General features: G+C 43.1%; 1 protein-coding gene and 1 pseudogene across 3 annotated transcripts; one reads left to right on the top strand and one right to left on the bottom strand.

Annotated features, from left to right (window-relative positions):
• Nucleotides 1-35,710: 35,710 nt before the first annotated feature.
• Nucleotides 35,711-135,223, bottom strand: MTR (5-methyltetrahydrofolate-homocysteine methyltransferase). Of its 3 annotated transcripts, none has more exons than XM_036074092.2 (33): nucleotides 134,724-135,223; nucleotides 131,290-131,504; nucleotides 126,835-126,924; nucleotides 124,568-124,637; nucleotides 122,706-122,798; nucleotides 121,203-121,309; nucleotides 119,666-119,725; nucleotides 118,811-118,905; nucleotides 108,422-108,522; nucleotides 107,228-107,289; nucleotides 105,924-105,991; nucleotides 103,480-103,559; nucleotides 100,541-100,653; nucleotides 97,125-97,265; nucleotides 94,700-94,885; nucleotides 82,741-82,920; nucleotides 80,671-80,787; nucleotides 80,252-80,392; nucleotides 74,400-74,489; nucleotides 72,988-73,140; nucleotides 71,106-71,213; nucleotides 69,873-69,973; nucleotides 63,490-63,557; nucleotides 62,788-62,908; nucleotides 55,536-55,617; nucleotides 51,433-51,531; nucleotides 50,286-50,361; nucleotides 47,405-47,560; nucleotides 45,969-46,165; nucleotides 43,069-43,269; nucleotides 42,134-42,326; nucleotides 40,930-41,042; nucleotides 35,711-40,493 (listed from the first exon to the last, which is right to left on the bottom strand). In XM_036074092.2, the coding sequence occupies exons 1-33, from the start codon at nucleotides 134,755-134,757 to the stop codon at nucleotides 40,407-40,409; spliced, it is 3,798 nt and encodes a 1,265-aa protein (XP_035929985.1). In that variant the 5' UTR covers nucleotides 134,758-135,223; the 3' UTR covers nucleotides 35,711-40,406. The 3 variants fall into 3 exon arrangements, with proteins under 3 accessions (XP_035929985.1, XP_035929986.1, XP_077933878.1); XM_036074093.2 differs by having other exon boundaries at nucleotides 131,290-131,501; XM_078077752.1 differs by lacking the exons at nucleotides 35,711-40,493; nucleotides 40,930-41,042; nucleotides 42,134-42,326 and adding an exon at nucleotides 42,403-42,706.
• LOC118524150 (U6 spliceosomal RNA) lies at nucleotides 114,342-114,462 on the top strand (annotated as a pseudogene).
• Nucleotides 135,224-144,179: the final 8,956 nt, after the last annotated feature.

Below are 144,179 nucleotides of genomic sequence, written 5' to 3'. Positions count from 1 at the left end.
GCTCTCACCATCTTAATGCCTGAATTATCACCCTTAAATAACATCAGCCAATCATGGATCTTCTCAGTCCTACAGGAGTGGTGCCTCCAACCTCATCACCCACTGCATGTACCTTATGATTTATCCCACCAACCATTATAGAGCCAACATTATTGAGCTGTGGAGAGGACTAAATAAGATTTTGTATTTAAAGCCTTCAGAACAGGGGAAGACATCATTTCCCATGTATTGCTTAGAGTGCTATTCATGCTCAGACGGTCCTGCCTTTCCATTCTATCTGCTTCCTCTAGTCGATTTTTAGTCTCTCAAGACCAGGGACTGTCATTTATCTTTGCATTTCACTGCCACCTAGCAGAGAGTTTTGATCACAGTAGATGTTTAATAGATATTGGCTTAGTTGAGTTCAATCGCTACAGGATCATAGATACGTTGGGGAATTTTAAGGTCATTTTAGCTATCCCCCTTTCTTCCAGTGGGACTTTCCTAAATCTAGGTAGATGAAAGTCTGGCCCACTGACAACCGATTCCACTTTGACATTTCAAACAAACTGCCTTCAAAGACCTTACACATCATCCCACGCAAGGACGACAAATAGATGCGCTCTTCTGTGCTGATCAATTCATCACCACGTAGCTATAGCAGTGCTATCATTCATTAGCGATGCCTGCTCCTCGCATGAGTTGGGTTATTGGGCACATGCGGGTAGTGTATTTGCTGTTCTCAGATCAGTCCCTTGCTCTCATTCGCACATAAGGAAACCAATGTCTAAAGAAGTTGAGTGACATCCTCAAGGCCACTCAGTTAGAAAGCAGGGTACAAACTAGAAGTCAGATGTTCCGAATACTAGTTCAATGTTTTTTGTTTCTTTTTTCTAGAGAGAATGGAGATGGAAGAGAAGAAGAAAGAGATGCAACTGTGAGTCTACACCTCATTTGCCCATGGATTTAAGTGTCCACGTTCATCACTCTGTGGCCTGGGGATTGTCTCTCTGAAGCATAGCATGTGAGCAGAAGTAATGTAGGGAAAGAGTGGCTCCCTCGAACCATGGCACATCCTTCTCTCAGACAGCCTGTCCCAACCTGGAACTGCCAGATGGAGCCTGCCCAAACCACAGGAGGGTGAGGCTGAGTCCTGGCTACTTTAGAACCAGAGACCTCTCAAACAAATTCCCATGAATTTTAAACTCTTACAAAATAAGACAAGGTGCATGGTATTCCTCTCTTGGAGAAAAACACCCTCCATTTCATAGTGCTGAATTTGTGATTTCAAATTAAAAATTGAAAAGATTTTTGGGGAGGGAGCAAAATGATTCTGCAAGATCCCCCCCGCAAAAAAATGTTGTAACCTTCAGAAGTTCCAAATAAGCTGAAAAATTAATTTCTGAGGAATTCAAAATGCATGCCTTGTGTCAATAGAATCTAGGCTCTGATTATGTACAGACTAAAAGAAGTTAGGGAGCAGAGGGGGCACCAATACACAAGAAAAGAGCACTAAGAGGCAAAATTCATTAAAAACCAGGCATCTGCTCTCAGGAACGATTGACATCCCTGCTGTAAGCTATGCAGTCCTATGGCTGAGTCACATCACGTTGTAACTTTCCTAAACACAGCTTGATGCCAAGTATAAAATGGCACACCTTGTTGCACACAAACATTAGCATGTAGAATCATGGAACATTACAGCTGAAAAGGAAGTTAAGACCGAGGCCCAACCCCCTCTCTTTACAGAGGTCCCCCCAAAGAGTGGCTTAGTTGAGGCCACACTGCCAGTTATGGGCAAAGCTCGTCTATAAACCTGGTGGTCTCCATTCATTCTCTCTGCTGTCCAGTATACACATCCCATGGAAACACAGACCATTGCAAAGCATCCAAAGAAACTGTATTCATCCCCAAAGACCAGTATTTTTTGTCACCTGAGTTAACAATTCCATTTGTTATCTTTTGCTTTGAAACAGCCAAATAATGTTCATGTACCCCCCCCTTGGGTCCCGAGAGCGCCCCTATTCTTGCCTTACACATGAGTAGAGGAACCAGTATTTGCTGATTGCTATCATGTGCCAGGGCCCACCCACGTTACCTCACTAGAACCTCTCGATTTATTTTCAAGAATGTGATTCTTTGAGAGGTTTGGTTGCTTAAGACCATTTAATGATTGCTAACTGGTGGAGCCTGGATTGAAAGCCAGGTCTGCCTGCCTCCAAATCCTATGGACTTTACACACCACCAAACTACCTCCTAAGACCGACAGGGTTAGAGGACATTTACGGTGTTATTTCAGAAAAGGCAGGGAGGGAGGCGGTGGGGGGCAGAGGCAGGTACCCTGTGTATTCATGTCGGGGCCCCCCCACGGGACTCGGAAGCATAGAATCTCATCCTCCCACTAGCTGCAGGCCTAGAGTCACAAGGACTGTGCGGAGTCTCCCGCTGTCCTCTCCCCAGTCGAGCAGGCCCCAACCATGAGGTGAGGGTTCATTTTATGCATGGACTTGGCTAGGCCACGGCACCCAGATACTTCTAGAGGCTAGAACGCGTATCGGCTTCTCAATCTGGACTCTGCATACATTTCTGGTGGGAAGGAAGGAACTTGCAGCAACCAGCCTGGACCACTAGGGTGGGCATCTGGCACCTGAGGAGTAGCTCCAGTGAAATTGTGGGTCCTGGCGTCAGCCAGGCCAGGGCTCCAACCCAAGGCAGCCTCAACATCCCTGCTTCCTTATCTGTGAAACACCCCTTTTCTCCCTCTATTGATTTGAACATCTATTCCATTTCTACTCTTTTCATGGATACTTTTATAGAGTAAATAAGTACGGATTTGGTTGAACCATGTGAATATTATGTGAATATTGCCAATATTAGGTCATTTCTTATTTACAGAAGATGGTAATTCCATGTGGTTCAACTGGCTCCCCCAGCATAAGGATCTCCCAGGATCCTTAACACACTTTTTATCTCCCTCACGCAGATGTGCACACGTCATTCATCTCTACACACTACGTCGGTATTATCTGCAAATTGAGGTCGATATTTCCGATAGAAGGATGTTTTTTAAACAAAAGTACATTTTACTTACTTTTCCTCACTATTACACCTTGTATAATACTTCTTGCTGCCAGACTTTCATAGCTGCTAACTGGAATACAACCTCTGGTCATTTTCCAGGCAAAACCTATGGGTGATAACCTTCCAAAGACCTTAGATGACTTAAAATGTCTTTATTTCACTCCCACTCTTAAGTAATTATTTGACCAGATAAAGAATTACAGTTCACATTCTTCCCCTGGGCACTTTGTAGATACTCCTCCCTCATGTTCTGACTTCCAGTGTTGCCAAAGAAAAAGATGTTGCTTTTGCAAACGTGTGCCTTCTGTTTTCAAGGTATCCAAATAGCCTTTCTTCAAAGTCACGTGTTCTCACTTCAGGATCCACAGCTTTATGGATGTGACACCTCTTTCGTTCAAGAATTTTAAGTTTGCTTTTTTTTTTTAAGTTTTTGTGATAGTTTTATTGATGTGTAATTTAGATTCCATAAAAATACACTCATTATAATGGTATGCTACAATTTTAAAAAATTTATTATTGAAGTGTAGTTGACATACAATGTTATATATTAGTTTTAGGTATATGATATGGTGATTCAACAAGCCTATACATTATGCAGTGCTCAACACAGTAAGCATAGTGACCATCTGTCACCATACAACGTTATTCTATTATTGACTATTTTCTGTATGCTGTACTTTTAACTCCTGTTACTTAATTATTTTATAACTGGAAGTTCATTTTCTCCCAGTTCCCTCTCCACTTCCCCTCTGGCCACCACCCATTTTGTTCTTTGTATTCCAGAGTCTGTTTTGCTCTGTTTGTTTGTTCATTTGTTTTGGCTTTTAGATTCCACATATAGGTGAAATCATACAGCATCTGCCTTTCTCTGTCTGGCTTATTTCACTTAGTGTTACATGCTCTAGATCCATCCATGTCATTGCAAATGGCAAGATTTCATTCTTTTTCATGGCTGAGTAATATTCCATTGTGTATATATACCACATCTTCTTTATCCATTCATCAGTTGGTGGACACTTGGGCTGCTTCCATATCTTAGCTATTGTACATAATGCTGCAGTAAACATCAGGATGCATATATCTTTTCAGATACTACTACCATTATTTTTAATAAATGTTCAGAGTTGTGCAACATCACCACCATCCAGTTCTAGAACACTTCCATCACCTGAAAAAGCATTGTTGTGACCATTTGTATTCGATCTTCCCATCCCAGCCTGAGGTCATCACTGATAGGCTTTTTATCTCTATTTTTTCCTTTTTTTGGAAATCTGGTCTTTCCTGTCTGGATTTTTTTTTTCTCTTAGCATAATGTTTTGGAGGTTTCTCCATGTGGCAGCATGTCTTACTAGTTTGTTATTCCTATTGTTGAACGGAATTCCATTGTGCCTCATTGTTATCAAGCACTTCCTATGTGCACTGTTCTAAGCCTACTTCAATATGGCTTATAGTCTACACAGGGGATATGGCCATCCACATCCAACCTGGAACCACTTCCAGAATAAGACAGTGTTGCTTCTTTAACAGAGCCAAGCCCAGCCTCATTACCTATCACTTCAAGATGAACAACAGCATTCTCCTTCCACAGCTAATTAGAAAGCAGGTATCATACCATGAGTCCAAGCTCCTGCCTTCATCATTCGCTGGCTCCATGCTGGCTTCCAGGTCAGGTTAATCTTAGCTGGGTAAAGGCTGGGAGAGAGAGGGGAGCTGCCAGCATCCAGCTCTGGGGAGGGGCCTGGAAGCTGGAACTTTCCCACTGCCCCTTGTAGAACGACATGTCTTACTCTAAAGTGTGCAGCACAGACTTGGCTCTTCCCGTAAAGAAAACTGTTCTGAGTTTTCAAATGCTTAAGAAAAAGAGAAAGATAAAATATAAAGTGAAGGAAGGAAGGGAGCGAGGGAGGGAAGAAGGCAAGGAAGAGCCATTTCTACCTTCCTTCTCTTTCAAATCCATCTCTGGACACGTTTGTTGGCAGCCCTGCCAGCTATTGAAAGTATCTGGGAGTTGGCAGCAGGCTGTAGCGAGAAAAACCAAACCTCTGCTCCTCCAGAGAACTCCATTAGTGAGGTATTTAAACTGTGGCTTCATCTGAAAGAGCCGACAGCAGCCCACAAGGAAACCTCCCGTCTCCTCAGAGAGCTCTGAGAAGCAGCTGGGTCCTGTTTCTCAGGCCTCGACAACACTACCTACTCCTTCCGCCTACAGAAATATTCTGGAAAAAGACATTAGTACACTAGCGACACCACCTCTCCTCCCATGCTCCGCCGCACGCAGGCAGAATCCAGCTAGATGCATTTATCAGTGTTTCCGGCAGGCTGAGAATGTCCCCGGGACTGAAAGGGAGCAGAGGTGGCGCAGAAATCCTGCCCTCAGGCATAATCCTGTAGCTCTCTGAAGCTAAGAACACACTATTCATCAGAAGACTGACAAATTTGGCATACATGTACTCAGAAGCATAGATTTATATAGTACGAGTGTAATTCAGAATAGCTCGTCTTCAATTTCAAAACCAGCAACATGGTACAATTTTATCTGTATGACAGTTTCTTTGGAAAACTCAGCATTCATTTTCCAATTAGATTAATTATCGGAAGCCATGGAAGTGTTTATAACATTGACCCCGGAATCCCACTGCAAGGAACATGCCCTACACCACCAGTTCAGCCTGGGTGGGAAAAGCCAAGATGTTCAAGGATTGTTCTTGTCATTACAATGCAGAACTAGATACTATCAAATTGTGCCACAAAGAAAAATGGTGAAGTAAATTAGGAGAAATCAGTGTGTTGTGACAGTATGCAAACACTGAAAGTGATTATGATGTCAATTATGTTGTCACATGGGAAAGATTTGTGACAATGAATCAGAAGATAGATCTGGTATGTGGCCCGAGCTTACAATTTCACGGAAATATTTATGTATATGGGTCTGCCAAGAGCATGTTACAGAAAAATGAAATTCGTTGTAGTAAAGTCGGAATAAAAGGGATAATAATAGGAGCAAAAGTTTTCTTTTGATGGTGCAATATTTTTTTAAGATTTTATTTTTAAGTGATCTCCACACCCAACAAGGGGCTCGAACTTACAACCCTGAGATCAGCTCCACCGACTAAGCCAGCCAGGCGTTCCCTTTTGGTGTAATAATACCTTTTAAATAAAAATGGAAATGAAAAACAACACAAATTTTAGTTAACTCCAATGCATAAAAGCCCTTTCAGCTCACATGCTGTTAATCTAAGTACCAATTGTTCCGTCCTCAGTTGTAGGGCTGCAGACAGGCTCTGCAGAAGGAAAATTAGAAAGAAGGGGCGGGGAGAAGAGACTCAAAGAAGGAGGGGGAGGCAGAAGAGACAATGGATCAGGACTTAACAACCACCTCATCTTTAATCTGTGTTAAACATTTTGTCTTAAATTGAACTTACTTCTTTAGCTTCCAGAATCAATTCCTCCCCTGAATTACATTTTATCGTTTTCTGATTTCATATCTATTTCTCTCCAAACTGACACCATATTCTCTCTTCAGTCAGTATTATGGTAAATCAAGATCCATGGGTTTCAATAAATACTTGATTAAAAATCAGCTTGGCAAATGAGAGAGCAAGAAAGTGTCTTCCTTCCAAAGGTTACTGGCTTCATCCATCAATTTATTGTAATGGGGATAATATTTTAAAACCTAGGAATATTTGATTTTTTACCTTTCTCATTGCATGACCTTCTTCCTAGTTGGTCCAGAGCATCCATTTTCCTAGGGGCAGGCACAAATTGGGAGGAGGGGATGTTTATGGGGAAGATTAAACATGTCACAGAAAAAGTATAAAGATAAATACAATTAATATTCAGCTTTTGACATGTAAAGTAGGATTAACTACAAAGTCAATAATAGTCTTGCAATAAGGCTGCAGCTTTAATAAAAGATTAAACATCTTTCTCTCCTCCGTTGGCATATTAACTATCAAGCCTGGATGACTCGGGTCATACAGTCATCCATATAATGAAGAAGTGGTAACCCACTGGCCCACGACAACCACATCGTAGAGATAACTCCATGACCTGAGTTCCTCTACGGTAGAAGCAGAATGTGACTGTATGAGTTGAATTGCCTCCCGTCTCAAATACATATGTTGAAGTCCTAAACCCCTAGTTCCTCAGAATGTGACCTTATTTGAAGATAAGGGCTTTGCAGTGGTAATTAAGTTAAATTGGAGTCATTAGGATGGACCCTAATTCAACATGACTGGCATCCTTATAAAAAGGGGAAACTTGGACACAGAGAGCTATACGGGCAGAATGCCATATGAACATAAAGATGGTCATCGACAGGCCAAGAAGAGAGTTCTGGGACAGAGTCTTCCCTCACTGCCCTCAGAAGGAACCAAGCCTGCTGACACCTTGATCTCAGACTCCAGCCCCCAAAACTGAGAGACAAGACATTTCTGTTCTTTAGGCCACCAGTTTGTGGTACTTTTGTTATGGCAGCCCAGGCAAACTAATATAGTGACCAAGGGAAGATGAGAGGAAGACCCCTCCTCTCCACTCTGAGGAGCTGTAGGAAGAGGAGGAAAGGTGTGTCTTACCCTCCCATTTGGGGGTCTGGAAGAAGACCACAGTAACAGGCTTCCCTGTACCAAACCAGGATCCTGCCATGGAAAGGTAAACGTGGCCACAGAGGATAGTCAGGTGAGCAGGCTTTGGGCACATCTTGAGTGGGCTTTCCTCAGTTCAAGTGGGGTATGCTGTAGGGGAGGAAAAAGAATTTTCCCTCTACCCTTCTAGGTTCTAGGCTATGACACCATCACTGCCTCGGCTCCCCAAATAAAAAGGCAGATTACAGGAGAAAAACAAACAGAAGTTTAATAACATGTATACCTGAGTAACTCCCCAAAATGGCCCAAGCCACCACCTTAATACCGTCTCCAGTTGGAGACAAAAGAAGGTGTTAGGGTAAGAGGAAGGCCAGTTATGGGAGGTGACCAGGAAAAGCACGGTGAACAAGGGTATGGTTGTTACACAGATTTAAGTACCTTCTCCATTGATAAGAGTGTCCAGAGACTTAGCTATTCTCTTCTTCCTGATAGAGAAAGACAACCTTTCAAATGGAGATTTCCCTTATAAATGTTATAAATGTCCCTCACAAAACAGTAACTTTTACTCCATTTTTCAGAGATTTTTCCTACGTCTGCTGTTTCTTAAAAATAATAACCAACTCAAGATAGTCCTTATACCAAAGAGGCATATTTTGGGGTTTATGTTTTGCTCCCCTTCAATATACAAGACCCCCAGTGATTGACCAAGTCTGCAGGGTGGGAGCTGACCAGAGGAGGTCATAGTAGCAGGGATGTGGTGGCTCTGAAGGGCTACCGTGGGGGCCCAGCCCAGTGGGAGTCACAGCTGAGCTTCAGAAAGGATAGGGTCCCGTCTGGGCCCTAGGCAGACAGAGCCTTCAGCTGAAGCCCCAGCAAGGTGAGTAGCTTCCAACGGACAAGAGACGTCACCTCCAAAGATCAGAGCCCTGCTAAGCATCCCAACAACTCCCCACCACGCAAGACGTGTGGAAGCCTCACTCCACTCCATATACCATCTCAGAGAGGAAAAGTGAGAGAAACCATCTGAGAGACTGAGTATTTTTAGTCAATAGAAGCTGGGCACAACTAAATGATCAGATCAGACTAAATTTTTAAACTGGGATGGATATTATATTTTTCCTCATAGTACCAAGTCATTTTGTGAGTTTACATTCTACAACATATACACAAAATGCTTCAATAGCACAGAATTTGGGGACCATGGGGGAAGAAGTGGGACCACTCATCATCAAACTCTCTTTCCTCCACCCACAAGACACAAGTCTCTCGATTTACCGTTATCACTCATGTCAGTGTTAGCCGGAAACAAGAGCGAGTCATGAAGCTTCCTTCCACTTCCAAAACAAAACTTTAACTTAGGAATGAAGATGAAAGGATTTTTTTTTTTTTCCTAAACCAACAGTGTAAACCAGCTGGACTGTTTTGTAAAAATATCACACCCTCTCGACACTTCAGTGGCTGATTTGCATGGTGCCAGATGATTTTCTTTTTCCCTCTTTCAATCAATTCAAATAAATATACAACACTCAGCCAAATTACATCCTCTAGCAGGAGGAGAGGTTCTGAAAGGTTTTCTTGTTAATTGTTCACCTTAATCCGTTTGTTCACAATTTCTGGGACAGGGACGATGGATCATCAGAACAGAGTTACTACAAGGATTTTCAAGGGATGGGCTGCAGCTGGAGGTTTGTTATATAACTTCCGTTATATGGCTCTTTCCATTTTCAAGGTGTTCAGGAGACACTGACTAATTAAGACAGGAATGATTTATGTGCTTGAGCATCCCAGCTAGCTGCGACAAAGCATTTCACACTGGTATTGGAAAACATTCTCGTTGCTTCCTTGGTAATGCTGAGCCCTGGTTAGAGAGTAATGACAGTTCACTGTTGTCACTCTGTGAATGCTGGAGTAAGTTCATGGTCCACAGAACCTTGGGGATCATGCAATCCTCCCAATGAAGGGAATCCGGCCCCCCAACTTTGACACATCCCAGATTCTCCATGAACACATCCAGCGACAGCCAACTCACCAATGCCAGGCAGATGTTTGCTGGGGTTCTGGTGGGTATGAGTCAAAGGGAGTTGTTCACACAGGTATTTTCCCCTTTGGGGGTCCCAGAAGGAGACATGTGACCCCAAGGGGCACCTGGAAAGATGTCCATCCAAGTCGGCTCTCATCCAAGGTCAGAATTCTCCCACTAGTGCTTGCACCTCTGAGTTTAAGAGATCATCACCATTATTTTCCATTATTATTTATTAAGCAACAATTCTGTGCCAGATATTGTGTGGTCCTTCAGGATGCAACTTAAATAAGACCTACTCTTTGTCTCCCAGGAGCTGACCATCTAGTTAAGTTTTAATTACTTTCAAGTTGGCAAAATAGAATTCGTCTTTTTTTGTAAGTTTCATCAAATATACATTAATTTATTCAATAAAAATGCATTGACTAAAAGTTACAGTCTGGTAGGGAGAGAGTCCTAAGTAAATTATTGCAAGTGCCACGTACAAGTTACAAGTGCCTTAATAAAGCACAGTTCACAACTGATCCTTCTTAAGGTAATTGGTCAGGGAAAGCTTTCAGAGGTGTTAAGGCAGAAAACTTAAGGGCATTGAACGCCTGTAGGAGTGGGCTTTGGGAGAAGGATGCTGCCAGAAAGATCACTTATTTTCTGATTCTGTTCAAGGGCAGCTCAGACATATGCAGCTGACTCTGGGAGTCCTTGGACAACACCTAAAATCATTCTCACCCACTAAGGTGGTATGACTAATGAGAGGTCTTGTGGTCGTGGCTTAATGAGGCGAAACGATTAAACTGTAATTAGCACATTTATTACCTTAATATGAATCAATGCTTCTAAAGTTCCTGAAATGAATTTAATCTCCAAAATAAATTAAGCCCTTCCTACAAGTGCCTTCATTCTAGTAACACACTGATTTTTTTCTTCTTGGTATAAATCACAAATTTCATCCCCCAGATAGTCTCAATCATACAACCAGCCAGGCTAAAAGGTAATTAAGTTTGATTGTAAATTGTTCTCTGGGCTTTTCTGCAAATCCCAAGGAAAGGCAAGGAAGAGCAGACCCCAGCTAGGATCGAATCCTGATCGATCTTGATGAGGGCACCATGTTTCTGGTAAAGCCAAAAACGGTGCTTTTCTGGCCAGAGGTCCTGCCAGAAGTTGGCAGGCAGCCAGATCTGTGCTTTCTGCAATCACCTGTTGCCTTCACACATTCATCCATCAGGCTGAACACAGAATCAATAACTAGTTGCCTAGCCGGATTTTTTAAGGTTATTGCTCGCAATCCTTCATTTGATGGATGCTTAATGTTGATCATATTGACTGAGAGTTGAGAAGTAGCCTTCTGATGCAGGTTTGATAAGTGACCATTTTCTGCCAGATAAAGAAGTTCCTACAAAAGAAGGATAAGTTGCTTTTCTGGACTCTGCTTTTGCTCTACAGGAACAGAAATGCAGCTAAGAGGCTTAAAGTAGAAACACCAGACAATTCAGGCTTCACCAAGGACGATGCTGATTTTTGAGAGGAAATTCCTCGTGTCCTGCACATATGTAGTCAACCCTTGGACAATGCAGAGGTTAGGGTTGCAGGACTCCTGCGCCTGTGCATAGAACTTCTGACTCCCTGAAAAACTTTATCAATAGCGTACTCTCGACCAGAAGCCTTACCGATACATACACAGTCAATGAACACATATTTTGTGTATTATACACTGTATTCTTACATAAAGTGAGCTAGAGAAAAGATAATGTTATTAAGAAAATCATAAGGAAGAGGAAATACATTTATAGGATTGTACTGTATTTACTGAAAAATCTAGGTATTAAAGTGGACCCGTGAGGTTCAAACCCATCGTTCAAGGGTCAACTCCATTTTTAAAAACCACTGTATCTTTTTGCAAGAAAGATTTTTTTTTTTTACAGGAAATCATTTTTAAAAGGAATTTCCTTTGGAAACTCCAAAGCAAAGCAAAATCTATTAGATATCTGAAATGTGGTCTTAGAATAATCCTAAACTCCGATCAATACATATCCAAAACCTGTAACTATCAAGTTACATTCTGGGATATTTTTTTATTTTTATTTTTTAATATTTTATTTATTTATTTGAGAGAGAGAGTGAGAGCGAGCATGAGCAGGGGGGAGACAGAGAAGCAGGCTCCCCGCTGAGCAAGGAGCCTGACCTGGGGCTTGATCCCAGGACTCTGGGATCATGACCTGACCCGAAGACAGACGCTTAACCAACTGAGCCACCCAGGCACTCCTGGGATATTTTTTAAAATTCAGATTAGAAAAGAGATACCAGAGTGCTGGCTTTGGCAATGGACTTTCCTTCTTTCCATATTTGTGACTGCTTTCTCCAGCAGGGAGAAACATGCCTTTTATTAATAAAAGTAGTTTTCTTTCAGCTTTATTGAGGTATAATAGATAAAACTGTGATACATTAAAAGTGTACACATGATCATTTGATAGACATATACACTGTCAAAAATTCCCACCATGGTGTTAATTAACACATCTGTCATCTCACATATTTGCCTTTTTTGGGGGGGTGAGAACTGTTAAGTTCTAGTCTCTTAGCAAATTTCAATTACGTAATACACTATTATCAACTATAGTCACCATGTTGTAGATTAGATCCTCAGACCTTATTCGTGTTGTAACTGAAAGTTTGTATCCCTGTTTCTAGGAGTTTGATTTTTTTTTTTTTTTTAAGATTCTACATATAAGTGATACCATACAGAATTTGTCTTTCTCTGTCTGGCTTATTTCACCTAGCAATCTCACCGCTTGCAATCTCTTATCTCTTTGCTAATAGATATCCTAACAGGTCTGAGGAGATATCTCACTGTGGCTTTGATCTGCATTTCCCTGATGGTTAGTGTTATTGACCAGTTTTTCATGTACCTCTTGAATATCTGTATGTTTTCTTTGGAAATTTGTCTATTCAGATTTGGTGCCCATTTTTAAAAATTGGGTTATTTCGTTTTTTGCCAGTGAGGTGTATGAATTCCTTGTATACTTTGGATGTTTACCCCCTATCAAATAGGTGGCTTGCAAATATTTTTTCCCATTCTGTTTGTTGCCTTTTCATTTTGTTGGCTTCCTTTGCTCTGAATAGAAGTAGTTTTAGGCGCGCCTGGGTGGCTCAGTCGTTAAGCGCCTGCCTTCGGCTCAGGTCATGATCCCAGGGTCCTGGGATCGAGCCCCGCATTGGGCTCCCTGCTCTGCAGGAAGCCTGCTTCTCCCTGTCCCACTCCCCCCTGCTTCTGTTCCCTCTCTCACTGTGTCTCTCTCTGTCAAATAAATAAATAGAAGTAGTTTTAGAATTGTTAGCCCAGGGCACCTGGGTGGCTTAGTTGGTAAAGCATCTGCCTTTGGCTCAGGTCATGACCCCGGAGTCCTGGGATCAAGCCTGACGTTAGGCCCCCTGCACAGTGGGGAGTCCGCTTCTCCCCCTCCCTCTGCCCCTTCTCTCTCTCAAATAAATAAATAAAATCTTTAAAAAGAAAAGGAATTGTTAGCCCAGACAACTGCAAAAAGCAAGCCTACTAAGTAGAGTTCAATATTTGTTAAATTTATTTCCCCTTGGGGTAAAATTTGCATGAAGTGCAATGCAGATGTCTTAGATGTACAATTCACTGAGGTTTGATAAACCCATACTCCAACCAGGATATAAAGAATCATTGCTCCAACGGAGACATAAAGAACATTTGTATTATCCAAGAAATTGCCCTCGTGCCCTCTTCCAGTCAATCCCAGCACCCCAGACACCACTGCTCTCAAGCCTATCACCGAAGATTACTTCAGCCTATTCTTGAATGTCATATAAATGGAATCATCAAACTATGTGTTCGTCTATGCCTGGGTTCTTCTGCTCAACAGAATGTCTGCTTTTGCCATCAAGATTAAGCTAGGGTCATAGAAACAACTGGGGAGTATTTGATGTTTTATTATTCTCTAGAAGAGTATCTCTAAGATTAGAATTATTTGTCCTTTGAAAATTTGTTGGAATTTGCCTGTAAACATTCTCTGATTTTGGAGTTTTCTTTGTGTGAAAATTTTAAACTATTATTTCGATTTCCTTCCCTTGCAGATATTGGGCCATTCGGCTTTCTGTCTCTGTTTTAAGATGAATTCAGTATGTCATATTTTTCTATGAACTTGTCTGGTCTGTCTAAACTTCCAAATTTATCAGCATAAACCTGTTCGTAATATTCCTTATTTTGTTTTGAATTTTGCTTGGATCTGTATTAATATCATTTTTGCCACTCTCAATATTACTATTTTTACTCCATTAATCTCACCAGAGATGAAATGATTTTATTAGAGTCTTTTGAGGACAAAATTTTGGCTTTATTGATGATTTCTAGGGTATTTTTTAAAATTACTATTGATTTCTGCTCTTATTTTTAATATTCTCTCTCCACATTCTTTGGATGTATTCTATTGTTTTATCTTCCTCAATTTCTTTATATTGACAACCTTTCTTTTTATTTTTTTCTAAGGCAGGAAGAACTTCAGCATTTAAAGATTTATTTGTTTGAGAGAGAGAGAGAGAGTGTGTGTGTGCGCACAGGGGAAAGGGGGAGGGGCAGAAGGAGAGGGAGTCCCAAGCAGACTGCGCTAAGCATGGAGCCCGACACTGGGCTCAGTCTCACGACCCTGAGGATCACGACTGGAGCTGAAACCAGAAGTCAGCTGCCTAACTGACTGAGCCACACAGGCATCCCTTTCTTCCTTTTTAAAGTAAGCATTTAAGGCTATATATTTCATCCGAAGTATCAGTCATAAATATTTTAACATTTATATCTTGCCTCATTTGAGAAAAGATTTGTAAAGAGGCATATAGTACAAGATTTAGGGGCGCCTGGGTGGCTCAGTCGTTAAGCGTCTGCCTTCAGCTCAGGTCCTGATCCCAGGGTCCTGGGATCGAGCCCCACATCAGGCTCCCCGCTCAGCGGGAAGCCTGCTTCTCCCTCTCCCACTCCCCCTGCTTGTGTTCCCTCTCTCGCTGTGTCTCTGTCAAATAAATAAAATCTTAAAAAAAAAAAAAGATTTAAAAATAAGATTATGAGGAGATTCTTAAAAGATGGCAATGGTGGTTGCGTAGGTTTGTTTTGTTTTGTTCAACTGAGTTGTCTTTTTTTTTTAACTGAATTACTTCTTTACATTTACAGTGGGTTTCTTGTTGGCAGCATGTAGTTGGGTATTGCTGTTTTATCAAATCTGATAAAATCTCTACATTAGAATTGGATATTTAGACAATTTACATATAATGTGATTACTGTTACAGTTTGATTTAAATCTTCATATAGCTATTGTTTTCTGTACGTTCCATCTGTTCTTTGTTCTTTTTACTCTTTTTATGCCTTTTTTTGATTGAGGGTTTTTTATTATTCAATGTTATCTCCTCTGTTGTCTTATTAGCTATAACTCCTTGTTGTGTTTAGTGCTGATTTTAGGGTTTATAGTACACATTTTATCACAGTCTACCTTCAAGTGATAGTATATCACTTCACAAATAACATAGAAAGCTTACAATAGCATGCTTCAATTTCTTTGGAGAAATGTTTACTCAAGTCCTTTGCCCATTTTTAAAAAAGGGTTTTGTTTTTTTTTTGCTATTGAGTTTTAGGTGTTTCTTATATATTTTGGAAATTAACCATTTATCAGATACATGGTTTGCAAATATTTTCTCCCATTCTGTAGGTTGCCTTTTCATTTTGTTGGTTGTTTCCTTTCCTGTGCAGAAGCTTTTTAGTTTGATATAGTCCCACTTGTCTAGTTTTGCTTTTATTGCCCCTGTTTTTGGTGTCATTTCCAAGAAATCATTAGCAAGACCAATGTCACGATTTTCTTCCATGCTTTCTTCTAGGAATTTTATAGTTTCAGTCTCATGTTATCTGTCTTTTTGAGCATAGCCATCCTAGTAGATATGAAGTAGCATTTCTTTTTTTTCTTTTTTTTTTTTAAGATTTGAGAGAGAGAGCACGAGAGTGAGTGGGTGGGGGTGGCGGGGGCGAGGGAGAGGGAGAATCCCAAAGCAGATACTCCACAGAACTCAGAGCCCGACATAGGGCTTGATCTCATGACCCTGAGATCATGACCTGAGCCAAAATCAAAAGTCAGACGCTTAACCGACTAAGCCACCCAGGCGCCCCATGAAGTAGCATTTCATTATGCTTTTGATTTGCATTTCTCTGATGGCTAATGATGTTGAGCATCTTTTTATGTACTTATTGTCCATTTGTATATCTTCTTTGGAGAACTGTCTACTCAAATATTTTGCCAACTTTTAAATTGAGTTTTTTTTTTATTACTGAGTTGTAATTGTCTTTCCATATTGTACATGCAACTCACTTATCAGATCTATGATTTGCAAAAAAAAAAAAAAAAAAAATTCCCATTCTGTGAATTGTCTTTTCATTCTCTTGAAAGATACCTCCTTTAAGGCAGAAAAGTTGTAAATGCTTGTTTTGCTGAATTCATTTGGTTTTTTTTTTCCTTTTGTGCTTGTTCTTTGATGTCATGTCTAAGTAACCATTATCTAATCCATTAGACATAAATCATTAACAGGATTTATGCCTGTTTCCTTCTAACACTTTCACATGGTCTTTAAAAAAACAGTCTTTTGATACATCTTGACTTAATTTTTGTATATGGAGTGAGGTAGGGGTTCAACTTCACTCTTTTGCTTGGGGATATCCAGTTGTCCCAGTATCAGGTCTTAAAGAGACTATTCTTCCCCCCACTGAATTGTCTCAGCACCCTTGTTGAAAATGAACTAACTGCAAGTGTTAGGGTTTATTTCTAAACTCTCAATTCTATTCCATTGATCTGTGTGTTTATAGTTATGACAGTACCACATTATCTTGAAAACTACTGATTAATAGTAAGATACAATGACTATTAGTTTAATGCACAAAATATCTAACAACAATTTTCAGAAAAGAGATGCAAGTAGAAAATGACAAAAATACAATAATAGAATTTAATTACTTCTATCACTCCAAGACCAATAAAATGGATTTAAAAACTAGTAAAACTATAGAAGACATAAACAATACAATCAATAAGATAGATTTTATAGAACTATATCAAACTCTGAACTCTAATAATAAAGGACACACATCCATTTCAAGTGTTCATGGAATAGTCAAGAACATTAATCAGAGTTTAGGTCACAAGCAAAAAATGCTATTAACTTTTGGGTAAAAGGTGAAACAAAATTAAATTGCAAATTCTTTAAAAAATAACAATTAAGAGAACAGTATATATCAGAAACTGTGGGATAAAACTAAGGCAGTTATCAGAGCATTAAATGTCACACCAATAAATATTTTAAAATAAGATGAATTAAACACCAAAGTAAAAAAGGAAGAAAAACAAAGCAGAGGACAGAAGAAATCTACAAACAAAAAAGTAATGATTCAGAAAACAGAAAACAACAGAAATAACAGAAAAAACAAATTAAAAAGCTGATTCAACAAAAGAGGCAAAACAATAACCAGCCTAATTAAGACAAAAAGTAATAAAGCATAAATATACAGAAGTATCTATGACAAATGGGAATAACCAACAAAGAGAAAGGTGAGGAAAAACCTATGAGACTGCTTTGCACAACTCTCTACAAATAATTTTAAAACCTAGATGAAAAGAATAATTTTTTAAGGTACAGTTTTAAAAAATTGATCTCAGTAGATACAGAAAGTCTTAACAGACTACCTGCCACAGAAAAAATAAAATGGTTGTTAGCATACACACACATGCGAACACACAAAGTAAACAAACAAACCAAACTTAGATGGGTTCTCAGGGGACTTCCACCAAGCCTTCAAAGGTCAGGTATTCCCAATTAGACAATTATGGAACAAAAACCAAATTTGCTTTATGAAGCAAGAATAACAGTGGTACAACATTCTGATAAAGATTGCTGTAAGAAGAAAGCTAAAGAACAATTTTACTTATGCGTGTTGAGGAAACGATCTTAAAGAAAATCATTAAATAAATACGAAAAGGTTCTCAACAGCAATGGTCATAAGGGAAAAGCAAATTGAAGTCACAGTGTGACTTATCATCATACACAAAATGGCTAAAATGTTAAAGGCCTGGCAGCATAAGTGTAGCAAGAATGTGGGACATCAGATTTGAGTTCCCCCAGGGCACCTGGGTGGCTCAGCCATTAAGCGTCTGCCTTCAGCTCAGGTCATGATCCCAGGGTTCTGGGATCGAGCCCCTTATTGGGCTCCCTGTTCGGCGGGAAGCCTGCTTCTCCCTCTCCCACTCCCCCTGCTTGTGTTCCCTCTCTCGCAGACTTTCTCTCTCTCTCTCTCTGTCAAATACATAAATAAAATCTTTTTTTTTTTTTAAAGATTTTTTATTTATTTATTTGAGAGAGAGAGAATGAGAGAGAGAGCACATGAGAGGGGGGAGGGTCAGAGGGAGGAGCAGACTCCCCGCAGAGCAGGGAGCCCGATGCGGGACTCGATCCTGGGACTCCAGGATCATGACCTGAGCCGAAGGCAGTCGCTTAACCAACTGAGCCACCCAGGCGCCCCATAAATAAAATCTTAAAAAAAAAAAAAAAAGATTAAGATTTGAGTTCCCCCAAAGGCTGATGCTGAGACAAATTTTCACGTGCAGGTAATTTATTTGGGATGTGATCCCAAGGTAGAGAAGTGCAGAAGGGAGATAGGGAATGACAGGCAGAAAATAAATTATGCTTTATCAAGCAAATTAGCAGCGGGGGTAATTGAAGCTTAATCCCATGGGAACTCTGAGTGACGCTGTAGAACACTTGCCTTAAGAGTTATCCTCCTTACGGAGTGAGGGAACTAAGGGTTTATGTACCAACTCCTGTCAATTATTGGTTGAGAGCGCCTCCTGTAAGCAGTAACCTTAAGAGTATTTTCCAGTATGCCATCTGCATGGGCAGAGCCTAGGCTCCAGCCTTCAGAGAAAGCCCCTGGGCAAAGAAAGATGCAGATCTTGGCAGGGGGTATACCCAATAACCCAAAATGACTACTAAATGGAGTAACTGGAACTCATAAACTACTAGTGGGGCTGTAAACTGGTACAACTACTTTGAAAAATGTTTTTGGAACCATCTGCTAAAGCTGAAAACACCCTATAACTACTCTTGGGAATATACCCAATGTAAATGAGTTTGCATGTACACCAAAAAATAGGCACAAGAATGTTCATAGATGCTTCACTGTAACAGTAAAAACTGGAAACCCAAATGTCTACCAATAGTAGAAAAAATAAATAGTAGTATATTCAAACAACAGAATACATCAATGAAAAATTAAAGACTACTATGATACACAACATGCTATAATCTCAGAAATATAATGCTAAGTAAAAAATGCAAGACCTAAGAGTCCATATAATAGGATTCTATTTATATAATGTACAAAAAACAATCTGTGGTGATAGAACTTGGAATGTCTACCTACATCTGGGAGTGATAGTAACTGGGAAGGAACAAAAGGGAGGCTCCTCAGATGCTGGCAATGTACTGTGTCTTGATTTGAATGATGGTTACACTGGGGTTGACATTTGTAAAAGTTCTCTAAGCTGCTCACTGGTGATTTGTGCATTTTTCTGTATATAGTTGTATTTCAATGGAAAAACTTTTAAAAAATCACATTTCCCTGCTCTTTCCACTGAATAAAACAAGAACCAATGTATCAACACAGTAGTAATCAGCACCCCTGAGCTAAGACTGTAGTTTTGAAATACTATTTCTCATTAAAAGGACAAGGAATTTTACAGAAATGGCTGATTCTAAGGGAAAGGAAATGTAAAAGATAAGTCTGGATCACACCAAGAGCAAGGACACTATTAAAGATCACTATACTTACAGCACAGGGACTCAGGAGTGAATCTGAGTAATACCACACTGGTCAAAGGTAGGAAAATTTGAGCATCAAAATAAAACAATAAATGAAGAGGAGGTAAACACTTCAAATATGTTAATATCTATGAGTTAGCTCATAGTGTCATCAAATAAGCCTCACTGGTCAACTTTGGAGGATGGAAACATTATTTTGAGTATAAATAGGGAAAAGAATCAAGCATCAATTTTTGCTGTATTATCTGCACTGTAACCAAATAATTGAAGAGAACAAGTTTCTATTTATGTAAGTACTTGAGCTAAAAAATGAAGGGCTGGCAGAATGAGAATATCACCATTTTGCAGCTCCTAATGAATTAACAGATCCAGGCAATGATCATCAATAGCAGGTAACATCACAAAAAGAGACATTCCAGATATGATATCCCTCCTGATGGACATTCCCAACACCACCCATGCAGTAGTTGGGCAAAACTAAAACAACAAACAAAAACTTTGAATACACAGGTATTCTGCCAATTTACATGAAACATAAGGGACAGAGGAACACATTAAACAGCAGTATGGGGACCCAGACCAAATCTAGACCAAGGAAAATCTACAAGACAAACAACTTACTTTCTTCAAAGAAAATTACAATTAAACACATAAACACACACAAGAAATGGAAGGAGAACCTACAGACTTAAAGAGATTTAAGAGTCATAAGTCAATCGCAATACATGGGCCTTATCTGTATCCCAATTCAACAAACAAACCATAAGAAAATAAATAGCAAGACATAATCAGGAAAATGTAAACACTGACTAGATATTAAAGTATTGTTAAGTTTTAGGCATCAAAGTGGTATTGTAGTCGTATTTTTATGGGGAAAAAAGTCCTTTTAGAGGTACATACTAAAAAATTTACAGACAAAATAATGTCTGGGATTTGCTACAATAGGGAGTCAGAGGGATTTAGATGAAGAACGATTGGCCATGTTTTAACAATTGCTAAAGCTGAGCATAACTGTTTGCTAGGGCTGCCATAATGAAATAACACAGACTGAGTGACTTAAACAACAGAAATTTATTTCTTCACAGTTCTGGAGGCTGGAAGTCTGAGATCAAGGTATTGGCATGTTTTGTTTCTTCTGAGGCCTCTCTCCTTGGCTTGCAGATGGCTGCCTTCCCACCATGCCCTCACATGGTCTTTCCACTGTGAGCATATATATCCTAATCTCCTCTTCTTACAAGGACACCAGTCATGCTGGATTAAAGCCCACATATATGATTTCATTTTAGTTTAATTACCTCTTTAAAGGCCCTTTCTCCAAATACATTCACGTTCTGAGGTACTGAGGGTTAGGTCTTCAACATATGAATTTGGAGGGAACGCAAATCAGCCTGTAACACTGGGCAGTCATGACAATGTGTTCACTATACTATTCACTCTACTTTTGTTTAAGTTTGAAATTTTCCATAATAGAAAGTTTTAACATTTTTTTTAAATGAGAAAATCAGTGGAAGAGAAAAAGTTTAGCTAGTGTGAACTACTCCACCTAATCTAGGTAGAAACCTAATCACTTATCTTTTATTTTTCCAATTACTGGCTTGATAATCTGTAGGCCTACTAGCAGATCACCTTTTTATGTTCTTGAGGTGCGTCTATTCCAGTGTCTAAGAAAACCAGGGGTATATCCAATCCAAAGTGCAGTGAGACCTCCTCCAGTGCCAGGCACAGAGAGAACTAGAGTCTCCTTAGTTCACCACTGACTGGACTTTGCTGACACACAATGCTGCTCTTTGTTCCTTCACAATATAGCATACTTGCTTGCTTAGCACAGCAAATAAAAGTGACCTTGATGGCCTATATCGTGGCACACACTGAAATGTTTGAGGGAAGACAACTGCATCTCTTCATGCTAGGTTCAGCCACTGCACTTAGGTACCAAAGTTCAAGTCCTTAGCTCTCAGCTCTTTTAGTTCATTTATGCCATCTCTTACCAAGATGCTTCCAAGAGAACTGAGTCAGGACAGTTCCAACACATCATGGATTCAGAAGACCCAATTCATGAAGATGAAATAAGATAAATATCCAAATTAGCAAAATGGGAGAGAGTGGTTAATACCACATAGAGTTTAGACAGCTGACTTCCATTTCTGGCAATATGACAGATCATGATAACTGAGAAATTTCCCACCTGGAAATGAAAATATAGTAAACATCCTTTTAAATACATAACAAAACATGCAAGAAAGTAAGGGAAATCCGTAAGGGCAAATCCAGAAACAAAATAAAAAAGCAGAAGTTCAGATAGCCCTCATGAATTTTGCTGGACTTAACAACTGTTGGGGAGGAAAACTTTTTATCTACTCTTCAAAGTTGTTCCAGCTGGTCTAAGAATTAAATTGGCATGAGAGGGCGCCTGGGTGGCTCAATTGGTTAAGCGACTGCCTTCAGCTCAGGTCGTGATCCTAGAGTCCCAGGATCGAGGCCCGCATCAGGCTCCCTGCTCAGCAGGGAGTCTGCTTCTCCCTCTGACCCTCCTTCCTTTCATACTCTCTCTCATTCTCTCTCTCTCAAATAAATAAAATCTTTAAAAAAAAAAAAATGGCATGAGACCTATTAACAGGGGAAAAAACCCAATTTAATTAAGTGTGCATGGCAACCCAATGATAAAACTGACACCTAAAGAAATGGCTGAGGCAGGCAGTTTTTCTACCTTTTAGACAGATAGACAATAAATCTGTGAAGAATTGACAAGACAAAACTTACATTCAGGAGATTTAATTAGTAAGAAATTCTAAACAGGGCTGGGGTAGTAAGTAAAGTAACAAGAGTTGTTTATACAGCCGTCTCCACTCTGAATTCTCTATCTCTAGTAATAAGGATATCTTTATACCTTCTGGTATGAGGGAAAAGTACCTTTTACATGGGAGATTTATTTCCTGCTTTCTGGAGAAAAGGGGGGTTCAGAATCCTCTTTTGCATTGTTTCTTAAGTAACTCTTAATTTAAAATCATCAATATGCCAAAAGGGCACACTTGGGAAGCCTATCCTTGGCCCCTCTATGGCCAAGAAGCTATCATTTTAATAGCCATGTAAGGACCAAAAAAATAGCCTTGGATCCATGGTAGGAAAATGGAGCAGACATTCTTAACAAGGGGCACCTGGGTGGCTCAGTCGGTTAAGCATCTGCCTTCAGCTCAGGTCATGATCCTGGAGCCCTGAGATCAAGCCCCACATCAGGCTCCCTGCTCAGTGGGGAGTCTGCCTCTCCCTCTGCCCCTCACCCTGCTCATGCTCTCTCTCTCTCTCTCAAATAAATTTTTAAAATCTTAAAAAAAAAAAAAAAAGAAGTTCTCAACAAGAGTCAGGACCCTCAAGACTGACATCTTCAGTAAAACTGTGAATTAAGAATATCACCCATCAGCAGTGATGTAACAAGATAGCTTTCTGGTTTCATCCTGTGCTTTGAGTCTAATTGTCTTTAAAATCAATACTACTCTGAGAGTCTTATCCGTGGACCTTTTATCTCCTGTGTTTGCAGTTCACATTTGTACTACCTTTGTGTACGGTTTTCTTTTTCTTTCTTTTTTTTTAAAGATTTTATTTATTTATTTGACAGAGAGAGAGACAGCGAGAGAGGGAACACAAGCAGGGGGAGTGGGAGAGGGAGAAGCAGGCTTCCTGCCGAGCAGGGAGCCCGATGTGGGGCTCGATCCCAGAACCCTGGGATCATGACCTGAGCCGAAGGCAGACGCTTAATGACTGAGCCACCCAGGTGCCCCTGTGTAGGGTTTCTACACTGAAAGATTCACATAAAAAAGCCATCTCAGGCTGATAATACCCCTGGTATACCTGAAAGAAAGAACTATCTAGAGGGACACACCTTTACTCAAGCCTACAGGAGTCCAGCAGATAAAACTCCACCAAACGTGAGCACACAACCCATAATTATATGATACTTAAGAAAATGTGAGGATTTAACCCACTCATACATAACTGAACCATCTGAAACCCAGACATTTTAATGACTTGCCAAAGTCACATGGTTTTTTAGTGGCTGAGCCAGACCAGAGCGCAGGTCTTATGAACTGCTTGCAAATTATATATATATTTTTTTTCTTCAGAAATATGCCTTTTTTTCGTATGGAACTTCTCTCTCTTGAGAATCTAAGGGAAAAACCAAGTCTAATTGTCTTTAAATTCAACATTCCAACATTGAAAAATGAGCCTTCTGCCCTCAAATAAACAAGTGGATTATGCCAGTATGAGTCTTCAAGTTCACAGGTATTCTGATCTGTATTCTAGAAATACTCTGCACCTGAAAAAATATATTTTAAAATGTGCTACTCAGCACTCTCATCATCTGCTGAGCAGAACATCCTTTTGGAACATAATTTTGTTAAACACACCAACAGTTTTCAATGTAATGTTCCTTGGAGTAAATCATTCTTAGGACATTCTCAGAGATGTGAACAAAGGTTTAGTGCTCAATTATGTTCACACTTTTGTAATCTACAATGACAAAAAATTAGAAACAGCCTAATGTTCCACAAGGAGGAATAGTTACATAAATTATAGAACATATTTAGAATAGGGGTTTTGTTTTGTTTTTGAGAGAGAGTGAGAGAGAGTGAGTTTGGGGGGGACAGAGAGAGAATCTCAAGCAGGCTCCACGCCCAGCACAGAGCCCAACGCGGGGCTCAATCTCATGACCCTGAGATCCTGACCTGAGCTGAAATCAAGAGTCGGATGCTTAACCAATTGAGCCACCCAGGCATCCCTAGAATAGACTGTTATATAGCCTTTAAAACAAAATCTTTAAAGACTTTGATACAAAACTGAGTGGAAAAAAGGTAATATGAAAATATACATGTATAAACCACCACTAGGATGGCTGTTACAAAAAAAGTAAGAAAATAGTAAATGTTGGCAAAGATGTGGAGAAACTGAAGTTCTTGTGCTCTGCTGATTATAATGTAAAATGATACAGGCGCTGTGGAAAGCAGTATGGCAATTCCTCAAAAAATCAGACATTGAATTACCATATGATCCAGCAATTCCATTTCTGGGTATACACCCCAAAAGAAATGAAAGCAGGGATGTCAGTAGGTATTTGTACAACCATGTTGTTAGCAACTTTACGCAAAATGGCCAAAATGTGGAAGCAATCCAAGTGTCTGTCAACAAATGAATGGATAAACAGAATGTGGGACATCCATACAATGGAATATTATTCAGCCTTAAAAAGGAAGGGAATTCTGACACCTGCTACCAAACGAATGAATCTTGAAGACATTACGCTCGGTGAAATAAGCCCATCACAAAAGGATAAATACCATATAGTTCCAAATATATGAGGTCCCTAGAGGAGTCAAATTCATAAACACAGAAAGTGGAATCATGGTTACCAAGGGCTGGGAGTGGGAGGAGAGAAAATAGGGACTTAGTGTTTAATGAGGACAGAGTTTCAGTTGGGGAAGATGAAAAAGTTCTAGAGATGGGTGGTGCTGATGGTTGCACAATGTGAATGGACTTAATGCCACAGAACTATACACTTAAATGGTATATTTTATCACAATAAATATATACGCGAATATATACAATATGTATAAAATATATGATACATGTTAATAATGTACATATACATATTGTACATATAATTATGTATATATGTATCTAGTAACATATAAGTCATATAAAGAAAGACATCATGTGGTAAATGAGTTAGTAGGTATAAAAACTGGCAAGATTCATGGTATATTCATTTCCTATCACTGCTATAACAAATTACCATAAATCTGATGTTTACAGTTACAGTCTCTTACAGTTCTGGGGGTTGGAAATCAGAAATCCACATCGCTGGGCCAAAATCAAGGTGTCAGCAATGCTGGGCTCTTTCCAGAAGGCTCTAAGGGAGAATCCATTTCCTTGCTTTTGCAGCTTCTAGAAGCTGCCTGCATTCTTTGGCTCATGGCCCTCTCCTCCCTCTTCAAAGCCAGTGGCATCTTGCTTTAATGGTGACTTTGTCTTCTTCTTCTGTGTAAATCTCCCCTTGCTTCTCTCTTCTAAGGACTCCTGTAACTGCATTTAGGCCCCATTGGATTATCCAGAATAATCTCCCCATTTCAAGATTCTTAATTTAAGGCCATCTTTCATCACAGAAGGTAACAGTCATCCTTTTGCCATAGAAAGTAATATTCATAGGTTCTGGGGATTAAGACATGGCTATATTTGGGGGCCATTATTCAGCCTACTCACATATGGATGGAAAGAAAGAAGGAAAGGTAACAGAAGGAAAGGTCATGAAATATTAATAGTAGCTAAATGTGTATTCTAGAATCATGAATTGTTTTCCTCTATATACTTTTATATAGTTTATAAGCTTTTTGCAATAAACAAGTTTTATAATAAAAAAATACTACTTAAAATGCAAATATAGCTCAGTGTATTGGGGGTGCTTTTCCAGGTGTGGGATGGATTTAACTAAATCTTGTATAACTCTCCTGATGACCACAGTAATCTATCTGTAGTCGTCAATCCTCTAACAGGAACGTTGTCTATAATGTAGAACCAAAATAAGTTACCCACTTATGACTTTGTTCAGGAATGAATCCAGTCAAAATTAAAATGAATTTCCTATATAGAGAAAGGTTAATTAAAAAAAAAAAATGTGATGCTACAGTTAGAAGTCATTTCATAAAACCGAGCTCTTAATTCCCAGCATGGCCTTGGTTTGCACCCAGTTGGCTCATCTGTAATATTTATGGCTCCTTCTGGAAATTTTCCAGTCTCGCCACAGTTAGGTCTCTTGTCCCTAAACTCTTGTGCCACTAGCATTCATAATTAGATTTATACACGTTGTCTATAAATGAGGTATATTTGATGTGGTGTTGCATTCATTATTTTGGTAGCATGGTGAAATAGAAAATTAAATATCTCCCAAGGATCTTCACTACCATCCTTCAGTTAGTGATTTTTTTTAAGCAAAGCACCATGCCAAGTGTGCAGCCACATCCCAGCGGACTCTCAGCCAAAGGTGGGTGATGGTCCAGAGAGAACGAAGACAAGACCGCGATCAAGACATAGGTGTACTGGGGGAACTGATATACAGGGAGTCTAGGAGCAGCCTAATGGACAAAGCATCTGCTCTGGGATCTACAAGCAGCAAGCTTTTATGGTGTAACAACTAGTCCAGCAACTATCTATAGCTTCTCCCTCCTTAAACAGCAAGCGTTCCAAGGCGATCAAGGCTTGCCATCCAGACGCTCTTCATTACAAAGGAGATGCTTCAGGTTGACCACCCCTGGAGCCCTTGACCTTGAACGCTGAACCACATGCTCTTCCACATACTCTGCTTGAGGGAATACAGAGGGAGAATGGGATCTCTACTTTCCCAAGATAGTGATTAATGGGCATTCAGGGTGTGCTTGCACAAGCCAGCCTTCCAGCACATACCATGTAGCTGGGCGCTTTCTGTAGAGTACCACGTTCAAGTTCTTACACTAGCATAATGGTCTTTCTATAGGTGGAGAAACTGCAGCTTACAGAAGCCATGTAACTTGACCAAAGGCAGCCAAGCTAGTAACTGCTGGAGGCATGAGTGGGGGGCGGGGGGCATCTGTGAAGCAACACAGGAGACTATGGCTGATCACACACCTGAGAAGATAAACAGTCTGACCCAAGTCCCCTCACACAACTGGTCACCTTAGGTCGGATTCTTCATTAGCAAATGCCTAAGTATCTGCTCCTTCAAAGTTTCAAAACATACAAAGAAAGCAGAAGAGATAGTTTTTGCTCTTTTAAATGCCCTACAGTCTAATTTGGGAGCTAATACATTATAGCCTATGATGTAAATAGAGTTACAAAGCCATACGTAATCTCAAGAGAGCCTCGCGCAAGTGACAGATGAAGGGCTAAGACTTACAAACTGAGGGAGCCGTGAGGCTGGCGTTCATCATAGAAGGGTATTGACTGGTTAAGGCCATTTATCTTTACTAGGCACTTGAGGGCAGACTGGTTTAATGCGATAAACCAGGGTTCTAGAGGTTTTGCTCACCATAAATATCCTTACTGACAACAGAAAAGATGTTGTAAGGTAAGGTGGGGGCTTTTTAAAATTTATGTTACCATCAAACTCCTATCTCCTCGTGTACCAAGGCTCCAAAAGCAAATTTTTAGGAAAGACATTAGGAGGAAAAAAAGAGGGAATCATGATTTAGAGCAATGGCAGGAAGGCAAGCTGCATCGATAAATCTCTAAAGAGCAGTTTGTTAAATAAATGGTTTCTCTCTGGAAGGCAGATGTTTATCAGTAAATACTCGTCGGAAGCACAGTTTGTTAATCTGCAGGGGGAGATTTCTGGGCACTTTTGTCCCCCAGAGGCCAGGGTGAGATAAGGCGGAGGGAAGCTTGACAGCTGCTCTCGCATCTGTGTTCACGAAGCGACGCAGAGCCGTGTTTCTGCTCATGGCTGATCGCAGACCTCTCCTGCTAAGATACAGGCTGGGGCCGCTTGCGCACACACGTGCGGTGCACACATGCGCGCGCACACCCACTGCACCTGATTCTGGCAGAGCAAGGAGATTAACATTCAGAAAGAGGTCTGTTACGGGACTATACCAGTGTTTGATGGTACTACATAGCACACTGGTTTCAACCTGGGTTAAGCAAGAAGAAAGGCAACCGAGCTTACCTGGTGAAGTCTCAAATTGGGGCTAGTGAGGGGACAAAGCAAAAGGTCAACGTGTCCTAACCGCCGGTGTTGCACTCAGAAGCATCTTGGGAAGGAGGCCTGAAATCTACATGGGTGGTGCAACATTCCTCCAGGCCCATCCCCCCCCGAGGCCAAGAGAGGGGAGGGATGCCTCCTCTGCTTTTAAATCTGCAGTGGAGGCTGGGTTTAAGGCTTGAATGACACAAGGTACTGGAGAGAGTCAGCTGGCTAGAAACTCTGCAGAGAATATTACTCTCCCTGAGCCCAGAGAATCTGACTCACTTGCTATCCTTGCATACCCAGCCCTAGAACGGGACCCAGCCCAATAAATAATCAATGAATGAGCACTGAAATGAATGAATTGAATGAATATGAATGAATGCACAAATGTCATCTTACGGCATGCATTCCCCCTCTTGGGGATCTCAGCCAGAGCAAAAGAGAGGTAACTTTCCCAGCCAGCATTTCATATCATGAGCCCTGTTTGAGCTCATGACAAAAGAAAAAAGTAGATGTCAACGGTTTTTCCTCTATGGCTGCAAATCTCAGGGCCCTGATCACAAGGTACCAACCAAATCTACAAAATAATAAAAGTTTTTCAGATTTCTACCCGAAAGGAGTAAGAGAAATTACTGTATTCATAATACCAAAGCCATTGGCAACGGCGTACACACATCTTTTTCCCTATGAAAGGCAGGCTTTATCCCTCTAATGCTGGTAAGAAAATATTTGGGTAAAGTCCCTCCTGCCCCCTCCCAAATATGCCCACAAATGTTTGCTACTTACATTACCAGACCCTTTGAAAAATTTACCCTCACTTCCCATCATCCAGAAATCTCAACTTTCCACAACCCCTCGGACCCTGCACACTTTATGAGTAAAAATTTACAGGTGGCATCCAAACCCAGTAAAGTCGTCACTAAACAAAACCCAATAATTAGTCTGCTTTCTAAAGTCAGATACTTCTGCTAATCGGATACAAACCATCCAAAATTAGCATCTTCCTTCCCCCTCGGTGCCAATGGCACTAAATGACTCAACCCCGCCATGTACCAGTCCCTAAAGCTCCCAGGGTATGTGCTGACATCCTTATCACGACACACTCCCTCATCCTGTAACTGCATTCTGTCTGCATCTTCACACTCACCCTGATGAACCCCCTGCCCTTCAGCATCGCTTGGTCTGGTTTAAACACCGTCAGGCTGGGGGCTTTGGCCACACAGTGATAATGGCAGAAGATACTCTGGTAGCTGACATGATGGGGGAAGGAAGAATTCTTCTTAGTCTGTATTCTGGTTAAGGGAGAGGGATCATGCTTCTCATACTTGTTGGGTGGCCAGCCTTCAAATATAGTAATTCGCACGGGAAAATGTACTGCATGCTGGAGTTATCCTGAATTTTAACGAGTCTTTGATGATTCAGAAGGCACTGCGGGATACTGCAATACTTGTGACTCATCGTTCTGAATATCAGTAATCACGGAGGAGTAGGTTTTGGAAAGGCCACTGACCGATGCTTCAGATTGGTTTCGGCTCAATTGTTTCTTTGCATTGAACAGGTGCAGCAAATCTCTGAATGTGCCTGGAAAAGCCCTAGGGAGTCCTAGCTGTTTTTATTATTACTATTATTATTATTGAAATATAACTGACATATAACATTGTGTAAGCTTAAGACCCACAATGTGTTGGTTTGATACATTTATATATTACAATATGATGATTACAGGAGCTTAGCTAGTACCTTTACCATGTCACATATCATTTCTTTTTTATGTGAGAACAGTTACAACGTGGTCTCTTAGCAACTTAGAAGTTTATAATACAGTGTTGTTGACTATAATCACTATGCTGTGTATTAAGTCTCCATAACTTATTTGTCTACTAGTTGTAAGCTTACACCCTTAAACAACATCTCCCCAGGCCCACCCACCATTCTACTGTTCCTGAACCACCATTCTACTGTTTTTACAAGTTCAGGTTTTTTTCAGATTCTACATACAAGTGAGATCATATAGTATTTATCTTTCTCTTACTTCTCTCCCTTCCTAGCTGGTTTCTTGGTGTTTGAGCCTCTAGTATGATTTCATCCATCCAACAAATATTTAAATTCTGTCTACATGCCTGACAGAATTTCTAAATTTTCGGTTCTGGCATTACCTATTGCAAATGCTCTCCTTCCTTGAATACCTCATCAAATAGAATAGATGCCATGCCTCCTTGCCTCCAACTTTCTGGTAAAGGTTTGTCTTTGCCCATTTTCTTCACGATGGTCAATTATGGTAGACAGAGAAGTTTCATAGGGCTCTTCTCTTGGCTCATCTGGTCTGGTGGGTAAGAAGGCACACAGTGTGAAACATGAAGAGGTTTTTAAATTATTTTGTTTATTGACCATTTTTCTAATTTTTAAAAAAGATTATTTATTTGAGAGAGAGACAGCATGAGCAGGGGAGAGGCAGAGGGAGAAGCAGACTCCCCATTGAGCAGGGAGCCTGATGCGGGACTCGATCCCAGGACCCTGAGATCATGACCTGAGCCACAGGCAGATGCTCAACCGACTGAGCCAGCCAGACACCCCCACTTTTCTAATTATAAAAAAGAACTGTACCCAAACTCATCCCTATGTCAAGCTGAGATGCACCCAAAAACTTATAACTGTACCCATCTCCTTCCTTTTATCATAACTCACTGATTTGAGGGTGGGGGAACAAGGAATATATTCACTCACTGATATTTGATGCTTAATTTTATTCAAAATTTAATTAATTTGAAGGCACGTTGGAGGGAAATAGGATTCTGCAAACCAGGGACCAACATTGGCTCTGCTAGTGACCAAGCTCTAATTTGGCTTTTCTGCACAACTTCCTGAACAGTTTTAAAGCAGGTACGTTATAACCTGCCCAGAGCAATGCAAGAGCAAGCAGATGACTGAACAGAAGGCTTTATATAAGACAAGCCACTGAAAAATGTCTTGGAGCTAACTGCTGCCTTTTCTCAAAAGAGTTGCAATCTTTAAAAAATAACGAAGCACTTTTGACACTCAGATGTTTTTCACTGAAATTCTTTGCATTTTCTTGATGTGCTCATTTCAACAGAATTAAAAAGCAATCTATCACATCAGGTAAAAATGTTTTTAATTAGTGATATTTAGCACTATCCACCAGGACAGCTGGATTTCACAAGGTTTTACTGAAGACATGCACAAAATAAATGGCTCTTCTTTTCTATAATAGGATAAACAATGCCACATGATTGAACACAGGTAAGCATTGAAATCCTTCAGAGCACTTGGGAGGAAATGTCACTTTTCTCTCTTCTTTCTCTCTGGGTAAAAGAACAAACAGGATTACAAAAAGTTCAGAGTTCCTTTCTCAGCAGCCACGACCTTCATAGGCTGCAGGCTGCCATACATAACCCATTATGGAAGGCAGAGGCTGTGAGAAACATCACTCATCAGTCTGTCTGCTTTTTGTTTCTTCCATTTCGTGCGATATCTAATTTTAAGGTTCTCAAAAATCATTTAATCCAATCCTTTTCTAGGCAACAATTACAGAAATCACTTGTTTTGTGAGTCTCCAAAAGGCTATATTAATACTTAAAAGCAAAGGATGAGGCAAAAGATAGCCTTGAAAATCACATTTGAAAAAGGGAGAATGTAAGTGGAATTAGATACTCCACGTGTTGAGAAATGGGACCAAGTTTGGGGCTTAATTGATTTAAATCCTAACTTTTCACTCAGATTATTCAAAATAGCATCTATTTCAAGCTGAGTTTGTTGCCAAGCTAATCTTTTTTTAAAGTACAGCAATAGATGCTTGTTGTAGAACTCTGAAGCAGTGCAGAAAAGAACGAGCCATGCCCCAACCATGAGTCCCTCACCCCTAGTCCCCCAGTCCCATTCCCCAGAATTTGTGTACCCTTCCAGACATTTTCACTGCATGTACTAGTGTGTTTTCACATACACATATGGAATTAAAACATACTCTGTGTCCTCAGGAGGCCTGCGTGGCTCAGTTGGTTAAGCGTCTGCCCTTGGCTCAGGTCATGATCCCAGGGTCCTGTGATCCAGTCCCGCATCAGGCTCCTTGCTCAGCGGGGAGTCTGCTTCTCCCTCTCCCTCTGCTCCTCCCCCTGCTTGTGCTCTCTCTCAAAAATAAATAAAATCTTGGGGCGCCTGGGTGGCTCAGTTGGTTAAGCAACTGCCTTCGGCTCAGGTCATGATCCTGGAGTTCCGGGATCGAGTCCCGCATCGGGCTCCCTGCTCGGCAGGGAGTCTGCTTCTCCCTCTGACCCTCCTCCCTCTCATGCTCTCTGTCTCTCATTCTCTCTCTCTCAAATAAATAAATAAAATCTTTAAAAAAATAAAAAAATAAATAAATAAATAAATAAATAAATAAGTAAAATCTTAAAAAAAATACTCTGTGTCCTATAATCTGACCATACATCCAGATGATCTGTAGCAAGTGAGCTATGAAGTGAGGTAGCTTTTCTGCAGGACTGTCAATGTGCTGTCTTCATGGGGCAGTATAGAGAATATGGACAGGGCTGTTTCTTCTAATATGAAATCCTGAAGATGGGTGTTTAGGGTGCTAGGGTTTATTTATGTCCCAGTCTCCTTCTGAGCAAGAGAAAATCATCATGGTTCTACTCCCGCTCACTTAGAAAACACTTTATGTAGTGAGTTACATGGCAGCTGGTGGGCTAGGCTCTGGGGGTTCTGAGCCTAGTCTGCGAGCTTTGGCCCTGCCCTCATGGAGCTTCACAGAATGCTCTCCCTATAAACCACTGTCCCCGAGAGAACCTGCTCATCTTACTCAAGCCAACCTTTATTGAGCACCTATCAGGAACCGAGCTCTATTTTAAGCATGTTAATACAAAGATGAACAAGGTTTCAAACCTGTCCTTAAGAATCCCAGTCTAATGGGGAAATAGATTATTCTGTCACCATGGGAGCGGTGGGAAATATGCACGGTTCTATTGCCAGGCAGGAAGAGGGGTCACATAGCTTTTTGGGGACTGGAGGGTTGTTGGGAAGGTTTCCTGAAGCCCGTGGGTAGAGTTGGGGTGGGGTTATGTCAGGGGGGAGGAGACAAGGTGAGCAGGTACCTCCCTCAGAGCACGCATAGGGAGAACGTGGAAAGCTTCACAAGTGTGTAAAGACCTTGGACAGATCCTAGGCAAGACGGGCATACTGATCTGGGCAGCAGGATAGAGGTGGCCATGAAGGTTCAGAGAGCTCACTAGTAACAGCTGTAGGAGCCAGAAAACCCACCCAGCGGACTGAGGCCAGAGGAGAAATGAGAATCTAAGCCTAGGCAGGGTAGGAGAGAGAGACGTATTTAGTGCGTAAAATGGTCAGAGTATGGCCCCCAACTGGATGTGATGTTTCAGAAAAAGGGAGGGTAGGGACAACTCCCAGGTTTAAAATGTGGGGGACTGGTAGATGGAAGTCCAGTCTCTCTGGACTTAGGTGAAAAATATATATATATTTTTTACTTTTGCATTATCTGTAACCCTCTTATATTTCCCCTTGGCATAAAACTCCTTTTCTATCTTAAAATACTCTCTCCATTCTACCTACCACTCCAATGTTATTTCTGTTTATTTGTTTCAAGTTTTTATTTAGATTCTAGTTAGTTAACATATAGTGTACATTAGTCTCAGTAGAATTTAGTGAGTCACCACTTACATACAACACCCAGTGTTCATCACAGCAAGTGCCCTCCTTAATAGCCATCAACCATTCAACCCATCCCCCCAACACCCTCCCCTCCAGCAACCCTCAGTTTGTTCTCTATAGTTAAAAGTCTGTTTCTTGGTTGCCTCTCTCCCTGCCATGTTCACCCTTTCCTTTCTTAAATTCCACATATGAGTGAAATCATATGGTATTTATCTTTCTCTGACTGACTTATTTTGCTTAGCATAATACACTCTAGCTCCATCCACATCATTGCAAATGGCAAGATTTCATTCTTTCTGATGGTTGGGTAATATCCCATTGTATATATATATATACCACATCTTTACCTATTCACTTATCGATGGACATTTGGGCTCTTTCCATAATTTGGCTCTTGTTGATAAAGCTGCTATAAATATTGGGGTGCAGGTACCCCTTCAAATCAGTACTTTTGTACCCTTTGGGTAAATACCTAGCAGTGCACTTGCGGGATCATAGGATAGCTCTATTTTCAACTTTTTGAGGAACCTCCATACTGTTTTCCAGAGTGGCTGCACCAGCTTGCATTCCCACCAAGAGTGTAAGAAGGTTCCCCTTTCTCTGCATCCTCACCAACATCTGTTGTTTCCTGTGTTAATTTTAGCCATTGTGACAGGTGTTAGGTTTTGATTTGTGTCTCATTGTGGTTGTGTCTCACTGATTTGTGTCTCATTGTGTCTCACTGTGGTTTTTGATTTGTATTTCCCTGATGATGAGTGACGTTGAACATCTTTGCATGTGTCTGTTGGCCATCTGGATGTCTTCTTTGGAAAAATGTCTATTCCTGTCTTCTGCCCATTTTTTAACTGGATTATTTGTTTTTTGGGTGCTGAGTTTCAAAAAATGGTGTTGAGAAAACAGGAGAGCAACATGCAAAAGAATGAAACTGGACCACTTTCTCACACTATACACAAAGATAAATTCAAAATGGGTGAAAGACCTCAATGTGAGACGGGAATCCATCAAAATCGTAGAGGAGAACACAGGCTGCAACCTCTCTGACATTGGTCATAGCAACTTCTTACTAAGGGTTATGTCTCCTGAGGTAAGGGAAACAAAAGCAAAAACAAACTTTTGGGACTACAGCAAAATTAAAAGCTTCCGCACAGCGAAGGAAACAATCAACAAAATTAAAAGGCAATCTTTGGAATGGGAGAAGGTATTTGCAAATAACATATCTGATAAAGGGGTTAGTATCCAAAATCTGTAACAAACTAATCAAACCCAACACCCAATGTTCTTTAAATAACAGCTTTCTCACCTCCCATTCAATCTTCAACCCGCCGCAGTCCACCAATGTGTCCCCACAGCCCCTGATTATGCCACAGCTGCACCCTCTCTCCTGGACCTCCGGATGTGGACTCTCCCAGAGGGCTGCCCTCCCACCCCGTTCCTGGAATCCAGTTCTGTCTTGGGCTCCCTCCTCCTCACATCCTCCACAAGCTGTCCTGTCCACGCTTGTGGCCTGACCTCCATCTCCACACCGAAGCCTCCCAATCCTAAGGCCAGACAGTCTTCCTAAATTCCAAAGTCACGTATCCGACTGCCCGTATTCAGTCATGTCAACCTTGTCCCAAACTCATCTCTTCTCCCCTCCTACATCCTGTGCTGCAGCAAACGGCACTGTGTGCACTCATTCACCAAAGCCCACGCAAAGTACCCCTCTGCCCCCGCCTTTGCACTGCTGTTCACTCTGGCCGACACGTCCTTCCTTTCTGAAAAAAATCTATCTGACACATACACAACATTATATGCAAAGTCACCATCCCAGATTTTTGCTTATTCTGTCTTTATTTAAAATAGACTTGATACATGCATTAAATACAACATTTAATACATACAAAACTCTGTTAATAAAGAATAATGTAACAAACAGCCATAAACCTACCATACAACCCGAGAACTAGAATATTACTAATGACCTGCATCCACCTAGGTGTCCCTCTGCGATCCGCTCAGGTTCCCCCTCTCAGGGTTAATTCCTCTGCTCAATTTTGGTTTATCATTGTTACTTCTTTTTTTACAACATAGTTTTACCGGATACATGTGGTTAGACAACATATTCTTTGGTTTTGCTTGTTTTTGAGCTCCATAAAAATAGCATCATAGCCCATGATCTCCTGGGGTCTGCTTTTGTTCTTCTTATTTCCTGATATTCATTCTTATTGTCCTGTACAGCTGCAGTTCATTCATCTCCACTACTGAATAATAACCCCTTAGTATGAATATACCTAATTTATTTACCCATCCCCCTACAGACAGATGGACATTTTGGGTGTTTCGGTTCTTGACTATCACGAAGATGTTGCTATGAACATTCTTGCCCACACCTCCAGGCACATGTGTGCAAGTTTGTTGGATACCCGAGGGGGAGTCCGAGTCGTAAGCCAGATCCTAACGCATGCAAGAGTTCAACTTTGGGAGGTAGCATGGTTTTCTGAAGCAGAGATGCCTGGTCACGTGCCCGCACCCTGAGAGTTCTCACAGAGCTTCTTCGGCACCCCGTATCATCAGGCTCCTTAACTTCTGCAAAATATGGATGTAAAATGGGATCTCGTTGTGGTCTTAATTCATATTTCTGATCTCCGAGGCTGTGGAACACTTTTTATAAGCCATGTGTATTTCCTCTTCTGGGAAATGCCTTTTCAAGTCTAATTCTGCCGAGTTTCTTTTTTTATTAAATAGGAACCCTCTATCTATTCTGCCTACCAATCCTTTGTCAGTCAAGTGTAATACAAATATCTCAAGTCATGGTTTGTCTTTTCGCTACTTTAAATTGTTTATTAGTTTAACATCAATCTTAAAAAAAAAAACAGTTGATTTAATCATCTTTTCTTTTTGTGGTTAGTGCTTTATGTCTCCAGGGATTCTTTCCTGCCCTTGGGCTTGTCCACGCAAACATTGAAATATATATTTTTTGTATTTAAGACCTTAATATATTTGGAATTGATGGTTGGATAACACGTGAGGCAGAAACCAAATTTCACCTTTTCCCTTCAGATAAGCATTGTTGCAGCACCCCATGTGGAGTCACCCTGCCTGTCCTCCTGGATGCACCAAGCCACCTCCGCCATGTTGTCAAGGTCAACAACATGCACAGGTTATGTGACAGAATGGCTTCCTTAATTTCAGGCTCCTCATTTCAAGGCACTGCTCGGAATGCCCACCTCTGCACCACATACAACGAAACCTACTACCTCATAACCTCTTCTTCACATTTGGTAGCACTCAGCCATTCTTGGTCCTTTGCTTTTCCATATAAATTTAAATATCTGCTTGTCATATTGAACACAGCCTCTACTATAATTTCTGTTGGAAATGGCACTGAACCTACAGATCAATTCGGGAAGATGTGATACCTTTCCAACCCTTCATACTCCTGTTCATGAACAAAGACAGCTTGTTCCTACCTTGTTTCTTCATCTTCATCCCTCACATCCCAAGTCAGGCCTTCATCTAAGCATTGCCTTCCCAAAATATCTCTGCCGCCATCCTGACTAAAATAGGCTAAGTGTGTCTTTCATGTGCTGACTTTTTCAGATACCTGCAATAGTCTAAGCCAAAGATGATATAGGCTAAGTGTGAGGTTTCATGTTGGAGTGGTGGCACCATTCTTCATGACTGAATTTCACAATTGGAGAGGAATGAGATGAGACACACTGAGGTGTCTGTCTGTCTGCCTGGAAGGGGCTGTTGGATGTACCCTGTGCTCTTCAGGACAGAGCTTAGATGGGGATACTGACTCAGTGAGATCACCCACTGGAACTACACATGCCAAGGAGGTCACTAATGCCAGGCCCTTGAGGACACCGGATTTAAATGGGCAGGGGAAGGAAAAAAAACTATGAAAATGGCTGAGAAATGATCAGAAACACAGAAGGATAAGCAGAGAGTGATGCCAAGGGGGAAGCAGGGAAAGGAGAGTTTTGAAGAAGTGGGTCTGCATTGTCCAGGCCCACGCAGATGACAAATCTCCGGGAAGGCCACTGGGTCTAACCTCTGAGGGGTCACTGATGCCAGAAGAGGCAGGTAAAAACCTAACCTCACTGGGTTAAAGAGAGAAAGGGGGAGCAGGTGGGGGGCACACAGCAGTCAGTCAGTATCTGCTGAGGGCGTGCCGGAGAGAAACAGAAAGAAAGCGGACTATTCTTACATGAGTTCAGCTGTGAGTGCAGCGAGGACATAGGAGAATATCTCAAAGGAGAAATGGGTTGTCATACACCTGATCTCCCCACCATCCCACCAACCAGACTCCTCAGTGTGGACAGCAGAGCAAGCAGCAGAGAGAGGAAGATGCCAGACAAGCGCCTCTTTAGAGGGAAAAATAATGTGGGATCTTCAGTGAAAATGATGACTATGAGTGGGTTCAAATGACAGCCACAGACGGTGACGACCAGAAGAGGTTCTGCATGGACAGGGACTGACACAGAAGGGACCCCACATTCAGAACGGCCACCTACCTGCCTTCCAAGTGTGTGACATAAACAAGGGAGGGGGCTTCAACTGGCACTTTATATTCTTCCATGAATATATAGGGGCTCGAACTTCCACGAACTGTTTCTGTCTTTGGAAAAAAAGGCATCCCTCGAGGGATGAGATGAACAGTACATTTAAGGAAGCCATTCTGTCACATAACCAGCTGAGGGAAGAGATGGTAAATACTTAATGAAATCAGGAGACTCTTAGCAACTCTAATTCTGACGAAACACAGTGAAATATTCGGAGGAGGTTACTCTTTCTGACAGAAGAAGGTACCAAGAATAACACACCTGTTACAGAACAGAAGATAAGTCTCCTGACTAAGTGTCTCGGGAAACTGAGTCCCGTTCTCACTCACGTACAGACCGACTGTACCTCAAGAAGCACAAGGCTGTGTTTGCTTCGAGGGCAAGCGGTGGCTGAAAGGTCCGTTCCTCTGTAAGTCCACGTGGATACACTGCAGATGTGGAGGGTTCTCCTTCTCTGAAGATTTTTTCCTTTCGCCTCCGATGCACTTGAATGTACATTTGCTAGAACTGCTTTGGGAAGCAAGGCTTAAATCACGAGAGCCGAGGGAGAGGGCTGTCACACAGAACATGAGTCCTAACGGTTCATGGGACATGAAGGCAGCTTCCCTGTCCCAGTCATAGTGTAAATGGGGCTCTAATCCCAGAAAGGGCACCTCGTGCAGGCGGTCCAGTCTTTATCACCTGCGATCCCCTGGTATCTTTTCGCCTGTTAATCTATTCCCTTCCCAGGAAGACTAACCGTGTGCTGAGCTGGAGGCGCTACCCACTGAGCCCCACAGAAGCTACTGTGTGTCAGATGCCCTGCTCCGTGCCCTACGTGCGTCACCTCATTTATCCACCCCTCAGGCCCATGACAGAGGAACTGGTGTCCCCATTGTACAGATGAGAAGACAGTGCTGGAGAGTGGAAGCAATCTGCCCGCGTTGCACAGCCCGCGGCAAAGGTGAAATGTGAATCCAGTATGTCTGACGTCGAAGTCCATGTTCTTAGCCATTTCTCCCAAAATAACTGAGAACACGTCAATGTGCTGTCCTACACTGCAGGAGTCTGCAGTCGGGTCGGCACAGAAATGGGGGAACTGAGTGCAATCTCGCTGCTCGTCGGTCCAATCCTGCACAGGACACCGCGGCTCAGCCAAGAGCCTGCTCAACTCCAGAAAACAGCGACAAGATGCTAACTACCCTGAGCAGCCACTTCCTCACCCCACCTCCTTCTTCGCCCTCAGGGCAGAGAATATGAAACTAGAAGAGGACATAAAAGCTAGGAGAACACCCCTGTGTCTGACCACCCTAGGGCAAACAGCCTGAGCATTTCTAAGCAGTCAGCGGTGAGAGCGGACCTTCTGCCAAAGGGACTTCCACACCCATGTAATCAGGACTTCAGAAAATGAAAATGAGGTCTTCCAGAGGGACAGCAGAGTTGTACTTTCTTCCCTGTCAGAGTGCTGTTGCAACCGTTTTAGACTAAAATGCCCCATTTCGCACAGGGTGATTTTGCCACGGGGTCACGTTTTTCTATACATTTCTCTACTCAGCTAAGTCTCGGGCCTTTTTCTAAGAGAGCAACAGAAAAAAAAAAAAAATAATAAGTGGCCTCCTAGACACAAGGTAAAAATGGAAAAAAAAAAAAAAAGAAAGCAAGCTGACTTGCTTTGAAAGGCAAAAGACCTCTAACTCCAGCTTGTCCCGTCCGCGGGGACCAGGAAAACCACCAGAGCTGTGCTTGCTGCTCTTCGTTCAAGGTCCCCCGGAAAGGAGCTGCTTGCTTCCCAAGGACACAGGAAGGCCCTGCTCCTCTACAAGTTTCCACCAAACAGTCTTCCGAAGCCTGGAGCAGAGCGAGGCGGCCGGGCTTTTACGTTGCTACTACTGCTGTTCATTTTAAAGGCACTCTGGACTCTATTTCCTTGAGGATCCTCAAGCAGAGAAAAGGATTTAAAAAATAAATAAATAAACAAGTTACTCTGTGTCGTATCCCAAAATGGGTCCCAGCCATTTCTCAACCTCAGCCACAGACATGTTCTTCCGAAGAGCATAATCCTCAATCTGCAAAAGATTAGAAGCGGCATATCAAACCAAAATGATACGACTTTCTGAAGTGAGGTTCCCACAGGATTTGCTGGGAAACCCGAAATGCCTTCCATTTCTTGTAATAGCAATCTACTGAGTTAGATGGAGATGGATATTTATCTGTTCACCAAGTCGCCTTATTCTCTGGGCAGAAAACAACATGCAGTAAGTTTCCGGTGCCAAGATGCTGGCTAGAGTGTGTGAGTGCTGGGGGTGTAGGTGTGCAAATGGGAGGGCGAGCATCGGGGTAACGAGCTGATATCAAATTAAGACATTAACTGAGGGTAAATTTCGTCACGCTTTCCCTCCCTTTTTATTCTCATTCACATGTAAAATAAAACAGGTTCTTCAGTTCCATTTAAGACAAGACAGGCATCTAGGGAAGCCATACACAAAGAAACGGCTAACTTACCTGATCCTTGGAAATCTTCCCCACTGCAAAGTATTTGGACTTCAAATTGGAGAAGTAAAGGCCGGATACTGCTGAAGCAGGTGCCATTGCTAGGGATTCCGTTAACCTAATGCCTGCAGAGAGCAACACGGGGGCGGGGGGTGGGGGTGGGGGGGGAGAAAATGCTGATTTCTCCAGTGCCTAGCATAGGGCCTGGCGGTTGGCAGCACCCAATAAGCTCTTGTTTAGGAAGGAACAGGTGAATGAAAGTGAGCTCATGCCTTCTAAGTGGACACATGACACAGCATGAAATTCAGGCCGATCTCCTCTAACCCAGGGGGACAGACCTTGAAAAGACCGTCTGTACCCCCCCACCCCCCGCCATTCCTCCAATCTCAGGGACAGAGGCCTCCACTTGGTCCTAAACCTGGGCCTCTCAGAGAAGGAGTGCCAGCCCTGGGAGGAAGGCACCATCTGGACCCCCAGGCTCCTGCCTCTTGGGATGACAACAGTCGGGCCCTGAGAATGAGCCCACAGGACACAGAGGGAGCACCGGGCTGTCCCGTCTAAGCCTCTCATCTTATGGACAAGGAACACAGCAGCACAAAGCTTCAACACTTTGCCGGAGATCACCAGGTAGCTCACGGCAGGGAAGGACTCGAACCCATATCTTACGGTTCTGGGAGTCCACGCCATTCCTGCCAGTGTCCAAAAGCCTCAGTCCCTCACCTGAACCCAAGTCCCTTTCACCTGATCGGCACTGATGGCACGCTTCTGATTCATTCCACTGACACTGTTAGTTGTGTTAATAAAGGGGAAAAGCTGAGGGGCGGGGGCAGCGTCCAGAGGAGGAGGATCTGACGGGAACTACGTCACTGAAGGCTTTGAAGGTCGCTAACGGTGAGATTAGAGGCAGTGAGAGCCCTGTAGCAGGAAATCAGGGCGGGAGATGGGCGGGCACTATGAAAAGCTAAATTCTCATCCGTTACAGCCTAAGAGAAAGTAATGGGAATTGATCCATCTAAAAGCGAGGGGTGTGAGACGACTATTCAATAATGTAGATGTAAAACAGTGGGATCAAGAGCTAGATGGGAGGAAGGTGGGGATTCATTCCGAGCGTTCCCACGTGTTGACACGGGTGGCCACGTGTGCACTGCTGTGTGTGACTGGAGCAGGCCCGTGACCCGCATGGGGAAGGAGGGTGCCACCCACTCCCCGCACGCACCCGTGCACCGCTCCACGTCGGCGAGCTTCCACATGGTGAGCTTCTCGCTGTGGTCAGGCTGGCTGGGGTAGCCGGGCGCCGGCCGGATGCCCTCGTAGCGCAGCCGCCGCAGGTCGGCGACGTCCAGCTCTTCGCACCTGCAGTAGGCCCACAGCTCCCTGCGGACCCGCTCGTGGAGCTCCTCTGCAAAGGCCTGCAGCGGGGAGCAAGGCGTGCGTGTGGGCAGAGGCAGGAGCCCCCTGCACCGGCGCCCCCCGCCCCGCTCCCCCAATCAAAGCCGACCGGGGCAACCCCCGCCCTTGCCTGCACCACAGGCGGGAGGAACTGGGCAAGAGGGGCCGACTGGATTCTCAGCTCGCTTGTCGCTTCATCAGCTGCTCTCTGCCCAGTTTTGGCCTCAGCCTGGGCTCTGACGTATCCTCTTCAGTGATCTGAGGATTCGAGGGCCTTGAGCTGAAACACTTCCCTGACAGTGGCCACGAGGAGAAGCGGGGACCACTACAGCTGCCAGTTCCTCCCCTGCCAGCCTCAGGGGAAGCAGAGGGGACCCCGGCCACGTACAGGAAGATGAATCTACAGAGGATCGCAACACGAGAACAAGGAGCCCCGGTGTATTAATTTGTCCTGAATTTTTCAGGCTCCTCAGAAAAACGTCACACAACAAGCAAAGGGAGACATCAGAACTACAGCAAAGAGGTCGCGGTTCTAAGGACGGCTACAAACTATGGCATCGCTAGAGGCATTCCTTTGCCCAAAAGATGATGTATGAGAGCAATTCGAGAAGAGCCGATTTTTTAAAATTGCACGTGATGCTAAGGCCAGCCTCATCTGACTCGGTGAAAACAAAACGGCAGGACATGGATGCTAAGGGCTGCTTAGCACCCGGCGCCGTCACGCACTCCCCACCCGGTCTGTCCCCAGCGCCGCCGCTCTACCTCAGCCAGCCGGTCTCCCAGAGCCTTGACCATGATGCTGCTATAGTCGTCGCACTCCTGCTCATAGGCCTTGCTCAGCTCCTCCACCCCGAAGCAGGCGACGGCGAACAGACCCAGGTAGTCACGGACGCCGGAATGCAGTGGAGCAATGAAGTCCGAGAGGCACTGGTACGGGTCCGCGCTGGCAGGGTCCTTCTCGGCCTTCAAACCCAACAGACGCACAGACGGACCGTCAGCACGGACGTGGGGGCGACGCGCAACAGACAGCAACCTCGTCTCTTCAGACGGATCTAAGCTTCACAGAGCGATGTCCGTTTTGTTCCCTGTTACAGCCCCAGTACTTAGAAGAGGGCCTGATACGTAGCGAGTATTCGATAAATATTTGTGGAATCAACAAGTGAAAGAAGATTCTAAAAAAATACATGACATGACATGACAGACAGTCAAGAAACCACTGAATTTGCTCCTTGCCACATTTATTGCATGCCTCCAGGCACTGTGCTGGGAACTGGAACCCTAAACATTCATATAAAACAAATTTCCCCCAAAAGTGTTTTCAATTCAAGATCAACATTAAATCCAGAAGTTACATCCAAAAGGGATCCACAAATGCCTAAGCCTCTACTTAGCATCAACAGACACAGTTCAGCAAACCTCTGGTCAGCAGCCCAGAGCCCCGTGCTGCCCGCCACAGTGGTGGCTCAGGAGACCGCGAGGCCGCCCCTGGGCCGGCCTGACACCAAACCCAGAATTCGGCAGCCCAGCTTCGGGAGTCTCTCCTCAGGGCCAGGTGCCCGCCCTTGCCCATTTCTCATGCCCAAATGGTGATGGACTCCCCCCTGCCACCAAGCAGACAAATAAGGTCGTATACATATCTCACAATCAACAAACACTTGCTGAGAAGATAAAGAGCTAGTAACTAGTGTTCACCGAGTGCTCGCTGTACGTCAGGCGCTACTCTTGCTGCTGTACAGGAACTCGCTAATGTCACGCTGTCAACGACCGTGTGACGTAAGGAAGTGATACCATCAGCCCCATTTCACAGACGGGAAACCTGAGGCAGACAGAGCTTGATCAGCAAGCCCAGTGTCAGACGGTGCTAGGTCCGGGGGTCTGATACCACAACCCATGCTCTTGACCGCTGTACAGCACGTAAGACTGATCAATTAATCGGTGAGCAGCAAGCCAGAGGCTTCAGAGCTATTATTTGCTTGCTGGCTCTAGAAACAAGCATAGCCTAACCAACACTGGGCAGAAAATGGTTAAATGGCCAGAAGGTGTTTGGTAATGGCCCGCAGAAATGTCACAGAGTGCAGGGACCACGATGCGGGGGACATTATCAAATGATGTACTCTGTCCATCAACCATTCTTCACTAACAAAAGCCAGAGGCAGACACAGAGCTTCCCAGCACCACAAGCAGAGACAGGTCACAGAGCCCCTTCACAGCGCGGAAGAGACGGCCACTACAGTCTGAGACAGAAGCCTCCCACAGCAGTAAGTGGCTGTAGCCAGAATCATCTTCCGGAGCACTGGAAGAGAGCACCTCCTCAGCAAGAGCTATCTGAACGTGTCATACGTGCAAATCGAGAAGGCCTGCTGTTAAATGCCCTAACACGGTCTGCCACAGCCTGCCCGGTCACGAATGGTGTTGGACGTAAACTGGGCTAGGGCAGAGGTTTGTGACCCGAATTACACCTGCAGAAGAAAAGTCACCAGTTGGCTAGTGAGGAGGGGCGGGACCGTAACATTACAACCGGCGGCCTTCTGTTCTGTGGTGTCGGAGCCTGGGTGCAGACAGGAGTGATGCAGCTGCCCTCCCCGATCTTATTACGGTATCAGTGTCCCAAGTTTAAGAATCCCTTCGGGACGCCTGGGTGGCTCAGTCGGTTAAGCGTCTGCCTTTGGCTCAGGTCATGATCTCAGGGTCCTGGGATCGAGTCCCACATCAGGCTGCCTGCTCAGCGAGGAGCCTGCTTCTCCCTCTGCCTGCCACTCCCAATGCTTATGCTTCCTCTCACTCGCCCTACTAAATAAAAATAAAATCTTTAAAAAAAAAAAAAAATCCCTTCAGATGCTGTTACGGTGAAACTATCTGTCATTATGAATTACGTGGTGGTTATGATTAAAAGCAATACTATCGCTTCTGAATGACTGACAATGGTAGTGGAACTTTGCAAGATGATTTACTGCAACCCTCTGTTAATGGCTCTGGTGAGTTCTGGCTCCAACTCTGGATGAGGACAACTTTCATCGCGGCCACAGGGACACGCACGTGGTATCTGCATTCTTCCGGGTGGGGACACAGGAGAGGCAACCGTGTTGAGAAATGCCAGTTCTTGCCACACTGAGGGAAGCCACCGCGTGTGGACGAGCTGGGCTCTCCCCTCTAAAGCTGTGGACTTAGCACCATCTCCATCGGCCCTCATCCCCCTCCCCCTGTAGAATGGAAACATAAACTGTCTACAAGGCAGCGTGGAAATGAATTAAGACGGTCCATCCAGCACCCGCCTAAGCACCTGGCATGTCACAGACATTCAGCAAATGTGTGCTTCCGCCTGTCTTCCCTTTGAGAAAGGGAGCCACCGGCCTGTTTTAATAGTATGCATGCACGCAAACCGATGTTTTTGATCAAGGAAACGTCCGTCTGTGTGTGACCACTGAGGCAGCAACAGTGTGTCCCGGCAGCCTGTCCAGCACCACATCCAACACCCCTCTCCTGCTGGTGCCAAGGGGCCAGCCTCTCAACCCACACCGGCTCCTTCTGTCCACTGTCCTCCCGAATGCCTCGGCCTTGGGCCTATGAGTGGTCATTTGGGGTGAGGTGTATCATGTATACACAGCTCAGGCTTGCTTAATTCCTATTTATGATTTTTTTTTTAGCACCGCGGTTCCCCATACCTGCTGCCTTAGCCCGTGGAAGGTGGCTATGGGCTCCGCAGCCTGGGGCGCTGCGTCCTCCGCGTACAGGTGGATGTCGTCTTCCACGCTCTGCGCCGGCCAGAACCCCACCACGCCCCTGGCTTGGAGCTTCTTCTCACTGATCAGCACTTCCAGCATGTCCTGGGCATCGTCATAGACCTTTTTGGCCTCTTCACCTATTAGGAAAACATAGTCAGAATTCACTTAAAAATGCCAGTGATAGCCAGCAAAAAATACTTCTTTTTAAAGCCACTCCCCCTCCTCAGCCAGCCTCTCCCATCTCCCTTTTATCCCCCCAAATACTTCACTGGTGCCTATCAGCGGCTGAGGGTTAGTGGTTCGGGCTGACTGCAGTGCCCCTAAATGCCTCTGTTCAGTAAGAGGCAGAGAGAGCCCAATCTGGGGCTCCCCAACGCAGTCTCAGACAGCGAGTGAAACGAAGCCGGCCAGATCCTTCCATCACCGAGCTTCCTCGTGCACCCATCACTCCAGTGACCTCACAGTGGCCTCTGGGGCCGTGGACCAGGTGGAGGAGGGAAGTGTGGGCCCAGCCCCTCTGCAGGGGCTCCAGCACTGCACTTGGGTGGTTGTCCCTGCACAATGGGCACCTGGCTCCCCTTGACCCTCACCCCAACCTCCTAGCAGAACACCCCTCCACCTTGCTCTCCTCTGGCTCTCTCCTAATCCTCTAGAGGCTTGGCATTGTGATCCCATGCCTCTGGGGGTAGATTCTGGGGGTGGGGCTGGGCCTGAGAAGTGGGGCCAGCGGTTTACCAGCTCACCCACATCTCCAGCTTCTCACCCCCTCCCCCCACCAGTGATCCCGGCACAATGGGCTCCTGGCATTTCCCCCAGTGGGCACATGTGACTGTGCCTTCCCATCCTGTCTCCTCTGCCGGGGACATCCTTTTCTCCAGGAACATCTCATATCCCCAATCCCAGTCCCTCCCATTTCATCTTCAAAAAGTACTTCACATACTACCTCCCCCAGGTCTGTCTCGTCATTGTGTGTTCACGAACGCCCTGGACTCAGCCCCGAGGCAGGAGTTTGGAGGGCCATGCAGGAACTGCCCATCGTTGGCGGCCGCACCAGCTGTGAGCCCTGCACTGGAGGGCAGGGGTTACCCCTGTTACCTTCTGTTTATCCCCGGCGCCTGACACAGAGCCTGCCTCGTAACTGACGTCGATAAGCATTTATCAAAGAACAGACCAACAAAATACCCAATTATCCCATAAATAAGGACCGATCTAGCAGTTTAAAAACCACAGAAGAGCTGAATAGGTGAACGATTATAGCAATAAACTCTATCTGGCAGACTCCAAACCCTCTGCTCGCCACCCTTTCTCCTCTTCAAAGTCCAGACACTACGTCTCGAATAGCAGAGCAGAAAGGAAGAAGGGCGTACTGAACTAACCTACAGTTTTGTCCTTAAATATCTTGGGAAAGCTTCGATTCGGGTACTTGCCCCGGAGCTGCCAGACATCGAAGAAGGGCTTCCAGTCGATGTAGGCCACCAGCTTCCTCAGGTCATAGTCTTCGAAGACCCGAGTCCCAAGAAACGTGGGCTTCACTGTAAAAAGAAGCCCCCATGTCAAGGCCAATGCCAGGGCCTGGGGCTGAGCCGCCTGCACCAGACACTCCTGGCAGGCTCTTCCCTGCTCTGGGGCTCCCCCTCTCCCTCCCTCCTGTTGCCTGTTGGACTTGTTTTACAAAGAGTGGAACTTTAAATGATCATGGAGAAGGAGTAACTCCGCAGCGAATTTAAATCAAATCACTCTTCCCGAGGGGCTGACTGTCTACACCGCCCTTGGAAATTCTTCCCTCAGCCCTTCGGTCCAAGAGAAGAGACTTGGGTTTCTCTTCACTTGCACAAATGAAGACAATACTACAATAAATGCCACTGTAGAAAGGCACACGCAGGAAGCCACTTAGAAAAACGTTAGAAACCTGAATCAATCATCTCTACTGCCCACTGCTATATACGTACGCAGGCAAAACATAAGGAAATGCACGGAAAGAAGGCATCAAATTCAGGATCCTGCAGGGGAGGGAGGGGCGCTAGGGCGACTTCCACTACGTATGTTCTGCTTTGTTTTTGTTTTTTTTTTAAATGGGCACCAGGTTCTTTTTTTTTTTCTTAAAGATTTTATTTGTCAGAGAGAGAGAGAGAGCACAAGCAGGGGGGCGGCAGGCAGAGGAAGAGGGAAAAGCAGGCTCCCCGCTAAGTAGGGAGCCCAACACGAGACCCGATCCCAGGACCCTAGCATCATGACCTGAGCCTAAGGCAGACGCTTAACCAACTGAGCCACCCAGGTGCCCCTACAGGTTATTTCTTAGGTGGCTAGCAGGTATATACGGGTGTTCAACATATTGTTCTTTACACCTCCCTGCGAGTCTAAAATAGACCATAAGTGAATTAATGACAAAGAATTTGGAGACAGATGGTGCTGCGGGGCCCTCTGGGACACCAGGAGTGACAATACTGCACCCTCTCCCCCCAAGCCTGGGGCAGGGTCGGGCCAGGGTCAGATGCCACGACCACCCCACCAGCTTCCTGGCCTCCGTGTCCTCAGTTCCCTGCTCTGTAAATAGGGATCAGAGAACTTACGTTCTCCTACTCATCTCAGGTGCTGTGGGATAACACCGGAGCCTCCGGAGTATTTTTGTGTCACCAGATAGTCAGAGGTAGACGTGAGAGGGAGAAAAGTATGGGGAGAGTAGGCGCTGCTTCTTACTTCTGCCTGGAAATCTCTATCTTTTCATACATGCTCACGGTAGCTCTATCTCATTTGTTGCTGGTCATCTTTTTACTATTCAGAACAATCTCTTCTTCATAACATTAAATTGTGTTGATGTGTTTGACCATTAAGAAGAAACTAGATTTCCTCTGGATGAAAGCTCCCTCTTGCCTTGTAGTCACTGAAGGATGCTATTCTGGAATTTTACCACCAAGGACCTTGAGAGAAGAGCTCCTCTTTTTCCCTTTAGTGACTTCCTGCGACTACTAGAAGACTGGGTTGTCCTCAGAAACATCTCTGCGGGCTATACGTCAGGGCCTCTGCCCTTCTGAAGTAACAGGTGCAGAGCCCCACAGCAGCCCCACCCTGGGGACAGAGGGCCATTCGAAAAGTATCCCCACTGCTGCCTTCAGAGGACTGTCTCCGCTGAATCGTGCTGGATATTTGGGCTAAAATGGGACTTTCCCTGTGATGTTTTTCTAATTTCATAGTGAAAGGTAAAGGGAAAATAGTAGTTGGACTATCCAGTGATTTACATTTTTCAAAAGCTTATCTTCTTTTATCCTCACAATCTTCCATAGGGTAACTCCTTTTTACACATTAGAAACTGTCAACCATGGAAATGAGACGCTCAAGGTCGTTCAGTGATTCAGAGCGAGGAGCCAAACTGGGAGTAGAACCCGACCTCCTGACTCCCAATGTGGCATTCCTCCTACTCACCCACACTGAACTCAGCAGGACTGAAAGTAGAACCAAGTGCACCTACATTTCCAATTTAATGCTCTCCACTCTGCCGATCATATGCATAACACTGATGTTGTGAGCAGGAGAGTGGATTTGAGGCATTACCTTGGAAATATGGATTCAAGTAATACAACCCCTGTTCACCCTGTCTCAGTTCTGCATTTGTACCTCATGCCCTTCTAAGCGTGTCAAAACATCTTCCATATTTTATTCCCTCATGAACAACTCCATAAGGCAATAGAGATGGCTGGAAATAAGAAAGGAAAAAAAAGAAAAAACAAAAGAAATAGAGGGAAGCATTCAGAGAGAGAACGGGAAAGAGTGCACAAGAAATAGGAGCTCTTGCTTTGCTGGAATGTTCTAAAGGTCTGTTCAGGGTGAGGGCATCTTCAATCTCAAGCACTCCATGTCTACACTTGGGCCTGCCCCGCGACCCAGGCCACCCAGGCAGGTCTCCAGAACTTATGTCAAGTTGCGGGGGCCCCTCGAGCCCCACACAGAGGAAAGAGTGTGGGGTCAGAAGACAGACCAGAGAGAGAATCCCAGTAACCTTTCGTGTTCTCACCCGAAACTCAGGGTCTTCACATGTGAGTGGGGACAACAGCACATTCACTACAGAGTGCGGTCAGTCTGGTCCTCCGTAAATGGTACCTATTTCCTTTTCTTTTAAACCATCACTGTGCTTCATCACTATTATTAGACACAAGTAAGAGTCTCTAGCTGCACATTTGATTCTGTAGCCAAGTACATGCAAACACCTCTCCAGCCCTCACTATCACACGCAGCCTTTCTCTAACCGACAGCCAGACAGACCTGGAGGGGGCTCCGACAGCCAGTCAATACGGAAACCGTTTTTTCTAGCTTGACTTAAGGTTAAGTATCTTCTCTCCTATGAACAAAAGAAAAGTTATTTTAGTCGGAGACTCTTCTCTCTCCAGCTGCTACTATGGAAGTATGTCCCCAAAGCTAGTATGTGACTTGTGTAAAAACAAAACAAAACAAAACAAACACAAATGCTTTTATTAATGAAAATTCATATCATAAGAAGCTCTTCCTTTTCCACCCATATATGGCTCCATGTTAGCACCAGAACAATAGAGAGTAAAGATTCGGTAAATACCCATTAAATGTTGATATGTAGATCCCTCAACCCTGCAGTAAGCCCGGCAATGGAGCGGCATCCCGCCTGTCCTTTTAGAACATCCAAGGCCAGGGCTAACCAGCCTGCCGTCAACCGGCCCTAGGACCAGAAGGCAGAGCTAGGAAACTGTCAACTGTGGGCAGACCTGAGGAGAGGCGGAAAGCCAACCACAGAATCTTGGGCTAGTCAACACCTCAGAAACACCTGTTCTCTTCATGCCGTCTGTCATCTCCTTTCGCTCGCCTAACCACCCCCAAAGTGCCCCCCACCACGGACAAGGTCCAACAGGCAGATGAACCGGGAAGAAATATCCCAGCGACTTCTAACGAGTGATTACGTCTGTTGCCCAAGGATTCCCTGAAGCTTATATAGAGAGGGACAGTTCCTTTAACACCGCTCTGCAGCCTGCGCTAGGCAGTAGGGAGAGAGGCTGCAATGGTCCTGTCTGATGTCTTCATTTTCTTCCATTATTTCAAGAACAAGGATCCGGGGGAAACGGGGGAATCATGTCCACACACTGTTTCAGTTCCTGTTCTCCTGCTGGGTATGTTTCATTCGTTCTCATAACTCTGCTCTCGGGCACAGCACCTAACACCTACTGTGTACCCAATAAATGTTTGGTGGAATAAATGAAATTAATTTTAGTATAACCCCAAATTACTGGGAACTCAGACACCAGAGAATTCCGATTTGAACTAGAAAACAGGGCTTCTCTAAAATGATCCTAAACCTTTGCCCTCCATAAAACAATAAAGTCACATTCAAAAATGCAGGATCGTTTTAATGCCCAACCATCAGGGACCTGTTTTTGTCACTTACCTTGAGAGACTCATAATGGTCCTGTCTAATATCTTCATATTCTTCCATGATCTCCTCAAAATATTCATCCTTTAGATTCTCATCTAATAGTTGCGAGCACTGAAAATGCAAGATCGAAATTCAAGAACCACAGAGGAGCAAAAGGAGACAAACAAAACAGGAGCAACACTGGTCAGTTCTAGTGACGCCTCCTTCAGGGAGCTTTCCCTCGTTCACGTCATTCCCTCTCCCTTCGCCAGCTTCGCTAATTCCTGCCAGGGTGTGCAGCCGAGGGCTACCTCCATAGACCTAGGATGTCCAACTCTCACACATTCCAGAGAAACGCCTGGCTCTTGATGGATCCTGAGAGATAAGCTCTAAGCCCTTGCGATATCCTGCCTGATAAGAGTCTTCGTCCACCTGGAGCCCTGGGCCACCCTGCATAGTTTACGCTAACAATGTGATTTTGGGGGAGACCTGGCTTATGTTGTATCTGTCTGACTCTGGAGTAACTAAGGCGAGTCAGGTGCTTAAAGCATTCCATTCCTACGGGACTGACTCCCAGGAGAAGCCCTGGATACCAAGGCTTGGCTGAGCTACCCTGGTCGGCAATGCACTGCCCGTGGTGTCCCGCCTCACTCTCGGAAGGATTAAGCACTGTCCGTAGGACTCCACGGGGGAAGACACCTGGAAGCTGGTGCCTGGCCTTTCTTGGATTCCACCTTTTGTATCTTTTGCCTCTACCGATTTTAATCTGTATTCTTTCACTGCAATACAGCGTGATTGTGAGTATAACGGTATTTCTGAGTTCTTTGAGTCCTTCTAGCAAATCACTGAAACTGAGGGTGGTCCCAGGGACCCACACAACACATTGGTCAGGTACTGATCTTCTATGTTTCAAAGGTACTCGGTGCCTCTCTCCCTCATTGCATTTCCCACAGGCTTTTAGTATCTCTGTATCCACTTGGCTCACTAGAGGACAAGCCCTTGGAGGGCAGGACTGCACCTTAACTGCCTTCATGTCCCTGGTTTCTAGCTCTTTACCTGGCACGTACAAGGTGCCTCCTCACTAAATGTCTGCTGAAGGAATGAGGCTGATCTTCACGGTCAACTACGAGCTTGTGCTAAGGAAAGAAAGGAAACCCATCATCTGAGAAATGTGAGGCGACTCAGTCAATTCTAAAACTAGGATCAGCTAAATCTGTTTATGACTGGGATTATCAAGGTAATGGGAGAATAGCCACCACCAAAGCTCAAAATACAATTATCCAGAAAGAGGAAATGGCTGCTGATCACCATCAGCTCAAAACCCTGCGCTGCCCCATCTCATCTCTCAGCCTCCAGCTGGATCTTCCAACACAAGGGCCTGGAAGGTCAGTATCATTATGTGAAACTGACCAAGTTAGGCTGGACAATGGCTGAGGTGCCCACTGGCTTGAAATGCCTTTAATTCTACATGAATTTTCTAAGTATCTCTAACAGCAATCCAATCCCCTGAGAGTTAGTATAAAGCCAAATCACTTTAAGGAACCTAATCAGAAAAGACCACTGTGACAAGCCTGAAAATAGACTCCTGAATAGTATTCACACCACAAAGTACCTCCCAGCCTTTCATCCACCTTAACTCAATGGGGTCCTCGCTTAGGAAAGCCAGCAGAGCTAAATGGAGACAGGAAGGAGATGCCTGCTGTTGAGCCCACCAATGCACATGGAATCGGTGTTTTTAAATATTGTTTAAAATAATTGTTTAAAATTCTGCATTCTGTGAGATTTTAGACCCTGAGAAAGCAAAATCCTGATTTTTCTAAACATCCAAAGGACTTTTAACAGGACTCTGACACAGCTCCCATTGGGTAGACAGGGCACACCAGTTTGCTGGCACTGTCCATACCCTGGGGGCCCCAGCTCCCAGAGCCAGAGTGACAAGCCCCTCCCTGCCCAGTCTGACTTGCTCATGGCCCATTATACGGGCTTATCTTTGTGATCTTTCCACCACAAATCAGAGCTCGTCGTGGGTTTTCAGGCCAACCATTCACACGTGTTTTATGCTTTTATTCTTCATTTTTCATAACAGCAATAGCACAGTGAGAGGGGAGAAGTTGAAAATACAGTTTATAATTTAGAAAGAACTAAATATCAGCACCTCGTTTTTTATTTAAAAAGAAAGGAAAGACAGCAGGGGCATCCTGAGGTCTAAAGCTCCAACGATCCCATAGTTGCCACATTTCGGAATCTTTCAGATGCTGGAGCCAGTGGTCCAGAGCACGGGCCTGGGCCATGCTCACTGGGGTCGGATCAAAAGACTCTGAATCGACAATCAGCCTAAATGAATTGTACCACTGACTCCTGAGAAGTCACCAGCAATGACCCAAATGACTTATCATCGCACTTATGTCTGAGTAATTTCAGAAGGGGGCCATCTCTTTGTATCTGAGAAGAGCTAACCACTGCCGGCTGTCCAGCTGGACCGACCGGCAAGAGCACCAGTACCCACGCCTCATCTTCGGGCTTTCGGCTCGGCCCCTGCTGCATTACTCTTCAAGACGGTGACGGAGTGCCCTCAAAATAGAATCCAGAGGCCAGTTCCTTCCCACCCAGAGTCATCCCCCTACCTGTGGGGGCAACGCTACCACCATGGACTTAAAGAGGGCCAACAGCCTCGTCTCCAAACGGGAAATGTTCAGTCATTTATTAGCATTTGAAAATAGCAACAAGCCTTAAAAATAGGCCCAATGGTTACTCAATCGTGAACTCGATATAAGCTCGACATATGAAGCACAATCCAAATATAAGATACAAAAAACTGTTCTGAAATTGTAGAAATGTAGTTTATTTACACATTAGTCTACATCAATGGCAAATAAAAAACTGCAACTTTATGATTCCAGTCTGATTTAATTGTATCCTTTTGAATAAAGGAGGATCATTTAAATATTAATGGAAGCAAGTTTAACGAGGCATAGAGTTAAGACCACCTGCCTTCACACCCCACACCTGCCGCTTGACGGACGTGTGGCTTCAACCTCTCCATTCCTGTGTCCTCATCTCTCAAATGGGGATAATGAAAGTATCTGCTTCATGGGGGTTTAAAAAAAAAAATCCACGGAAAGCACTTAGCACAGTGTCTGGCACCCTATCAATTTCCAGTAATGTTAGCCATTATTGTTCAACTTCAATATAAATGAATTCACAGATCTGGAAGGATGCCTTTGGAAAATGGCTTAGGACATGTGGTCACCCGAGTTCAGGCCATGTGATGTCACTGGGCAGTCTCACGAATCATCAGAGCCCCTCGGTAACTCTCCTCGCCTGCAAATCAGAAGGCTGCACTACATTAGCGGTTTTTAAAATTGTGCTCTTTCGAGAACTAGGTGCGGGATGAAGGATGGAAGGGGCTGCTCTTATCCATACTGTGCTGTACTTGCAGACAAGGTTTCTGTGGCTAAAACAAACCTGGAAACCACGGGACCACATGGTCCCTCAGATTCTCTCCAGCTATTATTTCCTATTATACAATGAAACAAATGAAACACGTAACAACAAGAGAGGATACTGGGCTTCACTGATGGAGAGAAGCACAAAAACACACTCAGGTATGTTGTTTATTACATTTACTGAGAAAAAGCATCTATTATTCTGGGTTTTGAACATCTAGAGAATGTTTTTCTCTCTTTGGGTAGGGTCAACAGGCCCATTCCGGGTTAAGGGTCTTTTTATCTGGACACAGGTCATTTTTTAAAATTCCACATTCCTTTTAGCTCTGGTGTGGAGTTAAGACAGTATATATTCATATTTGTAAATGCATGTAAATGGCTGAAACCTCTCTCCCTCTGGGTTGGTGTCAAGGTCACGAGTGTCTTGGTACCATGTCTCTGTTGCTCAGACCAGCGTTCCACTGCTAGCTCAGGACGCGGTCTTCGAAAGCACAGGACACGTCACCTGGCACCCCCTTCCAGCAATGCAGACCCCCGCAGTGACACTGTGACAAGCTGTAGGCTCTTCTTCCACATTTTTTTTTAGTAGACTTGGACAAAAATAAAAGAAGATCTTGGGAAATACCCTGAACTCTGCATCTTCTCTTCTCCTTACAACACATCTGAAGGAACGCAAGGCCCCACACTTACCACCACCACACTCTTGGATGCGTCCAGGACGTGGATTACAGGCGCACTGTATCTTGGAGCTATTTTAACCGCCGTGTGGGTTCTAAAAAGAGGGGTCGGGAAGAAAAACACATCCATCAGGGCTGACAGTTCCTCCACGACACGTGTTTGGAACCATTAGAGATAATGTGTTTCTACAGAGTGCTTTCCAAGGAAAGATTGTAAGGTACTTCAAATATTGAACTTCACATTTCCCTTGTAAAACAAGGGGACTTCCTCCTCTCCCCCACCCCATAAGATGGGGAAACCGAGGGGAGAAGACGTGGATTTGTCGGCTCGCGCTACAAAAACAAAAATCTGTGACAAAATGCAGAAGACTGTCCTCAGCTCTCTGCCAACAGGGATGCGACCATGACCTTGCACTCATTAGCAGCCTGTCTGAACTGAGGGAGCTAAGCAGCCCGGGCAATTGCGCTTTGCTGCCACAAAAGTCAGGCTGAGTTCCTTCCTCCAAATGGGCTGGGAGAGCAGCCAGGGCCCCTGGGGCACCAGGCACCAGGTAGAGGACGCACACGCTAGCTCAGGACGCAGTCTTCGAAAAGCCCACCTCGGACTTGCAGTAAGGAACCTCAGACCCTGAATAAATTTGACACGAAGTAACACAGAGAGGCAAAAGTGGCAACAACATTCAGCCCCAAACCCCTACTGCCAGACTGGGAAACAGGAGCAGTGAGGAAGAAACACCCTTTAACCCTTGGAGGGGCCTAATTCACTGAAGTGCGCAGCAAGCTGCCCTCTGATCACTGAATCTCATAGCACAGGCTCTGCAGCGGCTAAAGTGAGACCCAGTCACACACCCTCCCCGACAGTGGTTACACCAGGGCCCTGAAAGTGGGACCCGAGTGTGCACTTTGCCACAAGCGCATTTAAAAGGGCGGCTGCTGTGGCTCCCCCAGGACGGGCTGTCCTTCCCGGTCTTTGCTCGCCCTATCTTGTCTCCCTAAGGTAGCAGCACTCTTCCCGGGGTCAGATGCTTTCCTATTCTTCCCCCTCAACTAACATGCATTTTCCTGTGGAAAGATGTCCAGAATAAGCTACTACGTGGGGAGAAAACCAAAGTAACAGAACAGTCTGTTTAATACAACTCTGCTTTTTAAATAAACAAGTACTACCGCCCTGAACCTGCCCTCACCTGCCAACCTTGTATGTGTATTTAGAAAAAAACAGAGAGACACACATCAGATGTCAGCCCTGGTTACATGGAGGTTGGAGGTGGAATGGAAGGCGGGAAGGGAGAGACTAAATTTTACTTTCCATTCCTCTGAAGGGTTTGACATGTTCTAATAATAAGCGTGGATTACTGAGGTAATTTTTAACAACCAGGAGAATATTAAAGGCACAATATATGGGTGAGTGTGTTTTTAATAGGCTTCTCAGGGATGACTAAAAGTTCATTCCCAAGAAGACAGACAAGAGCCTGACATTTCACCTGTCCCCCTTTTTTTTTAAGATTTTATTTATTTATTTGACAGAGAGAGAGAGAGAGACAGCGAGAGAGGGAACACAAGCAGGGGGGGTGGGAGAGGGAGAAGCAGACTTCCCACGGAGCAGGGAGCCCAACGCGGGGCTCGATCCCAGGACCCTGGGATCATGACCTGAGCCAAAGGCAGACGCTCAATGACTGAGCCCCCCAGGCACCCCTCACCTGTCCCCTTTGTACAGGTCTCTCCACACACGGACAGGAAGCAGAGGACTAAAGCCCAAAGTCACAGGCACCGAGCTCTACAACAGACGTGCAGGCCCAAGGTGCTGGGCACAGGAGGCTCTGCTGGACCGGGGGGTTGGGGCGTACAGCGGCAGAGGGAGTCAGACCCAACACCTCCACGGCCGTCCCAGGGTGTGCTGTTGGTGCTAACTGTGTGCACAAAGATTTGAAAGTATCCCTGGTATTCTACAAGGCAGAAGATTTTCAAACAGTGGGAATAGTTTTAAAGAAGAAACTGTTTCTGGCTTCTCAAGAGAACACAAGTGAGACTACGCTTTCTTCCTCTTCCTCAGGTGGTCAGCTCTTCGAAAACGCAGATAGCCCTCAATATATATTCTGCATGAAGTTCCTCCGGGAAACATTAGGCCTGATGTGACTTGGCTACTTCTCTTAAAGGGAACCAGCGCAGTTTTAAATCTTAAAGTCAACACAATCAATATTCATTAAGCATCCAAGGATTCCCAGTGCAATTCTGGCCATTCTCTCATTGATGATCTTCTGGACAAGGGCACCGGGAAGAAATGGATGGATCCCACTATTTAAAACCAGCAACAACAAATAAAAGCAAAGTGCTGTTTTCCAGCGCGCGCGCGCGCACACACACACACACACACACACACACACACACAACAAAGCTAAAGGAGCACAGCCATGAAATTTGAGCTGGCTCAGCCATCAAGAGCACTACTGGTTTCCTTATAAAATAGTATGACATTGAGTCTACTTTCTTCTAAGCTTCCATTTACGCATCTGTCTCCAGCGGGAAGCAGACTTCTTTCCAAAGCCTGAAAAGATGGAAAACACTGGAATCTCTCCTCCCCTCCTACAGACCAACAGCACAGGGCTGGGCCCTGAGGCTGAATCTCAGCTCTGTCTCTGCTGAGTCCCTCAGCAATGCTGGAGATTCAGTGAGTCACCCCCCACGGTTGCCCAACAGGCAGGACAGTGTTAACTTCAGAAGGTCTTTTTAAAAACTCTGAAAAAGAACAAGTTAATTCAAGAATTTTTTTTAATGCCTTATCCTTCCAGAATTAAAACGTTTTACATAAATGCAGCATGACCAAAAAAACCCTTAGAATTTGATGAGAAAAATGAGAATCAAGGGAAATGAAGATGGGAGGCAATCAGCAGTGGGGTCAGATGCAGAAGTCGGGTCCGTGAAATCCTCCCCCCGCACCTGAGCTCCAAGCTTCCCCGTAACCAACGCCACGAGGAAAACAATGCTAGTTATGCGATTCAGCATCTTACCTCCTAACAATTCATAAAAAAAACAAAAACATGGGGCGTCTGGGTGGCTCAGTCATTAAGCATCTGCCTTCGGCTCAGGTCATGATCCTGGAGTCCCAGGATCGAGCCCCACATCGGGCTCCCTGCTCCGCGGGAAGACTGCTTCTCCCTCTCCCACTCCCCCTGCTTGTGTTCCCTCTCTCACTGTGTCTCTCTCTGTCAAATAAATAAATAAAATCTTTAAAAAAAAAACAAAAACAAAAACTCGGGAAATGACCTCTCTCTTCGAGCAATGTGACTTCCTTCTGAATTCTCCACTATTCACAAAAAAATAACTGAAAAAGACACTGTGAAGTTATGGGTTTTGAACCATTTAAAAATTGAGTGCTAACTACCAGACTTGTGCCTTTGAGAAGCTGTGCAGCTAACAGGGCCAGATTTCCATGCAAGTCATTTCTAGCTTGTGATACAAAACAATATGCATTACGGACAGAAGAATATTCAGTTTTCTATCCTCTCAGAGCTACAGGTTAAAAAGGGAACTCCAGGCATGTTTCCATGCACACATGACCCCAAGTCTGTAGAGCCCTTTCAACTCGTCCCGGGATCCATCAGTCAGCCGTAAGGCTCATTGCGAGTGTCCTGGGAATAGGGTTCTAATTCCATCATGCCACCACGGGCCACTGAGATCTGGAAAAGCCATGGACATGGTACAGCCCCTCATCTTCTTTCATGACAACTTGGAAATCCTGAGCTGCCATCTGCTCAAATAACAGTTCACAAAGGCAAAAAATGGAACATGGCTGCTCTCTCAACAGGTCTGCAGGAGGTAAGAGTAAGAGCTCCCAGAGGGCTTCTGAGATATCCCAATTCTCCTTGCCTTCTAGCAAAGCTGACTCTCCCAGGAGTAGAGGGCGTTCTTAGAGAGATGCAAAAAGCACTAACCGTAAAGGAAGAGACTGATAAATCAGACTTCCTGAAGATTAAAAACTTTGTTATCCAAAAATACAACTAAGACAGCAAAAGGCAAGCCATAATGGAAGAATCTATTTGCCATATATTTCTAACAAAGGGCTTGCATCCAATATAAATAAAGAATGCATACCAATCGGTAAGAAAAAAGGCAGAATACCGAATTAAAAAAAAAAAAACAGACTTAGAAAGCAAACCCAAACGGTCAACATATACATGAAAAGGTAGTCAACATCATTAGTCAGCAAGAAAGACAAGTGAAAACCATACCAAGATACTATTAACATATGTACTGAAATGGATAAAACTGAAAAGGGTGTGGAGTAACTGAACTCTCATAGTTGCTGGTGGGAGTGTAAATTAATACAATCACTTTGGAAAACTATCCAGCGACATCTAATGCCAATGATCGTATGCACAGGACCCAGCAAGTTTGCTTCAGGGCAGAAATACGAACACAGCGGCATTCTGCCCAATAGCCCCAAACTGGAAAAACCCAACGTCCACCAACAGTAGCCTGGATAACTAAACCACAGTATAGTACACAATTATACAATGGAATATTATATACACCATGGTGGAAAAACAACTACTATAACCACCAGTTTGGGCCTCACAGGCAGAACGGTGCACAAAATAAGTGGGACATAGAAGAACACATGCAACGGGATTCCACGTCTATGAAGCTGAAATGCAGGCAAACCCAACCTACGGTGATGGGAGACAGCACAGTGGTCATTTTGTTGTAAAGGATGACTAGGTGGGGGACCAGCCAAGCGCCCAAAGTGCCAATAACGTTCTATTTCTTTATCTAGAGGTGCTTACGTAGGGGGTTCAGTTTTGTAAAAATTCATCGAGTTGTAGATCTCTGACTTGTGTACTTTTCTGTATGACCGTTGTATTTCAGGAAAAGGGCTGCCTTAAAGAAGAGGGCTGGATTAAGCAAGACTGAGTGAGGCTTCACCCACTGTCACTACTTTAGAACGGAGTCAGAGTCGGGGAGTTTTACGCCGAGGTTCTTAGAATCTAAGGAATCTATCCTGCAAGGGCTGTTCTAGCAGAACAATGGAGAAGAGAACGTGTAACTGGCGACTGGCTTTTATTTTCCAATTATTTTCCCAGAAACTGTAAGAGGCATGAAGAGAACAGCATGAAAAAAGGCGGAGTTCATACAGAAAAAGAGCACTGGAGAGCTGAAGGAACTTTGTGAGGTCATAGGACCTAGATTTCCACCTTCGGGGAGGATCACGTCACCAATTCCCAGACGAAGAGAACAGAAGTTTTGCAGGAGCACGGAGAGACAGTGGGTAACTTCTGACCTGCTTCTAACTTGATATGCCAGGTTCTAACTGTTAGGAGGCACGCGTGGCTAATTTTGCATATGGTATATCTTGGGAAGCTAGTTATGTCGCTTCCGAATGTTTTTTTAAAATCCTCTTTAATCTGGTGGCCCTTACTTGGTAAGAGATATAACAGAATGGACCATTTATAATGTTCCAATTTGCATAAGAGCAATACGTGGTTTCCTGACGTTGAACTTCTCAGTGTGGTGTCCTGCCTTAAAAAATGGTTTATTTGGAAACCAACATCACATCTATTTATTCTGTTTTATAACCGTGATCTTAAAAGGCATTTCATCCTCACAACAGTCTGTAAATTCTGATCATTCTCTTTACTAAGCTGATGAATATTCACATTAAAATCATCAGTTACCCAAGACCCTGCTCACTGAAACCCCAGTTCTTGATGGGTGGTCAGATCCCTAGAGAATAATCTGCCCCATATCCTAGTGGGTAAGTCCTGGGTGGAAAAACAAACCCAGTTTTCTAAGGTGAGCAGCAATGGCCACATTATGGAGTCCTTCAAGTATGAAAAGCAGTTAGTGAATAAATGACACATAACACTGTTACTACTTGTGAAAATGATGCTCTCAGATTATAAATGGTATGATGGTTCATTTTATGTGTCCATTTGGCCACACCATGGGATCTAGGTTTTGGTCATACACCAGTCTAGATGTTTCTGTGAAGGTATTTTTTTAGATGTGATTTAACATTTAAATCAGTAGACTCTGGGTGAAGCAGATTACTCTTCCTAGTGTGGGTGGGCCTTGTCAAATCAGTTGAAGACCTTAAGAGAAGAGACTGAGGTGCCCCAAGGAAGAAGGAATCCTGCCTCCAGACAGCCTTTGGAACCAAGACTGCAATATCAGCTCCTGCCTGGTCTCCAGCCTGCTGACCTTCCCTGCAGATTTCAGTCTTACCAGACCCAAAAATGGCATGGTCCAACTCCTTAAAATAAACCTCTCTGTATACATAATATATAGTATATATTAAGAATATAATATAGAGTAACATATATAACATACATAAAGTAAATATATACATATACATCCTATTGATTCTGTTTCTCTGGAAAACTTGGTTAATACGACTGGCTTAATGTACAGTTGTTTCTAGTGTGAAAGGAACTTTGGAATATCTTTGGACTCTATTGTATTCTTGTATTAGAAAAAAAATAAACTGCGTGCTAGTAGGATCATCAAGTTCAATGTTCCACCTGGGCATTATTCCCTGCCAAAGTAAATAACACGGGGCATAAGGAACATGTCAGAAAAAGTCTAACAGTACCCATAAATTAACATATTTCTCACCAAATATCATTATGATCACAACCCCAGGAAAAATCTGACAAAATGAATAATGTCATGGGACCAACTTATAACTTTCTCCTCCTTAAATTGCTTAACTGAAAGTTTCTCAAAAGGTTCCCCCTTTCAAAAACAACTTCCCAAGGTGATCCTTTGGTTCATTCTTGCTAGCTTGGCCTCCAGCCTCAACTATTACAAAGCTGGAGTTTCTTCAAGGGAACCTGTAATTACTCAATCAGACACCTGCTTCCAAACAGAGAATGGGCTAAAGTTCAAGCAACATCTTTGTACCAAAAGATACACCTTTCTCCACTTGGTTTGATTTCAAGAGGAGTGTTTATCAGAAATCTCAGGAACTGAATGGGAGGTGAGGGGATTAAGGAAAAGACAATTGACAAGCCAAAGGAATCCAAAAAAAGGCACAGGGTGGGGAGATCACAAAGGAGCTTCCTAGACCACGCTCCAACAGCACGCTGGCTCTTGTCCAGGAAGGCTGGAGGCTCATGGGCTTACACAGAAGGAGCCACCGCACTAAGCATAAAAAACCAAACCAACAAACAAACCCCCCCCCCCAAACCCCACAGGTTTTATCACTGTTTTTAAACACTGGCATTTAGATGAATTTAAAGGAAAGCAAAAAGTTCATTAGCATGACTTACCTCGATGTGGTTGCTCCTCCAATCAACAGTGGAATCTTTATCGCCAATCTCTCCATTTCTTTGGCAACAAAAATCATTTCATCCAGGGAAGGAGTGATGAGTCCTGATAGGCCAATTATATCTATTATTTCAAAAAGGAAAAAAGGACAGTGAGGAGGAAGATGAGAGAAAACACAGAAAAGTACGCAAGACTCATTTTAAAACCTTTGTAATAAAGACCAGAAGACCTTAAATGAATTCCCAACTTCTAATTCTAAGACATCTTTTCTGGGGAGTTTCAATTTATTTGTTTGCTTTTGGTAGTAAATACGATTTGTAGCTTCAAGTTGCAATAATGTGCTTGCCACAGTTTGGGGAAGCCATGCAAATAAAATGCACTGTTTAGGATTTCCCAGACTTAAATGCATCACAGTGTCTCAAGAAACATAAAAACGATGATACACAGAGAAAAATCTGATACGACCCTGTAATAATCCTGTTCCCATTCCCCATCTTCCCAGCTGGGAGGAGTTTCACCGGTCCCTATTCACCAATCAAACCCCACTATAAACGACAGTGAAAGCCCCCCACGCAGGAACTGGCCCCTAATTGCCTGAGTGCCCCACTGGTCCCACGCGGGCTGGGGCGTCACCGGTTACCGACAGACACACCCTGCTGGTGAGGACATCCAGTGGAAAGCCCAGAAGCACAGGTGGACCGTACCTGCTTTGTGGTCAAGAGCAGCTTTCAGGATCTTGTCGCAGGGAGTCATGACTCCTAAATCAATAACTCTGGGGGACAGAAAGGAGATGTGAAGAAATTAATGAGAACCCATCAGAGACAAAGCCGAGATGAACATTTTTACTCAGCCACCAAACACTCCTCTAATGTCAACTGGAGTCACAGGGACATGCTCACTAAGCACCGACAATCATCACAACTACAATGACCACTTATGAAGTACTTACCACATATGCCAGGTGCTATGCTAAGATTTTTAAAGCAGCTTTATTGATACAGAATTCACACAGCATAAAATTCACCCATTCAAAAAATACGATTCAATCATTTTTGTCATGTGGCATTATTTTTTTTTTTAAGCTCTGGTAAAATATGTAAAATATCGTTTGCCCTGTTACCCAATAAGTTTACCCAGAGGCGCAAATTACAGTCAGTCCCAATGTTGTGCAACCATCACCACTATTTTCAATGCCCTGTCATCATCCCAAATATAAACTTGGATCATTCAGTAACAATTTCCCATTCCCCTCATCGTCAAGATGGAGAAAGGACCCACCATGCCAGTCATTTTTACAATTTAAGTTTATCATGAGTATGCATTTCACAGCATGCACTTTCACTTCTTTTACAATGTCATTAAAATAGGCAAAATATTTTTTTTTCTTTTTTAAAGATTTTATTTATTTGACAGAGAGAGAGAGACAGCGAGAGCAGGAACACAAGCGGGGGAGAGGAAGAGGGAGAAGCAGGCTTCCCGCTGAGCAGGGAGCCCGATGCAGGGCTCGATCCCAGGACCCTGGGACCATGACCTGAGCCGAAGGCAGACGCTTAACGACTGAGCCACCCAGGCGCAAAATAATTTTAGATAAAAAAAAAAAAAAAATCAGTGCTACGAACTACTACTTGACACAGTATCATCTGGTGACAGTGGATGCCGGGCAGGAAGGAGTTTGCTTCTTGCTATATACGTTTTATACTGACTTTTCAGCTTGCTCCCATATCACTTAAAAATTTTTTAAAAAATAAACTAGCACATACAGACTCCTCAGTAAAAAACCAAGACAATTTCGAATCAATAATAACTATACTCAGGGTGTTAGCACTAACCTGGTAGAGGAAATGCTGCAGATTTTAATGCTGTGGTGCCACAGGGTATAACAAGAGTCAGAGGACACCACCCTTTTTTTTTTTTTAGCATATTGAAAAAGTCTGGTAATTGGATTTTTTGCTAAACTATGACTAAATATAGACTGTTGCATATAAAACTAAGCAAAATAGTATACTGCCTTTATTTTTTTAATTTAAATTCAATTAATTAGTATATTGTCTTTAAATCAAGACAAAAAGGCATACATTTCAAAGCTGACTGTATTCAACATTGTATATGTATTTTTAAAATTCAACTAAAAATCGCCAGTATGATAGTAAGAATCAACTTGCTCTCATGTCTTTTTCTTGTTTTAAGCAATGTGTCTTTCAGGAACATCTTTGCATGCTTGCTTGGTTTGAGGACAGTAAGGAGACCTTGTGACTGAACAGAATGGGGGAGAGGAAACTGGAGGCAGAGAGGTCAGGGGGAGGAGGGGGCATCTTAAGGGCCACAACTAGTTCAATTTTCAAAATACTAAGTTTGAGATTTCTTTCTTTCTTTCTTTTTTAAGAGAGAGAGCAATTGAGGATGGGGGGGGGTGGCAGAGGGAGAGAATTTTAAGCAGGCTCCCCGCCCAGTGCAGACAGAGCCCAATGTGGGGCTTGATCTCATGACCCTGAGACTATGACCTGAGCCGAAGTCAAGAGTTGGACACTCAGTCGACTGAGCCACCCAGGCACCCCCTAAATTTGACATTTCTTTAGTTATCCAAATGGAACTTGAAGCATCCCAGGAGGGCGATACCTCAGCTGAATTTTCAAAGAAAAAGTAGGTATCAGCTAGATGAAGGAAAAAAGAGGGCAGGCCAGGAAGAGACGAGCACTAAAGGTCCAGAATGAGGAACCAGGTGGCCCTGGGGAACTTCAGCTGAAGGAAGGACCTGAAGCCTGGAGGGGAGGGGTGGGTTACAAACCCAGCCCTGCCTTCCGCAGCTCCCGCCCTACTTCCCACCGCCCCCTTGCCGTTGTCCCTCATCTTCACCGCCATGTCCTGTTTCCCCCACACCTCCATTCTCCATTCCCCCATGTTTTCCCTTGGTTTCCCTTCTCCACCTGGAGCTCTATGCCCCATGTCCACAGGCCTCTTCTTATACACAGTCTTGTATTATGCCACGTGAGAGATTAAAGAGAATAAAAATTAATGTTACGGGGGCGCCTGGGTGGCTCAGTCGTTAAGTGTCTGCCTTCGGCTCGGGTCATGATCCCAGGGTCCTGGGATCGAGCCCCGCATTGGGCTCCCTGCTCAGCGGGAGGCCTGCTTCTCCCTCTCCCAATCCCCCTGTTTGTGTTCCGTCTCTTGCTGTGTATCTCTCTGTCAAATAAATGAATAAAATCTTAAAAAAAAAAAATTAATGTTATGGGAAAATGGTGATTTTAAAATCATCTTTCTAAAGTGCTTATAACAGCTGTAAACGCAAGCAATAATTTGGGCTTCTAATTCAGAAAAAAATGTAAGCTGCACTCGCTGCTTTAGCAAAGGCATCCAATACTACCTAAGAATACATACAATTTAAAAAGTACTGTAATAGATAAAGTCCCTTGTACTCTCTGGAAGAATTAAAAAAGGAAACTCAGAGCCATGCATCTGCATTCATTCAGGGTGCCTCCTATCTGCTGCAGTCTCCAGAAGTGAACTGAACAAAGACAGAATTTCCTTTCTGATCTTGCAATTCACAGGTGCTACCACCAGATGGCAGTACCCTACTACTCTGCAGTCCCCGTGGCCCGTTTCCAATCTGAGGTTAAGCGGAGCTAAGAGGGTCTGTTTCAATTTCTCCTTTTAAAAAAAAATAAATTCTGGAAAGTCTCCCTTTCAAATATAATAAGTTGAGCAGACAAACTGAATAGCTATTTTTCCAAAGAAGACCTATAAAAGACCAACATGTATATGAGAAGATGCTCAGCATCACTAAGCATCAGGGAAATGCCAATCAAACCCATAATGAGATATCACCTCAAACCTGTTAAAATGGCTGTTTTCAAAAAGACAAGTGGTAACAAGTGTTGGCCAAGACGCGGAGAAAATGTTCTCACCACAAAAAAGAAATGATAATTATGTGAAGGGATGGTGGTGTTAGCTAACACTATGGTGGTAATCATATTGCAATATGGAACCGTATCAAATCAATACGTTGTACACCTTAAACTTACAAAATGTTACAGGTCAATTATATCTCAGTTAAGCTGAAAAACCATGTAACACACACACCCATACACACACATACTCATATACACACATCAGGTTGAAAGCCTATGAATAATCATCAAGTGAGCATGTGTGGTCAGGACAGGGTGGATTAGTGTGCCCTTGACTTAGTATAGTTGAACACCCTACCATTATTCTGTTCATTCATAACTCTTTGCTGCTTAATTTTTACTTATACTCCACAGGTAGATTAGCAAGCACTGGTTAAAATATAAACAGGCCTCTGTTATTACATTTCTCCAGATCCATATTTTTAAAGTACTAGATATAGGATATCTAATTTTAAATTTTCTTTTGACATATCCTACTTTTTCTTACATAATTAAACAGTGTGCATTACCTGTTAAGTGGGAAAAATCCACATTTTCTATGTAATAATTAGTAAGGAGTATATCTAAAATCCATTTTCATGTACTATCTGATCAAAAATCAAATTACGTAAGAGGAATTTAACTAGAATATCAACATTAAACAGTACAGTTAAAGTTGTTTAACTTTATAACTAGAATCAATACTGGAAGATAAACTGACAGAGCACAGGGTCCTGACTTTTGGAACCAGAAGCCCTGGGCATATAGCCTGCCTCTTGCTGGCTGTGTGACCATGAAGAAACCGCTTAACCTCTCGAAGCCTGTTTCCTTGTGAGAAAGTGAGAAAGACAGTAATTGAAGCAGGCAGAGCAGGATCAAAACCATAAAAAGAAAGGAAGGATGAAAGAAAAGAAAGGAAAAGAAAAACATCAGGAAAAGAAGACAGAAAAAAATCAGTGCTATGAAAGCACTATCTAATTTGTGAAGTGGTAAACTAATGTTAGGTATTAGTAGACTCTCAGTGGATACATCCCTGAGGTCTATTCAAATTCTCAAATTTATACATTCTATTATAACATAGAATCTAATGCGTCATCCCCATAAAAATGTTCTCTGTCTAGACAGGACTATCGTCTTTAGTCCCCTTTACTTCCTTTTCCTTCACAAAGAAGGAAGTTCTTTCCATTTTATTAGATTTTCTGCATCAATGACAAACAGCCAGGAACTAGAAAGTTGTATTAGGATTTGGTACCAGATGGTTTGTTAGACTTACTCACTAGCTGGGTAGTTCACCCCAAATCCAGCCTAGAAACCTGATGCTCAGCAAAAGTACACGTTTAACTACATAAGGTAGATTTTCGGGGCACTTGTCTACTAGCTGACGCCATAAAATTAAACTGACCAGGGGGCCACGTGTTAAGAGACACAAGACCCAAAAGGGTGTCTGACGGGATAGAAAATGTTTGCACATTCACTTATATTTTTATAAAAGGAATAATTACAGTTTCACTGGAGAAGATATTCCTCCAGTTAGACTTATGAGCAAAGATAAGCAGACTTTCAATGCACAAGACAAAGGACTAGATGTGCTGGAGGAAAGCCTTGGGTTTAATAAACAGGCTTTCACAAATGCTGACATTCCGCACTAGGAGCACCCTGGAGAAATGCCACAGTTCTCCCTGGCCTCTTACAATGTCTCTACTGGAGGAAAAAACATTCCTAGTGTGACTCTCTTGGCTACTTATCCATTTTTCAAAATAAAAAATTATAAACACTTGACAATTATATCTCAAGAATTGCTTTAGGAAGTTTACCTACAAACTGCTTTTTTCAACAGTTTCTGTTCCATGATCACGGTTGACTATGTAACCTGGCTATTTAGTAAACAATAAATTCCTTGAATTCTTGAGAAACGCCAACTAAACCGTATCTGGTGTCACTAGTACAATGTGTGGTGTATAGGAGATGATCTATAAACATTTACGAGCTGAATTCAATTTTAACTAATTACGATGAATGCCAACAGAAGCCAACAACATGGGACTTGAAAAGCTGAAACAAGAGTGGAGATGTCTTATAGATTTCAGGAAGCAAACACCTTATCCAAATACTTATTCTACTGGGGAAATCTCATTACAACCACCTCCGCAGTATCTCCAATATATTTATCATTTAAAAAATAATGAATGCATTCCAAGAACAATATTCATTTCCAAGGACAAGAAGGAAGTGCTAAGTGTTCTGACAGTGAGTAGGCAGCAAACAGAAACACCAGTGAAGACAGAGGCAGAAAGGTGCCATCCTGACGCGGCTCCTCCATCTGGAGCCTCCCTGAGTGCTTCCTGGTTGCACTGAATTGCCTGGAAGGCAGAGATGGTTAACCAAGATGAGAGAGGGAGGGGATCAACGGGGAATTGTCACGGGACAGCAGGAGACACCTGTGAGGGGCTCTCTACTTCGCAGAGAAAACGGCACATTGGAAAGAAGTCCATGACTCAAAGGGACTGGTGGTTGGACATGGACCAGAGAAGGCATTAGTTATATTAGGCTTCTGATCATAAAGAATATGTTGAAATCTGGGCAAAATGTACACTTACGGTCATCAGCTCTCACACGGAAATAACTGAGGGCTGAATATTCACTCTAATGAGATATGTCAGCCAGAGATTTTACTTCTATACAACATTTCAAAATCTAGCTTCATTGTTTCCAAGAGGGATGCATGGTCCTGTTCTAAGCAGAGGAAAGAGAGAATTGTACAGTCACAGCCTTCTTACAACACCCCATTTAGCCAAAGTCTTATAAGATCTCAGTTCTAAAACATGGCAATTTATGGAGAAGAGAAACAGCATATGCCCCATGCCACTGGCTGTGGGCAGGAGCCCAGTGTTCTAGTTATTAGAGCCTAGGCCCAAGGTCGATTCTCAAGAAGCCTCTTGGTTGTTCTGACCCTGCTGGAATAGCTTTTCCTGTTCTTTTTGTCCTTACCACACAGATCACAGATTAATTACTAACTTACTTCATTTGAAAAGGTGTATTCAATGTAGAGAATGTACAAAACAGAGTCAGGAAACAGAAATGAAAAATCATCTACAATGTCCATGGCCATACCCTCCCCCTCCTGACCAATAAGGAATCATCCTGTTAATGCTTTTATTTTTAAATAAGAAAGGGGTTGAAAGAGGTGAGTCTTAACTTACCTGAAATTATTGCAGCCAAGGACCACGCCAACTATGTTCTTGCCTATGTCGTGCACATCGCCCTTCACGGTAGCCAACACAATGGTGCCCTGGTAAGGATCCTGGGGAGTAAGCCACGCAGCTGAGCATTGCTGTGCTCACTTAGAGCAGATCACCTAATTCCCTAGAGCCAGACAGGTGTTGCCACAGAAAGCACTTTCACAAAACCAAGGCAACCTCAAAAGCAGACCTAGAACCCACATCACGTGCTCTGCCAGTAGAAAGCTGTAAGCCCCAGCTGTCTAAAGGAGGCCTGCCTCGTTGGTCAGCCCAAGAAGCTTCAACCGGGGGTTCCGTCACCTCAAAGAATAGGTTAAGGTCAACTACAAAACAGTCCCATAGCTGAAGAACATATCCTTAACTCCAAAAACGCTGTCTGACGAATATTTATTGTGAGCAGTAAGGGAGAAGGAGGGACCAGAGGGAGAAGTTGGAGAGTGCATACGGCCCATCGGAACCCGAATCACCATCTCAACGGCCCACTGCAGGGGCATTTCATTATATTTTGTTTCTTTAATACCATCGTGCTATGCACTGTGGGCACCCCTTCTCCCAAATACGTAACTAAATGAATGAATAAATCATTTTTTAAAAAGAGAAAAGAAAAGGGCATGCAAGGCAAGTGGGATTCTACATCTGTCAGAGCCATTGACAAACTCACATCAATATAAGAATTCAGAATCCCACAGGCCAAAGCCGGCTGAGCTTCACAGGGCACTAAACAAGGTCAAAGCTTAATGATTTACTCTGGTGGTGCAGCCAACAGGAGTTAAACTGGATCCAGAAGCAGTGCCGGAACGTTACCAGGGTACAGAGACGATCAGTGAAGAGGTTTTCCAAAGCCAAACATCATTCAGTTACCTCAAGGGCAGGGACCAAGCTCTGTAGCTACAGTGTGGAGCACCGTGCTGGGCACATAGTAGGAGCTCTGTTAAATGGTCAGCAGATGAATGAATGAACTGGTTTTGATTTGAAATCATGGGCTTTATCTGAAAAACTACGTTCATATTAAAAATTCACAAAGCCACACTCAAAAGAAAAGCCCAGGGTATTCTGAGACTGGGTCAAAGAGATCGTTGCTCCATTTTATCTTCAATGAGAAGCACAGCCAAGCCCCATGGTCCCTACCCCACCCCAGTAAGTCTTTGAGGCCAATTGCTCACAGGGCTCAGTGGCCTGGACAAAATGACTTGCCTCTTCTTCTTCTATGCCAGCATGCATTTTATTTTCTTCTCTTTCTTTTTCCATGAAGGGAATAAGGTGGCCAACAGCCTTCTTCATGACTCGAGCTGACTTTATAACCTAGGAAAAACACATGGAGTCAGGCGTCTTTACCTGATCCTGAATGGTTGCTGATGGCCACTTGTGAATTTCAGCCTAAATCAAGAATGCAAGCTTTGACCACTGGAGTCCACTTTTGACAGCAGACAGGATAAGGAACAAGTTCCTTGTGGGGAAAAACGATGAACAAGGCATAGCAGAAGGAAAACAAGGCTAGGACCCGCATGCTGTGATTTCTGTCTTCCAAACTTCTGCACGGTATTTTTTCCTCAGCCTAGAAGGCTGTCTATCACTTCTCCAGGTTCTAGGCATCCTTTTCCAGCATGAGCCCTTTCTCAGCCTTCTCTTCTCGATCCCCAGCATTACAATTCACTTATAATTAAGGCTCATGCTTAAGCAAGAACACGGCCTTTTACAAAATTCATCAATGTATCCTAAAATTCATGGGTGGAAGTATGATGGGAAACAGGATATTTGTTCAGTCTCCAAGTTTCTCCCTACAAGTAAATTCACAGTGCAGGAAACCTAGCAGACACCATTAACCAAATGAGCAGAGTTCTTATAACCATTAATGAGACCCAGCAACATTCTGGAATTCCTGATAAGATCCACTGTGAGGGGCACAGCAACGCTCTTATTCTTGCCGAAGAATGAGCAAACATCAGACAAACTCAAACTGAGGAACAGTCTACATAATAACTGTACTGTACTGAGGAAGGTAGGATAAAAAAGCAGTGTGGGATCTTGGAATAAAAAGAAAACAGTAGTGGAAAAACTGGTAAAATCTGAATGAGGTCCTTCTTTAACAGCATTACGTTGATGTTAATTTCTGGGTTCTGCTAACTGCGCGAGGGTCAAGTAAAAACGCTAACATGAGTGGAAGAAGTTGGGGGAGGGATACAAGACATTTTTCAAACTACATTGCAAAATGTCTAATGTTTACTCAAAAATGCTAAGTGAAAAATAAGTGAGCACCATGAAGAACCAAGACCGAGGAACTGTCACAGGTTGGAGGAGATTAAGAGGACAGGACAACGAAACGTTCCTTAGCTCAAGTTGGCGAGAGTTTCACTGGTGCATGTGTTAAAACTCATCAAACTGCATCCTCTAAATATGTGCACTTCGTTGTATGTTAATTATAAAACAATAAAGCTGTTTAAAAAAGGGGGTAAATGTTATAAAGGAAATGGGCAATGAATTGAATACAGAATGAGTAATAAAAAAAACAGAAACAAAAACAGGGCCTTTAAGTTTTGTGTAATGCCTCGCAGCCCTAACCGTGATGGCTCAACACAAGTTTGTTCACTGATATGGTCAACAGCTTCTATAAATCAAAATGAGAGTTCTGGCTTTCTCGAAAGTTACAACATAATGTATATCACTATTTTAAATGGGAACGATTTGTTCAAAATACACATCCTTAAAGATGAATACTTGCTGGCAAATCAAACGCGAATGCTATGAACTTTACATTCATCATGGGTTTTATTGTAACTTGGGGGAAGAGCAGATGGGTGTTGGGAGTAAGAGATGGGACACAGATCCAAACATGGAGATCAGAATGCTAACAGTTTCCATTGACCTCTAACCTGCACCTCACCCTAAAGATGGACCTTCCAGACACTACTCTTGAACACATTTAGAGAAAGAATGACCCGATCTCAAATGTCCACAAGCTCTTATCAAAACCAAAACCTGAGAAATATACCCGAACTTACTATTTATTAAAAGACAAAGTCTTTTTCTTCCGGTTGTAAAAACTAGCCCCCCTCCGCTTTCCCCATCTTTTGCCAACCTGAGGTAGAAACATTTTTCCAGCTCCAAAAAGGTCACCGACAACTTTCATGCCGTTCATCAGAGGCCCTTCGATTATATTCAGAGGCCGGGGATATTTTTCCTGGTTTAACCTGGCTTCCTCAGTGTCCTCAATAATATATTTTTCAATACCCTATTAAAAAAAAAAAAAAAGTTAGGGAAAAAAATCACATTAAAAATTGGCTTAAGTCCAAATACCCAATAAAGAATGAATCATGGAAATGCTTAAGAGTTCAGGTTTTGGAATCAGATTGCATGGGTTCAAATCCTGACTCCTATCACTAATCTTAGCAATTTACCAAGTCTCAGTTTCCTAAATTAAATTGTCATATAGTACCTGCCTCAGGCGGTTATTTTGAGGATTAAATGAAATACCCTATGTAAAGTGCTTAGCTGACTGGACTGACACAATGTAAGTACTCAGTAAAAGTGAGTTCCTAGTGAGAGAAGAAATACTAGTAAGTAAAGTTCAAATTCATCATAAAATACACTTTGCATCCTAGTGGTTCAGCAGAGTATCCATTACTAAAGATCTCCTGTGAAATCAGCATGTTTTGTCCCTATGAAGCTCTGGGGCTGGGGGAGGAATGACAATGGGCAGGACCCTGAGGTGAAGTTCAAATCCATGAAGCTTCCGCGGGCTTCTCCAGCCATCACTGATCAAGCCCTAATCCTCCGTGTCCACAGTTTGAGGTCCCTTGGATGTGGCTGACTGATTGCACAACTTCAAATATGCGAATCTCAAAAGCTTCAAGAAGTTAAAAGTTAAATTTGAGAGCCAAAAAAAACCCTGAAATTCTCCAGACCACAATGAGGACAATGAAGCCAAGAGATTATGTTGTCTAAAATTCCAATTACCAGGATGCCTATGTGGCTTAGTCGGCTAAGTGTCTGCCTTTGGCTCAGGTCATGATCCCAGAGTCCTGGGATCGAGTCCCGCATCAGCCTCCCTGTTCAGCAGGGAGTCTGCTTCTCCCTCTCCCTCTGCCACTCCCCCTCATTGGGCTCGCTCTCTCTCACTCTGACAAATAAATAAATAAAATCTTAAAAAAAAATTCCAATTATCAGCAGAAGAGCCCAGACTTGCCTGTTGATCAAAAGACAGCAATCTGGTCTAGGAGAGTGTTTCTCAACCTTGGCACCACGGACATTCTGGGCTGAACGACTGTCATGTGGAGCCTATCCTGTGCACTATGGGATGTCCACAGCATCCCTGGCCACTGGATGCGAGGAACACCTCCCACCCCCTCCTGTGACAACCAAAAATATCTCCAGACTGAGCCAACGGTCCTGGAGGTGGTTGGTGGGGGGGGCACACTCCCTCGGGGCTGGTGTAGGGACTCTCCCCTCCAGCCGTCCGGTTCACGCTCACTCCAGGCTCCTACAACTCACCTTCACGAGGGCGTACTCCAGGCGTTCTTCGATGGGGCCATTCCTCCACTCATCAGTCTGGATGACTTTCTTCCCTCCTTTGCCATGAGTCTGAGTTGAAATTAGGACAGACAGATGAGTATAACAGGCCCTCCTTGAACTACGTAGGAGCAAAAAACTGTGCCTCATTCTTCTCATATACTACCAGCGCTTAGCTGAGTATCCAGCATGAATTAAGGTCTCAATAAATGTTTGCAGGAAGGAGAGATAAGGAGAGGTCTTTCAGGATTTGAATCCTGTAGCAGAAGGACACAGTGAGGCCCCCATTCTTCCTTTCCTACAAGGTAACAATTTCAAACGCAGGATTTCCAGGGCAGTAAGAGAAGCTCTTCCCCACATGTGAGGGGCCTCCAGAGCCCTCCACAAGGAGCATCATTACCCACAAATATGTGCAGAGAGCTGATGGGTGGAGTCAGCATCCAGGAGGTGGGCATGCCAAGAGCCACAGGACACGGCCTACGCCCTCCAGGCCTTGGCCACATCCTAGGGGAGGCAGAGAGGGCAAGCCACCAGAGAAAGCATGTGCCGGGGTCTGAATGAGCAGATAATACAGACAACTGCGTGATACAAACTAGACCGGGAACTTTGAGCAACGAGTCATCATCACAAACCAGGGTGGAGAGAGACCTCGAAGAAATGGATGGATTCAGCAAAGGGACAAAAAGTGGCACGATCATGGCCCATCAGGTGAACTGCATGACCTTATTATCTGTTTTCTCCACATCAACTGGTGGCATCACTCGCCCCAACCAAAAATCTACGGAACAGTCTTTAATATTCATTCCTCTCGTTCAGTCACTCACCGAGTCCTAATGACTACACCTCCTCTAAACTCCTCCCTGCCCCGTTTCCACATTTTCATGGTCCAAGCCACTAGCTGGTCTCTGCAGCCCAGAATCCCCCCAGTCTACAGTGTATCTTCTGCACTGTAACCAGAGGGGCCTTCCCAAACTGCAAATCTCATCAAACCACCCCATGTGACAAAAGTCATCATAAGTGTCCCATTCCTCCCAGGATAGAGTAGCTTCCATGCCAAGCACTCCTTTTCAAGGCTGCTCTCTGTGCCATGCAATGCCCCCACCTGGCTTTCTCCGATTGCTTCATCTTCTGCCATGCCCAGCAAGCTCAGCTACCCCAAACATTTCAGTTCCTCACACTCTCTGTCATCTCTTTCACCTCTGGGCCTCCACATTCATTCGCGTGACACACATTTATTCAGCACCTACCCTCATGCCGGTCCCCGGCTAGACGCAAATTCCCCGCCCTGGCAGGGACCACCAGCCCTGCACTCCAACGCCAGAGCCCAGCCTGGCTAAGTCCCATTTAGCTTTCATGTCTGCCCTGACCCGCGCCTCCTGGGAAGCCTGCCCGGACCACCTCTACCTTTGGGATCAGGGGCCCTCCTGTGCGTTCTCACAGCTTCCTGCACTTGCCCTATCCCAGCACCAACCCGACTGGGTTACAACTGCCTCTCGCATTTTCGTACACCTCACTCAACCGTAGGCCCTGGAGGGGCCCATCTCTCTTACTGGTTAGATCCTCTATGCTCAGTGAAGTGCACAGCACAGAACAAGAGCTCAGTAAATATTAGCTGAGTGATTTAATGCTGAACAAAACCAGATTTTCTGGAGCCACGTTTATGCAGGATAGTAGAGGACAAGTCACAGAGCACCAGAAATCCATGCTATCGAGTTTGGATTTAACCTTCCAGGCAGTTGGGGCGGGGGGAGGTGGTGAGAGCAGGACCAAATTCAAAGTTCTGAAGCTGCTGGGGTGCCTGGGTGGCTCAGTCGTTGGGCGTCTGCCTTTAGCTCAGGTCATGATCCAAGGGTCCTGGGATTGAGCCCCGCATTGGGCTCCCTGCTCTGTGGGAAGCCTGCTTCTCCCTCTCCCACTCCCTCTGCTTGTGTTCCCTTTCTTGCTGTCTCTCCCTCTGTCAAATAAATAAATAAAATCTTTAAAAAAAAAATTCTGAAGCTGCAGAACAGCAAAGCAGTATTTTTAAAAGCACCTCAGAAGGGGGAAGAGATTTTAAAAGTCCGTGATCAAGGCCTGGACCACAGCGGTGGTGACAGGAAGGAAAGAAGACAAGCATAAAGACATTATGTAACGGACAACACGTTAGAAGAGAGGGAAGGAAGGACCCAGGGAGAGCCCCCAGAACCGCAGGGCTGGGGTGCTAACGGCAAGACTGATGGCACAAGGGCTTCCTCCCCTACCGGAAAAACTAAAGATGGTGACTCCAAAAGAATGACTGGCAGCATTATTGCCAGTAGCCAGGCACAGAAGCAACCTAAATGTGCATGGGTGGATGAACAGACACAGAAAATGTGGCATAGACACATACAAGGTAATACTATTCGGCCATAAAGAAGGAGAAAAACTCAAACCAGAGTTGTGTGGCACTGCCAAAGAAAACCAAAAAGAGAAGAGAAGAGGAAGTCCTTCTGAAGCTCACAATCCTCTCACTTGATACGTGTGACGCACCATTTGCTCTGTTAGCCATGGCATCAGGCCATTCCTGCGGGTGGGACAGAGTCTGAGGAGTGAAAACAGGACAGGGTTCCTAACACTCTTGGAGAAAGGACCTGGCGTGTTCACAGAAAGATCCCACGGTGCGCAGCGCCATGGGGCGGGGAGCGGTCAGGACCTATGTGACGATGAACAGTGGCTACTGACGATCCGGGGAAGGCCAACGAAGATTTCACCCGAGTGTCGGAGGCTGCAATGAATGAAAACTACCCCACCTGATGACTGTGCTTCAGAAAATCAAAACTTAAAACAAAGGGCACATTTGAAAGCTGCTATTTCAGGAGTACAACATGGCATGCTGAGCCCACCTTGCTTTCCAACTCGTTATTCGAGAGAACCCTCTCCACAATCTAAGTGCAAAATCCGCACAGGTGGGACCACACACCTGCCACGCTGTGGATGCTCATCAAACACGAGATTACCGAGCAAACCGACCAACGGTCATGTCCATCTGGCTGTCCGTGTCTCTGTCACTACTACTCTAGAGTAGATCCCGAGTCAGAGGCTCCCCATGGGATCTGTGCTTTGTTTCTGACAAACAAAAAAGCTGGACAGGCATCAAGGGGAGTAAACTGCTTGAGAGGAAGACAAAGAAGAACATGACCTCCAGTGGCAATGAGGAAGATGAAGGCCAGACCAAGGATCCAATAACTTTTTTCCCAGAAAAGCATCAAAAATATTCTCACAACCCAAGGTCATTCAGGAGCCACTGTATTCAGAGCAGAGATCCTTCCAGGCCAAAGGGGTCATGACCTCTATTAGGGTACCGCTTAATAAAGAAACTCCATGGGAAAAAAAGGAAAGAAAGAAACTCCATGGAAATCATATGGTACCATGATACCTGGAACTTTTCATTACCAAAAATAATTTACTTACCACAGGTCAGCCTGTGCCAAATTTAAGTAATTATTTTTCAATAAACCCATTAACTCCCCCGAAGTGGGATTAGAGAGCTTAGCAAGATCAGAAAAAAGACTCTTTCCACCTTTTAAGATTTTATTTGAGAGAGAGAGAAAGAGAGAGAACAAGCAAGCAGAGGGGCAGAGGGAGAGGGAGAAGCAGACTCTCCGCTGAGCAGGGAGCCCGACGAGGGGCTCGATCCCAGGACCCAAGATTATGAGCTGAGCCGAAGGCAGATGCTTAACCAACTGAGCCACCCAGGCGCCCCTCCACCTTTTCAATAACATATCACACAGGAACTTGGGTACAGACTTCATCATTTAATAACAAAAAGAGATAATCATTCTCTTGCAAAGAAAAAAAAGATCCTTGCCCCTTATTTGCCTCTTAATTTCACTGCTTTTTATGCTCCATTTGCACTCAGTATATCCTGAGAAATGCTACAGAGCTGGCAACTCCTGGGACTTATGAAGTATACCTGTTTTGGTTATTAATTCCCTTAATGGTAAGAGAAGTCACCTTGAATGTAGACAGCCTACTTGACAGAGGGGTCAATGGCTTGTAATAAGTCCTTGTGGTTACATTAAGAGGGAGGAAATTTCTTATATGATGGATTATTAAACTCTTGCAATTGCTATTAAGATTTCCCTCAGTTTGGCCGTGCCCCAGAGGCAAAACCTCTTGACAGCTCAGCACAACGTGCAGAAAGAAAAACTTGTAAACAAATGCTAACAGTAAACAGAGCCAAAAGAATGACTGACATAAAATACAAAGTCAACAACACCTTAAATGAGAATAGTCTTTCAATGAAGGAGCCCGATCTTTCCTACGTGACAGAGTGGAGGAAAAATTGAAATAGCGCATCCTTGAGTGGGTTAAGAACTCTTTAGTGCAACTTCATGTTTATAGAACCCGCGATGCCCTTTTGGCCTTCAACAGAACACTGTCTCAGTTATTATTCCACTGGGTGGAAGACAGGTGAAGAAGAAAACAGGGTAGTGTTCCACACTCAGGGGCTAAGTACTTTGTCTAGATGAGCAGAAACAGCCCTGGAAAGATGGGGGGGAAAATCTAGAGACTGTTTCTTATGCAATGAGCTGAGAAGCAGAACATGATTATATTTGCAATAATCAAGACCTGAGACATTCTGTCCTGGGTCCACAAGAGAAATCAACAAAGTTTTTAAGGAACTGGGAGGAGGGTCCTGTGCTCACCGGCACAGTCTGATCTCCATCAGCTTTGCTGAGCCTACGGCAATTTCAGAAATTTAAATCTTGCCACCCATAAAGCTGACAAATCAAGGATGCAGTTAATCCTAAACCATCCTAGCCTTCTTCCAGAACACTCTAGTACTCACTCTGCAATGGAAGAGGAAAAGTAAACATTGCTGCCAGAGTTATATTCAGATTTTAACACGGAAAACATTAACAAACGGGACAGCATCCATGAAAGCGTTCTACCACTTTCCCCACGTACTTTGTGAGAAAAATGTCTTCCTTGCCATTGCTTTCTGAAATAAATTAAAAAGTTTTTTTTGAGGTAAAGATGTCATCTCTCCTTAAACAGGATTCCAGGAAGCAGCACCTATGATAGATGCTTAATGTACCTACGACTGCCTGGCACACAATAAGAGGGAAACAAGAAACCGATTTTTGGATTAATTATCATATTCTCATGTCTTTAGATCAAATGTGTATAGACCCCAAGCCTCAAACTGCGGAACCTTCCCACAAATGGACCAGATCCTGATATAAACAAATGTAAACACATTGCAATGAGTACCAAGTAATAACACAGCCACACAAGAAAAGCCAAAACAGCGAATTTAAATTATGAGGTGGAAAAATATCTTGTAAAATGGAAAGATGTTCCCAATATACTGCTAAACAAATAGGTTACCAAAAAGCATCTAGAATAGAGGTCTGTTTTTGTAAAACTGTGTGTGTGTGTGTGTGCGTGTGTGTGAGTGTGCATGTATGTATGTGTGTGTGTGTACACAGCTGTGAGGACATAATCATTTCGAAAATAAACCAAAACCATGACTGGAAGGTCATAACATCTCAACAGTGGTTAACTTTGGGTGACAGGGTTCTGAGTGATTTTTATTTCCTTCTTTTGCTTGTCTATATTTTATAAATTTTCTAGAATAACTATGTGTTACTTCAGTATGGGACAAAATTAGTTTTACAATTTAAAACAGATTTAAAGAAACCTAGACCCTTAACTAAAATGGCTTCTCTGGGACTCTCTGTAGAAATCTTCAGTGACCCAAAGACATGATTAGATGCCTGCTCCTGGTCTACAACAGATGTCAAATAACTGTAAGTGGGTGACAAGTTCGAAGGCAGGAAAAGCCCTCGTCAGAACACTTTTCTCTCTACCTGAGCATAGCGCAGGAGCTTCTCAGTGGCTTCAGGGTCTTTATTCCAGATGAGATCTTCACAGAGCTGGAGAAGCTCCTTGTGGATATCATCATATACGGGGAGGCTTCCCGCATTCACTATCCCCATGTCCATACCAAACTAAGGGCAAGAAAAAGAAAAAAATGAGGATTTCCAGGGAATACTCTACATCAGGGGTCAGCAAACATTTTCTGTAGAAAATATTTTGAGGTCACAGTCTCTGTCACAGCTACTCAGCTCTGCAACCGTCCCAGAAAAGCTGCCATGGACAACATATATAGCACGAACAGGACGTTATTCACAGAGACTGGAAGCAGGCCAGAGCCAGTCTGTGGGCCAAAGGGGACAAACCCCTGCCCTAAGTTGCTTTCAAAGGGCAAACAGGTGTTCTACCATACCTTGATTGCGTGGTAAAGGAAAACCCCATGCATTGCTTCTCGAATGGCTTCCATTCCGCGGAAGGAGAAGGACAAGTTGGAAAGACCTCCACTTACTCGGGCTCCAGGTAGGGTTTCCTGGCAAAAATTTTAAAATGTGAAAAGATTTCCCTATTTTGCCAAAAGCAGGAATCACAGCCCTCAAGCTTTATATGTAAGAGTGGAAAGTAAAAAACATGAAGTTCGACATAATTCAGAGCTTCTTGTAGTCAGACAGAGACCAAAACTTGCCATATTATGGCATCGCGGAAGCACTGCCTCATAGAGTTTCTCCTACTAGACTCTAATATCCCTGAGAGAAAATAAAAAATTCTGCCTTATCTCTGTAGGTCTCCTCAGTGGGCCTGATGAGGCCGCGGTACCTGGTGAGTGTGCCATAAAATATTTCCTGAATCGGTAACAGACACAGAGAGTACTTTGTCATTCACTCAAAGGCTTCTGGAGCCTGAATGAACCAACTCCCTAATTCACCATAAACTTGACTAATTCTAACAGGACAGAATGAAACTGAGATTCCCAGCACACCTTAGGACCATGTCCAGCATCAGCACGCATGTGGGAACAACAGGAACTCTTACTCCCTGTCAGCTAAAGTGCAAACCAGCTCGAGTGTTTAGGGAGACAGCTCGCCGTACCTACTGCTGTGACCCGACCATCCCACTTCTGGGGTATACGCTATAGAAAAACACATGTGCACTCAAGTTACACATACAAGAATGATCACGGCAGCATTGCTCATACTGTCCAAAATGGGAAACAAACCAAATGTCTATCAACACTAGAACAGTTAATTGTGGAATAGTTACACGATGAAATGTTATACCTTCATGAAAATGAACAAAGTCCAAGCTACAACAACATAGATGAATTTTTTTAAGTAAGTTTGGGTAAGCCAAAAAGGCCTAAGAATCTTAAGACTCTATTTATATGAAGCTCAAAAATTGGCCAAACTAAACTGCATTGTTTATACAGCCGATTCTCGGTATTTGCGGGAGTTATGTTGTATAAAGTCACTGTGAACAACGAATTCGGGAATATTGAGAACCACTGCTCCTCGGGGGAAAAGTAGAGTTATGCTTCCGTGAACCCCTGGTCACACAATTTTCATCTACTCATCAATACAAAAACCTGTTTTATGTGTGTTTCTGTGTAAAAACATCTTGTTTAATGAATACTATTGATTCACTAACACTGAGCTCGTGGCCAACTGGCTCTCAACGACTCACGTCTAAACAAAGCTTATCTAAACACAAGCATTTTCTCCGTAAGGCTTGTCACGGCCTTCCTGCAACCAGGAACATTAGAAAGCACTTTAGCACTATACTTGGGGGCCATTTAGACAGAGAAATAAATTACCATGAGAAAGGTCAAAATGGTGAAAAACATGGCACTACGTAGACCATGCATTGGACACTTGTTTACAGAATGAGAGCTGAAACAAGTAGCAGAGTTTGTGGACCTCATCTGGGAACACGTGGGTTGGGCCACTTGAATTGTTCACCTCTCTGCAGAATGACTGCAAAAGCACCAAGAGAATTGATTTTGGGGTCACAAATAAACTTTAGCAAGTAGGTGAATCTGCAAACACAAAATCCATTGATAATTCAGACTGTACATAAGCGATAAAATGATAAAGAAAAGTAACAAAGTGGTATCATAAAACAGGATGACGGCTGCATCACAAAATTCAAAAGTTGAGGGTGTAATCTGAAAGGGAGAGTCACAGGGGCGCTAGGCATGGTCTGTTTCATGACCTAAGTAAAAGCTATTATGTGCTTCCTAATTATTTATTATACCCTGTATTTTTTATATATTTTCTCCAGTATGTACATTCTACTTCATAGCATAAAACATCACATCAAAGAAAAATAATAAAGGGCCCTAAGTTTCAGAAAACCAATTTACTACCTAAGAGTAAACCGTCAACATTCCCAGCCAATAAACAGATATGTTAGCTCAAACTATTCACTGGAGCCATGACATAAATTTGAGTGATGTCCTGAGTAGAAGAGAGAAAATACCCATACTTACTTTAATGATTTTTGTTGCCTGGATAAAATTAACAGCATACAAGTTGTGCTCTTCCATCCCGGTACCAATGGTGAGGATGTTAGGGTCAAAGATGATGTCATTTGGATTAAAGCCCAGTTTTTTCACAAGTAGATGGTAGGCCCGCATGCACACTCTGATTTTGGTGTCTGTTTCTGTCGCCTGGGGAAAGGAGCAAAAGATGTAATTTAAAATAGAAAAATGAAGTGTTATCTATGAAAACAGAAGCACATTTTACTTTTCAAAGGCACTTAACTATCAATGCTTGGATTTCATAGAAATCCAAATGCCAAGCAGCCTCTCAGCATTTATCAAATTATCTCAGAGGAGGAGATGGTTTAAAGTCACTTTGTGTTTTCATCCGTACAACAGCTACGCTGCTTCTGTGAAAATCACATCTTACACACACACAGATGGTAGATTAATAAACAGGCTTCATACAAAATACACACATGCGATAAAGATTCAAATGCTCCTAAGGAACAATGAAAAAATAAGCATCCCTCCTGTCCCGAACTGCCCGCAGTACCTTAATGCATCATCCAGGCAACACTACCACAAGCTTCTGAGATCTTCCTGCTCTGACATTCCACAAAGATTCAAGGATATGTCCCCAGCTTCTTCCCAACCCCCCAAACACTGGCTAATTAATGTGGGCCTTAAGCCATCAATATAAATTAGTATTGCTCTTCAAAATAATGACATTGGAAGGCAAAGGAGTGACTCCAGCAAAGACTCGAACTCCCAGTCACTTCCCCTCATCCTCAGAATCAGGGCCCACATCTCTGGTTTGATTTCCTACCAACTGCCCCTCCTCTACTCTACTCTCCCCTCAGTTCCTCTGACAGTCCTGAAACCTGCCCAGCTCCTCCTACCTTAGGGCCTTTCCATTTATCGATGCCACTGCTCAGGACACACCAGGACGTGGCCGTGTGCCTCACGTCACTCGAGTCTCTTCCCAGTAAGGCCTTCCTCACTCACCGGCTCCAAACCAGCCCCTCCGCCATCTTGCCTGCTTCCTTTGTCTTCTTTATGGTACCTCTTTCTAGAACTTGTATTTATTTGGCAACTTCTTTATCTGTTTTATTATTTATTATTAACTTGTTGAGCCAGAATGCCAATCTTGCTATACCCCCCAAGTCTACAGCAGTGCCTGCCCAGAGTATGTACTCAATACTGTTCACTGAATGAATGTATGCTGCTTTTACTCAAAGCCTTTCCAAACTTTGTCATGGAGACTCTCTTCCCATCTAATTTACAACCTCAACACAGAGCTTATGCCACAAAGTACATTCTGAGTGATTTCTTATATAAAAAAATCAAGTCTGGGGTGCCTGGGTGGCTCAGTTGGTTAAATGTCTGCCTTTGGCTCAGATCATGATCCCAGGGTCCTGGGATCGAATCCTGCATTGGGCTCCCTGCTTTGTGGGGGGTCTGCTTCTCCCTCTCCCTTTACCCCTGCCCGTCCCCCCTCCCCCTGTTCTCCCTTGCTCTGCTCTCTCTCAAATAAATAAATAAATAATCTTAAAAAAAATTTATCAAATCCGCTCTGAAGAAAAGCTGAACACTTGCTAGCACTAGAGTGGTTCCAAAATACTAAGTCACATACAATTCTGAAGAGATGTGCAAAATGCTCCTGGAAAGTGGCCAACACCAATGAACCGCATGTTGAGTCTCCAAGCTGCCTACATTGAGGCAGGGCGCCCTTGGCTAGATGCGGACACTAAGCATGGTGAAGACTCAGGTCCTGATCACACACATTCTGACCTCTGGAGAGGGCTCTCCAGGCAAGCACACAGATGAGGGTGGGGACACTGTTGTAGCTCCGGGGTATTCAGGGAGGCCCCACCTTCCAGAGAAAGACATGGTAGTCTAATTACACAAAGAGCTCGCGCTTACATCTAGGCTTTCAATAGCTTACCTACTTTGGTATCCATTCAACTATTCCCTTCAGTCTCGAATGTCTCCCTGCTTCCTGCAGCTGGTGGGGTTAGATTTCACCTCTGGCTGCCTCAAGGCCCCCATGACGAAGCAGACCAAGGGGCCCTGGGAGAGGGAGACAGGAGTGGGCTCTGTGGCCTCACTGCTCCAGGCTTTAGGGAAGGTGGCAAGCTCTCATCTTCCTTAACTGAATTTCTTCAACAACTTACTTACTCCTTCAGTGAGAGTGACAAGGTTAAGAGCAAAATGTGGGCCCAGAAGAAAGGAGTCAGGAGCAGGTCACCCAGGGAAGCCTTTAGTTTTAGACTTTGGTTCATCCTTTACCAGCGAGCCAAATGAGAATTGGAGGTTCCAGGTTCATGGCCCAGCTAAGCTCCCTAAGAAAGAAGGTACAGGGGTTTGGGGCTACGAAGCTAGAAGCTAGAGCTTCTTAGAACCTAGTTTGGTTGGTAGGTCAAGAAATCAAGGTCCTGCTCATTTCTCCAAGCCACAAAGGACACCTGGCCTTATCTGGCAGGCTAAGTATGCTCCTCACAGGGGAGCAGGAAGTCCAGCCACCACACACGCAACAAGGAGGAAGGTCTTCCCAGGACAGGAATCCTTTTATAGGGCCGGAACAGAATCACCAACTATCAGCCCCAGAAGGATGGGGCCTTGTCAAATTGTTCCTGTAGCACCCAGCAGAGTGCCTATCACCTTAACAGACAACTCCTATCTGCTGGATAAACAAAAGAATTTCGGAATGACCAGGCTTTCAGGGTACGGGCCTTTGCCAAGAGCAGGTCATATCACGTTAGATTCGCCAAGGTTTTCTTTGTCGTGTTCCTCGGCCAGGGTTATGAAATACGCACATCAGTCAGTCTCAGTCATGCCTGAGGATCTCACAGACCTGGAAGAGAGGTCCAGGAGACCTGGAAGAGAGGTCCAAGAGACCCGGAAGAGAGGGCCAGGAAAGAACGGAATGGGAACCTTCCTCTATTTGCAAGGGCTCTCAACTCTGGTTGCACATTATCGCTGGAGGCTTCTTATTCGTGTGCTAATACCTGGACTGCACCCTAGACCCGTTAGATCAGGATCTTGAGAAGAGACCTAAAGCAACAGTATTTTTAGGAGCCCCTAGTGATTCTAACATACAGACAGGATGGGGTCCCGGGTTGGTGAGGCGCCATCTTCTCCAGTCAAGCTATGAGAAAACCTGAGTGACAATACCACAAATCTAGGGGTCAAGAAGGAATAAATACTTTTAATGATTTTATGAGTTACCCAGTTTACTCTTGAGCTTCAGAAAGCTAGACAGCCATCAGTAGGTAGAAGATTTAGTTAAGAAATCCAACAGTCAGGCTTTGCTAAAATATCACTCTCGGGGAAAAAGGAGATAAAACAATTTTTGATTGACTCATCAAGGTGGATGCTGAGAGGAAGAGATAGAAAAGGTGGAAGATACCTAGAATCTATAAGAATGCAGCCAGACAAGGAACAGGGAAGGAACAAGACCAACTGCTGAGGTAGGTCAAAGGTTCCCCGCGGAATGAGCTTCACATGGGCCACGGAATGCGGCAGGAGGCCCATCCTGCTGCCACCAAGTCCCCAACAGCAGTGATGGAAAGGGACGTCTGTGCCACCATCAGGAGGGCACTGACAAGTCAGAAGGAAAAAAGCCAGAGAAAGGTTTTATGTTTACTTAAAAAGTTTATGAGGACAAACGCTCTGGCTTTTCAGAACCACTGAGGGCGTCGGCTTAGTTCAGAAATTTTCTGGGTGGACTGTCCACTGTGGGCAGGAGTTAGGGATGCAGAAGCAGCATCTCGAGGTCAGAAGCGAAGGCACGGGGTGAAGACGGGGGAGATCCTGCTTGTGGCGGAAGAGCAGAGTAGAAGAGTGAGCTGGGGTCACTGGAAATGCAAGGCCAACCTGGAACGTGGTGCCCGCCAGCACAGCTCATGTTCCAGCAGGGAATCCGGAAGCCAGGGACTCGGGACTGAGCAGGAAACAGACCCGATGTCAGACAGGGAACGAGACTGAGAGGCGATCTCCACAGTGTGCCAACACCAGGGAGGAGAAAAGGGTCTCATCTGGGACTACTGCTGACAAAGCAAATGAGGAAATCAGAAACCAGACTCATCTGCCTGGTCATCATCGTGATCCAATGCCCACCCATGGCTTTTTTTCTAGAAACCACAGGCAGAGGCTGCTTGCTGGAAAAATCCTACTCGGAAGTGCCCAGGTGAAGCAGCACCATATCCTAACAGGGGGCACACGACCCGGTTCCAATCTTCTCTTTCACAAACAAGAATGCCAGGTGTGTGTGCTGGGAAGCCAGAGGGCCTGAGCTGAGGGAGACGCCAGCTATATGCTGTGCTGTTACTCTTGTGAAGTCAATGAACATCCCAGGCTCTGTGGATGTCTTAGGACTGAGTGCTTGGAGGCCCCCTATTCCTCACATCCCTGCCATGAACTCCCACCTCTGAAGGTAATCTAGAGAAGTCTCTTTCTTACTAAGAATTTAAGATTTGGGGTGCCTGGCTGGCTCAGTCAGAGGAGCATGCAGCTCTTGATCTTGGGGTTGTGAGTTCGAGCCCCACGTTGGGTGAAGAGATACTTAAATAAATAAATAAATAAACTTAAAAAAATAATTTAAGATCTATAGTCCATCTTATAAGGAAAGGCCCAAGAATGGAAATAATCATGTAAGCTTAGCCAGGGAGTGGGGACCTCTGTAGAGCCACTGAAAAGGAGGCACTTAAAATGCAGAAATATAGGTCGGATTTTCAGAAGGTCAGAGGAGAACATGTGAGAATCAGTTCCTAGGTGTGGGCCAACTACCTTCAGAGAGGTAAAAATAAAGGGAATGTTAAGAACTATTACTTCCGTTTCCTAGAACTATTTATAATACCATGGTGCGTATTTTCCTGGAAAATACAACTGAAAAACAGTATCAATTTATCTAAATTCAATAAAGAGGCCGTTACCAAATAAAAATCCAAAAAATCACTACCAAAGGAAAAATATTTACGAAAGGAAAAATAAGCCAATCACAACAACAACAAAGCAACACAAAATACCTAGGAACATTCTTGAGATTTCCTATTTAAGAACAGCTATAAAACTTGATTAAAAGTAACTGGAAAGACATACCATGCTCCTGAATGACAACTTTGAATATTGTCAAAATAGCACTATTTTTAGGTTAGGGTTAATTAAATTTTAATCACTATCCCAATGGGGCTTTATTACTCCATAAACTGGAAAATTATTTTTCACATCAGTTTAACATAGGAAAATGTGTTGAATATAATGGATGCATTTACAGAATACTGATTCTTCTTTTATATAGTTTGCATAGGTGCAAACAAAAATGATACAGCCCATTCTATCATGTGATAATTATATTTCTAAGAAACCGACCTTACCAAAAATTATCATTTAAAATAATCATTTCAATTAGAAAAGGAAAATTAAATCTAGAAGTGAGTAGGAATAAAGTTACTTTCCCATAGAAATTTCAATGATAAAGGTGTTTAGTATTTTGTTAGAGTTAAAGTAACAGGCGGGGGCCCCTGGGTGGCTCAGTCAGTTAAGCATCCGGCTCTTGATTTTGGTTCAGGTCATGATCTCAGGGTTGTGAGAGTGAGCCCTGCATTGGGCTCTGCGCTCGGCACAGAGTCAGCTTGGAATCCTCCCTCTCCCTCTGCCCCTCCTCTCTCTCGTGTTCTCTCTCTCTCTCTCTGAAATAAATAAATAAAATCTTAAAAAAAAAACAGGTGATCAAAACTACTGACATCAACAGAAGACAGAGAAATGCTTCCTTATTCGCCTTTTATTCCAGAAGTTTCAGGGCCAGTCCCCTCTGCCACAGATGGCTTTGACTTGGCAGTCTTCATTGTAACATGAATCATAAACGTAAACTGAAATCGCAGGCAGATACTGCAACAAAAGCAGGTGTGAGTTCCTCTGCTCTGTTCAGTTGCAACAGTGGTTTTCCATCTGAGAGAGCCGCATTCTCCTTAGAAGCAACCATGTCATGCACACAAAGCGGATTCTGGTTAACTGACTTTTACACCCAAAAGCGTGACGAGAACTTGTCGACAGAAGACATGCTTTATACCAAAATATCTGGATTGTTGGTTTCTGAGATTTGCAAATACATGAATTTTTTGTTTTGCTCTTTATAACTGCTTACCACAATCCTTCAGTGAGCATTTATGTCTATAGTCATATAGAAAAATTACTTTGTAATAGGAAAAGCAGTATTTAAAAGGAATCTTTAGTTCTACCACCTTACTCTAGTAATTACTTCCCTTAACAGCATTTTATGCTCATCTTTATCAAATGTAGTTTTTACATAGTCATATACAGTGTCTAATTTTCAGTTTTACATTTTTTATTTACATTTTTATAAGCACTGTCATCCTGCTCCATAATCTTCATAATTATTATCTGAATACTCTGAATAATATTCCAGCAGAATGATGTAATCTAAGTTAGCATTTCTCTCCAGTTAGGCATTTAGGTTGTTTTTTTCTTCAATAAAGCTAGTGAAAAATCCTTGCATATATAGCGTTCTTATGCTGTTGAATTCTTTTATTGGGATAATTTCCCAGAAATGAGATCATTAGCTCAAAGGGTAGGAACATTTTTATGTCCCTTGGCAGGTATTATGGTGTTTTTCAAAAGGACCATCTCAGTTGGTGCTACGCTCTAGAATGAATAAGGCTTTCTGTTTACTACTGCTGGACCAGCACAGATCTTGATCATTTTTAAGTTTACTTTTACTAACTTAGCATGGATAAAACACTACCTTAATATTGCTCTAATTTGCATTCTTTCATAACTAGCAAGTTAAAAAATTTTTTGCCCTACACTTGCTTTTTCTTTGTAGTCACATTCAGATCTAAATTGGGAAGGCTTGTTCTCAGACAGGATCAAACACTATGCAATGCTAACAGATAAAGCATGGGGATTACACAGGGCTTGGAAACATGCATCAGTCTGCAGACTGGCAGAGCAGGGATCCAAACTTGGCTCCAGCTTGTCCTAGCTGACCTTGGCTCACTGTAAAATGGGACGACAGCTACCCCAGGTGGTTGCTATGAGGACTGAGATCCACTCTGCTGGTGGTTTTCAACCAGAGTTACACATCACCTCTGCGGCTTTAAAATTCCTGAAGCCAGATTTTAAAAACAAAACAAATGAGCAAAGGAAGAAAAGAGAGAGGCAAACCAAAAAACAGACCCTTGACTAGAGAATCAACTGATGGTCACCTGAGGGGCGGGGGCGGGGGGATGAGTGAAACAGGTGATGGGGTCGTGATGAGCACCAGGTGATGCAGAGAACTGCTGAATCACTATACTGTGCACCTGAAATTAATGTCACACTGTGTTAACTATACTGGAACTTAAAATTTGAAAAAAAATGAAAAAATTACTGAAGGCAGCTCTCACCCCCGACCCAATGAGTCAGGAACTCCAGGGGTGGAGCCCAGGGACGTACGTGGTTTTTAAAAGCACCCATAGAGACTACCCTTCCCCACAGGAATGTTTCTGCCTCACATTCCTGGTTAAGCACCACAGACACGCAAAGCACACAACACTGCATTCTCATTCTCATTCTCAGAGCTGACCTTGCTTCCTACCTTCACTGAGAAAACAGAAGCAATTATAGACTCCCACCAGCACACCGCCCAGCGTGCCTCTGGATCCGCACTCTTACACTCGGCTTCCTCTCCCGCCGCGTGAGCCAGGCTTCCCCTCCACTAGCACGCTGATTGCCCTCCCTCTCCACTTACAAGGTCACGGACCCAGCAAATGCCCCCTTTCTCTGGTGCATCAGTTCTTCCCTCTCTACCAGATCATTCGCATCATCAGCTTCCGGATATCCGGACACATACTGTCACATCACCCATCTTCTCTCTCTCTCTCTCTCTCACTCACACACACACACACACACACACACACCCTTCCTTAACCTCCTATCCATGTCTGGTTTCCACACTATGTCTCTGTTCCCTTTTACAGCAAAACTCCTCAAAAAAAGGCTGTTTACACCTGCTGCCTCCAATTCTCCTTATTCTCTCTTGAACCCACTCCAATCGGGCTTTCATTTCCTTAGAAACAGTACAGCAAGATCATAAACTACCCCATTTCTAAATCCAATGACAAATTCTTTGTTTCATCCAACTCAATCCACCACAGCTCTTTTAAAATAGCTCATCATGCCTTTCTTGAAGCTTGTTCTTCTCTTGGCTTCCAAGTGAACCCTGTCTTTTGGTTCCTCTCCTACCAAATAGGATGCTCCTCCTCAAATTCTTCTTCTGATGATGGTGTCTCCTCTTCTCCCCAGCCCTGAGCACTGCAGCTCCAAGATGCACTTGGTCCTAGGACCTCTGCTTGACAGTCATTCCTTTGGTGACAGAGTAGTCTCCCTGCTTTAAATCCCGTCCATGTACAAATTATTCCCAAGTTTATCCACATATGTCTATATATGTTGGATGATGTATGTGATCTGTGTTTTTGTTTCTTACTCCCTTTGCCCTCTAAGAATATAAATTGCACAAGGACAGAGACTAGGTTTTTCCCTGCAGTCTCCCCAGGGCCTGGCACACACTAGGTGCTCAAGATAGATTTGAAAGGATTAAGGCCGGTATCTGCCTCCATCAAACAATAACAGATTTCCGTATCAATTCTTAAAAGAACACTTAGATAACAGCAACAACAACAACAACAACAAAGAGCTCCTAGAAAAAGAAGAGATAAAGACTCAACAGTGGGTTTGAGAATAAATATAAGGGTAGAAATCTCACACTGGGCAGAGCAAAATGCTAGAGCTGAAAAAACAGGAAGGACAAGAAAATTAGGCAATCTTTTCAAAACATCTAGTATCTGAATGCCACACATGCCAAAAGAGAAGATAAAACCATTCAAGAAAACTTGCTACAACTGTGGCTGCAAGTTTTCCAAATGAAAGGGCCCAATGAGGGCCCAACATAACGGATGGCTCATCGTCAAGCGATTTCAGAACATCATGGACACAGAAGGTCCAAGAAGCATCCAGAAAGCAGGAAGATAAATAGGTTTTGCAAAAAAGAACCAAGGGTTAGAAGAGCACCAGTGTGGAAAACGATTCAAAATGATGTTAAGCTTGTACTCCGATACCCATACAATTGTCCCGGAAGTGTCAAAGTAGAATAGGGCCACTTTCAGACATGTAAGGCTTCAAAAATATTTACTGCCATGTTTTCTTTCCTAGGCAGCTGACAGAGGACGCACTCCACCAAATGAGAGATTAAGCCAAGAACTCAGACATTATGAGATGGAAAAGCCCGAGAGAGGGGCGAGAAGAATCCCTGGGATGGTGGCTCAGGGGCCAGCTGGGCAGCCAGCCTACGACCTTCCAGACCATGTCAGGAGACCGGGAGGGAGAATTCTTCAAGAAATCAAAATGACCGTCTACTGAGTGTGCCCGGATACACTGGATATTGGAAGTGTACACAACCAGGGGTATTCTGAACATATAATCTGTAAGAAACAAAGCAGACAGAAACTCCTGATCTCGGGGTGCAGGAAAGGACCGGAGCTCTTGCACCCTGTCTCAGCCTGTGCACTGCTTACTGATGTGAGCACCGAAAATAGTTACAACTAAAATTAACTGTACTGGGAGGGTGGGGGGAGAAAGGAAAGATGTGGGAAGGAGGGGGTAGAGGAGAGTAAAAATGCCAAATCTGTGGGCACTACAGAGAGGCAATGAATAACAGCGGAAACTGGGATTTGGAGATAAGGAGGTAAATGCTACAAGGAGCAGATAAGAAAGCTGACAGCTGGTGCCTCTGGGGGTCTGGAGGGCTGCGGGCTTCTGTTTTCCATAAAGAGCCACACAGAACCATTTGTCTCTGGAACTACCCTCATAGACATCTGATGGAAAAATAAAAATTATGTCAGAGGGTCCCACCACACGGAACTAGCAGTGGAAGAGGACTGGGTAACAACTTCGCAGACGCACGAGTTAACAGCGCGTGTCCAAATGCTGCACGCGCATGCGCTTTGACCTAGCAGCCCCACTTCCACGAACAGATGAGGAAAACCAGGGCACAGGGGTAAAGGACTGAATGAATTAGGGTATTCTCTGACCACACTCATTCCACTAAAAAATCAAGAAACAACTATCATTTCACTCTGCTGAATGATAGCAGATCTCGGCTCAAATCCTAGTACTACTACATGCTACTTGTGACAACAGGGACTCAAGTGCATGGAATACAAAAATAATAATCATATATACCCAACATTTATACGTTGGGAGGAAAAGCTGATTTAACGCGTGAGGTGTGCCTGCTTGGTAAGAGTAAAGGTTCAATACCCGTTCATTATCAAAATGATCTCCTCTGCACTCTTCTGAATTATTTGAATTTCTCTCCTGATGAAAATACATCTTTTGTACAAATACAATAACCCTTTAGTTAAAAATAATTTTATTCTAAAAATACACAAAGCAGAGAAGGAAAAACAACATATAATCCCACCGTTTGTCAATTATATAAAAGAAGTCAGTATGTCCCCATCTGAAACCATCCCTACCCTCCAGTTACCTAGCAATTTTTTTCTCTGCTTATACAGACACACATACACCCATATTAATTCTTTATTAAATAAAACCAGAATCATGTCACCTGTTTGGTTTTTTTTCCCATTTTCCGATATATTGTTTCCATGGCTCCCATCACCTCATTCTTTTTACCTGGTACACAGTATTCCTTGTGGCATGTAGTAAGAACCGAGGCATTCCACTACTGAAGAACTTTCAGAGTATTTCCCATTTTTCGCTACCACAGAGCCACAATAAGTGTGAACACATACCCTTACATATCAGCTTATTATTAAATTCCAAGAGGGGGCTGATTCATAAGGAATGGAGTTTTTTTCATTGTTTTTTAAAAAATATTGAATAGACACAAAAATAGTCGTAAAAGTCATGTGAGGTATATAGCAACAACAGGGGCGCCTGGGTGGCTCAGTCAGTTGAGCATCCGACTCTTGGTTTCAGCTCAGGTCATGATCTCAGGGTCATGAGATCAGCCGGTCGGGCTCTGCACTCAGTGGGGAGTCTGAGTGAGGATTCTCTCCCTCTGCCCCACTCCCCACTCATATTTTCTCTCTCTAAAATAAATAAATCTTTAAAAAAAAATAAAGCAACAATACAATATAATCACTGCACGCCCTCCCTCGGATGAACTATCATTATGTTTGAAGTTTCCCATTGCCCCTCCCTGACTCCACAGCAGAGACATTATGAGAGGTGCCGTGTGTCAATCTTTTACTTTTTTTCTCTTTGCTAAAAGAAACAAATATCTCATTAATGCTTCCTTTTTCCTATCTTTAATCATTACAACATATAGTATCTTCTCATAGGTTTATTGGCTATTTGCATTTTTTTTTCTATAAGCTGCTTATTCATTTCCTTTATCTTCTTTTGGGTTGATTTGGGTGTTTTATTTTCTGATTTACGGAAACGCTGCATATTGGGGCTATTAACCCGCTATTACTACTCATGTTGCAGATAATACCATGCCCTTCACCAGAGAAAGTGTTACATTCCCATGCGGATAGCTCTATTAATTTTCCTTCTGGCTTCCCAACTTTAGGTGAGGATTTGCCCATACACTCTTTAGAATTTTGCTTTATATGTTTAGATCGTTCATTAACGCAGACTTTATTTTAGTAGATGGTGGGAAATAGGTCTGTACTTTATTTTCACCCAAGTGCACAGCCAGTAGGTCTAATAGCTTTTACTGAATAATTCCTTTCTCCATCAATACGACTACTACACATCCAATTTTCACACACACACGGATACAAGTGTCTGTACATGTGTATGATGCACGTGTGTGTGCCTATGTGTACACATACACATTTATGGTGTTTAGACGGCTGTTTCAGACTCTGTTCTCTTCCACTGCTCTGTCTCGCCCAGGGAATGCCATGGAGCGAGGTCCAAAGAAATCACTCACCTGCCCTTCTTCATCAAAAGCCATGACCACCGCAGCAGCTCCAAACTTCTTAATCTTTCTAGCCTTCGCCAAGAAGTCATCCTCTCCCTCCTTCAGGCTAATGCTGTTGACAATGCACTTGCCCTGGCAGCACTTCAAGCCGGCTTCAATCACGGCAAAATTGGAAGAGTCGATGCACAAGGGCACCTAGATCAGAGGGGCAGGAAGAATCAGGGAAAAATCACAGGTCACCACAGATTCCCTTCCGAGTGCCAGCTCCCAGTCCTCGTATGTAGGGAAACACTACACCAATAACAGTGTGGCAGAAAAAGGATTTTAATGTACTTGTTCTTTTAAAGCCCATAACACTTGGAGTGATTCCGGTCCTACAGGAGACCCCATGCATGAGTCCAAAATTTACACACATCAAAGATCACAGCTAAATACCAGGATGAAATCACAGAGCTCAGCTCATCTGCTTCATCCCCAGTTTACACCTTCCAGTGCCTACAGCTCAAACAGGATTCCGGTATCCCTGATCTGACTCTGGGATTAAGGTTTGGCCTCACACCCTCGGGAACAGCCCTCCAGCCAAGTTATTCACATCCAATCTTCCCTTTAGAAAATCAAGTTCCTGACTGGATAAGACAAACAAAATTTTACTCTTAGAAAGGAAAAGACGTAATATTTAATAAATGTATATAACTACGAGAAAGGACAAAGTTGGAAGGCACAGATGAGAACAGGGCCAATTTTACTAGTCTCCATGCATTCATGCCTCTGTTCCGGGAAAGGTGAAAGTAAGGGTTTCGAGGCAGGACTAGAGTCAAGCACAGAAATGAAACAGGGCAGCTGATCTAGGCTCCTTTGCTTAAGTCACTCAATAAGTATATAATTAAGCGACAACCACATTAGGCCGCACGCTAGCCTTGGGGGCAATGACAGAGTCGGTGGCTCCCTGGCTTCCCCGAGCTGTATAAAGATAAACGATTTAACAAGTAACGACATAAAGTGTGGGGGATGTGAGGGCAGGAGAGGGGCATAGCTGTCATGAAAGCCTGCTTCAGGGGCACCAGACCCCACCTGTGCATGGGGGGGGGCAGGAGAATCACGGAAAGGTTCCCAGGGCAATCGGCTCTTCCTCAGGCCATACCTCCAAAGGAGAGAGAGCACAACGGAACAAGGGATTCTCGATTCTACCCTTTCCCAGCACGCTGGTAATGACAGGTTTGTGGTCAAGTACTAGTGCCAATACCAGGCCAATGTTTTAAAGTGCTGGCTGAGTCTGGTGTCCCAACTCCGCTGATGAAAATGTGCTAGTCGCACCTTTTTATGCTTGACTCCAGCTGTTCATAATTTGGTCTCAAATAAATTATGGTAGGAGGTCCAATCCAGGAAAGATAAGGAAGAACAATTACTGGAGCAATCAGAACAGTAATTAATTAACAATGTCTTAAGTTACACAAGGCTGTTCACAGTGAAGGCACTTTTATCTTCAGGGTTCGAGAGTCAGACACAGCACGTATGACTGCTCCCACTTCAGGGCAGAGGAAGGAAACTCGGGTCAATGGTCAGTTGGCCTGCCTGGGACCGTAAGAGTCTCCGACTCCCAGCAGAGCCCCCTTCCCACCCCTCAGCTGATGAACAGCTGCTCCCCCTTCTCCGTACCTTAAATTCTCAAAATATTTACTCCCAGAGGAGCGATGAGGCTTTTTACTGAGGAGTTTAAAGACACAAATGAAAGATGGGTTAATGTAATCCACTGCTTACCGCAAGACGCCTGACTTAAGCACTGGCTGAAGGCCTAACGAAACACTGACAGCCCCGTCTCTCAAAGCACTAGGAAGTTTCTTTAAAAAAGAACTTCACAAATCACTTCTCCATCACAAATTCAATGGTAGAGAAATGAAGTAAAAACTTTAAAGATTTTAGGATCCACCTAAAAAATGTTTTAAAGAACTGGACACACAAATTAGTTTTCATCTTTTAAAGAACAAATGTAAAAGCTGACATATGCTATTTTGATTTAATCTTGTTTTATAGTTTTGTTTACTCTGATAAGCCCCAGAAGGTCTCTTCCTCCTGCAATAAGGAAGAACTGCCTGAGTGACCCTGTGCTCAGAATAGAACTAATGTCTTGGTAGGAACAGGCAACTAATGTCCTTCAGAGACGTGGGAAGGAGGTTCTTAGTCCATCCAGACATCAGAGGAAACTCAATTCTTGTGAGCAATTCCAGAAGCCTTGGAAACAGCTGAGCTGAAGTCACAACTCTCTCTGGTTTATATCGAAAGACTACCATTAGGGAAGAAAGTGACAAACAGAAACCGTTCACTTTCACTGTAGGAAAACAGAACACCAGGGCGTGAGATGACGGATCCCTGGGACAAGTGACAAAGTTAAATGAGTGACAGATGAGGGCAGGTAAATCCCCTCATTTTGTACAACCTTCGCGATGTCGGGCTCGGAAGCAATGAAGTTGCAAAATCTGGTCATTGCACTCGAACCATCCAGCATGCCATCATCCATGTTGATATCCAACACCTGCGCTCCCATTTCCACCTGCACTTTGGCAACACTCAGTGCTTCCTGAAGGAAGAATGCCAGAGGAGGCAGCATTAGGAGAAGGTGACTCAAGAGAAGGCTACAAAAGTCATCCCTACCACCCCAGCAGTCCTTTCAAATCAGACTGGATGAACCAGCCTCCCCAAGTCCCGGCCTGCTCTCCTCCCATCCATCATCATAATCTGATGACTGGCCTTTCCTCCACATCTCCTCCCTCATGTCAGTTCACGACTCAGAATCCACCAAGGTTCTGTCCTCCTGCCGTAAAGAAGCTCAACTCCCTCAGCCTGGCGTTCAAGGCCCTCTGTGACCCGGCCCCACTCTTCCCCTCCTGGTTCCCTTCACCCAACCACATCTGTTTCCACTTCAGGGTCACAGATCACGTTGTCTCCTCTGCTTGGGATACAATCCCCTTCCCTTCTATACTGTTTAGGACCCAGCTCAAGCCCCAGCTCCTCCAAAAAAGTCCTCAGAGAAACCATCCACAACTTCTGTGACTCTTCAGTGTTTGCCAAGACATGCAAAGTGTGTTGCAGACTGTTGGTAAGAGTTACATGAAATAGGAGTTAAATAAAATCCAACAGATTTTTATACTGGAAGGCTCTTCAAATCCTTTAATACACTGTCACCCACTGTAAATATCCAAGAACAGAATACGCAGCATTTCCCAACTTGTGACCACTGAAGGAGTATCTTGTAGGCTCAGTGCTCCAGAAAACATACTTTGGGTGGGAAACACGGCTTATTCCACAATGACCTGCTGCCTCTGTAACTTCTGCAACGACTGTGATCATTACATCATCGTGGTCTATGAGATCATCGTTTCCCTGGGATTTCATGAGTATTAGCTTATTCCTCAAAATAGAGTGTAAGTGTTTGGAACTCTGGAAAGGTCTTAGGTTTCTCCTGCTCTCCTTTGAACAATGCTGAGCAAAACATACACGTTCCATAATGCTTTCTAACTAACTGAGAAAACAGAGTTTATTTTAGGTCTTCATCGTACACTTTGTAATGTAATAAAATAAATAAGGATAAAATCAATAGTAGCTTCTGATGTTGTCTTATTTTTTCTTTAGCTTAAGAAAACGACATCGAAATTTTAAGCAATCGTTGTGACAGAGCAGGCATGAGACCTTTTGCATATGCCACAAGGAAAGACCATTCGTAATGACCCAAGGTTACACAGGAAAAGGATCACAATAAAATTCAGCACATCAAAAAATGTTTTTTCAGTATCGGCAATGTGTGAAATACTATAAAGAATGGAAAGCATGCGTCCCAATCCCTGTTCCTGGAGGGCTTACATCTAGCTGGGGGCATATGACATAGTCACACAAACAGCCAGCAGTGTTGCCATGTGAGGTGTGAGTCAAGTGCGAGACGGCCTGCAAAGCAGGAGAGGGCCAGTCTCTGCGGACTGAAATGGAGGAAGCCACCTCAGAGGAACAGTCTTCAGCTGGCCCCTGGGAGACAGACTGCAGGAAGCAGACGGAGACAGCCAGCAAACTGGTGAGACCAGAGATCGGAAGAGCTGGAAGGCAGAGATCCCAATACCTGGCCTTTCTAGTCCAGAAAAGTCGCGGAGTAAAACCTTGGAGGTCCAACCCTCCCAAATGGGCTCACTACGATGACGTCATTTGTACAAGGTGAGCAAAAATCAGCCCTGGAGCTTCTTTCAAGGTCAGTGCTCCTTCCGTTAAACCACAAAGGCTTGAGGGATCGCTAACTCAGGGAAAAGTAGAATCAAATGAGGAGTCAGCCCTAGCGGCCCCCTGACAGATCCCACTGCCTCCTCCTGTGTCCTGCAGGCAGGGACAGCAGAGTGGCCTTGGGGTCTATCATTCACTTGCTGTGAACAACAGGTGAGTAGTTTGCCTTCCCCCAGATGTACGTGGGAAAAATGGGGGTAACAATAGAACCTATCTCATGGGTCTGTGAGGATTCGGTGAATAATGATGGAAAGCACCTCGCACCGTGACTGGCACATAGTAAGACCCTACTGAAGGCTAGATATTATTACTCCGATCCGCTTTCATGTTCCTAAGTTGCCCTCTGTCCTCAGTATCAAATCTATCAAATCTGACAGCTCAAAGGGACACCACAGAATGGCCATAAGAATCAAAAAGTAAATAGAAACATGGCCAACTGAAGAATGCTATGTAACTACTAAGGGTCATCAGGACGTCAGAGAGGAACAAACAAGAAAAAAAAGGCATGGGTGCAGAAGCAAGCCTTCTGGAATGTTCGGGTGACAGGTCGGGATGGGAAGACAGTCTGGTGTCTAAGTGAGCGAAATGAATGGTGGCCTAAAGAGTTTGGATTTTCTCCCATCTGCACAAAATGTGACCCTGTGAAAGCTTCTGATCTGGGGGAGGGCTGTGACAGGAGCTCACGGCAGCAGCAGCAGGAATGCAGGGCAGAGGGCAGACGGGACCTGCCAGGAACCAGCAAAGCAGCTAAGCAGGCCGTGTCGGTGTGCCACAGAGGGGCGCCACCGAGTGCTACCGTGGAGCAGTAACTAATAAGTCCATGAAGGCTGATAAATGGCTCCTTTCTTGGTGATTAAAATGAAGTCTGCTTTGATACTGATTTCTGGAAAATCTATTTCCTAAAGCTTGCAAAACCTCCAAGTGACAGTTGATGATAAAATAAATCATCACGAAAGCCCAGACTAAATTCCTCCAATGTTTAACTTACTATTTTAATAAGAAAAAAAAAAAATCTATCCGGCTGTGTAGGGTAGGCTCTATGGGGATCAGAGTTTGCAGACCCACAGAGTGACCAAGCTGAGAAATACTATGGCTAACCCTTCATGTAGACTCTCCAAGGCAGGGGCCTATTCCTTCTTTTATGTGTGCTTGTTTATTTTAGTCTAGAGCCAGCAGAATCAAGACCACTGCACTAGTCAGCTGTTGGATGTGGTCACGAGGAAGTGACTAGGAAGGCTCTTGGCTTCCCCTTTCCCTGGAAGGATTTGTGAGAAGCCAACATGAAGAGTATTCTCAAATTCTTAAACTTACTTCACAGTTAATAGAAACAGCCAGAACCTGGATCCCTCCCACCTCACCCCACTTCAGATCCCAGAGGCAGTTCTTTTTGACAAATATTAATAACAGCAGCTTCAGTCTCCCGAAGCCGCAGGCTCCCACCTGCCCACCTGCTGCAGACACATGTGACCGTTCTCCTCACGGTCCCCAGAAGCTCTGCTAATAACACTCTCGAAGGCAGAGCTGTCTCATTTACATGCTGTCTAGCCAAAAACATGGCAGATGCCTCAAGGGTCTTAATGAGATGCTCACTTCATAGTTTCCTGCCATGATGAGTTTAGCAAACTTCCTGGATCCTGCCACGTTACAGCGCTCTCCAATGTTAACAAAGTTGGTGTACGGTCCGATCCTGAAGGGCTCTAGACCTTAAAAGGAGAAGCATTTTGAAAATTTTCTGAAAATTCATATGATGACATGAGACAGACAGAAAACAAATGTTTTCATTGAGAAAGAAGCTTCCGCGGCACAGCCCACAGGACTAGACAGGATCCCTGATGTGGGATTAGAACCATGGCCTCCTCCCCCAGGGATATTTAAACACAACAAAGGCTACATGTTACAGCTACATGGACACCCAGAACTCCCAAAAGAAGTATTTTAGGAGTGGAGATGCAAAATGTTTCTAAAGAACTGCTTCATACCAGCTCTGAGAAACAAGGAAACATTATCATCATACCCCTATTTCACCAAGAGTGGGGGGTGGAAGCCATGAAGTTAGAATCAGAAGGATCACTCTGCAGCTGTCCACCCAGACATCAGCTTGAAGCCGGATGGAGTAAGCTTTCGTAATCACACCAGCTGTGAGCTGAGAGCTTTACCTTATGTCTTTGATCCAGAGGCCAAGAACCCATAACCAGCAAGGACGAATGGGATCACAAGGAAGGACCCAGGCTGAGCCCTGGGAGACAGGATTTGCCGCGGCACACCCCCCACTCCTGAGCTGACGCTGGGAAAACTGGGGCTCTCTGCACCTCTCTCCTTGTATCTCTCCTGTTACAGGCCAATTGAGAGGCAAATACCAGCTTTCTAATTATGAACACATTCACGGAGGTAAAAAGCGAGATGAGGCGTAAAGTATCACTACAGAAACAGCCCTTAACTGTTTTTGCTCTACTTGTTCTATTGAAAGTGTGAGGCGAGGGGGGCTTGCAGGGTGGTTACAGGAAGGATGGAGGGACAGCCAGCCGCGGGTTCAAAGCCCAGGGACACTTCTTTCATAGCTTCTGATCGTATAAAAGAGAGACGTAAAAGGATGGTTTTTCATACTTGTTTCATACATTTCATGGCACTATTGTAAAAATGAGACTAGAGAACACTGATAAGCATAAAATTAGCACCAGCAATCATAGCCGTTGTTGTCAATAAAAGAAAATGGCTTTTGTGTCCTTCGTCAAAGCACTGGTTGAGAAAGAACAAAATATCAGGGAGAGGAAAAAAAGGAATATGAGATGAGCAATCACAAAAGTATTCCAGACTGTTTAAGGGACTGGGGAAGCTATCCCTTCCCAGTTTTGTCCTATGATTTCTTCCCACTGGGAGTGACCCTCCGAGTGAGCCGCAAGGTGGCCCCAGGCCTTAGTCAGACCCAGGGGCACACAGGACAGGCAGACAGCTGGGCCGACGCGTAAATGCTCAAGGGGTCCTGCATCATCGCCCTATGAGCGCCGCATACAGAGGGCTTCTCATCAGTTACACATGTGAAGTATCTGATATAAAAACTACGTTTTTCTTAAGTTTGTAATCCATGAAAGAGTATGTTTGATGTCATTCTTTAAAATCGGATTGAAGGTGATTTTTAAAGCAATTTAGAAATAGCACATGAAATTCAAATCAGAAGAAGAGGATTCTTTTATTCTTACATCTAAATTCTTCTTTAAAAATCATATCTAGCAGCGCCTGGGTGGCTCAGTCAGTTAAGCATCTGCTTCGGGCTCAGGGCATGATCCCGGGGGTCCTGGGATGGAGCCCCATGTCGGGCTCCCTGCTCAGCGGGGAGCCTGCTTCTCCCTCTGTCCCTCCCCCTGCTTGTGCTCTCTCTCTCTCTCAAATAAATAAAATCTTAATAAAAAAATAAATTAAAATAAAAATCATATCTAAGTGGTTCTCTTCTTGTTTCAATTGTGGCAAAGGCTGACTATTTAAACTGCTAGTCCTTGGCTGAAGCAAACAAGTTTTAAGATCTAAGGATGAAATAAACTATCCTACCACACCTCTCTCTGTTTTCTGGAGAACAAAAAGAAAACAAGGAAGACTGAAGAAGGTTTTTAACCCAACTTCACACTCACTCACTGGGATGAATTCGATGAAGTTATATTCCAACTGAGAAAAGTAGGTGTTCCTTTTACTTTCCCTTGTATTTTATTTCAATTTTCTTAGAGGAACATAAGGAACAAAAATATTTCAATTCAGAGAAATGCTAAATTCTAAATTATTAGGGTGCCTAATTTCCCATGTGCGCTATTTGCATGTTCTCTAAGAATCTGTGTGTGTGTGCGTGTGTGTCTATATATATATATATATAGACACACACGCACACACAATTATTTTCCTGAGAAATACTACCTAACAATACATCATTGAAGTATTATGGGGAAAACATAAAATTTAAAGTTATGTTTCTAATGGATGGCACGATAAACTTTTATTAACGTTCCTTATTTGAACATCAACACTCATTCTCAAAAAGGGAAGCTGCCCACCTTATGGGACTGTCGAGCACCAGAGAACAGTCAATACCACACCTCTCTGTAAAGTCCTAAATACGTGGTGAATCTCAGATGGCGACAATCATGTTGTAGAAGCAAGCACAATTTTCTACGAAGAGGCTGCTGTCGTGACAAACCACTGAGCCTTGACAGTTTGGAATTTTCAATAACTAAGAGCAAGTCTGACGATTACAACAGTTAGCCTGTGGCCGAGAGTATGTTTTCAAAGCAGTGCCTCACAGAGTCAGGGCCATGTGAGTTCTAAACCCAAGCAAGGGCCCCACCTGAGCAAACCACCTGTGCCTTCTGCCCATTTCCCACCCCTGATCTTCACGAGAATTCATCTAAATGCAAGAAAAAATATGGACGCTTCCCTGACCTAAGAAACAAGTTGCTTGGCACACACATCACTACCACTTAGGATAAACACGAAATTAACCCACAAATGGTTTCTGAAATGATAAAAATCATGTCTTTATCACTTACCAGATAGTAACATATGCTCTTCAAAAACAGTGGCAGGTGGAACTCTAGGCTTACAGTTTTCCACAGCTTTAGCAATCTCCCTGAGTTAAAAGAGAAAACACTATCTCCATTAATTCGGAATAAAATAAATTTAATTAAACTAATTCCCAGCTATGAAATTAAGTCTAACATAATTATGCACATAATTATATACCTAATTCCAAATGTGCAGCAACAGTTATGCCTTTTAGTTTTCTCAGCAATGCAGAAAATGAATGTGTCAACTTTAACTTTTCTGTATTTTCCCAGTCTGCTGTGTACTGACTGCACCAGTTTCTGCCCTCAAGAGATAGAAACCGAGATACGTAATGGTTTACGCAAATGCAAACAGCAAATCTCCTTTCTTTCCCAAACCCATAGATGCCCTTTACTCCATGAAATAGGTGCTTGCTTCTTAGTGGTTTAAAAGAAAAAAAAGCTTCAGCATTAAGAAGGAGGAGCATACAAGAGAGGGGCCAGGAGTGGAGGCCCGTGTTTCAGGTCAGTTTTTCCCGAGCACAGAAAGCACAGAGTAGGGAGGGTCCATGGTAATAAATCACTAAAACTCCAAGATGATTAGTCTTCAAAATTTGCTTTGATTATGCATACACTTTTTAACCTTATTGGCTCTGGTAAATTATGTCTTTGGTCAACCTGGAAAAATCTGTCTACTCCACTAAATTTATCAGGGCCAGTATGAACTCCTCACTCTGCTGCCCCCTAGATTGGTATGCCAAAGTAAAAGCAGCAAACACACACACACACACACACACACACACACACACACACACACAGGTAGGTAGGTAAGTAGATACAGACATACATATACCTGCATGCCGATACACAGACACAGAAACACAAACACACAGGTATTTTTAAAACAACTTTTTTTAAAAAGGAGGCGATAACCTTAAAAACAAAAAGAGATCCAAAGATTTAAAAACAAAAAGAGGGCGCCTGGGTGGCTCAGTCAGTTAAGCGACTGCCTTCGGCTCAGGTCATGATCCTGGAGTCCCGGGATCGAGTCCCGCATCGGGCTCCCTGCTCAGTGGGGAGTCTGCTTCTCCCTCTGACCCTCCTCCCTCTCGTGCTCTCTGTCTCTCATTCTCTCTCTTGCAAATAAATAAATAAAATCTTTAAAAAAAAATAAAATAAAAAAAATAAAAACAAAAAGAGATCCACCTTCAACTATTGATAGCTTTTAGATACTATTTAAAAGATATTTCAGGGGTGCCCGGGTGGCTCAGTCATTAAGCGTCTGCCTTCGGCTCAGGTCATGATCCCAGGGTCCCGGGATCGAGCCCCACATCGGGCTCCCTGCTCCCTCTCCCACTCCCCCTGCTTGTGTTCCCTCTCTCGCTCTCTGTCAAATAAATAAAATCTTAAAAAAAAAAAAAAAGGTATTTTAAAAATTCCATAGGCTCTTCACAGAGTCTATCACAGAAGCCAACAAAAGCAGTGAACTGTTAGGTAATTCAGGATGGTGGACACATCGCGTGCACAAAAACAGACTCAGAACAGTGAGATGACTGGCTCAAAACAGGATCATCAGTCACGGGAGAGAAAAAACAAATTACAAACAGTCTGAAACTGGATTTTATTCCACTTCTTATTCCTCTTATCAGCCACAAAATGGCAAGGACTTGAACACAAACTCCACCAGGCTCTTCTTCCACACCACCATGCTTCACACGCTCACTCAACAACATGGAGTATGCAATGACCTTAAGGTACCTGGTTGTCTTACTGTCTTCCCCTTCCATGAGACAACTAATGGACACATGTACTTGCCCACAAGATATATGAACCGTTCCTCCTTAATTTTCTGAATACTAGTTAGGTATTTAAGTGATAGAATATCATGATATCTGGAATTTGCTTCACAATATTCTAAGGGGGAAAAAGTTGGAAAACAGACAAAATAAGAATAGCAAAATCTAGAAAATTATCGAAACTCTGTGGTAGGCACATGGAAATTCATTTTATTATTTTTCTACTTTTATTGGAATTTTTCACAATATAAAGGCATCTCAGTTTGCTAGGGCTGCCAAAATAAAATACCACAGGCTGAGTAGCTCAAAGAGCAGCAATATCTCAAGGTTCCGGAAGCTAGAAATTGAGACGAAGGCGTGTGGACAGGGCCAGTCTCCTCTCAGGCCTCTCCGGCTTGGAGACAGCCGTCTTCCCCCTATGTGGTCACTCAATCCCTTCCTCTGTGTGTCTGTCTCACAAAGACACCAGTTACACTGGATTAGTGTCCACCCATAGGATCTCATCGTACCTTCATTATCTCTTTAAAGATCCTATCTCCAAATACAGTCACATTCAAAGGAACTGGGCGGCTGGAACTTCAACACATGAATGGTGGGGGGTGGAGGACATGATTGGTCCCATGACAAAAGAGCATATTTAGAAGTGATTCCTACCTGATATGATCTGGTGTCGTACCACAGCAACCACCCACTATATTGACCAAGCCATCCACAGCAAAGGCCTGCATTTCGGAAAAGAAAAAGTTTCACAGAGCCCATTTGAATTCTAAACTCACTTCCACCAATTCAGCAGGAGATCTATGTTTCCTGAATAACGAATTTTTCATTGTAAAGAGAGTTAAACATACTTAATCCAAGATATAAAGCTTTCACGCGCCCTGGATGTAAGTTTAAAAGCAGAAAATAGTCCAGATGCTATGAAATCCTTTACACCATTTATAAGTACAATGACATAATCATTTGCCTACTTGGCCATAATAGAGACTTTTTTTTTCCCCATATGCTGAGGTGAATGACTGTGAGCTGGATAGTGTAACAAATAACACATAAAGTGAGCATCAGTTTTTATATTTAAGTTAATTTTAAATTTTAATGAACTAAAAGTTCAGGGGTGCCTGGGTGGCTCAGTCGGTTAAGCATCTGCCTTCAGCTCAGGTCATGATCCCAGGGTCCTGGGACTGAGTCCCATATCGGGCTCCCTGCTCAGCAGGGAGCCTACTTCTCCCTCTCCCTCTGCTCTTCCTCCTGCTCATGTGCGCGTGCGCGCTAAAAATTCAGTTCCTCAGTCACATTTCAAGTTCTCCAATAACCACATGGTAGTGGCTACATACTGGGCAGTGTGGGTCTAGAGTTTAACCAAACGCTAGTTAGCGAAAGACAGTAACTGAGACAGGAAGTCAAGAAACTGAGAAGTCAGAGTATTGGAAAGATCATCTACTAGATAAGGAACTGAAATCACAAGAATCAAGTCAGAAATCATTTAGGAGAGAATGTTAGTGAGCCAGAAGCTGAAAGTTCAAGGAATGAGGAAGGGACCCAGGGGTTAGTGGGCAGTATGGTCCCATGACCTGGGATTCAAAGATGGGAGGTGTGTGGGTGATAAGGTGTGCAGGCGACAACAGGGAGCAAGGAGGATACCTACTCCACCCAGCAGTTTGGTTGGGGTGGAGCGGGGGAGGGAAGCCACCACATGAGAGGACTGCAGAAGACAGCGAAGTTTCAATTAGTCTGGGTCCAGCCTGACTGGGGATTTTCCAACGGCCCCAGGGCCAGATGGGGAGAAAAATGCTGCTGGCGAGCCCCTCCCTCTGCCTCTACCATCGTAATTCAGAGTGGGTAAGCTTTTGTTATATAGACACTGGGATTTCTTTAGGAGAAAATTCTACTTCTAAATATTCTAAATCTAAGATTTCCATTACTCCAACTCTTAAAAAACCAAATGAAAGACCATCCTTAACCTTTAGTTGCGTGGCCATCATATGCGGAGTTTCGTCGTAGTCACCAAATGTGTTGGGAAGACCTAAGAAAGCACATTTCAAGCATTACTGAAAACCATCTTAACAAATAGGCTAGTGTTTGTGAGGCTGCAGGTTTAAAAGTTAGGAAATTTTATATTTATAATTAAATGGTGATTACTTGCAAAAACAAATAACAGTTCTTAATATCGAACATAGTAAATGCAGAGATACCACACCTCTCCCCGCCCCCCAAAAAAATCACAGAGGCAAATAAACATAGGCTATTTCTCTTCCATTTGAAAGAAAAAAGTCACTACTATATGGGACAGAATTTCTCCAACCCCATCCCATTCCCACAGAGGAAGCTCAATCTTGTCAGCTAGCTGCTTGTGGGTAGAAGTTGGGGACTACTACATACCCTTTGAACTAATGAGCACCTGGCGATATGAATTAAAAACAAACTCAAAACACAACCAGTTCTCAAATAAATTTTTCCAAGTTCAAATGTTCAAATAAATCTTCCCAAGTAAAATTTTAGCATTGAATTAACCAATTTCCTATTTTATTTATTAGCTCCTTCCAGTTATCTTACTCCTTCTGGGGAAATAAAATTTGGTGAGCATTAAGATATACATATTTGGAGAAAGAAAGCTGGAAAATGATTGTTAGCCCTAAGGAGCTAAGCAAATACTCAAAAACATTCACCAGGAAATCTGGTTAATGCAGAATGGGTTACTAATTTCTAATTGAATAGTTTTAGAACGGTCTAAAAATATCTGTATCTATATCTATATATAGTAAGCTAGCAGTGCTAACTTTTAGAAAGGAAAAAGCTGACAAAGGTTGTTAACACAGAACAGAGAGAAGGGCTCCTTCTCCTCTTCTTTGCACTCATCTCTTTGGCTGTGTTCCCATGGCCAGCACTGTCACCTAAAGCAAGGCTCTGTAACTAGACTTCATCCCCCAAAGTTCTGTCCAATCCTGAAGCTTGTAGGCTGAGTCAAATTGTTCCTTCAGGTCTAGAGGCAAGCAGTGGTCTAGACCCAAATACTCTTCATTTAGAAAATGACCACTGAATTTCAACTACATACCAAGACCTGCAAAACAAATTCTTTTGGCCAAACTCTTTTAACCCTACCTACCCCGTCGTGTGTATTTGGATTTCCCCATGTGCAACTCCCTAGAAATACACACCTGCATTGGGATAACAGAGTACATAGGCTGTTGTACATTTTCCAATTGTTTCAATAAAAGGTCTCATTTCAGCTGCACCCAGAGCACAGTTTAATCCAATGCTGTAAAAACAAAAAGAAGGTATCAGGAGCATTATCTTGTATGCAAGGTGTTTATGTATATAAAACATTACAATAAAGTAAGGACTATATTTAAAACCAAGCAGATAATAAATCTCCACGTTAGCTTTAGCACCTTTATTCAGATATAGTCAAAGCCATTTCATTGAAGTCCCTCTGAATGTTTCTGTCCATGTCTCCAATGTCAGATGATCTTACAGCTAAAGGACCCTGCCTATGGTAGTTCCTTGAAGAATTTGACAGTTTGGTTACTGGTATACCAAAAACAGAAATGCCAGCAAACTACCAGTGCTAACACACGTCTGATCTGAAAGCAATACTTATGAGAAAGAGAAAGGAAAATCATGGAGGTAGAAGAGAAGGCACAGTAATGATACATGGAAGCCACTGTGCGAGTCCAGAAGACCAAGACTGAGTAGTCGTTGCTCTGTAACTGACTTGCAAGGTAACCTTGGCCTTACAGTTTGTCCTCTTATAAATTAAACTGGTTTATCTATAAAACCAAGTTTCATTTTGCATATGAAACTTACTGTCTCAAATGAAACAGATCCAAGCAGAGCTGCCCTAACTGAAGTTTTCAGGGTGGAGGGCCTGAAACCCCTCCAACACCACTCTCAGTGGGGCCCCTGGGGCCCTCAGGAATTCAAAAATTAACTAGGAAGCTACTAGACTATTTCAATTGTTTTCTTTTACTATGATTCCTAACTGCAATGTGATACACTAGATTAGATCCTGAGGCAGAAAAAAAGGGCAATTGTGGAAAAACTTGAAACCTGAATAAAGGCTGGAATTTAATTAATAATAATACTATTCTTAGTTTTGACAAAAGGACCATAGTTATGGAAGACGCTAACGTTAGGGAAAACTAGATGAAGAGTATATGGAAATTCTCTCTACTATCTTTGCAACTTTTCTGTAAATCTGAAATTACCCCAAAATAAAAAGTTTATTTACCAAATATAACACCCATTCATGATAAAAACTCTCAGCAAACTAGGAATAGAGGGGAACTTCCTCAACTTGATAAAGAACATCTACAAAAAAACCTATAGCTGACATCATAACTTGATGTAAAACTAGACACTTTTCCCCTAAGATTGGGAACAAAACAGAGAATGTCCATTTTCAACTCCTACTTGACATTATACTGGAAGTCCTGGCTAATGCAAAAAGAGAAGGAAAATACAAGGTATACAGATTGGAAAGGAAGACATAAAACCATCTTTATTCACAGATAGGATGTAGAAAATCCCAAAGAATCAACTAAAAATTTCTTGGAACCAATAAGCACTGATAGCAAGGTTGCAAAATACAAGGTTAATATACAAAAGTCAATTGTTTACCTATATCCCAGCCATGAGCTATTGAAATTAGAAATTAAAAACACAATACCATTTGCATCGGCACCAAAACAGATGAAATAGTGGGGTATAATTTTAACAAAGTATGTACAAGATCTACATGAAGAAAACTACAAAATGACAAGACTCAGAAGAAAGAAATCAAAGCAAATCTAAGTAGTGAAAAGATATTCCATGGACATGAACAGGAAGACTCAGTATTATTAAGATGCCAGCTCTTCTCAATTTTACATATATATACACATATACATATATTCATTCACACAAACCCAGTAAAAATTCTAGCCAAGTATTTTGTAGCTATCAACAAAATGACTCTAACATGTATATGGACAGGCAAACAACTCAGAGTAGCTAATACAATATTGAAGGAAAAGAACAAAGTTGAAGGACTGACACTAAAAGCTAAAGTAATCAACGATATTGGTGAAAGAAGAGACAAATAGATCAATGGAATGAAACAGAGAGTCCAGAAAAAGAAACACACAAACACAGTCAACTGATCTTTGATAAAGGAGCAAAGGCGAGCCAACGGACAAAGGACTTCCTTTTCAGCAAACAGTGCTGGAACAAATGGACATTCACATGTGAAAAAATTCGATGAGACACAGACCTTACACCTTTCACAAAAATTAACTCAAAATGGATCACAGACCTAAATATAAACTGCAGAACTATTAAAGATATAAAGATACATAAAAAGATAACGTAGCCTGAAACTAATATTATACTGTATGTTAACTAACTGGAATTTAAATAAAAACTTGGAAGAAAAAAAAAAGGTAACACGGGAGAAGACTTAGGTGGCCATGAGTTTGGCCATGAGTTTTTAGATAAAACACTGAAAGGAGGATCAATGAATGAAAAAGCTGATAAGCTGGACTTCACTAATATCAACAACTTCTGCTCAGTGAAAGACACTATGCTGTTAAAAGCATGGGAAGACGAGCCACAGATTGGGAGAAAATATTTGCAAAACACATATTTGATAAAATAAGTGGTAACCAAAAGATAAAAAATTCTTAAAATTCAACAATAAATATATGCACCTAACGTAGGAGCAACAAAACATATAAACAATTATTAACAGACTTAAAGGGAGAAACTGACAGCAACACACCAACAGGGGACTTTAGTACACCACTTCCATCAATCGTGATCATCCAGACAGAAAATCAATAAGGAAACACTGGCCTTAATAAGACACATTAGACCAACGGACTTAAATGATATACAGAACCTTCCATCCAAAAGCAGCAGAATACACATTCTTCTCAAGTGTACACCGAACATTCCCTACAGCACATGTTAGGCCACAAAACAAGTCTCAAATTAAAGAGAAATCATACCAAGCATCTTTTCCAACCACAATGGTAGAAAACTAGAAATCAATTACAGGAATAAAATTGGAAAAACTACAAATATGTGGAGATTAAACATGTTACTGAACAACTGCTGAGTCATAGAAGAAATCAAAGGAGAAATTTAAAAATACCTAGAGACAAGTGAAAATAGAAATACGACACATCAAAATCTATGGGAGGTGGGGCACCTGGGTGGCTCAGTTAGTTAAGCAGACTCCCTTCGGCTCAGGTCATGATCCTGGAGTCCCAGGATCGAGTCCCACATTGGGCTCCCTGCTCAGCAGGGAGTCTGCTTCTCCCTCTGACCCTCCCCCCTCTCATGCTCTCTCTCTATCTCATTCTCTCTCAAATAAATAAATAAAATCTTTAAAAAAAAAAAAAATCTATGGGAGGCAGCAAAAGTGACTCTCTAAGGGGAAAGTTCAGAGCAATAGAGGTCAACCTCAAGAAACAAGAGAAATCTCAAATGAACAATTTCACTTTACACCACAGGAACTAGAATAAGAATAAATGAGGCCCAAAGTTAGCAAAAGGAAGGGAATAATAAAGTTCAGAGTCAAAATAAATGAAATAGGGCACCTGGGTGGCTCAGTCGGTTAAGAAGCCAACTCTTGGTTTCGGCTCAGTTCATGATCTCAGGGTGGTGAGATCGAGCCCCACGTCAGGCTCTGCATTCAGCCCGGAGTTGGAGCCTGCTTGAGATTCTCTATTTCTCTCTCTCCCTCTCCCTCTGCCCCTCCCCCTGCGTGTGTGCGCTCTCTAAAACAAATAAATCTTTAAAAAATATAATAAAAAAATAAAATACAGACTAAAAAGACAAATAGAAAAGATCAATGAAACTCAGAGCTGATTCTTTGAAAAGATAAAACAAAACTGACAAACCTTCAGCTAAACTCACTGAGAAAAAAGGAGAACCCTCAAATAAATAAAATCAGAAATGAAAGCAGAGAAGTTACAATCGACACCACAGAAATACAAAAGAATCATAAGAGGCTATTATGAACAATTATATGCCAACAAGTTGAAACTTCAAGAAGTGGAGAAATTCCCAGAAACTTACAACCTACCAAGACTGAATCACAAAGAAATAGAAAATCTCAATAGTAAGGAGCCTGAAGCAGTAATCAAAAACCTCCCAAAAGGGCGCCTGGGTGGCTCAGTTGGTTGAGCGACTGCCTTCGGCTCAGGTCATGATCCTGGAGTCCCTGGATCGAGTCCCACATCGGGCTCCCTGCTCGGCAGGGAGTCTGCTTCTCCCTCTGACCCTCCCCCCTCTCATGTGCTGTCTCTCTCATTCTCTCTCTCTCAGATAAATAAATAAAATCTTTAAAAAAAAAAAAAAAAAAAACCTCCCAAAAAACAAAAGTCCAGGACCAGAAGCCTTCACTCGTGAATTCTACCAAAACATTCAAAGAAAATGTCATACATATCCTTCTCAAACTCTTTCAAAAAATTGAAGAGGAGGAAATGCTTCCAAACCTCCTTAAGAGGTCAGTATTACCCTGATACCAAAACCAGACAAGGACAGCCCCAAAAAAGAAAATTACTGGCCAATATCCCTGATGAACACAGATGCAAAAATCCTCAACAAAATATTAGCAAACCAAATTCAACAATACATTAAAAGGATCATACCATGATCAAGAGGGATTTATTCCAGGGATGCAACAATGGTCCAACATCTGCAAGTCAGCCAATGTGTGAGCAGAATGAAACCTTAAAAACCACACGATCATCTCAAAAGATGTAGAAAAAGCATCTGCCGAAATTCAACATCCACTTATGTTAAAAACTCTCAACAAAGAGAGTATAGAGGGAACATACCTCAAGATTATAAAAACCATATATGGCAAACCTACAGCTAACATCATACTCAACAGTGAAAAGCTAAAGCTTTTCTTCTAAAACCAGAAAAGAAAAGGATGCCCACTCTCTCCACTTTATTCAACACGGTATCAGAAGTTCTAGCCACAGCAACTAGGCCAAAAGAAATAAAAGGCATTCTAATTAGAAAGAAGTAAAACACACTATTTGCAGATAATATGAACTATATAGAAAACCCTAAAGACTCCACTAAAAAAAATTGCTACAACTAATAAATGAATTCAGTAAAGTTGCAGGACACAAAATTCATATACAAAAAAAATCCATTGCATGTCTATACACTAATAGCAAACTATCAGAAAGAGAAATTAAGAAAACAATCCCATACAATTGCATCAAAAAGAATAAAATACCTAGGAATAAATTTAACCAAGAGGTGAAAAACCAGTATACTGAAAACTGTAAGACACTGATGAAAAAAACTGAAGATGACACAAAGAAATGGAAAGATAACCATTCTCATGGAATAAAAGAATCCTGTGAAAATGTCCATAGTACCCAAAGCAATGTACAGATTCTACAGCAATCTACAGCACAATCCATATCAAAATTCCAATGCATTTTTCATAGAACTAGAACAACGAATTCTAAAATGTATATGGAACCACAAAAGACCCTCAAAGCCAAAATAATTCTGAGAAAAAAAAGAAAACTGGAGATATCACATGCCTGGATTTCAGACCATACTACAAAGCTGTAGTCATCAAAATAGTATGGTATTGGCCTAAAAACAGACACACAGATCAATGGAAGAAAAGAGAGCCCAGAAATAAATCCATGCATATACAGTCAATTAATTTACAATAAGAGAGGCAAGAATATGCACTGGGGAAAGGACAGTCTCTTCAATAAATGGTGCTGGGAAAACTGGACAGCCACATGTAAAACAGTGAAACTGGATCCCTGTCTTACACCAGACACAGAAACAAACTCAAAATGGATTAAAGACTTGAATGTAAGAACGGAAACCATAAAACTCCCGAGAGAAAACATAGGCAGCAAGCTCCCTGATATCCATCTTAGTAATGTTTTTTTGGGGGGGATCTGATTCCAAAGACAAGGGAAACAAAAACGAAAATAAACAATTGAGACCACATCAAACTAAAAAGCTTCTGCACAGTAAAGAAAACAATCAACAAAACTAAAAGGCAGCCTACAGAATAGGAGAAGATATCTGCAAATCATACATCTGGTGCTCGCTTCGGCAGCACATGTACTAAAAACAGAATGATACAGAGAAGATCAGCAGGGCCCCTGCGCAGGGATGACATGCAAATCATCTATCTGATAAGGGGCTGATATCCCAAATATATTAAGAACTCATGCAACTCCATAACAAAAAAATCCAATTAAGAAATGGACAGAAGATCTGAATATTTTTCCAAAGAAGATACTCAACAGGCCCATGAAAAGATGCTCAACATCACTCATCATCAGGGAAATCCAAATCAAACCCCAGTGAGAGATCACCTGACACCTGTCAGATTGGCCAATATCAAAACGACAAGAAACAACAAATGCTGGGGAGGATGTGGAGAAAAGGGAACCCTTGTGCACTGTTGGTGGGAATGCAAACTGGTGCAGGCACTATAGGAAACAGCAGGAAGGTTCCTCAAAAAATTAAAGACAGAAATACCATATGACCCAGCAGTTCCACTACTGGGTATCTATCCAAAGAAAATAAAAACACTAATTCAAAAAAAATACATGTATCCCTATGTTCATTGCAGCATTACTTACAATAGCCAATGAGGGTATGATGCTAAGTGAAATAAGTCAGACAGAGAAAGACAAACATCACATGATTTGACTTGCAAGTAGAATTTAAAAAACAAAACGAACAAAATGAAACCCAGACTCACAGATACAGAGAACAGACTGATAGCTGCCAGAGGAGAGGGAGTCTGGGGATGGAGGTAATATGGGTGCAAATCAAGAAGCACAAACTGCCAGTTACAAAAGAGTAAGTCACTGGGATGTCATGTACATCATGGGGAATATAGTCAGTAATACGGTGTTAACTTTGTATGCGGACAGATGATAACTAGATTTATTGTGGCAATCATTTTGCAATGTACACAAATGTCAAACCACTATGTTGTACACCTGAAACTAGTATAATATTTTAAGGCAGTTATACCTCCATTTAAAGAAAAAAAAGAAGATTGCACAGCTAAGTTACAAGTCTTGAATAGACCTGTTCGGTTGCACCAGTCTCCATTTGGAATGCTTTTACTCTTTTTTTTTTTTTCTTTTAATCTTGTGCTACTGTCATCCACACTCAACACCAGGTAATAAACTAAATTTTTTTTAAATCATCACATTATCATTAGAAAGGATCCTAGAGTTTTTCTAAACTTCGTTCTGATCCTAACTCATCTGGTTCAATAGTAAGGTGGCTTCACGTCCTCATTTGCGGCATGAGAAAACAATGCCCAATCAGCAGTGAGGGTCAAGTGAAAGTAACATCAGTAATACGAAAACGTTTCAGAAAAATGCAGTCCTTCTCCTGCTCTTTGCTCATTCTGACACATCCATCTGCCTCTGCCTAGCGAACTCTGACTCATGCTTCAAAAACCAGCTCAAGTGTCACCTTCTCGACAAAGCCATCCTTGAATCTTGCAAGGACACCATTAATCCGTCCTCTGTCCGGCCAGATTTGTGTTCATACTTCTGTACAGCAGTTGATATTTTATATTTTAATTTACTTATGTATTTCTCCTAGTGTGGACTATTTCACATTTGCCTGTATTCCAAGGCACAGAGTAGGATTTCAATTAATGTTCAATGAATTAATAATAATAATAATAATAATAATAATATAAAGGCTCTGTCCCATTGTACTTTGTGAACATATGTACAGTTTGTGAGAATCACAAATCAGTAAGCGATAGTTTCTTACACACTTTGTTACATACTATCTGTTTACATATATACATATATGTGCATATACACATTATTTTAAAATTATCATATATTTGTTAACAGGACTCCTCTATACTGAGATCGACCCTTAGTACTGAACTAGAAAGAAAACCAGTAGGCACTACTCAGAGTTCTGAACCTGGAACAATATAAATAGGACCTGATACAATTCTCCAATTCCTGGGCTGCCTTCCATCCACCTATCTGCCCCTTTGGTCTGTAAGATTCCTAAGAAATCAGAGACCAAATATATTCTCTCTGTGAATGGCCTACAGATGAATGTTGAAGACACAGAAAGAATTACAGGATAACAATAATAAAAAAAAAAAAAATGAAACCACTGAGTGGGTCAAAAGTTAGAATTCATTGCATGTTTGCTTAAGGAACAGAAATATAAATTTTTGAAACTCCATTAAAATATCATCCTTGGATTCCCACCGGTGAGGCAGGGAGTGGGAGAACATCCTCGAAGGACGTCCTCTGGGAACAGTCAAGCAGACTAAAGAGCAACATGACACTTGGGGCAATGCAGGGGGTTTCATCTACACATCTAGGGGTTCCAACCAGATCATGAATTAAGACTCAGTAAAGGGGGTGGGGAAGAGAGCAAGAGAATAAGAGGAGGAATGCTCAAAATATATGAGGAAAGACAAAAAAAATCGAAAGTAAACTAGATAAGGTTTGTCCTCAGAGACCCCTACATTTTCCTATCCCCCGTTTTCCTGTTAAATATTTACCGTAGCCATCCTACACACCAAGGACTCTGTTAAGCACTAGAGACATAAAGATGATGAAGACATTGCTTTGGAAAAGCTCATAAGCTGTTAAGGGGTCAATCACAGTCCAGTTCAATACAGTTACTTTCTTAATTATCAGGCCCAGTCAACTGGATAACAATGCACTCTAAATTAACAGCAGCTTTTAAGAAATCACACAACCACACTAACTCAACTGTAAGGCATGTCGTGAAATTAGAAACATTAGAACATGAAAAAAAACAACATCAAATAACTGATGAAGAGTGGTAGAGCCCCTGGCTGTGAGCATGCCCCTATGCCAGACCCACTACTGACTGCACGCGGGGCAAGTCACAACCTCCGAGCGTCTCTGTCCCCTTCTCATCAAAATGAGGACATGAACAGCAGGGCCCAGCTCAAGGTGTTGTTGCTGGAATTAAAAGAAGTCAGTCACATAAAGCACTTAAATCAGCAAACTCTCAATAAATGCCTATTGTTATTATTTTTACGGCAAAGACTATAATAAAGTAAACAGAGTGCTCTGAGGACATCAACCGGGGCTAGTCAGAGAGGGAGAGTTCCCTGGAAAAGACCCTGGAGAGGATTCTTAAAAGCTAACAAGGTGTGTGTGTGTGTGTGCGTGTGTGTGTGTGTGTGTGTGTTTATATGCGTGACTGTGCGGGGTGGGGACAGGCACAGCTTCCAGGAAGGAAGGAGCCAGGATCCAGCAGAGCATGACTCTGTGTGTGTGTGTGTGTGTGTGTGTGTGTGTGTGAGTGTGAGTGTGTTGGGCGGGGACAGGCACAGCTTCCAGGAAGGAAGGAGCCGGCAGAGTATGACTGTGTGTGTGTGTGTGTGTGTGTGTGTATGTGTGTGTGTGTGTGAGTGTGAGTGTGAGTGTGTTGGGAGGGGACAGGCACAGCTTCCAGGAAGGAAGGAGCCAGGATCCGGCAGAGCATGACTCTGTGTGTGTGTGTGTGTGTGTGTGTGTGTGTGTGTGTGTGTGTTTATGTGCGTGACTGTGCTGGGCGGGGACAGGCACAGCTTCCAGGAAGGAAGGAGCCAGGATCCGGCAGAGCATGACTCTGTGTGTGTGTGTGTGTGTGAGTGTGAGTGTGTTGGGCGGGGATAGGCACAGCTTCCAGGAAGGAAGGAGCCAGGATCCAGCAGAGCATGACTCCGTGTGTGTGTGTGTGTGTGTGTGTGTGTGTGTGTGTGTATGTGTGTGTTGGGGGGGTGGGGGAGGCAGGCACAGCTTTCAGGCAGGAAGATCAGTACATGTGTGGAAAAGGCACAGATGACAACAGTGTATACTCTTGGAGGTTCCGTTTCATTCATGGTATGTAATTTAAAACATTTCTGACAAGAAAAATAGAATGTAAAAGCCAGGTGAATTTTTTTTTAAGATTTATTTATTTTAAAGAGCACAAACGGGAGGGAAAGCGAGAATCTCAAGCAGACTCCCTGCTGAGTGTGGAGCCTGACGCGGGGCTTGATTCCAGGACCCTGACATCAGGACTTGAGCAGAAACCAAGAGTCGGACACTTAACTGACTGTGCCACCCAGGCGCCCCAAAGCCAGGTTAATTTTAAAGATAAAAATCTGAGCTTTAGAATTCCCACCTTATTCCAAGCTGGACTGCTTCTGTTTGCTCCATAAGCATGGAGATAAAACACTTTGCAAAGCCCTGCCCTAGGAACGTAAGCACTGTTTTTGCAGCATTACGACTGAGCCAAGCACAGCCTTAAATTGTGAGGGGTGCACTTACAAACAGCCAACCGTGTGCCTGATCCAAGGGGCAGGAGCACTTGCCCAGCCCCTCAAACTGACTCATTCAGGCAGGGGTCTTCTGACACCCTTAAGAAAAGTCTGAATGTACTTCCCAGAAATCCAACATCCCATGCGGGTGGTTCAGTGGAAATACGCAGGAGTGATTTTTGTTGCCATGAGAAAAGATCCCTCTAAAAGGAATGGGGTCAAGGAAAGAATGATCACTTACCAGAGTGGGTCTGCGTGAGACACACTGATGACAAATGCCTCTCCTGTCTGTCCGGAAAGAGTTCGCCCACTTTTATCAATAATTGTCCCTGAAATCTGAATTAACAAAGTAAACTCAGTCAACAACAGAGGCTCAAATTAAGAACACGGACACAAAGATGAAATAAAAACAGAAAACTGTTCTTTTACGAGGAAGGGGAGTGTGGAACTCTCCCACAGAAAGCACTTTTCATCATGGTCAGAAAGGACACGGGCAAAGGGATTGTGGGGAGGAGTCAGGAAGCCATAAACACAGAAAACAGGGAAAGTCACTGAGGCAAAAGCAATGACCAACAAAGCTTTAGAATTCACACATCCAGTCCCATCGCAGAAGGCTTTACCAGAGACCTCAGGCTGTCCTGGCTATTTCCCCTGGTTCATCTAACACCCCTTGATTTGATTCTAGTCTTTTCCCACCAAGCAATCTTGGGACTCTCCCGGGGGTCTGTCTACTTTCAGGCTGGTGTCATCCAATCTGGGAACTTCAGTCAGCATGCAAGCCCACCTCTCCTGGGGCCCCTATCAGAGGGAGTCCCGAAGCCTTTGACTTCAGGGGACCAATTCAGCCAGGCTTCTTTGGAATAGCCTGCCTTCCACCAGCCACTTCTGGGTTCACCTTCTTTGCATTTCCAGAGCTAAGACAGCTACTGGTTTACAGCTGCCGGTAGGAGGAAGGTGAACAGAGGAAGCTGAAGTGGGTGGTTCCTTAAAGATACTGCAGCTAGTTCTCCTATGCCAGGAAAACAAAAACCCTACCCTCGAGTTGACAGTATTAATAATAAAAGACAAAAATCATCATGCAAATTTTAGAACTTACAAAGATAGGCCGGGGGCGATATTCCTCTTCAAAAAGTGTTTGGAGTGCAAACAAGGCAGCCTGTCAGTGGGAAAAAGAACATCTTTATTTCTGAGAGACTGTGTCCCCGGTCAGTCTAACTGGCTGATGAGAATGCTCCTTTTTCCAAAACCTCTCTAGATGTGATCAACATTGCACACTCTGGGACAGACACGCATCCTCTCTGTAAGGTACGATACTGACACCCCTTTCTCGAGGAGAACACAGTACCTACTGAAACAAAACAGATGCTGGCTCAGAGTTTACCTACAAACTAATATTTTCTCCGAAGAGGAGCTCAAGAGCTATGCTCTTTCTTCCTTCTCCCAGTCAAAATTAAAAATAGATGAATAAGAATGCCTCCACCATCCACATCCTCACAGATACACGGGAGGTACAGAAATGAACAGCACACGCTGTTCCCGTGCAAATTAGAGTGAGCGCAGAATGGGCTGTGCAGGTACTAACGCTAAGTAACTCGGTGCATGCCCGTGATGCATTAAGTTCCAGGGAACATCTTCTCCTTCTTTTGATCACTGTATTTCCTGATTCCAAGACGTGCACATTTTCATAATTTGCTGAAGTCAGAATGCAACCTGTCTATAATGTTTTCCTTTCATGGGGATGGTGGGTTTCTTTCGGATAGAAAGGTATTAAATCAACAATATGAGTTGTTGTTTTTTTGTTTTTTTTTTTTTTTAAGAACTAGCCAAGTTGATCCTAAAGATCTTATGGAAAAGTAAATGAGGAAGAATAACCAGGAAAATTCTGGGGGAAAAACAGAGGGTGAGGGAGGTTAATGAAAGCCTACCAGTTATTCAAGAGGTATTTTAATCGCAATGCTACGGAAAATAGCAGGATAGGAGTGTGACATCAGACAGATGACTGGAATAGATTCTACCCAGATGCACTTCTGAATTTAGGGTGGTACACGATTCCTATCACTAGGAAATGGTAGGATATTTAATAGATGGTGTTAAGAAAACTAGGTAAACCTTAGAGAAAAAGAGTACCTAGTTAGATCTCTACCACATTCCTCATTCCAAAATAAATTTGACGCGTCATGGGGACAACCTGTCCCTCAATAATCGAAAGAATGTAATGTCACACTTTCCTCTACCTGCGTAGCATCTCTATCAGGACCCCCACGCCGGTAAGAGCTGTCCCAGGAAAGACCTTGATGCCCAGGGAATAGGAGAAGGAAGGATATTTACTTTTCACTCCATACATTTATGTACATTTTAAATTTAGAACCATGTATATATATTTACTACATCTGCATATGTGCACCTAATTAATAGCTATATGTGTATTTACTTTCATAATTAAAAAAAATGCTTTTGAAAGTTAAAAAGATAATCTTTTGAGGTTTTTCTCATCCCACTGGCCTCAACTAGAAATGCTCAAAAATAGAATGGAACAGAAGACTTTTATTTAACTTTGACAATGGCTTCTCGCCCCACTGGGGGACTCATCACAGTCCCCACCCCGGCTGTCCCTTTCATCTCCCTTAACTCACCTTGGCATTAGCGGTATCAAAAATAGTTTCAATGAGTAAGATATCAACCCCACCATCCAGAAGCCCTTTGGCCTGCTCTTTGTATGCTTCAACGAGCTCATCAAATGCTGCAAAAAATAAATCGCATCCAGTCATAAAAATCCTCTCAATGATCAGGACATGCTATGTTCAGGCCTGGCACCTGTCAGCTAACTATTGCTGGTTTCTAATGCTTAATTTAAGGACATCACCTTTTGTGAGAAACCAAATAAAGAAATGGGGCATTGATGTTAATGAAACCTGTAGACAGAACACAGTCACTCCTAAACACTTACCACACAACCTCCACATCCCACGTATGAGCCAAGAATGAGTGAGTGAGCAGGTCCATGGTTTAATGAGCCCTGTACCTTATTTTCGACACCTTCAAGGTACATCATTCTTCCCAGGAATGGTTTTAGTCAGTCCAGTTAAGGGATGAGTGCGAGGAATAAGTAGAGAAACACATCACCCTGACTTGGAAAGATGGCAGGTCTAGTCACATTCTCTCACACTGGCTGTGGTAAAAGGCTACAGTCCTGTGGACTTCACTCCTGCCCGAGAGAAAACCTGCCTTGAAGGTCAATTTCGGTCTGAAACCAAAGTGTTCAATCATTCCTGGGTACAATTTTTGTTAGAAACATCTTGAGTTGTCCATTTCCATTTGAGAGGTCATCCCTCTCCCCATTTACCTCCCAATGAAAAAAAGACAAAGGCTTGGATATTCAATAGGAAAACCCAAGTAGTACCTTTATGCTTGCTGTATACAGCACAAGAGAAAGGAAAACTTAGCCCCTCATGGTCATGCCTGGATCAAAGAGGGCATCGACCACGCATAAGCCCAGTATGAGCAACCCCTGGTGAAGAACTATGATATCACCACATGGAAAGTTCTATAACCAAAAACCTACAAACCATACTTGCCTGAACTTGTCATCTACACAAAATTCTTCACCATACAAAGTATCAGTACTATTCAGCTAAGTTTAATTCTTTTTGTATTTCATTGTCTTGATGCTTAAGAAATTGACCTAGATATCTAGATTTTTTCATGAAATCTCAATGTAAGTATGTTTCTATACGTTAGTTTATAATGTCAACAATGCTAGTATGTTTATATAGTTTGGAGTGATTTCTGACATAAAATGGGGGCCCAGTGGGTTATTCCATAATAGACCAAGGCCTAGTGTCCATATTTGCTCAACTTCTCAGTTTAAAGCTTTCTCTTGATTAGTTTTCTTTCCTCAGGTGATAAAGAAGCATGATCACAATACCATGTACATTTGAAATAATAATAGAGTAATAATAACAAGATCTTTTTGTTTAGATGTTTACTACATTCCAGGGACCGTTATAAGCCCTTTATGTCCATTAAGTCACAATAACCCTGAGGAAGAGCCTATTATTGGTCCCATTTTACAGATTTTAAGATCACTGAAACAAAGACGTACTTGCAGGAGGTCAAAGATTATTTACAATACTCACTAATGTTCCTGTAATCTGGTCTCTCCACAGACGGGGACACAGACAGTGTCTTATTAGTTGGACCCAGAGCTCCTGCCACAAACCTCTTAATTCCTTTGGGAAAAGAAAAACAAATGTAAAAATCTCTAAAGAGCTTGACCTTTTTGTTGTGACTCAATAGGCTATAAGATTTTCCCCTAGAACATAGGTCTATAATCCTTTATCCACAACTCGGAAATACAAGAGCACAGATTATTTTCTTAATTCATTTGACAAGAAAACTTGACTTCTCCTGAACCAACAAGAGGCTCTTTATAGTCTTTATCACACTCAGTGAGACAACGCACAGATGTGACTGCAAATGTGTATCCGAGGATGGGAGCTATCCCGGACCCCACTGGGAAAATTATGAAACACAGGGATGTGTACAGCTGATTGCCAAGCCGACCCAAAAGACTCCGAATTCTCGCCTATCGGGCTTCAAAGCGTTTCAGTAACTAACTCTTTTTTGTCTCCACAGCCATGTTTGGATAAATTACCTCCCCTTACTCTTAAGGAATCTTGAAGGTCCTGAACCTAACACAGATTCTACAAAAGCTGCTCACAGTAGTGTTCAACTTGAAATGCTCTCCAGTATCGGGCTGCAGGCCCTTCACTGGGGGGAGACTATTAGATCAGGATTAACAATTATAAAGCCTAAAATTAAAATATGAAACTGGTCAAATCTTACTGTAAGCACTCTTTTAATAATTCTTTAATAACCTTTCCTCCGGGCTAGAGTCCAGGTGCTTCTAAAAGAGCCTCAAAAGTTAGGTTCATCTACATGTCATAACTGAAGCCGGGGGTACACGGCTCATCACCTTTGGTGATGGTAACCACTCAGTAACCTGGGTTACGCTTTACAATTTAAGTGGTGAAGATTACCAACGAGTTGATAACCCAGCCTTTGAACAGGTTACCTTGCCCAAAGCTGAACAATAATGTGCGTATAAGAAAAATGTCCTTATCTTTCCCTGCTTTCGCTGGTTTCACATTCTCTGACCCACGACTCTGTTGGGGTAACAGTCTATGCACATCCGTGGATTTAAACACTATCTCCCAGAGGCAGAGTTCCCAGAAATTGCTTCGGTCTTTCTTCATTAGTATGCTGTGCCTCACTTCCTAGCAATTTTGCTTTATATTTTCCCCTGTTGGCAATAATTTTACATTTCCGAATCTTAAGGGGCTCCATATATTTCTTCTATTCCTTTCCCTCCCTCAGAGCCTCCCCACCAGCTGGCGCCCAAGTCATGTTATGGCAGCCAGCCAGGAGGGTAGTTATTTCAAGAGGCCGCTTTTTACGTTCCAGCAAGGCTGAGTCTCATGCCACACTCCTGTGTGTGCTGCACAGAGCCTTCAAGGACATTAGGGATAGGACACAGAATATGCTCAAAAGGCAATGGCTCTTCACCTACAGAAGCCAATCACAAGGATGATGGTAGCTTCAAAGATATTTGAGAACATCAAATATCTTAATGTTAATCGACATAACCAGAGCAGGCAACTGTCACCTGAATGTGCTTCCAAAAGGAGAAAAATCACCTTAGCTGTAAACATGCGAAGAAGCTATAACTATGAAAAGAAAAAGTAGCTATAGCTACAAAGTGAAGCTGGAACCCGCAGTAGAGGAAACCCCGAGCCCAAAACCCAGGGAGACAGAATCAATTCAGAGAGACCGGAGAGGGCTTGATTATGAAACTGCAAAGAAGTCACCTACCCACAGGTACGAAACAGCAGCTGAAGTGTTGCTGGTGGGCCACTTGTCACGGAAGGGAAAAGCGCAATGACGACAGCGCATGATAGCTGCGACTCTCAAAGGAGCCATCCTTGCAGCCGTGCCTTACCTGTCTGGAGAGACACCTCCTCGGCTGCCTTTCTGGCCACCCCCGCAGAGCACTTGTTCATCTGGTAGGCCTACACATCAACACAAACGTTAGCTAGCACTTCTCTCCCTCCACCCAATAAATTAGGGATTCGTGACCTTATAAAACCCAGTTTTATTCAGTAAGGAAACGTCGAGTGAATTAATAGGAGGTCTGAGCGAAATCTTCGCCAAGAAGGAAGCAGGAGAGCCAAGAGTCCTTGAGAACCACTCTGAGCTTCTTCCCCTTAGCCATGAGCTAACTCATAGAAAAAGGGCAATCTCTTGGACATCTGGTATGTCAAAGAGTAAGCTGATGCAGTTAAATCCTCTGCGAATCAGAGAAAGCACAGGAATGGAAAAAGCACAGGCTTCAGAGACAGGAGACGGGGGTTCGAGGACCAGCTCTCTCAGGGCCCGCCTGGGCAGTTCCCTTAGCCACTTCTCCGGGCCCTGCCTTCCTTCTCTGTACAGTGGTTGTACTCAGGGGTTCCGAACTTCTCGCAGATTATGAGCCTCTTTAGAATTTGGTAAAGGGCCATGAACCCCCTCACTAGGAAATAAAAAGTATGCACATACACACAAAATAATGCCTACAATTTAAAGAGGTTCATAGGCCTCCTGAAACCCTTTCCCAGAACAGGTTAGTAGGTGCTAGACTTGTGGTCTTCATGAGCCCTTCTCAGATCCTATGCGTCGTGGTCATTAAGAAACCAGAATATCCTAAAATAGGGGTTGGCAAACTCTATAGGTCCCAGGGCAAATCTAGCCTAGGCCAGTTTTATAAATAAAGTTTTACTGGGATACAATCAAGCTCATTCATTTGCATATTGTTTACTGTTGCTCTTGCACTATAATAACAGAGTTGAGTGGTTGCTGTATATGGCCCACAAAGCCTAAAATATTCACTTAGCTGGCCCTTTACAGAAAAAGTTTGCCAACTCCTGCCCTAAATCACACAAAACTAATCATTTTCCCTTGATAACCCAAAAGACGCGAGATCTCACAAAGTCCCAACATCATGAGAGAAATCAGTGTTGCATGAAAACAGAGGCATGCGTCTGGAAAAATCCCACACAGACGTGGGTACGGCAGCATCTACTATGTACTCCCATCATCCACATTTTACAAAATTTGAAAAAGGAGCATCATATTGATTAAAAAGAAACCAGATCCTTCACCCCACACCCACTAGGATGGCTACTATCAAAAAAAAAAAAAAAACAAAACGAAAAAACAGAAGATAACAAGTGTCAATAAAGCCGTACAAAACTTGGAATCCTTGCATACTGCTGGTGGGAATATAAAATGGTGCAGCCAATGTGGAAAACAGTACGGTGGTTTCTCAAAAAAGGCAACAGAATTACCACTTCTGAGTATATAATCAAAGGAAATGAAAGCAGGGATGCAAACATTTTCTGTACACCCATGTTCACAGCAGCACTGTTCACAATCACCAAAAGGTGGAATCAACCCAAGTGTCCCTAACAAACGAATGGATAAACAAAATGTAATACATATATACACACACACACACACACACACACACACACACACACACACACACATATACATACAGGGGAGCATTATGCAGCCTTAAAAAGGAAATTCTGACACTTGCTACAACATGAGTGAACTTTGAAAACGTTAAGCGAAGAGTCATAAAAGGACAAAAACTGTACGAGTCCATTTACGTGGGGTACCTAGAGGAGTCAAATTCATAGAGAAAGAAAGTACAGGGGTGGTTTCTGGGGCCCAGGGGGGTGAGGGGAGGACGGGGAGTTACTGAATGTAATGGGTACGGAGCTTCAGTTTTACAAGATGACAAGAGTTCTGGAGATGGATGGTGGTGCTGGTTGCACAGCAACATGAATATATTTAATCCCACTGAACCGTACACTTAAAAATGGCTAAGATGGTCAATTTTATGTTACACGTGTTTTGCCACAATTAAAAAAAAAAAACCTGCCACCCAGGGCATAAAAAGGGTGCACACACAGCTGATCATTGTGCCTTTATCAGCAGCCACTGCTTAATAAGTATCATTTTTACCTGATTACTTGCCCATTAAAGAAATCAGTTAGAAATGAATGGTCTGCTGTGTTCATAAGCAGAGAGATTCAAAGCGTTTTCCCAGTCTGACCACAGGCATCAGCTTGACGCTGCAGCGTCTGATGGTTTTCTCACCAGCAACTATCAAGGCAGTAAACGCCCAGAAACATCTTAGTTTGAGAACAATGGCATTCTTACCAAGTGTTCAAGGCCATAGTCTGCTTGGGCAATGTGAGTGCTGCTAAAAGTGTTTGTTTCGATGATATCTGCCCCAGCCAGCAAGTAATCCTGCAACGAGATAGCAATGTCAGTGCTCGGAATTTCAAAGCCCCTGTCACCCAGCAATAAACACATCTGTTCATCCCCACCAAACACCTTGTGACTGCTCCCTAAGCGCAGGCCCTGCACTAGAGGCCAGACAGGCAAAAAGATACAAGGATTTCACAGAGAGGAATGTGGTATAAATAAACAAACGCAGAGCTTGAATTCAGACACAGTTCACATGCTAAGCTGGGTGAATGGAATCAAGTTCCTTAAACCCTGAGTTTCAGTTTCTCATGGAAAATACTAGAACCCAGCTCCATGGCATGGCTGTGTGATGACACAAGTTCTGACCCAGGATGGCGCTCTCCAGCCTCAGCACAATTTGATCCCCACTGGCAACGGCTCTATGTCTGAGAGCCCAGTCCTGCCCGTAATTGTTTCAGTCTCTCTCTCTGCGGGTCCCTCTGAGCCAGATCGGCACTCCTTCTAGAACCCTGAGGATCTCGGTGCCTTCCTATCCTCCCTGTTCGAAACCCATCTTCCTCATTTCACTCTTTGGACGACACCTCCACAACCTCAATGCGATGAACACTCTGGAATCCCTCGACTCCCTTGATTTTCCAATAGTGACTAAACCCAACCCCTCCCAAACTGATGAACACTGTTCACAGAATAGCTGGGAAATGAAAACCAAGATTTACACATATTTATAATAAGTCACAAACATCCTAAATATCCACCACTGGAAAAAACTAAATAAGCTAGAATGTATCCATTTTATAACATGCTTTGTGGCAGTTAAAAACATTGTGTATAGCTACATATACTGACATGGAAAGATCTCCAAAAATATTGAGTAGAAACCAAAATTGATTGATATGTAAAATGGGACACCATTAAGTGTAAAGCATACATGTATACAACAGTATGAGTTTTCTACAGGTAAGTATGTATACACATAGATATATATATGTACATATATATGCGTACATATATATATCGTATATATGTACGCATATATAGGTAAATGCGTAACAAAGAAATCTGGAAAGACATACAGCAACTAATGTAAATGGTTATCTCAGGAGAAAAAATAGAAATTTGGAGTAGTGGTCAAAAGTGAATTTATTCTCATCTATGGGTTTTGTTTTATGAGAGCAAATTAAATTAAAAAAAGAAGAACAAGAAAAACTGGAAACAACATTAATGCCTAGGAATAAGTGAATTAGTTAAGTAATTAATAATATATACATAGAATACATTATGAAGTTATTAAACCATGTTTCAGAATATTTAATGCTCATGTATACAGATAAAAATGCAAATTATAAAACAGTATAAAGGAATATAATTAAAACTTAATTTTTAAAATCCCAGTATAAATACTAGATTAAAATGTAAGTTAAAATATGTGAATGGATAGTAGTTATGTCTTGGTATTGATATGTCCTGGTTTTGATTTTCTCTTTTATGGTTTTCTTTTTTTTTTTTTTAAGATTTTATTTATTTATTTGTCAGAGAGATAGAGAGAGAGCACAAGCAGGGGGAGCAGCAGGGCAGAGGAAGAGGGAGAAGCAGGCTCCCCACTCAGCAGGGAGCCCGATGTGGGGCTTGATCCCAGGAAACTGAGATCATGACCTGAGCCGAAGGCAGATGTTTAACCATCTGAGCCACCCAGGCATCCCTCTTTTATGGTTTTCTATATTAGATTATCTACTGTTTTTTTAAGCAATAAACATGTATTGTCTTTACAATTAGGGAAAAAAATTTCTAAGTTCACAGTTTTCTCCAATTTTGTGTAGATTTGAAAATTTCCATAGTGTATAGTTTTCTACAGATAAGTATGTAGGGATTTCTTCTAGCTCTTCATCCTCTCTCTGTGACTTTTCTCCTGGCTCAATATCCCACTTGTGGACTCCAGGCAGGACGTCCCTCTATTCCAAACCTATTCTTGCCAATTTCCAAACCTATTCTTGCCAGTTTAAAAAACGTGTGATCTGAGGCACGTTACTGAATTTCTCTACTCCTCACTTCTCTCATGGAGAACGCTGTCAGGAGGCGAGGAGGACGTGAAGGACAGCATTTGTAGATGCTAACAGAGGCTCTGACTTCTGTCTCCTGAGGGAGCTGCTATGGGCTAGCAATGCCTGAGGTGCTCACCCGTACTCCCTGCGGACAGCTCCCACACACGTTTCCCTGGGCAGAGCCCAAGGTGTGGCGACACCAGCCCTTGTGGTATGTCAGCAACAACCGTGGGAACTTTTGGGAGAAAAAGGTATATTACTCACAAGTCCTGGAGGGTACAGGCATGCCCAGGGCCATGCTTCAAAGGGCGAGGGGCAGATGGGCGGCGGGGGCGCTGAGCACAGACATGGGGTTCTGCCTTTTTGGGGGGTACAAGGATGGGGCACCTAGGGTTTCACAGTTTCACTCTTTACTGCTGAATTTAAAATGGAAGAGTGAGGATCAGGGTGTGGAAAGGGAAAAATGAGAACAGTCAGTTGTCTGGGTCATCCAGGGCTCTCCAAGAGCAGAACTCATGGGTGGGAGCAGCCTGCTATCTAGTTGTTCAGCGAGTAGCAGTGTCATGTTTAATACAAGAGAGATGTCTCTGAAATGGATATCTTGGCAACCCAAAGCCTGATGTCAGGCATTTACATTACCACCAAAGCAGCTTACTGTCAGGCACCTACATTACAAATATAACTTGGACATTCCATTAAAATTAAACACCAGGGGATCTGATCTGTGGTCACTAGCTCCAGTAGAAATAGCCACGTGTGAAAAAAACACAGTCTGTTTACCTTCTTCATCCATGAACACGACATGCTCTCCATATCTCCAGCTAGTAAATGCGCCCCCAGAAATGGGACACCCAGGTATACTTTATTGTATTTACAGCCATTTTTGTTTCATGTACCTATCATGGGAACCTCATTGTTCCATCTAGATGCCTACCTAATACACAGGGCAAGGATTCTTTCCTCTATTGAGCGCCTCCTATATGGGAGAAATGTTCTAGGCAGTAGGGATTTGGTAGTGAAAAAGAGGCATAAATTCTTGCCCTGCAGAAACTTATAATCTAGTGATAATCCACATGAACAATAATGACAAAACCATGGGCATGATAGTTCATGTGATTTCATCAGCTACACTGTAAGAAGTGTATTTGTGGGGCACCCAGGTGGCTCAGTCATTAAGCATCTGCCTACGGCCCAGGTCATGATCCCAGGGTCCTCGGATCGAGCCCTATGTCAGGCTCCTTGCACATCGGGAAGCCTGCTTCTGCTTCTCCCTCTCCCTCTGCCTCTGCCTGCCACTCCCTGTTTGTGCTCTCTCTAATAAATAAATTTTTTTTTAAAAAAAAAAGCGTATTTGTAACCATACCAAGCAATTCATACCCATGATGACATTCCCAATCGACTAGGATTTTGTAATAGAATTTAACTACATATTCTCAAGGCCTAGCAGAAACACTTAGTTACCATTCTTCTGGCAGAACCACACCTTTTCAAGGACCAATTTTCAATCTTCTAGGACCTAGAATTCCCATTATGAGCAAAGGAAAGGCATTCTTAGCTTTTCTTCAAATGAACGCCATTCTGCATGTAACCTAAAACAAAGTCTTGACCACGCAAGAGAATGATCCCTTCCATTCCCGATGGATCATTTAATCACAAAGTGATTTGTTTAAATGACTTTTTTTTTTTTTCCTTAAGAAGAGCCTGAACACACCTACAGCAATGCCCTTCTCCAGAAAATAAAACTTTCTCACTTCACTGGTAAATACACTTTGTCCTAACTGAATCCAGACCAGGAAAACAGATTCAATTACCTCAATATCTCTTCTGGTTGTAATTCTGTGAAATTATGATGATAACCTATCAAACAATTTCGTTCTGTGTTTATTTCTAAATTTTAAAAACCTACCGCCCCCAGTTCCTCATTTCTTTATGCCGGCTAACCGTTTTTATTGGAGACAGAAAAATGGAAAGAAAGAACGTAGGATTTCAAGTGAGGAAGCCTCCCTAACATTAGGCTCTGGGAGCCTCAACTTCCAAATCTTCAAAATGAGAATAACCACCACCTTTTGGTTTTTCTTTATCGGGACTGTTGTGGTGACTTAGGTAAAGTAGTGTATGTGAAAAGCCCAATTTGTCCAAGATTTTTATGGTCTTTCACTGGAGTTTAACTGTCTCGAAGGCAGAAAAACTACCCTTCTCATCTCCTTATCCTGAATGCTCATCGCAGTGCAAGACCTTTATCTCGTGCCCAACGCCTTCTTTGTGAACAAATCACCTCTTTCTTCTGTACTTTCTAGAGCCCTCGATATGCGGAGCGGCTTATAGGATAATGGACTGAGAACAGGAGACATGGCGGATACTATACCTTATGGATTTGGTAAATGACATTGGGTTGAGTTATACTTAAAATGTCATTGTTGCCTTTCAGCGGCCTGGCGTGATCTTGAAATTCGTGACCTCGGAAGTCTTCTTCACTTAGCTTATGCCGCTGGATCATGGTCCCCATCCCTCCATCCAGCACCATGATCCTCTCCCGCAGAATGGCTTCAATCTCATCCTGCAGGCTTTTCTTCACACCTGCTTCGAAGAAAGTGAAAATCTGACTTTCAAAACCAGGGGGAAAAGATGTGTGGAAAAGGTTTCTAAGAACTACTGGAAAGCCACAGAAACTATGGTGATTGGAGTCCCTGAAAATTCCTAACATGGAGCCTCCTCCTTGGTCAGCTTTTCTTGGCTACCCTCAACACAGCCCACATCTACTGTCCCAAACCTGCTCTCTTTTAGCTCCAAATCCTCTCCCTCTGTAGGAGATCCTACCTAATCCCATCCAAAGAAGTCTTCTATTGGGAGCTCCAAAATTCACCCCACCCTCCACCTCATAATCCTCTTACAGCTTGGCTTCCGCTACTTTCCTTCTCTCTGCACTCAGGGAAGAGCACGTCTGTACCCACCGCAGGTCTGACGGTGAAAAGCATGCCTCTATTCCTCCTCCCATTTTCATAAAAAATCTAAGCACTTTCCCATGGGGTCCCTACGGTATTCACTTCTCAATCCAGAAATATAAACTATTTTTGGTCTTTAAGACAGTTTAGTATTTACCATAAAACAACCTCGCCCCCACATATACAAGTTCTGAGATCTTGTGAAAGGAGTCATCATATACGCAAGAAATCAAAGCTTTTTTTTTTTAAACTCTAAACAAAACATCTGATTTTTTATTAGAAATTTGACAAACATATTCTATAATTTATGTGGAAGACTAAAAGTCCAGAAAAGGCTAAGTTAACTTTGAAAAAGTAGAAAGAGGTTATTTGACCCACTAAATATTACAACATACCATAAAACTATATTCCCATGAAAAAGGAAAAATAAAATATAGAATATCTTCATTACTTAGAATAGAGAAAGAATTAAGTCTCAAAAAGCCCAACCTATAATATTAAAAAAAAAAAGATGAATTTGATTCCATAAAAACTAAGGATTCCTATGAAATGAAAGTTACCATAAACAAAAATAATAAACAGATTATGGATTGGGGGAAGATTTTGCAATGTCTAAAACTCAAAGGGACTAACAGCTATAATGTACAAGGAACTCCTACAAAGATACGAATAGTCAAGTCAAGGAAGAAGAAAATAATACCCAGCAACTATATGAAGAGATGCTCAAACTCATTAGCGAAGATGTGAATTAAAACAAGATGATACGCATTTGCACCCAGTAGATGGACAATAATTAGAAAATTGGATAATGCCAAAGAAAACCTGAACCCTCCAGGATGCTTGCTGGACAGAGCCATTCTGGAGAGCAGCCTAGCAGAACTTGGTAAAAATTAAGTATGCAGAAAACCCAGCAATCTCAATCCCAGGTGTATTTCCCAAACAAAATCTCAGATTGATCCGTCAGTAACACCGAAGAGGATGTTTGTAGGAGTGGCACGTTGGAGACAATGTTGGGAAATGGCCAAGTAAAATGTGGTGAATACTGGTGGGGAACACTGCACTGCTATACGATAACGATGGAATACTGAGCGAAAGGGTCAGAAATCGTCAACTTACCAAGATACTATTTACATAAATTAAAAATACATACACAGACTAGAGTACAAGGAAACATATGAATACATAGCAATATGGGAAACAGGCCATCTGTGGGAGCAAGAGAACTGTGAACAGAAAATGAGATTAAATGGGATACATAATAAAATGGGAATTGCATGCACTGGATACAAAACTCCCCTCCAACTGAGGCCCTTAAAAATCCCCTGCTTCTACATCATCCACATGCTTATTCATCCTTTAGGGGATAAGATTTCCCTTGTAGAGAAACTAAGAGGTCTTCCTGCCGGATTTGTTGGTTTAAGTGTTCACTGTTCTTATCCTCATGTATTCCCCACGCTTTTCCAGTAGGGGGTTATCATTCACTGGCTTCTAATCACTGCTGCCCCTCCAGAACCTTCTCATAAGGGTAAGCCACCTTAGCAATTCTCCTTTCCCTTGGTAAGGTGAGCGGTCACTGAGATCTTCCATGAAGAACAATGATAACCTAAACACCCTCATATTTATCTATATTCGGTTCATCGCATACCGAACATTCTGTACAGTTTACTCCTGACTAATCAGGTTCTTAACAGAGCAGATTCTCCCCAACATCTCTCACAGTGAAAACAAAAATATATAGCTCTGCATTTCCCCCATTTAGCCAAGGCATTCTGCTGCTGATAAATTTAGATGAAAGGGAAATCACGTATTTCCTTTTTTAATTAAATGGAAAGGCAAGAAGTCATGAGGCAGAGATATTATTCAAAGAACTATATGATCTGCCTCTCTACCTCTTCTTTTATAGCAACAGTGATAAAATGTTTCACAGTCACCTTTCCATTGGTTTCAAGAACAATTTTACCAGTCCCACATCAGAACTCTAGAATCAACAGGGTCACTGGCTCACCTCTGATAAATTTCCTCCTGAGTTATGAATTCAATATTCACCCCCTGCCAAGCTGAACACCCTCATTCCCCCACAGCCAGCTATACTCTGTCTACTTAGGACTGGTTCTCTTCTTTCTACTTTTCCTACCTCATACCTCACATGTTTTTATGGGTATGTTTGACCATAGATTTTAACCAGGGATGACCTTAGAGGCTCAGATCCCATTATAAAGCTGAAATTATTGTCAGTTCTTGAGCCAAACTCGTTTTTTCTCGTTAATCTCAGAGCCATCCATATCAGAATCACTTGAGATTGCTACTCCGCATCACGACTCACCGCTCATTTTACACAGTGATTCTATGCCACTGGAGTTTGCAGAACGACTGCTCTAACCCAGATGTGGAAAAGAAACGTTTCCTGTAAGTTTTAAATAGTTCTCTGGGTTTCCTTATCCGTCCCTCAACACGTGAACTTTTTTTGTATGAGCACAGTAGGTGCTCAATAAATATGTATTGAATTGAGAACGTTAACTCGGGCAAAACTTTCATTGCGCCCCGCTGGAATACGTTGCACCGAACTGCAAAGTTACTTTGACATGAAGAGGTGTTTCGGGCGCGCGGGGAGAGAGCAGTGCCTCGTGGCTGCTGATGGTCTGTCTGTCTGGGGAGGAAGGGGTGCAGGTGGGGAAGGAATCCAGCAGAACAACGTGGAACCTCCCGGCTCCTCCGCCAGTTCAAAGGTGCCGCCCTCCCGCCCGCGAGGAAACCTGGCGCGCGTCTCCAGGTGGCGAGGAAAATTACCCCAGGGATTAGGAGCCCACAACAGGAGTCAATAAACAACCCAACCGCGGAGAGCGGGTGGCAGCGTTACCGGAAGGCGTCAGCTCTGGCAGCGCGGGTGACATGCCGCCGAGTCTCCTCCTCCACAGGCCAGGGGCGAAGCCGGGAAGTCGCACTCTGCACAGGAGGACAGGGCCAAGAGCGACGCCAGGCAGCACCGGCCTCAGAGGCCCAGGTCGCTGGGGGCACCGAGGGCCCCGGAGCCCGCGGTGCCCGGGGCCTTCCGCGCACCGCACGCCGCGCGGGGGACCTCCCGCGGGACCTGGGCGCGGCGTGGGGATGACAGGCGCGCCTTCGGCCGCTACAACGCTCGAACACGTGCTTTCTTCCCGGTCACCCGGCCTGTCCTCGGCGCGGGGCTGGCGGCCATACACGCGCGACCCGAAGTCGGGTCGCGGGAAAGGCGCAGACTGGACCCGAAGAGGAGGACGACGTGGCGCCCGGGGCGCGGGACCGAGGATCTCAGCCCCTAGGGCTTTGGGACACCTTACAACGTTAGTTTCTCCGCTCAATCTAGCCTCTGCGTGGGAGGTCCTGCCCCTTCCGGCCTATGATTGGTCTGCACGAGCACGTCGCGGGTATTGGCGGATCCATTTTAACCAATCACCTGAGGGTTTGCCCCAGGGCTCTCTGGGAGATGTAGTCCAAGGTCCCACGCAGTCAGTGTTGCCGGAGCCCAAAACTGTAAGGCTGCGGAGGCTGGGCGCATCTCCAAGCCCGATATCCGGCAGTGCGGCCTTCGTGGCCTCTCCAAGTTTAAGTCGTGGTGCAAAGTGGGCGCTGGTTTCAACCTGTTGCGGTGTCCAGAGCGGGGAATTTGGAGTCAAGACCAAGTTCTAGTCACGTTTTGCTACAGACTGGTGTGGGGCAAGATAATTAACCTGAGTCTCACCACTCTACAAGCAGGAAATGATAGGGTGGCAGTAACTGCTATTTTATAAGATTGTAGCAGGGAGAAAATGAGATCGCGCGAACGCTCTATGAAAACTCTTAAGTACAGGGACGCCTGGGTGGCTCAGTCGTTGGGCGTCTGCCTTCGGCTCGGGTCATGATCCCAGGGTCCTGGGATCGAGCCCCACATCGGGCTCCCTCCTCTGCGGGAGGCCTGCTTCTCTCTCTCCCACTCCCCCTGCTTGTGTTCCCTCTCTCGCTGTGTCTCTCTCTGTCAAATAAATAAATAAAAAAAATCTTAAAAAAAAAAAAAAAACTCTTAAGTACATATGTGCGTGTTAATTGTCACTTATTGACAGTATAACTATGTATCATGCATTGGGCTACGCACTTGGAATGCAAAGAAAGACAAGCTACATCTCACCCCCGGGGGCTTCTGTCTTGGAGAAAGAACTCACAAACTAGTTAAAACTAACAATTGAACAGGAAAAAAAATGAGAACCACATACAGTGTGCCAAAAGAGCTGCATTAGGGACGCCTGGGTGGCTTAGTTGTTAAGCGTCTGCCTTCAGCTCTGGTCATGATCCCAGGATCCTGGGATGGAGCCCCGCAATGGGCTCCTTGTTCGGTGGGGAGCCTGCTTCTCCCTCTCCCACTCCCCTTGGTTGTGTTCCCTCTCTCACTGTCTCTCTCTCTGTCAAATAAATAAATTACATCTTAAAAAAAAAAAAAAGGAGCTGCATTACTCTAAGGGTTTTGGGGGAAAGCTTCAAGGAAGTAACTGGGACTTGAAGTAAGAGCTCTCTGGGGGGAAGAAACTTCCGGAGTAGAACACAGCACTTGAAAGAATTTGAAAATGAAGGACAGCTCTGTAAGGATGAGCATGGTAGAGGGGAGGAAAGCAAATGAATCTAGAAAAATAAAATTGAGACCAAATTGCGAAGTTTACTGATCTTTTTATTTTAAAGTACAAATTTGCATGCCATTCTCATTTTACTGTATGTAATTATACCTCAATTTTTTATATCTAAAATAGTATAATAATAATGTGTATAGCGTCTTTGCCAAAAATGGTCATACTTGGAGATGGAAAAAGCGGAGTGGGGGAGAATGGAACAAAGAAGAGCGTGGGAGGGATAGAATGGCCCTAAAGAGCTGAGGATCTTGTTAAGGTTGTAAGGTTTTAAATTATCACCTATCTCACTGTTTGTTGAGGTGTCCCTTGGGGTGGGGGGGGAAGTCTTTTGGGTACCTAGTTACTTAGTATCCTCTATCTTAGCAGAAATTGCAGGAATTGTGGATCAGACTCTGTGTTTAACAAGTCATCAGATATTTGTTTTGTCAGCTAAAACTGACCAGACCTAGGGTTTTCTTAGTCTTAAAAGAGTAGCAAATAAGACTAAAGGGGCCGTGAATTCCTAGTACAGAAACTCGCACAACTTAAAAGTTCCAAGAATACTGTTATGGGTTGAAATGTGTCCCCCAACAGATGCAATTGAAGGCCTAAACCCTAGTACTTCAGAATGGAACTTACTTGGAAATAGAGTTGGTGCACATGTAACTAGTTAAGATGAGGTCCAAGGAGAATGGACCCTTAGTCCAACATGAGTGGTGTCCTTGTTGGAAGAGGAAAGAGATTCACAAGGAAAAAACAGCCATGTGACAGCAAAAACAGAGGTCAGCATGGCCCTGCTGACACCTTGGTTTTAGACCTGTAGTTTCCAGAACTGTGACCCAGTACATCTGATGTTTTAGGCCACCCATCTTGTGGTACTTCATTACACTAGGCCTAGGAAACTAATACAATTACATCTGTAGATGAGGTAGGACCACTGAGACAAAGCCTCAATTTCTCTATTTCTGTAGTAAAGCATCTATTATCTTATTTTGATGAAAATCTGCTAGCCCACCCCGCCACCCTCATCTTCACCCTCTCATTAGGCTCATCCATCACACATCCAGTATGTAGAGGTAAAACTCCAAAAACCCCTCGGTTGTTTTTTGGTTGTTCTGGGGTTCTCTCCCAGTGGGTTTGTCTTCATAGAAAGAAGCTCTGATTGATGAACCTCAATCTCCAACTCTTACTGTACGCCAGTAAGTAAACTGTATTCTAGCTTTATACATTATTCTATGGGCTTTGGGTGGCTCAGTCGGTTAAGCATCTGCCTTCGGCTCAGGTCATGATCTCAGGGTCCTGGGATCAAGCCCCACATCAGGCTCCCTGCTCAGAGGAGAGTCTGCTTCTCCCTCTCCCTCTGACCTCCTCCCTGCTTGTGCACATTCACTCTCTCTCTCTCTGTCTCAAATAAATAAATAAAATCTTTAAAAAAAAAAAATTCTATGGGCTTGATTGTGTGTGTGAAGCCCATTGGGTTGCTTTGGTGTCCTGCTAGTCAGAGTCTTAAGAATGTCAACTGAGGAGGCGCCTGGGTGGCTCAGTCATTAAGCGTCTGCCTTCGGCTCAGGTCATGATCCCAGGGTCCTGGGATCGAGCCCCGCATCGGGCTCCCTGCTCTGCGGGAAGCCTGCTTCTCCCTCTCCCTCTCCCCCTGCTTGTGTTCCCTCTCTTGCTGTCTCTCTGTCAAATAAGTAAATAAAATCTTTAAAAAAAAAAAAAAAAAAAAAGAATGTCAACTGAGAGTCAGTTCTGGAATAAGGGATTGCTACCCCTGGAGGGTGTCAAGGTGACCATGGCTTTCCCCAGAAGACTCTTGACTTTGTCCTTCTTCCCTCAAATCCTTTCATAATCTCAAGATTATGACCCACTCCCAGAGTCACATAGGTCAACAACCACTTTGATAACTCACCTGGATTGTAGTAATTGAGCTGAATTTACGGAGTCTGTGATATACAGTATTGTTGCCAAGTATAAGGTAGTAAAAAAGAATACAAAGGAAATTTGAAGTTATTTTATTGTCACCAATAGCCCTACAGAGGCCTTGCTCCCCCTTTTCTCCTGAATGAAGAGAATTACCATCTCTCTCTCTGTAGGACTTTGGCACCTGGGGAGGTCAGTTGGCTCAATTCGTTCCACCTGCTGCACTAACTCCAAAAGCATTCTTTTTTTTTAAATTTTATTTATTTATTTGAGAGAGACAGCATGCTTTAGTGGGGAGGAGGGGCAGAGGGAGAGGGAGAAGCAGACTCCCCGCTGAGCAGGGAGCCCAACGCGGGGCTCGATCCCAGGACCCCGGGATCATGACCTGAGTCGAAAGCAGACACTTAACCCACTGAGCCACCCAGGCGCCCCTCCAAAAGCATTCTTAGTCATCAAAAGGTAGCTCATCTTCGACCTGGCTAATTACGCCAGCACCGTATGTAGACATCACATTTGACAAAAAGGAAATACAAAAAATGGGCTTGATCTGGTTACATGGTAATACTGGCTCTTGTGTATGGAACTCTTAAGTTCTTACGTGCCATCTCTTATTTTAATCCTCATTCTTATAAAATAGGATTCATATATTTGTTCCTATTTTAGAGAGGCAGAAATTAAGCAAGAAGGAAATATCCAAGGGCTCATACAACTAGAGAGCAGTAGAGTGGGGACCCAGGCAGCCCCACGCCAGAGCCCAACACAGTAAATTGTAGGTTGAACAAAAACTTAATTCCAAATACTGAAAATATCAGCATTCAGAAGACAAAGAGGAGAACATTTGTGGATTTAATTGAGAGGATATTTAAAACTTTTTCAGAAAATCCGAGCAAAGTGTGGAGGGTTAGGGTTTTGCTTTTACAATTGGGGGGAAAGGGGGAGGAGCAGAGGGAGAGGGAGAAGCAGACTCCCTGCTGAGCAGGGAGCCCCACATGAGGCTCCATTCCAGGACCCCCGAGATCATGACCTGAGCTAAAGGCAGATGCTCAACCTACTGAGCCACCAGTCACCCCAGATTTTGGCTTTTTAAAATTTGCTTTGGCTTGGATTTTTAGTTTTGGGCTTTGGGGGGATGGTTGATTTGGTTTGGTTTGGTTTGGTTTGGTTTTGCCTAGGAGTACAGCAAATCATTTTTGTTTAATAGACAGGAAGGTGGTATTTAATCAGTTTAAGATGATGAACTGAGAGCTAAACTTTGAGCTAACTGCTAAACTTTCACTTTTATAAATGAGATATAAGGAGGTGCCTGAAAAACACTTTTTGAAGTCTTATCTTTGAAGTCGAAATTTATTGTATAGACCCGGAGTGAAATCAGAAAATAATTTTTAAATTGAAAAGAGTTCATTGAGAACCAACTCTTTTCTCATAACTACAAAAAGAAATTGGTTAGGGTTCAGTGCTGAAAAAGTTCGGCAATTTTAGCCAAGTTAATATTTTGTTCTTGTTTTCCTTTAAAGGGCAAATTTTAAAATACAGGTGATTTAAAACATTATTTTCTGGCCATACGTGGGAAGCAGGGACGCAAGTTCCAATTAAGATGTGTACTGGCATATAAAGATCTGATTGCGTGTGTCTGGGTGGCTCAGTTGGCTGGGTGTCTGCCTTCAGCTCAGGTCATGATCCCAGGGTCCTGGGATTGAGCCCCACATAGCATCGGGCTCCCTGCTCAGCAGGGAGTCTGCTTCTCCCTCCGTCTGCCGCTCTCCCTGTTCATGCTCTCTCTCTCTCTCGCTCTCTCACTCTCTCAAATAAATAAATATTAAAATATAGATATAATTTTTTTAAAAGATCCAGTTGTGGAAATCCTATGAATTGTTGGCGTTATTATTTGTTTTGTTTAACAAATATTTGTTGACACTGGTCAGGCACTGGAGCTAAAATAATGAGACAGACCCAGGCCCTGCAGCCTAGAGCCTAGGAAGAATGCTAATCACATGTCTCATTATAAAGCAAGATTAGTGCCATGGAAGAGGATCTCCATAAGCTAGGTGCTCTTATTACCCTTGTTTCAGGATGAAAAAACCAAGGGAAAGAATTTGGCTGGTCTGAGTGCAGCCGTAATTGATCACCAGTTACAGATTTCTTTGTACCTTCTCCACTTGCCTTGCTTTACTGATTAACCCAAAAGAAAAGGACAGAAGAGAGAGAACTTAAACAAGTTGCCCAAGGTCACATTTCCAGTGCACGCAGCTGGTCCTCAAACCTGGAAAAACTGGTTTCAGCGTTCGTACACTTTGTCACTAAGCCAAGACTTCCCTGTGGGCAGCCTTTTCCCCAGAAAACTGGATGTCCCAAATTGCTTATAATTTCAGCTGTCACTCAGATGCCCTGGCCCTCATTTACAATAAATATAACATGGGTTTATAAAATGTTACCGCTTTCTTAGTAGTTAAATAAATGCCATCCTCATTCCCGAAACCCTGAAATTTTAAATATGCTACATTTTCAATGGGAGATACTCGTACGTGGCTTTTAGGGCCAGATAAAAAATTTAATGTTCAAAGGAAGATCACAAACATCATCCCCAGAGTGTTAGTACAAGACCTTCCTGAGTTCTGGTAGGTCAGGTACCTTGCCTGCTACCCTGTCTGCCCTTTTGCCTTGCATACTTAAGTCTTTTATTCAGTTTAAGAAAGTCTTTTTTTTTTTTTTTTTTTTTTTTTAGATTTTATCTATTTGAGAGACAGAGAGCACCAGTGGGGAGAGAGTCAGAAGGAGAGGGAGAAGCAGGATCATGCAGGGAGCCGTACTCCTGGGACTCTGGGATCATGACCTGAGCTGAAGGCAGACGCTTAGCCAACTGAGCAACCCAGGGGCCCCAAGAAAGTCTTATTTAAGTACAGACTTTTTCTGGTTCTGTCCTAACTACATCTACAGCAACATCTAGTACCTGGGCATACAGTGGTAACTGAATACATGTTTGCAAGAATACATTACTGGGGCACGCCTGGCTGGTTCAGTTGGTAGAGCATGAGACTCTCGATCTCGGGGTTGTAAATTTGAGCCCCACATTGAGTATAGAGATTCCTTAAAAATAAAATCTTAAAAAAAAAAAGGAATGAATTCCTGGAGAAACATGGCAGTCGCCATTTTTCAGACCTTATCAAATGAACACTGCTAGCTCAGATTTCACAGCAGACTCTAGAAAAGGCACAGAGAGAATTTTGTGTGCTTGTTTTCGTTTTTACCAGGATATCACTTGAAAGCTATAATCATTCTCTAAAATTGGAGATGTGATTCTTTTGTTTTCCAGTGGTAAGATAAATCTCACAGGGTTAATACTAAATAAAGCAAAATAATCCCCGGATGAAGGTGACTATAATTTAATGAAAGGTGATAATCCTGGTAGAGAAACACCGTGTTCCTCAGAAAATGAGGGGGACTGGGTGTGGCTGAGTGTGGGTGAGGAATGGAGGCACAGAGAAGGGACTCGGGAACGTCCACCTTGCTAGTGGGCTCTTTACCCTTGTTTCTGGTGCAGTGGGTATGTATACTAGAGAGCATACCTCCGGCTGTCATGGTTTAACACTAACCTTCAGAGTCATCTAACTATTGCCTGGTGACCAACTAGTCCTTCTCTGCAGACAGACAACCATGCTGGGATAGTTCTTTCCGTTTAAAGTAGGACAATATGGGCACCTGCGTGGCTCAGTCGTTAAGCGTCTGCCTTCAGCTCCGGTCACGGTCCCAGAGTTCTGGGATCGAGTCCCACATCAGGCTCCCCACCCAGCGGGGAGCCTGCTTCTCCCTCTCCCTCTGCCCACTGCTCCCCCTGCTTATGCTCTCTCTCTCTGTCAAATAAATAAATAAAATCTTAAAAAATAAAAAATAAAAAAATAAAGTAGAACAATAGTATACCTGGTAGGTGATTGAGAATACCCATGTGTAAGTATCATGTACTTCTAATAATATTTGGGGTAGCTTTCCACTTGGATGACCCTTTGGTGTCAAGGACCTTGATATAAAGTCCTTATTAAAGCCATTAATTTGGATGCCTCTCAAAAATGAAATATTGCCTGACAACGTTACACAATCTATGTTTTTCTTCAAGTAAATATTTAATCAACAATCACTTATTCATTCTATGTGTCAAACATTTCAGTTTACATTGCAGGGTTAATTCTGTAGTGTGTTAAATCTGGAATTTTTTTTTCCAGGAGCTAATTTAATTTCAAAGAAATTGAAACCTATGGCATTATTCAGACTATCAAAATGTATAATTAATGTTGACAGCAGAGCCTTAGAAAATTCAATAAAACAAATACTAATTAAGTGCTGGAAGTAGATAGGTACTATGTCAGGGGCTTTGGGGGAATACAGAGATGTTCAAAATAGGATTTCTAGGGGCGCTTACGTGGCTCAGTCAGTTAAGCATCTGCCTTCAGCTCAGGTCATGATCCCAGGGTCGTGGGATCGAGCCCCGCATCGGGCTCCCTGCTCCGCAGGAAGCCTGCTTCTCCCTCTCCCTCTGCTGGCTCGCTCTCTCAAATAAATAAATAAAATCTTCAAAATAGGATTTTTATCCCAAAGATCCTGCAGTATAGATGAAGACAGATTATAAATGAATAAGACAAAGCAGAAATGGAATAAGGGAAATACAAATGAAAAGCTCCTGACTAGAGGAAAGAAAGACGTACATTCAAAATACAAAGAACTGATGCCTGATGTGATGGTATTGGGAGTTGGGCAGCCTTTGGATGGTGCTTAGGTTGTAAGAGTAGAACCCTCGTGAATGGGATAGGGCTATTATAAAAGAGGCCCAAGGCAGCTTCCTTGGAAAAGGGTATTCCTTGGTCACAAGAAATTGAAGAAGGGCACATAGATGTTCTAAACTCTGCCATATGTAACATGTCTTTCTACTGCTCATATGCTTGAACGGCTGGCTGATTACCTATGAAATTCTTGAATCACAACCTTTTCCCCTCAAAACTGATTGCTGTGTTGTCTCTTCTTTCTTTTTTTTTAAACAGCTATACCGAGATATAATTCACATACCATGCAATTCACTTATTTAAGGCATACAATTCAATGGTTTTTGGTATATTGCATTAATAATTTTTTAAAATTGTGTTATAATATATAACATAAAATTTGCCATTTTAACCTTTTTTTAAGTGTACAATTTAGTGGCATGGATTACAGTCACAGTATTGTGCAACCATCACCATTATATACTTCCAAAACTTTTTCACCATCCCAAACAGAAAGTTTGTAACAGTTAAGCACTAACTCCCCATTCCTCCTCATCCCAGTCCCTGGTAACCTATAATCTGCTTTCTGTCTCTATGAAGTTGACTACTCTAGGTACCTCATGTAAATGGAATTATATTTGTCCTTTATGTATCTGAGTTATTTCACTTAGCATAATATTTTCAAGGTTCACCCACATTGTAGCATATATCAGAGCTTTGTTCCTTTTTAAGGCTAAATAGTATTCCATTGTACGAATACACCACATATTGTTTATCCATTCATTTGTTCATGGACATGTGGATAGTTTCCACCTTTTAACTGTTATGACTAATGCTACAATGAACACCGGCAGACAAGTATTTGCTCCAGGCCCTGCTTTCAACCTTTTGGGTATATAGTTGGGAACTGGAAATGCTGGATCATACGGTAATTCTACGTTTAGCTTTTTGAGGAACTTCCCAACTGTTTTCCATAGCGGCTGCCACATTTTACATTCCGACCAGCAATGTAGAAAGGTTCTAAATTCT

Source organism: Halichoerus grypus, chromosome 7, assembly GCF_964656455.1.
Source record: "Halichoerus grypus chromosome 7, mHalGry1.hap1.1, whole genome shotgun sequence".
NCBI classification, from domain to species: Eukaryota; Metazoa; Chordata; class Mammalia; order Carnivora; family Phocidae; genus Halichoerus; species Halichoerus grypus.
Note: the sequence above shows the minus strand (reverse complement) of the source record. Positions and strands in the feature narration are given on the sequence as shown.

What these genes read in the sequence shown, in the direction of transcription:
- MTR (XM_036074092.2), bottom strand. Translation starts at nt 134,757, where the DNA reads ATGTCACCCGCGCTGCCAGAGCTGACGCCTTCCG. An exon ending in GCCAGAGCTGACGCCTTCCG is followed by an intron (nt 131,505 to 134,723) that starts GTAACGCTGCCA and finishes CTTTCTTCGAAG; the next exon opens with CAGGTGTGAAGAAAAGCCTG. An exon ending in ATTTAAGGACAAAACTGTAG is followed by an intron (nt 46,166 to 47,404) that starts GTTAGTTCAGTA and finishes TTTTCCTAATAG; the next exon opens with GTGAAGAGGCCAAAAAGGTC.